Below are 144,179 nucleotides of genomic sequence, written 5' to 3'. Positions count from 1 at the left end.
ATTTTATGGCTCTTTGTTAGATAGCAACCTTGATTCATAAGGGTTTTTTGTTTCCTTTGTCCCATAGCTGTGCAGCATCCTAGGGGGAAAAAACACAACAGAAAATTAAAAGATTAGCAAATATCAAAAATAGTTGCGGCTTCCAAAGTGGACACGTTTATATAGCTGGAAAATCTAACCCTTTCGACTTATAGCATTCTGGTAGTATGTCCACCCTGGACTGAACTGCTCACCTGATATCGCTGAATTACTAAACACAGTGAAATATCCCACCAAAAGTAACACACACGAAACAGTCGCATAGCTGTCAAACTGTCGCAGCGGGTAAGGCTAAATTACACCCAGCTATCCTTTGTCAAAACGAGGAATATACCTAGAGAACAAAAGACCACGCTGTCCAGCAAACGTCTCAGGCATGACTTTGAAAAGAAATAAAAACCCAGATTCAACGCGAGACAATTCTGAAATTAAGCAACAAGCCTCGTCCTCGACTGTAACGGCGACAGATATTACTTGACATAACTTCCAGGAAAGGCTCAAGGTAGAGAAGGCTGTAACACTCACACAGGACAGCGGGAGGTAGCCTGTTGTTCTCCACGGAGCGGCCACTGAGTGAATGAAATCTGTTTGGATGGCTGCTGCTGCTGCTGCTGCTGCTGGTGGTGGGCAAAATTTTAGCTTCAATGACTGTCGGGAAATGGTATAATTCGGAGTTCGGAGCAAAATTAGAGCGGGGAAAAACACTGAATGTGTCTTATTTTGATCACATCAGCTCAAAAGATTATAGGGAAAAAAGACTGAGAGTGGTATCTGAGATGAAAAGACAACATCGTTTTGTAGATAAGTTTATTCAGCAATGATATTACAGATGAAGACTACCAATAGGCTACAGTATTAATGTGATTGTTAAATGTAAAAACCCTCACCAAGAAACATATGTGGGCTATTGTTTCTTCTTTGTCTGTATGTCTCAGCAAATATACGACTGTCTTATTTACAACTTTCAAGCTCATAGATAAAACCTAACGAGGAGAAGGCAACCTGAACGCGTCAAATCGTGGGGGCGAACTGTTTTCCTCGTTAGCCACACTGGGACTTGTAGTTTCTTTCCTAAGTCTAACGTGCATTCAGCTCTGTATCTGCTTGCATGTAAAACTGGGGTGAGTAACATCAGCTGTCTAAGACATAAACCATGCCGAATACTACTGGAAATGCAAATAGATTCACATTTTCATTCAGTTAATTTCAATTACACTAACTGTAGGACGTCATAGACCAGCATGCTTGTCGGCACATATGGTGGCTTGTTTAGTACACCACGTGATCTGGACAGCTGGGACCCTTGCTGACCTAGCAGTGGTTGACTGGTCACAGGCTCATATGTACAATGGGCTCTGTGCCTGGCAGTCTATTAGACGCAATAAATTGTAAACAAATATGTCTACTGACGGCAGTTTATTTCTGCAGAGAATATAACCACTCAGTCATTGATGAAAAGTACTTCAACCCATACAATGAAGACAGCACTGAAATAACTTCCATTTGACTTGTTTTTTTCTTTCTGAAAGGTAGATTTTCACTGAATGGAGATTAAATGAAAACATCTGGGCTGACAGAGAATAAGATGTACTTTTTTGTAGAGAGAGCTGACTCCCTCCTGCTGTCAAAGGGACGGATGACTTTCCCCCAAGGTCATTAATTCATTTCCTGGACTAGGTAGGCTGGGTGATCAATCCCCTGCCTCCTCCTCCGCGCCTCATTCTGATGCTCTCTGATTCCCCTTTGGAGGAGCAGCATTTGAGCGAAGCCTGAATGTCAAATCTCTGCTTCACTACCCAAAATTGGTAGGTGTGGTGGAAGCAAATGTCTAATGTTTAGTCTAATATTTTTGTCTCCTGACATTAAAAACACTTTTTTTAGCACTCTGTCTCTGACTATCAGCACGCAGCAAGCTAATCAATACCACAAACCAGCATGAATTCACAACAGCAGAAAGGGTGAGAGGGATTATTTAGAAGATAGTGGCACTGCATTATTGTGGCAGCTCTATTGTAGCACCTTTGCAAGTATAGCTACAGTAAATCTATTATAACCTTTACCTACAGTATACTGCTAATGCAACATATATGTTGTAATTGCTATTTAAACCCCCTATTAAAGATTTCACAGTATTTAAAGTATTTTTATTCATAGAACAGCTCTGCAAATCACAATGATCCAAATGATTTGTTCTTATTGGTAAGAGCATGTTATTACAACCAAAGTCATTTATGAGTTATCACTTAGCGTAAAAGGCAAAAAGCAACACATATATAGTACAGTTTTTCTTGGGTCTGTCTCATTTTTTGGGCGGGCTATTTACTGGCTGACAACAGACACTTCAGTGAGTGAAGTATAGCTTATTTTGTACAGATCTCCTTTTCATAACTTAATTTGTGCGCTTCATCCATATTATATTTAAGGAATTCTTGATGCAAAGGTGTGGGTTTGCACCACGTCACCAAATGGAAAGCGGAGTGGATAGTGATTCAGAGGCCTGTCTTTCAAGTCCAACACAATACTGTAATACTCTAATTATTTGTGATCCAAAAGGAGAAGTAGAAGAAATAATACACAATATATTCATTTTGCCAGCCAAATGCCATTGATTTAGAGAAGATAGAGACGTTACACTGTTAGTCCAGGGGCATTTACTTAACCATGACCTTTCTTAAAACAGATAGAGTGTGACTAGAGATTTTGATGACAGCAGCAGCCTTTTCCATAGAATAATATGTCTGTGCCTGTCTGTGAAGAATTTGGCTTTAATGCCCCGCAGCAGCAGAGGAACAGAGAGTGTCTGTTTTTTGGTGCAGAAAAATAAACAGAAAACTTCCCATGTGAACGAATGAACCAGTACAATAGAGACTGAACAAGCATGCCTGCATTGAAAAAAGGGGTGGGTGGGTGGGTGAGTGGGGTGTCGCTACAAACCTTTCCTTTATATATAAATGTTTCCCACAATCATTGCCAGCAGTTATTGCTGTATTGCATTTCTCATATACTCAGCAATAAAATACACAGCCTCTTATTAGGACAATGGTAAAAACTGTTTATCGCTCACAGGGGGTCAGAAATCAAAACCTACTTAAAATATCAATATTTGTGGGCAATGTTCAGACCAGTGTCGAGCAGAAATGGATTATTCCCAGTTAAACTTGCTCTGTAGATGGTGATTAGAGTCAAGAGAGAATGATTACTCAAATAGATATAAGTGTGATAAAGTATTGAGAAAATCAATGAAACCTTAAACTCTGCAAGTTATGTATTTATAGTTGTTGGAGCAACTTACTGATTTCAAAACTGAGTGCCGCTTCAACAAAGGAGAGAAGAACAACACCACCCTCTGGTGCATCATCTGGTTCAATGAGGCCTGGCGCTACAGACTGCTTGTGTTTCTGAACATGTCCAGTAGATGGTGCTATGTACTCAAGATTGTTAGCGTGAGCAGCAGAGACCTGGGCTGCTTGTTACCGTACAGCATGCAGGTTGGTTAGTAAGACTGCATCTAAGGATGTACATAATTAATTTATTCCAAGGAAATGCAAAATGCATTTATTGATGTAAATTATTTTATTTTACCGTTTATATTTATTTGTTAAAGCAGCATCAACTGACTTCACATATAAAGATCCCTTTATTAACCGTCATGACTCAGCCCACACTAACTGTTGTATATTGTCTTTTGTGGGTCTGGAGAGAGCCGTCTTAGAAACTAACCCTAATGATCTCATCAGGTAACCTCAGACTGGACTTCAACTTTTTAACAGAAACCTGTGTTACAAACTGGGGGAAAGGAGTTCGAAGGATGTGAGTTTACCAGGGAGGCACAATCTAAGGAGATCGAGTTGCATTATGGAAATTGAAGGATCCAGGGTTTTGTTTAGTTTTTAGAGCTTGTATCATACTAGGAACTAAAAGTTAAGGTACAGCTGCCTCTGCTGTCTCACTTTTGACCATTCTTTAATGTTAAATGTTAAATAATAAAATAATAAATCACTGGAGTACCCCTTTTAAAAAGCTTGCCAGATGCTACCAAAGTAGAAAAGGCATACAAGTTAATCTAGCTGTAAACAAAACCTGTCTAAAGACATTTCTTTTCATTTTAGTACTATATATTATTTAACATTATCTATTCCTTTGATGGGCATTCTGTTGTTGTTTTGTCTTCCTTTCCCAGCTACACACATTAGATTAGTCTTTACGATGTCTGGTCAAAGTGCTTGTTACAAAGATATTGTGCCAGTGAGATCTCCTCCTGTCAGTTTATGAGTGATGACATCATCATCATCATCATGATCTCCCGCCTGGTCCAACACTTCTCTCGGCCTTGAGGCCGGTCTCCCCCTTGCTCCATCCCACACGTTTCCTGTTAACCATCCCAACTTTATTGACGTTACAGGAATCACTAATGAAACACCGTCTGTGTCTGCCTGCAAAGCTATTAAAGGGAATCACACACATACATGCATAGACCTGCATGTTCATAAATATACCCCCCCACCCCCCACCCCACACACACACACAATTCACTTTTCACAGCAGCATTTTCCTGTTTGTAGCCTTGGCTATCGGATCCACCAAGCAACGTACGGGAAAATGAAGCGATGACAGACATTGAGGTGTGTGCATCTGTAACTGGAAGTCAGGGGTGTTGCTAGGAATTCCAGGACTCCAGGACACCTGCCTAATAAACAAGCATGTTTTATCCCAAATATTCAGTGAGCTTTTCATTTCAGGGCTTCTTGACTCTTTGCTGTGAAGAGCTGAAGTAAACAATCCAATCGTCTCAGACTGTTGCACGGTTTCATCAGCTAATGGCTTTACAGCAGCACTCAAAGATATAGGAGGATTCTATGCCTGAACTATAACCCTCTGTGGTACTGTCTTACCACATTCTGCTTACCGGAAAGGCATCCTTTTAAATTGGCTGTTCTCTCTGTGCTGCTTTCAAAGGTCAACATTCTTGTGCTGTGGACAAACTCCCTGGTCTGTAGCCAGGACTACTCCCCAAATGAGTTTATCCATACAGAAGGGTCTTGCAACTTGAAATTTTGCAACCCGGAGAGTGACTGATCCATATGAATAAGGCAAGCCGATCAGGACAGAAGGGTGGTGTAGTAATTGTGTTAAAAAGTGCAAGGGCCCCAAAATAAAGACCCCCAGTATATGCCTGTGGAGGCCCCCTTACTGTGCAGAGCAATCCCAGCAGATTGGGCCCCATGCTTATGCAAAAGTCCTCACCCCCCTTTACTCCACATCACCCTCAACCCTGCCATCACCTCCAAAAGCACTGGTAGGCCAGGTCACCCAGTGAGTGGGCCTTCTGTGACAAAGGCTGGCTGAATGTCCCTTTCCTAATAAATCATGAGGACATTAACAAATATGTTCCTTGCTAAGAAAAGCATAACAGCTCCCTTCCCTGTAGGGATCGTTAAGAATGATAACACGTGGCTTTGATTAACAAATACAAACCGGGAACTCTCCCCCTGCTGAAGGGAGCATTGGAAAACATTAAACTCATTATGAGTTACTGCAATGCTGATTTTTATATCAAGAAAACTTGAAATAGTCATTAAAAGTCATGCTTGAGCATTGAAATACAGCTAACTGAAAATAATTCAATAGAATATCAGCAGCCCGTTTCACACATCTGTCATCTCACTTTAATTCAGCTTATAACACATAGAATTAAACTAAATGTAAATGAATGACTAAAGCAAAATGTGAATTTAAGGATTTGAATCAAAACAGGACCATGCATGAAAGTAAATTAGCTCAACACGTGCTGTTTACAGTTTTTTTCAATTGCTAAGATGCAATGGTCACAACTGAAGCCACTTTTTCAAAACTCTTCACACAGTCTGCATTACCAACATGCATCTTGGCCAAACAGTTAATCTGACCTCCAAAAGTCACTCAAACCACCAAAACACTTTGTACAAGTCTCAAAATAGACTCGTTCAATTAAACACTGGCAACAATTCTCATTTAGAAAGCATACAGTCTCACTCATAACGCACTGACCTACAAAACACTAAAAACAGGGAGCATTACATAAATGAAGAACTTTTATCTTTGAAGCACGAGCGAATAAATTAGGTTTTCATTATACAATAACAATAACTCATGATGTACAGTACTTGAGGGTGCTAGTCCTCCCTCTCTGCTGCATTTGGCCACAAGTTCTCATCAACATCACATCTTATGTCTTCCCTGGCGATGCATCTTGGAAAGTATCTTCTGGAATGTCTAATCCAACCCTGGCAGTCTACAGGAAAATTGTCTCCAGATACTGCATTCATGGCATCCAGTAATTCATCTGGTCATGTGGATGGTGGTCATACACCTTCCACCTCCATGCAGAGAAAAACTCCTCTATGGGGTTTCGGAAGGGGGAGTATGGAGGCAGGAGTAGTACTGACATCCTGGGATGTGCAGTGAATCAGTCTGTAACTGCAGCAGAGTGGTGGAATGCCACATTATCCCACACAACAACAAAGATAGAGGAGTTTCTTGCTCCTCTCTCCTCCGCTGGCACAAGGTGATCATGCAGGTCATCCAGGAAAGACATGAGCCTCTCCGTATTGTAGGGTCCAATGAGTGGTTTGTGTAACAGCAAACCATCATTGGACAGTGCTGCACACATCGTGATGTTAGCTCCTCTCTGCCCTGGGACATCCACGTTTGCTCTCTGTCCATTCACATTTCTTCCCTTGCGGCGTGTTTTTGCCAGGTTGAATCCAGCTTCATCCACAAAGATGAATGTATGTGCAGTTTCCCTGGCTTCCAGCTCCATTACTAAAATACAGTAAATACACAGTTTTACAGAACTTCACATTATGCATCACTGTGTATGTTCCCTGACTGATTATTGAACAGACATCTTACCTGGACATATTGATAACAGAGTTCTTTCACACGTTCACAGTTTCTCTTGAATGGTACAGTGGAAAACTGCTTTGTCCTTATTTTATGTTACTCCAGGACTCTGGCAATTGTCGTTGTGCTGACCGAATTCACATTTCCAAAAGTGATATTGTCTGCCTTCTCAGATTTTCTACTTATTTCAATCTGGTCACTGCAGAAATGCAGTACATTTACCATCAATCTGTTTTGAATTTGTTTTTAACAGTTTTGGACATTTGAAAAATGTGCTGCAGATATACAGTGTTTTGCAGGTGGTGAAGTAGAAATGCAAAAAGAGTTCATGAATTTTGGAGAAAGGGGACATTGAATGCATTTTGTGTGAAAGCAATGAAAAAGGATTCACAGTTTGGTCCACATACACTTCTGTTGTGCTGACTGTGTGAAGAGTTTTGACAATGTGACTTAAGTTTTGACCAGCGCAGGTTAGCAATTGAAAAAAACTGTAATAGACACCAACTGATGGGTGAATGTGGGGGACTGGGCCTCTGGTATTAATTGGAAGAAGCAGTTTAACTTCAGCACGTTTGTCCTTCCAGAAGGGTCCCTGAGTTTACTGTAAACAGGGGGGCTGTTTCAAGCCCTCCTCAATTCTCCTAACACATATGGAAATGGGCCATACCTTTAGGTCTTTGTCCTTCTCCAAGAGCATCCACACAGCCCTCACAATGTTAAAGGAGGGACTGGCAAACATTTCATATTCATGTGAAACAATTACCTCCATGTGAATGGAATAATTGCTCTTTAGAGGCTTAAGCTACCAACTGAAGTATGTGTGTGTTTCCCGGGCCCTTAGGCTAAGGTGATCAGCCACCTAAGCAGATGGTGTGCTCTATCAGCTGTTGGAGTGAAGGGTAGTTTGACTGTTGTGTCAGCCTCTGTGCGTAAGAACATTACATAGGTCTAAATGTAATGAACGGTGCATGCGTGTGTGTATGTGTGTGTGTATGTGTGTGTGTGTGTGTGTGTGTGTGTGTGTGTGTATGTGTGCGCGTGTGTGTGTGTGTGTGTGTGTGCACAGCAAGTCAAACTGTTTATCTGATCGCTTGAAATCGGGTGAAAAGAAGAGCTAAACATTAAACTGATCATTTGTTTTGTTTGTTTTTGTTTGGAAAAGGAAGTACGATTGCCAAAGATAGCAGTAAAATAACCTCCCTCATTAACTTATAGTTAAGCAGCAACAAATACGTTTAGGATGCATGGCTTCGAAAGGAAAATGACCCATCTGTCAGCTGGAACAAATGCAGCTTTGTCATTTCTATTTTTAAAGATTGCTGAATCAAGTATTTCAAACAAAACGGCTTCAGATCATGACAACTGTATCCATTCATGTGAACCTAAATTAAGTTTTTGGGGACAGCTGTTGATAATGAAAACATGGATGTCACCATCTGAAAACCATCAAGCTGTGGTGCACCTCTTTTCCTCTGAACGGGGTGGGTCCTGCTTGGATGAAACTAAAGGGAAATCCCTGTCCTATTGTTGTCATACCACCCTGACACACATCAGCTCATCAGAAGCTAGAAGTACTTGAGCGTGTGCCTTCTCAACCCCTGAAGAGATCCTTCTGCCCAGCTCATCCCACTAATTACCTTCTAGCCATGCTGTAAATGGGCCACTCCTGATAATCAGCCTAAAGCTGGAAGGAAGGTCAGATAAAAGCGGGGACAGAGGGAGACATGGAGGGATAGTGGATTAAAGGAAAGAGGGTGTTTCAATGAAACTGATTAGCCGGGGCCAAAGTTTGAAAACTTAGAACGTTTTGATGTCATCATCCCGGATGCATACGGTGGCTTAAGATCAACCCCCAACTGAGCAGCGGATTAATTTCCTTTTCTTAAGTGTGTTTCTGCTTACAGAGTTGGGAAACAAAATGCCGTGGTAGCAGTGTAACATCTCTTTTACTCGTTTTTTGTCAGTCCTCTTCACCGAGACATAGTTTAAACTTCAGAGAATGTTTCACTAATCATTTAAAACAGAAACAGGTTGGGGAGTTTCAATAGTGGTTGAGAGTGTGTGGCCCTGGAGGTTTGCTGAAGCATAATATGGTACGCTTTTATGGCTTCATGTGTGTGCCGAGACATTTTAAACATTCAAATATGGAGCAAATACAAACAGGCATTTCAGTGTTTGGGAAACTTTGATGTTTGAGCATTTAATTAGGACACATATAGGCCATATATTCTAAGTAGTACAACTGCAATGTGTTTTTGGGATACTCAAATCAAACAATGTTTAAAAGATACGTATGGTGATATTCTGTATTTTTTTTATTGTCAGCAAATCCCACAAAAAGACAAAACCCCATGAATTGATCCTACTAACAAGTATTATCAGTGTAGCTAAAGCCTGATATATATTATTCCTTTTTGCCATAGACTTCCATTGAAACTCTGTTGTAGCAGGTGACATGATCCTTCATGCTGAACATGGGCCCTGCAGTTTGTTCTGATTTAAACCCACATACGTCTGTGTGCTGTAAACACTTACTTGTGCATTTACTTTGAGGAACATTTTGATATATACTACAGTGTGCAGCTGAAAATTCAACAATATATTTTTGATCAATTTGAAAAGATGTACTTCTTCAGGAACAAATGGGCTTAGGGTCCAGCATCACAGGATAGGAAAGTCTTGGAATATTAAGAGATGGACTAACACACTGTTGGTTTTATTCTTTTCATGCATTCTTTTCACAATAACAAAAGTATAGAATATCACCTGCCTTGTCCTTTAATTTGTTAGGTATTTTTTTGGAGGTACTTTTGTTTTAGTAAGCACTGCAGGTCTCCCTTTCTTTGTTCATTATCCCTCTTCTGGATCATCCTAATGGCCCCACACACACATCCTCTCCTTACAGTAGTCAGGATCTTGAGACACAGCTGCTAATAGAGCAATGACTTCTCCCCCCCTCACCCCGACCACACGTCAGCACACACATACACACACAATGCAGCGGTGTTTGCGCTGTAATTACTGCAACACTGTCTTTGTCTGGAACATAATCCGGGGGATCCATTGTTGGTCATACGTGCCTGCTCCTTCATTATTACCCATACTCACCCTCCTCCTTGTCCCTCAAACCACCCCCAAACTCCTCCAAAAGGCTGTCTCTGTTTCACCCCCTCCACCCCACACACAAGAGAAGTGTGCTGTGCCACAAAGGCACTAAAAAGAGGCACAATTAGGCCTGTGACAGTAAGCCCAGGCGTGGGCCAGGAAGCATACCGCACAATGGGGCAAACTTTTATACGACACTTTAAAGCAAACACTGGAGTGTGCTGCCTCGTGCCTCGGTGCTTACAGCCTGGCCACTCCCATCCCACGCCTTTGTGGCAGAGAAAACAAGCGGCCATTCATTTCATTTATTAGTTAACCATTAATTGGGGAGGCCCAGTGTTGCCATTGAGGCAATGAGGGAGATGGTGTTACACGGCTGGATGAAAAAAAAAGAAATCATCAGTAGGCTGAGCCTTTAATTGAATCCCATGCTAGTCATCCAGAGATTGCTCTGTCAATCATTATATGGGGATCAATACAGTAAGGGGAATTGCTAGATGGGGGAGAGCACCCAGTGTTTGTGACTGTAGAGCACACACAGCTCTGCCAGTGCATTAGTGGAGTAAGACATTTGGTTTGCAAATTACACACCCCTTACACAATCTTAATACACAGAATCTTAAACACACACACACACACACACACACACATCTTGCTCTTGTTTGTGATGCTAAGCCGTTCAACAGGTTCCCACTACTACTCCGTATCTGCCGTGCAGGACCCACACTAATGATCGGCAGACTTAAATAAACCCTCTGTGGTTGTTCTCTATCGATCAGGCGATCTGGCTATCAGATAAGCTAACAGATCTATGAGGGACTCATGCTGTAATTGAGTTGCTCTGTGTGAGTCTGTGTGTGTGTGTGTGTATGTGCCTGTTCAAGCACATGTGTTTACAGGCACATCATGTATGCCCAAGGTATGCTCCTGGAGGATCAGCACACTTTCAGCACATAGTGTTGCTTTTTTTTTTTGCGTGTTTCACACTGTTGACCCAACTGGGAGATGTGCTCCCCGTGCTAATTATGAGTTGTAAAGCAGGTTGTGATTGCAGTTGTTGGTTTGAGTCCCAGAGGGGGATCAGTATTCAGTCTGTCCACTGCGCTGTGTGATTAGAAAGACAGGGGAGAGGAGGAGGGTAAAGTTTAGGTTGAGATGTTTGACCACTTAATGCAAAGACCAAGATATCGGGAACAAATTTTGTTATGTCATTTTTGTTTTATTTAACAAGTATTTTCATCTTAGAAATCATCAGCTGTGACTTTTGTTGCTCAGATGTCATGATATTAGTACAAAATGTGACCTTTTCTACAATGACTGAGAATTTTTTTTTTAAAAGGTGGAAAGTATTTTCCTGAGTTGCACAAAACTGATAATAGTAGCTGTAACAAGACACTGGTGTAATGTTGATGAGCTTAAGAAAGAGTAATGGCTACATTTTCAAAGTAAAAAGTGACCAAACCTTTGATAGTTAAAGATAATGTTTTTGACAAAGATTTGGCAAACGTTGTTACTTTTTATATGAAATAAGATATGGAATAATAACATATGGATTAAGTGGAAATGAGAATGTATATATTATACACATCTGAGTACCCCATGACAGCTATTTGTTCCATTTTATTTTGTTTTTACCGTCACGTGTTACTTGTATTAAATCTGAGCAAGTGTCAAAAAGAATAGAATAGAATACCACTTTATTGTCCGGCCAAGGCTGGAAAAATGTCTTTGAAAGGAAAGATACATAAAAACTAATCATGATGTAGTTCTGGGTCTGGCTGATATGAACACCACTAATGTGTATAGACTTCAGAGGGGATACTAATTAAGTTACACAAGAAGTGATAGTGCCATAAACAGTTTTTGTGTGTGTGTGTGTGTGTTCCATGCTTCTGTGACCACCTGTGACGCTAATGCTACCTGTCAGCACCCTCACCACAGCAGCCTTACCGGCGACACACATACACACACACACACACACACACACAGGCCACAATCATCCGGCAGGAGATAGATTGCAGGACAACAACAGTCACAATTAATGGACACTCAGTCTGGGAGCTGCCGTGATTAGATGTGGAGTTTTTTTTCCACAGGAGTTGAAGGGGCAGTCTAATGGTCAGGTTTAAGGCTAATAGGGCACAGGGGGATAGCAGCACCTGAGTGAGTGCATATTACAGACACACTCTAACATATTAATGCATGGAAAGCAGCGAGGATGATACACAAAAGACAATAAAGAGACTGTTACACAGAACATTTTCTACATATTTTCTACATATTCACTTTAAAGGTATCAAGCCATGTGGCCTTTTAATTGTTTTCCCGAGAAAGTATTGTGAATCAAAACTGTTAATAGAGAGATCTGTAAATACTCCTGAGTATCTGGGACATTGTTTTTGGAAAGGGGTGCTGCTGTTGAGTTTTTAAAAGGCTCTGAGCACCACAAGGAATACTGACTCATTGGGATGGTGGAAACATTCTAAGTGACAGATACCTGAAAATTTTAGCAGATGCAACCAAAATGGGAAAATACTGCATGTCTTTTTGTAATTTTGGGTGAACTATCCCTTTCAAGTCTGTCTTAAAACAATACTTACATGCCAATATATGCATTAAAATAGCCTTTGGTCGCTGTAATTATTCCTCCTGTCCATTCTGGCTGTGAAGAAATCCAAGGTAAGAAATGGGGCACAAAATCCAGAGACCTTGTTCTAAGCAACAGTCCAACTTAGAAAAATCAAATTGGCATGTTCCAAGGTGCTTTCTTGTAGGGCTACGATGGAAGGATAGTAACTCAAAAAGAGACATTAGAGCTAAAAACACAATAACATTGGAACATACCCACTTGATTTGGCTAATTCAGACTGTTTAAACCTCATATTAGCTTCAGCCGAACCTCTGTCCCCTCTTCTGTCCCTCATCACCTACACTGGAATCACATTAATCACATCTCTTCTTGGCCAGTATGGACAGGAGGAACAGCATAATACAACTGTGATGTACATATAAGTGTGTGAGTGTTGTTTTAAGACAGAAAAAATGTGAAACCTGTCCTTTAAAACACCTCCCAAAGCAGGATGCCTATCACAATTGTCTGACCATGACCTTACAGAGCAGCTCCACCTTGCATAACTCACACACAGTTACCTCTGTGGCAACAGTGAAGATCCACATCTCAGCCTAGAGAGGAGCATCGTCGCTCACAGCTGCTGCTGCTGTTGCTGTAGATGGCTGGCTAAGAAAGCCCAAATGAGCTCATCCCTCTGGCCTCACGTGGCACCTCTGTTGCAGCAGTAAAATATCGAGGAAGATGATGATGGCGATTATTGGTGATTTCCTTAGCTGTGTGTGTCAGTGAGGGGAGGAGGGGATTGTTGTTCTTTGTCTTATTTATGTGTGAAGGTCTACTCAAGGCGAGATGAATTGTCTGTCCTCAGGTCACTGTTTGGATCACCTGGCTGATTGTATTTCAGCTCTTGATTAACTAAGGCTAGATTAATGTGCATGCTATATATGGCAAAAAAAGAAAGAGTGATTCATCTGACTGTGTCGTTCTTCAGCCACTGTCTTTATAAATCGGTGCTTTATAAATGGAGGACTGAAGTTCTCTATCTCTTTCCAAAGCGAACCCTGTGGACCCCTGCTCCTCTCTTCTCTCCTCGTCTCCATGTTCCCTCTTCCTTTAATTACTGTCTTCATGCTTGACGGGCACTGATGACTTGATTAAGCCTGCCGTGTGCAGTTCCAGTCTCTACCCTGCTGATGAATGAGCCTAAAGCTTATTAACTTACTCATTCCAATCAATAAGGTGCTGGGCTTGAACACTGCAAGGACAGAGAAACTGTTGTGCTGCTGCACTCAAATGCTGGCTGCAGGGAGGAAATCAAAACACATGATTAGCCTGTAACCAATCCGGCTGCTCTGTGGAGAGAGGAATACAGGTTACTTTCAGTTGCAGAGACTTAAGAGCTTTCTTCCCGCGTCTGTCATGATAGAGATTGCTGTTTTTGCAAACTTATTCCATTCTTTAGGTTGAAATTGATCATAAAATATTAAATTTAAGATGTACAAATCAGGACATAGACTTTTAAAAAGAGCTTGACATGGAGGGAATTAGACTGGAAGGTCAAATTGTCCTACACTTCACAATTGGCAAGATAACGTTTTGGGTGCCAATGATTTCAGCACTTATTATCCTTGGCATCCTGACAACATATCAGAAAATACGTTATCTAATAAGAATTTCGCTTCTAATTGCAGAAAATAACACACAATGGTCTCCGGATGAAAGCCAGATCCCCAATTAATGAGCAATGGAGAGAAAGGGTTATAACAGTTTATGTCATCATGGCAACTTTAGTTAAAAACTACAAAAAAGACCAATTTAATTTCGACCAAGCGGCTTCACATGCTAATTTGTTTTGGAGCTCAAAGCCAATCATTCAGTATAATGCTCAAACCATTACTGTTAACATCACCCGCAGAGAATACCCCTCATTTTCATTTATACTCCGGAGGCCTTCTGACAGCATCCAGGAGGCAGCGAATGAGGAAGGGTTGCATCTAAACCCTATTCCCCCGAGGAAGCCCTTCAGCACCACCAGGGCCTTTAGACATGAGAGGCTCATCATTGAGGCTAATTTGACCTCCAATGGAAGCAGCAAGCGTGCACGTAGCACATACGGCAGTGGGCAGATATTCTTTGAAGGTGACATCTCAACTGGTAATCCTTGAGGAAGGAGCCATGTGTCTGTCTGCACCCTGGAGCCACAGGGAAAAAAAAGCATGCTTCCCATTCTTCTCATTTCGATATTGATCATTTTTTATGTGCAGCAGATTCAATCTTTTGTGGTAAGAGGTGCCAGTATTGATGTATTGTGGTCAGTGATACAGACAGCAAGCCCACACACGCACACACACACACACAAAGTGAGCCAAAAGGTGTTTGATTCATTTTTCATGTCAAGAAAACAGATGCTTCCTGTTGTAGAGAAGATGCAGATCATATGATACCCAACCCCCCCACACACACCCACACCCACCCATACGCCCTCATGTCTGAGAACTATCTCTGGTTTTGTCAGGGTCCTTAATGAACAGGACTTTGTAATGTAAGCCTTTAACTGTTAGCAGGCCTGGCTAGGCCAAACAAGACTTGGTGCAGGATGGCCTGTGTTGACCTCTGTTTCCCCTTTGCATGGCTGCTGTGTTTGGAGCATGTGTGAGAGTGTAAGCATGAAGGTCTTTTAGGAAGAGCCCCGATGCACGCCATTACTGTGACTGTAGGCCGGCTCCATTTCAGAGGCATTGATCTGCTGCTGGAGCTCACAGAGCACTGTGGAAGCACAGCCGAAGCCTGAAAGGTTGGAGAGAAGGACCAGAGTTGGATCTAAAAATGACAAAATTAGGCGTGCTAATGCTGGAATACTGTGGGAACTAAATGTTTCACTATATTCAGTGATTTTAACCTGTGGTCTGCTTGTTTCCCAGGAATCGTTTTTGTGAGGGTGGGGGATACTGCACTACTAGCTCTACCATTTCCAGATGTTATATTGATCCATATTAACTGGTTATATTTTACAAGAGAGTGGAGAGTGTGAGAATGCACTAGTGCAGTGATTTTCAGTGAATCTGCCTGATATTGTAGTATGACAAGTGGACTAAACAAAATAAAAAAAACGAAAATGTTAAAGTTTGCTTTGATTTGGATTAATTCAAAAAGCAATAGCAGTGTTTTTTTTATAGCTTATTTAACAGAGACAATACAGACAAACATTATTTCAAGTGTAGTAGTCATGTATTACATGAATGAATGTTAATAGGGTGTCTAGCTAAAGCTAATTAGGATCCCCCATCCTTAAATTCAGCTTAAAACAAATGGAGCCTTGTGGTAGTTCAAGCATTTTATAGTTACATGTTCCTTACACCCTCTAATCATGTATGTCCACAATTTGTCGTCAGTCCTTATAAAATATTTGGTGCTCATACAATGCCAAGCTCTGCATCCTCGCTGCAAGACAGCTGCCCGCTTTCAGAAATAAATCTCCCAACTCCTCCTGTATTAGATTTAGTCGGGACGGGAATTTGGAATATGTTAATGTTCATTAAATATTGTGTATCTCAGGCTCTTCTAGGGAGATTGATGAGTTCAGGCACAGCTACGATGTGTTCCAGTGCGTCAGATGAGCAGAGGCCCACCGCAAAACTAAAATGTATATTGTTGCAATAACTGGTTAAAACTTTGACATAGTGTCCTGACTGCACTAAACATATGAATGTCCAAAACAACATCTTGACAAATGCTTTGATATGTTGTAGCAGTTTTGAAAAGCTCTTGGTTTTGATGTATATGGAAAAACCGCGCATGTTATCGAAATAATTAAAGAGAAGAAGGTTTGACAAAATCAATGAAAAAAAGCCAAGGATGTGTTTTAGACCCAGACTCTAGACACTCAGCAGGCACCAATAAATCCTGAAGTGAAGAAAATACTTGCAGAGCTCTGCAGTTTTCCTCTGATGAATGTACATTATCAGAAATATAGACTGACTCTTACCGTCTGAGCCGTCTTCTGTGACTTCTATTACCTCAGTCAATAAGTAGCCTGGGATGTGTAGTTTGTGTTAAGTGAAGGGTTTGTGTCTTTTTTTGTATTGAATTTTTAGTTAAAATTAAACAAACTGGTGTATCAAAGAGTCTTTATGGAGTTTTGCATTACGGAAATGGCAAATGGTCACAAGGTAACTGATAATGCTTCGATAATGATTGAGTACAAAAAGCAGCAATGATTGCCACCCCTAATTAATTGCTCGGGTGTTACCAGATGAATCAATGACCATCAGAAGATTGTCTGTGGCCAAGATGAATCTCATGTGTTGGAGATTGTTAAAAAAGCATAAACAGATCAATGGAGCTCCACTTTATAGGCTTGGATATGGCTTAGATATCCGTTCTGCTTGATGTCGGAGTGTGTGTGGGGCCGACGGTCCGCCTGGTAACCAGAGCCGTAACATAAGCCCATTTAGCATATGGCATTTTTTTTTACCACGGAGAGGTAAACACAGTGGGGAGGCCAAGAGAATAGTAAAACACACTGCTCAGGCCAGAGCTCCCTGTGGACCCACACAGCGTGGACACACACAGAGGACACAGTGTCCAGCCCCAATGACAAGCTGAGGTCACTCTGCTCAATACAGGAATCTATACTTCCATTTTCTTTGAGTATGTCCTTTAATTCTGTCTCTTTTTTTCACTTAAGTCTTATGTCAGGCTCACTAAAAAGTTAATAATGAACCCGGTCTTACTTTCTCCACACTCGATCTTAAAGTTTCTCATCTGCAGTCCCTTCCTCCTACCTTCCGTGTCACAACACCAAAGGATGTTGATATCAACTGTCAAACCTTAAACCCTAATGGGGTTTTTAAAAGTGACAATCTTAACAGATCAATGCACCCGTTAGGAGTCAGATTACAAAGACTGTCAATGACCACACGTGAAGGAGGGGAGAAAAGAGAAGGGGAACAACATGGCACTGTCGGTCCGATCTGCCCCTGAAGGCACGGAGCAGAGACACGTGCATAGCAACGCAGCCACCTATCTGCTGCTTGACTTAATGGATGTCTCTGTGCTGCAGCCATCCTTTATGTGCTCAGGAAACCCACCAGGGCGAGGCCTCTCCAGCAAACTGCTGAAAGGACGTAAAAGACCAGTGGTGGCGGGGTGTTAAGAAGTTAGATGCCGGGAAGCAGCACTAAGGTGGCGCTAGGCTAGAGAGAAGCCATAAAGGCCTGTTAGGGTACATTAGGTGGAGGAGAGGGTCATAAGGCTTCATGAATGTTTCAGCAGGACAGGGGGCACTTGTCTTCCAGCTCCTCTGTAAAAAAACCATCATGACTCAGTGTTGGGGGTTGGGGCGGCTCCAGGGCCAAGACACTCTCAGCCACAGCATGACAAACCAACAGAAGCACATATACTCTTAGCTGTGGTAGTGCACTCAGTGCCCGCTTCATCCTTCCCAGTTTTTATCTCCATCACTGTCAGCTTTGCTGTTGAATCATTGCCTCTTGTCTCCTGGATGAGCGGGTTTAAGACCTCTCAGCTTTACATGTTTGGCACCATCGCAAAGCATCAGGTGCTTAAATGCTCATTCCAGCCCCGAGGTAGCTGCTAAACATTCACACCTCAGGGCCTTCCAGCTTCTTCTCTCCTTTGACCCTGCGGACCTTTGGGAGCTGCCTGGGGTCACGGTCAATTGTCCCGTGAACAATAGAAGTGTAGCCGCAACAGCAAGAGAGACTAAATAACCTGGTTAGTAAACAGCGTGTTTCAAAGGTAGTGGAAGGAAGGAGTAGACCCTGGAAGAGGATGAAATTGACCCTGGCATCAACGTTTCATCATCAAAAGTGTCAGTACTAGCTTCTGCATGAGTCGCAGGGCTGTTCTTTGCAGCGGCATGCATGACAAGAGGATTTGTGCATGTGTGTAGAGTATAAAGTGCTCATTTTCACATATAGAGCCCCGCTTGATCAGGCACCTGGGTACATTTCCGACCTACTTCACATGTATATCATCACTTGGCCCCTTATGTCTTCAAACCAGGGCTTACTAGTTGTTGAAAACAAAAGGTGATTGTGCATTTTAAGTGTGGAATTCTCATCCCTTACACTTATGTTCTGCGGTCACTGTTGATGCCTTTGAAAGAAGTTGAAGATTCTTTTATTTCAGCTGGCCAAGTATACAAACGGATGTGTTTTAAGGTATGTTACTGCCCATGTTTTATTGACCATTTTACAAATGTTATAGTGTTGTTGCTTATGTTTAATTGCTTGATTATTTTACTGTTTTATGTTGGTGTTGCTTATGTTTTATTTATTGATTATTATTTTTTACTATTTTACATTGTTGTTCCTTTTGTTTTATTGTTGTCGCCTATTGTGCGTATGTGGTTTTATTATTTTACTCTTGTAAAGCACTTTGTGACTTGTTCTGTGAAAGGTTAGGAAATTTAAATTAACTTTACTTATTTAATTAGTTATTCACACTTCTGTTTGACAGTATATTGTGATCCTGGCTCAAACCAGCTGGAGGTGTACTGTAGAAGACAGGCTGCAAAACACCATAGGAAGCAGCATTTGACATATCACATGAAGTAAGGAGGTTGTTGGTGGAATCTGAAAAGTTACACCCCGTGATTTCAGCCCTAAAAGCTCCCCTTGAGCTTAATCCTTTGCAGCCTCACACCCTAACTTCTTTTAGCTACACCACTGGCTCCCCAATTCTGACTGTATGCTGATAGAGCGGCAGAATTACAGTCATTAGAGAGGGTGAGGTGGGGCAGAAGAGGTGATGAGAGGAGGGGGGGAACTAACTAGCTGATAAAGAAGTGGTCCTCGCTTGTCTCTGTGGTGTTAGCTTTGTTAAATGTGACTGACAGCTATTGATGATTATGTAGTTGACCTGCCCCTCCTCTGTCCATTACATCATCTGCATGTGTGTGTGTGTGTGTCTCTACATGGCATGGGCAAGGACACATCTATGGGAATGCATGTGTAGATTTTTGCTCAGCTGCATGCATGTGCATATACCTGCGCGTTCGAGGGCTTGTTTTGCAGGGTTATAGTGCACTGTGTGGCTCAGTCCTGCACTCTCATGATGGTCCTTGGGGAAATCAATCAGCTGCCCTGTGTGGCTGGTGACGTTGCATTCTCCAGGAGGAAGAGATGAAGGGAACAAGTGAGGGGAGGAAAAGATGTGCTTATTAGCTAATCTAAGAGGGGTTAAAATCTCCCACATTTCTTCCTCTGTCCTAACTATATAAAACACACTTCTTCCCCTTCCTCCCCCTCACCGACTGTAACAGAGAGAAGGCAAGCGGATCTCTATTTGACAGGATACCGCGGAGTCGATGTCTGCCATACGTGAGTGTTGCCCTAGAGTGTCGTCTAAATGGACAGCTTAGTTTGGATTAGTTGGACTAACAGCAAACATCTTGAGAGGCAGGGAGGTCACCACGACTGGGTATGGACGCACATGTGGCAAGAGTACAGTGTCCATATGTTGTAAATCCTTCCCTGGGGGACAACACATGCAGGCCTTCTTTTGGAAAGTAGAAAGTACACATTATTAAAAGATTTAACATTGCAATCCACCTCTGATCTCTGAAAACCCAAACTATGTTTGATGAAATTTCAATTGCAACCTCAAACCTCTTATAGATAAGTGTTTAACAAACGGATTTGAAAGGTCTAAATTTAAATGTTCCTTGGAATACTCGCTGAACATGCACCATCACCATCATTCCAATCCATCAGTGGATTTATGCAGGTATTCACCAGACTGTGTCTTTCCTCTGGCCAGTATGTGTTGTAGCAGCATGCGGTCCAGCAGTCCTAAAGTATCAGTTAAAGACATCCAAGGGCCTTTCAACACCATGACCCCACCGAGAGAAACATTCGCCTGAGAATAGACCCTGGCACAGCAGGGGCAGCCAATACCATGGGGTAACCGTCGCAGGGGAATTACATGGTCACAGTCTATCAGAGCAAAACATATACAGAATTTGCATGTGATTTTGTTGGAAAGGCAGCATCAGGCTGCAATTTCTGGCAATTTGTTCAGCTATTTGCACAGGTATGAGGAAACGTACATACACAAACAAAGAGATGTGGTGATACAGAAGTGTGTGTGAGAGAAGGAGGGCTTTAGGGAGTACTGTAACAGTAGGTCCTCTCCTCGCCACCAAACTGCTAGCTTCATCACCCACAGGAATAACAGTTGGGTACACACAATAGCCTTGCGCATAAAGACACACAAATAGCACACTGAGAACTATTGTAAAGCGCAACGCATGGGGAGAAGAACCCTATAACACTTTCTAACATCCCGAATGACAATGCCAGATGTCAACCTACAAGCAGATTTACTCCTTTCAGCACTGTTGCATATGAATCGGCCTAAAAGAAGAGCCTGGCAGTCCATCAGAGGTTAAATAGTTCAAACAGGGAAGGAAATCGTGTTTTTTTAAGTTCATTTACAGGATATATAGATAGATAGATCGACCCTATGTGACTTTAAGCTTAGGTATACAGTAGATTTTATAATGGTAACTTTGGGGGTTGCTGGGGGTTATATGGGGTATGAGTGTGTGTGTGTGTGTGTGTGTGTGTGTGTGTCGGGGGGCGGCAGGCCCAAATATGTTGCCCCATGGGACCACAGTGGAACCTCACACCAGCCCCCACAGAGAAGGATAAGGCCATCTGCCCCCCTCACGCATCAATCCCACCTAGAAGAAACACACACACACATACACTGAGTGCTGGGTAGAAATAAGGAGAGGCTTTGCAGACAGTGTTTGATCTGCCTTTCATCCAGTCAGCAGCATGCAGGCCACTGAGCCTCTCTGTGTGTCTCCTGCTTTACTGTCCACTGTCCCAGTGGAAATCACCAGCCGATAACAACAGCTCCAACCTAACGCATGAATGGCAGGACACAAGCCGATCAGCCTCATCTCTTGACAGGAGGGGGGCACAGCTCAGTGGACCCATTCACTTAACTCAAATGTTTCTTTAAAGGCAGAAGTCAGACAGATAACATGCCACTGTGATGTGACGGAGTTCTGACGAAATTCTCACGACGAAATAAGGCAGGTATTAAAACTGCAGCAAAGCTAAACCAAATATGCACATAAAACAATCTAAAAAAAAACAAGGCAAGGCATGTTCATTTGTTTATCCCATTTCAAACTAAAGCAATTCAAAGGACTTTATATAAGGCGAAGAAATGCATTTGAAAATACGACAAAAAGGGGAAAATCAATTCAAATAATATAAAATAAGATCAAATAAAATTAAATACAACATAAAACAGAAGGCCAGAAATGCAGTTATACTGGAGTAACAGTTACTGCTCCAAATGCAATAAAGGAACTACAACACCTTGGTACAACAACAAACATGGTAGGAAATGTCCAACTCTAATATATATATAACATTAAGCATATCGCATTAAAAAGTGCCTTTATCTTTGAAAAATAGATAAAGTGCGTTTCACTGTTTCAGGTTTCTCCTTTATCTTCATCATTGCTGAGTTTTCATGTGGTTTGAGGCCAACTGAGTCACAGATGGACGGAGAGCTGGTGGTGGTTAGACTTTATGAGTCCACTCAGCTGACAGGCTGAGGCCTGTCTGGAACGAGGGGATAGCCTCAATATCATCCAGACTACCACATACACACACACATACACATACACACACACACACACACACACACACACACACAAGCTACACTGACAGCTATTAGGCAATCAATGGAAACTAATACATCAGAGCATTTGACCACTCAGCTCCACTAGCTTAGCAGACAGAGAGGAAGAGAAGAAATCTATCAATCACACCATATGAAGAAGAAGTAAGAATTTAATCGAGCAAAAGCAATCTCCTCTATGTATCAATAGACATTACAAATTAATAACAACATCAAATTCAGTTGTGGCCGCATTTCTGGGCTGACTTGAGTGACATTGTTTTGGAGAGAGTTATGGCTGTTTGCCTCAACCTCAGAGGGAATTAACCTCAGCAAACCTATGCCATAAAACTCCAGTACTCCTATCATTAATATCACATTAATATAGAGATTAATCTGATGGATGCCCCTCCAGAGGCCCTGTTAACTTGCCAGGAGGTTAAGTGTGAAATCAATCTGTATAAACGACCTGGATAAAAATTCTTCCATGCTGGAGCGTTGAGTCCTAAATCAGCCAATCAAAGAGGCGCTAGTAAAACCAGTCTTTTAGCACAGTTCGCTAACAATCTCAGTATTTCAGTTCTGGCAGCTCATTCTCCCTTTTGCTCCTTCTGTCTCTCTTTTTGTCTTTGTTTCTTGTCCCATCCTTCTCCTCCACCCCTCCGCTCCAGGAAGGCCACAAAGGGGAGTATCCGCTCTTTTCACGGCAGGCCTCTCGTGGAGGCTTGGGGGTTGTATACATGGGAGGCACAGGTCCAATGAAGGGTGATCTACACTTGTTCAAGCATCCATATTCCGGCTATTTGAAGGGAGATGGAGGCTGTTAAACATTCAGCGAGGAGGTGACCCCTGACCCTGAAGGCTGCTGCCCATGCGTTACAGAAAATAAACAGAGAGGCTGGGCAGAGCGGTGCTGACTTTACTGCCCTTCTCCCTGCAGACAGGCCAAAAAGAAGTACAGAGTAGAAGAGCAAGAAGCCTAATCTTCAGGCCATTATCACTCTGATGTGATAGCTAAATGTGCATATTTCAAATCCACATCATGCAGGATGAAACACCTGTTTCGTCCTTTATTTCATGGAAAGTGACAATGCCATTTTCTCAATAACTTTCCTTCTTACTTGCCTTTTTCACTTTATTCTGTTGTCCTACTGCTTGAATCTCTTTTTTTTTTGCAACATTTGTCACATCTGACTACATGCCGTCAGATTGAAGTATGGTGACCCAGAGGTTAGCGGTGACATAACAGAGCACTGGGGCAAAGGCTGGACACTGTGTCATCTGTCAGACCCCATGCTGCTGCCACCACCACTACCAATTGGGGCTTTCCTCAAATTAACCCCAACACACACACACACACACACACACACACACACAATATGCAAATGACCATCAATCTATCTATCTACCTATCTACCTATCTATCTATCTATCTATCTATCTATCTATCTATCTATCTATCTATCTATCTATCTATCTATCCCAGGCCAACACATGTGGGACAGTTGGTGACAGTGTGAGGGCAGATGTCAGTCATGGCAAGCTCCTTTGTGCATGGGGCAATAGACCACCTCACTGCTGCACTCTATTGTAATTCATTTGGTCCAGTAGGGTTTGTTCATTTTTACTGTGAGCACACAGCCTCCAATTCATCACTTGGCTACATATAAGCACAGTAGAAAGTGGAGGCATAAAAAGGGACACATGCAACGAACCTGCAGGCAAAATGCAGGATCCAAACACACACACACACACACACACAGGTATGCATGCAACTGTCCGGAAAATGTGAACCAAGACACCATCATGAAGTATTAGCTGAATTATTTAACAACTGTAAGCTCTCTTTCTTAACTGCACTGATGGACATAATTGACACTTTTGAGAGAAGAAGAAGACACACAACAAAATAAAAAAACAAAATATCATAGCTGATCAAAGTGTAATTGTTTTCATTGAACTGTTGGAGTAAATAAAATCTCTGTCCCATTTTTGTTTCCTATTGCATTTAAAATGATCTTACTGCTTGTTACAACAAAGTCTGTCAAAAATCATTAGTCTTGTCCTCAAAATTACAATTTACAAAGATTTTGTAAATATTATAGATTCTAAAAATTAATGCAGCCCAGAATGAAAGTGTTATCTTAATTTGTTTTTTATAATCATTTTATGGAAGTGGGAAAGAAACCAAAACCAACAACCTTGTTTCCATGCGCTGATTTTTTTTATTATTTATTAATAAAAAGCACACACTGATAGAGAACAAACGAGGACACTTTCGATTGCCTTTGCAGCAGTACATTACAGTAAAAAATATTATCATACATTATAAATTAAGAGAGAGTTTAACGTTGATTTTGTACACAAATAGGCTCAAATCTACAATGATACAAATACCTTTGCTTTTCAAGCATTAGTCGATGCAAGAAAACCCAACGTAACAACAACAACAATAATAATAATAATAATAATAATAATAATAATAATAATAAACTGTGGTTATTACTATAATTGAATCGCATTGGGTTCATTAAATCATTGAAGTGAAAGCTTTAAGCCACAAAACGACAACATATTTTAACATATTATAAATAGATTTAGACACATTTTGCCAACAATTTAAATTAGGATGAGCCTATTTAAATAGGCCTGCTACAGAACAACATATATTTTTTCTTAAGCAGCAATTACATAAAGAAAAACCACGAGATCCTACCTTATAGGCCTTATTTATTTATCTCTCATGGTATTACCACAGTGTTCATGTATATATTCAGTCTTCCTGGGATATCTGCGTCTTCTAAAATATCACACACGGTTAGAACCAGTCCTACAGTTTAGCTCGTGTAGACTAGTTCCAGGGCCGATATTCTGGATTTAAAACTGTTAACCCGGTGTAAGGGAGGTTCTGTCCGGCGTTTTTCTGTATTTTAGGATAGTCCTTCGCTGGAAACACGGAGTCCTCCTGTAATCCAGACGGAGGAATTTTGCTGTCCAAGACTTCTGCAGAGCAAGAAAAATAGCTCAGTAAATCACCAGCTTTCAAGGCGGAGACATTTTCATTTTTGCAGACCTATCATATTTATCCCTCTGAATTGATAAACTAAAGACTAAAATCTGCTTGTTACTTATAAACCAACACAATAATAACCAACTACATTTCTAAAAAGCATTCATTTATACACAATGTCCCACATCTTTGGCAATAACACTTTCGGGTTTTCGATTTCCTTACGGGACAATAATCTAAACGCTATTTCATTTCTATTCTATTCTATTCTAATACTCATTTTTTTTTAAAATAGCCTACTTCTTATATATATAGATGACGACTTCGAACTTTATCCTCAAAATAAAAAGGTAAAAAGAGACTTCATGCGAGTCTGCCTTTAATCCTAAATTCAATTAAGGCCGGAAACAACAGCAAATTTCTTACTTTTATGACTTTTCGTGTGGTATTGAAGCTCCTGTTCCTCTTGAAATGAAACCCCGCACAGGCTGCAGGAATAGGGCTTGTCCTTTGCGTGGGTCCGCCGGACGTGGCTGTCGTGGGCGGCGTGGGAGGCGAAGGCCTTCCCGCAGTGCTTGCACTTGAACGGCCGCTCTCCGGAGTGCTGGCGGATATGTGTGCGCAGAATACTAGAGGCGGTGAAGGCCTGGAGGAGAAGGAAGAGGGGACAAAACAACCGGTGAGGATGAGATTTTCATTTGTCTTTATGTTCAATTCCCAATTTCGGCAACAAAAGGATGGCACTAAATGGTTTAAAACCACAGTTTGTAAACAGCAATAACAAAAAAAAAAGACCATGGCCAATTTTATTTTACCGTTTAAAAACTTTATGTAACGGCTATTGAGTAAAAAAATGATGTGTTTTTATGTGTTTTTATGAAAGCCGAGCGCCTCTTAGCCCTTCCAAAATGCCTGTAAACGTCACGTGTCCAGATAAAGGAGGAAAGGTTAAACAAAACCTTCTCCGGGGTGCATAAAAAAGGGAGGATGTGGAGAGAGAGAGAGAGAGAGAGAGAGAAAGAACAAAAACACGTCTGCTCATTCAAGAGCCGTAAATAAAAGTATAATCTCGGCAGACAAAAGGATGGGTGTGCATCTGGCGATAATTAGCGTGTAAGTGTCTCCGCGGAGCGTGCCCACCGAGAGGGACAATAATGAGGGGCTCGCGCCAAATGCACCGTGACACGAGGAGGCAGTAAGTGGATCCAAAATGCTGCGGGTTTAGAAGAAGAGAAGTAGGGAAGAGTAGGAGAAGCCCTGCAGGTCCTGTAGGCTACTACTTATACAACCAGAGGGAGGGAGGACAAAAAAAAATAAAAGCCTTTTACAGGCTACTTGTTGGGTTTCTGTAAATAACATCACAGAATACGGTCTAGACCTGCTCCTTTATGAAAAGCGCTCTGAGATAACTGTTGCTGTGATTTGGCGCTATATAAATAAAATTGAATTGAATTGAATACTTCCTTTAGTGTAATGTCTCAACCTGAAGCATTGCTGGAAATTTCTCTTTATAGTGTTTGTTACACTGTAGCCTATGGCCCGTGGTTCTTCTGTGCAGGCTTCTTACCTTATTGCAGTAGACACACTTGTACGGCCGCTCTCCAGAGTGCACACGCATGTGTTTGTTGAGACTGGACGACTGCGAGAAACTCTTCCCGCATACAGAGCACTGGGGATCAGACAGATAAGACATCAGCATGAGTGAACGTTATTTAGTCATTTAAATATGTCATAATGTTTTAAGAAAATGAGCTAACCTAAACTCATTTACATTTTGTCCAGAGCTTATCCAGGTCTGATTTTGGTCTATTATTTGTGAATAATTGGATGTTTCTATGGGGGGGACCACGAATCGGTATTCTTTTAAGAAAAACCTTGTTTAGTTGCGATGCTTTATCTCCTACAACAGGTCTTTCAGTGATTTGCTATTTTAATGAGGGCTAATAAAAGGCTGAAACATCCGATTCTAAGGTAAACTGTGGGGAGCTGTTCTTTCAGCACCACGCAAACTTTTGCTTTGCACCTATCCATACTGCCTCATGCAGTGGCGTAATGGTCTGCAGGCTGTAATAGGCTACAGCTATGGTACGTTCCAGTAGAATCAACATAGGCCTACTATGCGCACGCGCACTGTATCCGTACCTTGTGAGGCCTGTGTTTTTCGTGAACGTGCAAAATGTGGATCCTTAATCTGTCTCTCTTCTCGAAAGATCTGTTGCAGAGGTGACAGGGGAACTTCCTGTCGCCCTGGTCCACGCAGCGCGTGTACTTCAGATGCTTGTCTCGGTAGTACTTGTATGCAAACACCTTCCCGCATCTGTCACACTTGAAACCCTCACCAGAATCTAGAGAAGACAAAAAAAAACATGTTTAGTGTGATGGTAAAACTAATCAAAGAGGCGTTGATTAAAACGAGAGTCAAATCAACATTCTGACCTTCAGCTGCGGGAACCACGTTGCTGTCCTCTCTGGAGTCCTTCAGGGTGAGGGGGATGCCGAGGAACTGCATGTAGCAGTCTCCGTACCACACCAGCAGCTCCTGTCCAGGCAGGATCTCTTTGCAGGCCTCATAGAAGATCTGACCCTGGACCTGTACAGCAATTAGGTTCTGCTCATCTGGGAAGCGAGCACACTTCACTAAAGACATCCAGTTTCCCGAGCCTCCCCTGCCGTCCACGAAATGACTCAACCGGCCGTTTTCAAACACCTGCAGGAGGAAAAGAGTGGCCTCACATTAGATTTGAGTTAAAACGACTATACTCATTTCTTAGGCTAGACCGGACTTGGAACATGACTCTGGGAGCAATTTCAACACATTACCTCCCACATCAGGGTGTTGTCGTCGTAGGTTTTAATCTCGCTTGTATTGACCAGCTTTCCTTGGAAAGGTCCGAAGCGCGTCCCTTTAGGGATGCTGTTTTTGTCTGTGAAGACCCCATGGTGCGAGATGTTTCCCCAAGCTGCCTGGAGGATGGTTAACCCTGCGACACAGTGACAAAAACAATGTCAAGTCTCATCATGAATTCAATGTCTCGCGACGGAATATAGGTGATTTATGAAAAGAAAGCTGTCAGGTCTTACCCTCTGGAAGTTCAAGCGTTTCTTTGTCCAGTGGGAGAATGTGAGATTCCAAAACTGGAAAAGGAAACAAACACACATGAGCTCATTTGTTTGTTAATCCCATTTCTGGGGGAAATTCAGCAGTTTATGATAACTAATGATAAGATTGATAAGAAGCTAGATTATTAGACATATAGTCAACAGACAGATGTCCATGTGTTTTTTTGACATTTCTGGAAATTTTGGCTTGCATGATGGACTATACCGTTTTAATTAAAACTAAATGAACATCCAATAACTTTTGCAGAAGTCTCACCTGACTTTTCCGGCAGGGCCAGTCCTGATATAGCATGACCCACGTTTCGCTCCTGGCCGCTGGAGTAACCGTAAAGAACCATGAACAAGTCGTCCTCGCTAAAATTATAAGACGTGCGCGTTTTTTCTGGCGACAGGTCTGCGCCCCGGAGGCGAAACAAACTCTCCTTGGGCGGTGAGGTGGCGGAAGAAGAGGACCTTTCACTGGACGGGCTGCTGAAGTCCGAGGAAAGCGGGCCAGCGGCGTGCTCGGTCACCACAGCGGCCAGCTCCTCCGGTTTGGAGTACAGCGGGTGTCCGGGCAACATCTGGCTCAGGTAGGGGATGCCGGAGGCGTTCAACATGTGTTCGTGCAGGACCGAGGCGTGGTGGCTGCCCTGGCCGAGAAACGGAGGGGCTCCGCCTTGCAGGCTGAGCTGCAGGGGCGCCTGAGTGTCGGACACCAGGCGACCGAGAGACTTGAGCGGGTGGAGGAGGCTATGAGTCCGCGGGAAGAAGTCCAAGTAGTGGTGGGGGCCGGGGAGAGGGGCAGGGTAGAAGCCGCGAGCGGGACTGCCCTTCAGCATGCCGCCATGGTAGCTCTTGTCCTTCAGCACTACAGGGATGCTGGACAGGGACACCGACATGTCAGCACGGAGGTGAAGCAAAGGTTCAAATGGAGATGGTAGTGTATCCTTCAGTGGGTGAGAGAGGGGGAGAGAAGAGGGGGGTGGGACAGGGAGTGGGGGGTGAGTTATAAAAGTTTAATGCAAGAAATCTAAAAAAGGAAACATGACATCAAGACAGGTTGACCACACCTGAATTTGTGATTTAAATTGGACTAAGCCTTTACTCGTCATTCAATAGTTTCATTTCCCCTAACAAAACAGAGCCAAAACAATTGTAAGCAAACTTAGTGTTGTCATTTTAGATAACCCTCGATTGAAATATTATGTAAATTAACGCGTTATTTCCTCTAAATGAATAATATAACAATATTTTTGAATAAATTACTTATAAAACAACACCATCTGAATTTAAAATGATGCGGCGTACATGCCTACCCGCAGATGAAACTATTGGGCAAATAGTGAACAAAGCTATTGCATAATAAGCAAAAGCAATCCACGGTGAAATTGGACAGCCGATTTTGCAATATTTCCAGCTGAGAGGACACACACCAGACACACTTCAGATGTTCATCAGGGGCTTTAAATGACTGCCTGGGATATGGCGTGTTCTTTTTGGGAACCGTTTACCAATCAGCCAGTAAATAGAGAGACAAATCAGGGTCATGACACTAATTAAAGAACAGTCGGTCAGAGCAGAGGTCAACATTAATGGAGCTTGTTATAGACTTTACAATTAACGTACAGTCATTGCAAAAAAGAAAAAAGTAAAAAAGACATCAGCTGTAGATTTGTTGGGGCAATATGTGGGCTCAAGGAAATTATAATTAAGAGAAACAAAACAATGATTTGAAATAGAGAAAATTAATGAAAGGGAATTGAGACAGGAGTATGTCATGCTTCGTGCGTAATTTCAAACCAATGATTAAACAAAGTTGACTATCTTAATCCTATAATATTATTTTAAAGAATATACGAATATAGCCTACAAACAGGCCTATCACTAACTTAGTGGGCACTACAGACTGTAATGTCCTGTATAAATACACAGCAATGGGCTGTTTCAGTGATTTTTCATAAACTGGAACACAAACTTACCTTGTTAAATAAATGAGAGATGTTTCACACTGAAGTTGTCTCTGTCATGTCCGCAGTTTGAACAACCCCCTCGTGTATAAAATCAAACACAGCAGACAAATGTCCAAATTGTGCAGGTATAAGCCCAGCAGGTCGAAACTTCAGTGCGTATGGGTCGCAGGGACCTCTCTCTCTCTGTCTTTATGTTGGTCTGTGGTCATCTGAGGGCACCTATACTGTACACAGTCAGGGCTGCCGGAGATGCTCCCCATGCCTTCTCCCTATTGGCCAAGATCAGCTCAACCTCATACATCTCAATGCCCCCATAGGAATACATTTTCTCAGGGACAACCCACCCCTTTAAAACCTCTCCACATCAGGCTGCTTTCCCCCGTTACAATGAGGGTGATTGAGTGAGGTTCCCAAACATTTCCATACCAGGACCCCCACCCCACCCCGATACGATTTTATCTAAGAGACCCCCAGTGGAGTATAGATATGTGTTGTTATGACTTGAGTGTGGTGAATTAGGAAGAGAGAAAAGAATGGTCGGAATAGATTATCGGCTACAGGCCTAGGCCTACATCTCTATCATTACACCAAACTTCACTGAGAAAATAAATAAAACTGAAACGAATCTGTATTAATACATGGTATAATTTAGACCGCACACTACAGTGTGTTTTCTTGTTGACTATATTTTGAATGCATTTTCTTATTGGGTTTTGTGTAAGACATTTGTATAGGGTGAAGTCAGCTAAAATGGGCCACTTTTTGGTAAATGCCTAATAAGACCATCTAATAAGCTACGCATGAGATCTAATGATATTTTATAGGCTAAATAGGCATGGGTATTTATTTGCAAAAAAGTGAAAAAGTATAATTGTTTTGTAATTATGAGGATTTGAATATCAGCATGTTATCGGATCTCAGGTAAAATGGGCCAGCTGCCTAGGTTAAATGTAAAGAGAGAACAATGCAGTCATTTTAGCTGAAATCATGAAATCGCTAGTTTAGTGAGCTTAAAAAGTACCCAAAATGACTATTTTCACAAAAATCTAAGTTTCTTTACGAATTTGAGCTAAGCCTATTTGAAAGAGTCTGGCAAAACATTTTTCATAAACATTTCGCTTTGTTGGTAAGGTTATTTATAATTGCCTTATCACCCTTATTAGTGATGAGCGAAATTTACGCTCATTTTCCATAGGATTTCTCTGTAGGCTACTTCATGCAGGCTGTGCCCCACCGACTATATAAATCTCAGACCAATTAAAAATATTACTACTACTACATGTTAACTAGTGTTGTAACAACAATTCAAAATCAGTATTTGTGATTGGCTGTAAAATTTTGGAGTGCTATAAAGCTCCAACCTTATTTGGCCCATTTTAGCGGACCTCACCCTGTAGGCCTAAAGGCTCACAGGGCGGTGCAAGTAAGCGCGGGTATACAAAATGCTGTAGCCTATGTGTCCCTAAAACACAAGATAAATAGGTAGGTATCCTGTCACAATTAAGTTTACATACCAATTAGTGTAGCCTGGGTAGGCCATTCGCATTAGCCTGCTGACCTGTAACCAAATCGAAAACTCGCTAAAGTAGCCTATATTTCTGAAGGAATTTGCAGCGAGTCTGTAGGCCTAGTGATTTTTGAGTAGGCCTAAGGTAAACTTTATAGGCCATTTCTAATGCATTATCTTAAAATGCAGTGTTCTGTTAAAACTCATTTAGTTGGTTATTTGCATATTGTGTTCTTTATTGACTTTCGATAAGGCTGTTGGTTCGTTTAAGAAGACGACGACAGTGACAACATCAGGCCTATCACTTCCTTGTTGTTTCTGACAGTTACAAAGCTAAACACAATTCTTCTTCGTGCATTTTTATAGGCTATGTAGAAAAGAAAATGAAAGGTAGCCTACATGAGGGCCTTAAATGTTTTTTTTAGCTCAAACCTTGGCTCTTCACTTTCAATCAAATAAAAGATGAGTCACTCGATTAAATACTGCAATAACATAATTCTTTATTTACAAGGCAAATAGCATCAGCGAAGCCATATTAGTTCACAACTTGCATAACTGTGGTTTTTAAGTTCTCTTGAATATCTAATTTTGCATAAAACGCTCACACACACGCGCGCGCGCACACACACACACGCACACACACACACTAGGGGTACAAAGATGGATGCGGGTATACAGTGTGATTCCTGTGAACAATGCAGAAAAAAAAAATCTCGGGAAAACACAATAGGCTTTCTTCAGAAAGTCCATATAGTATATTACATATTGCTTCAATATCCCTATGTATAATCTTTTCCATACAAACACTGAGGGGGGGAAATGAAATAACAGAGTCTTCAACCCAACACAGAACAGAGAGCAATGATGAGGGACAGGTTTAACTTTGACCTAGTCTCCACCAACTGGTGCACCCATTCAATATTGTACATAAGTCATTATACAAATTTATACAGACAGCGGTGTATTGTACAAGAACGAGAACGGACGAAATCTAAGGCATTATGCTAGGGTTTTTAGCATTTCAAGGTTGCATCTTAGCTCTAAGAAATTGGCAGACAATACAAAAGGGCATTTAAAGTTCTTCAAAACCATAAGTTAAAGACAAAAAATATTTGTTTAGTGGGTCCGAAGCCTGGATATTTGTAAAGGGGCAAAATCATTTATTTGCACCTGTCCTCATTATAAATGCTATAAAATGCATTGCTACCACATGGCTTTGTATCTTTTCAAAATCTTGACAATCTTTGGAAATTTGCAAAGGGCTGTGAATCATTCTTTAAAATGGCTCAAAAAGGCTTCTTCTGCACGACTGTATGATACAATCAAAACAGCATTTATCAAAACAAAAAAGTGTGATCTCCTGTAGGCCTACAGCAAAACAACTGCAGGACATCTGCAATGATGACAACCAAAACAATAATGCAGACTTTCCTTTGTCCCAAAGTTGACTTGCTACAGCTTCAAATTTCATTTACAACGTCATAAGTTTAAAAAAAAGAAAAAGAAAAAAAAGAAGCAACAATGGGAAAATTCCTACCTACATGCTGAGAAGAGCATAGTGTAACTGTACAACACCACGTTGACAATAACACCATCAGTCACATCCTTAGCATGACAATACATTCAGAATGATTCTTTCCTGTTTGATGCAACATCTACATTAGACCCTGTTTAGTGACATCATCATAAATTTCTTGTTTTCTGTGGGCCTCAAAGCATGCTAACCAACAGGTCGTCTCTCACTAGGAAAATAAAAGCTGGTAGAATTTCAAATCCAATTGAAAGGTGAGGATTATTTGGCTTGCTCCAAGTCTGTCCTGGGTTAAAATAGTTATAAAAAGTTTTGCTTTTTGAGGAAAGTGTACTTTTGAGGTTAGAGAAGATGACATGCTTTAGTTCTTGTGAAGGTCAAACCAAACCCCTACTGGGGCACAAGAATAGCACGTCATTACTAAACACTTTGTAGTTGAACTAACTGCCTGAGGTCATAAAATATGGCTAAGTGTCTGTCAGAGCAGGTCTCATGAACCGTGCAGTCTTAACTCTGACCTCTGCTATAGACGACTGGCTGGAGGCAGAGAGGGCGTGTGTCAACAAGGGGACCACAAACTACTTCCCTCTCCAGGCCTCAGCCAATGCTGCATAATCTAATAGGAACGCTGTGTGTGGATGTAGACTTTCTTGGTACAAACTGCAATAAAAAACTGTGTTTAATACTGCATCCAAACGTGGAGCAAAAAGGTATCCTTTTTATTCAGGAAACTGTACAAAAATTACAAAAAGAAAAACACAAATAAAACCCCAAGAGCGTCTCAAGTAATCATTATTGCTTGTTTACATCACACCAGAACAGTTTGCACCTAGCAGCTTGAATGAAGCATTTTTCACTCCAGACAACATAGAAAGCACACTTCTGTTAATTTTTTTTTGAGTTATTGTATGGCTGTATTGAAGTTGTCAATTTTTTTCTTCTTCTTTGTTGTGGTGTTCTATGCTAAAGGCAGAGAAGCAAGCGATAATCTGTACACTGTATACACAGCACACCCCCCTTACAACCCTTATATCCCACCCCCACCCGTCTGCATCGTACCAGAACATCAGAACGTGAAGGCTCCCACTCCACTTCCCAAAAACAAACAAAAAAACAAACAAAGAAAAACCTGCTCTGCCTCAAGAGGCAGTTGTTACCAGACGGGGGAACCAAACCCTAAGGAATAAAATAAATAGGAAAGAAAATGTTTTACTTATTGTTATGTACAATCTCTGTAATTCATTTTAAAACCATATATGATTTTGACATCTTCTTCTGAAACTACAGGACCAAAGTATAATCCATTTTTCAGGTTAATAGAGGAATCTTCTCAGAAAGAATACAACCATTACTGTTAAAATTATAAAAAAGTGCCTCTTTTACACTTTTAGAAATATTTTTTTCTTGTTGCTACTAGGATAAAGAATCAACAACAATAATTAAAATGAATCTATACAGAAAAATAAAACTTAATTTAATACACTATATAAACCTCTTGACTAAATTAGTCTAATTATACAAATCACCATTCCACTCAAACCATTCTTCTGCAGTGTTGTTCAAGATCAGTTTTTTTCAACCATATCTTCTTTCTACATCTTAGCAAGAAAACAAAAACAAGAAAACAACAACAACTAAAATAATAATAAAATAAAGAACAGCAAAAAGGCAAATCCGGCTAAGTGTTTGAGCTCCATCCATAAATTTGAACATAACTTGGAGTCTTTGTGGAAATGTCACAAATGTATGAGAAAGGTAGGACACAAAAGAAAAATCAGTGTACGTCTTTTTTTGAGATGAGATTGTAAATGGCCGCTGTCCACTGAGAGGAATACATTCATCAGAACAAGAGATCCCACCCACTGCTGCCCCCTTAGGTCAATGTCCCCCTCCGGGAGGCCTACAGTAAGTCACACAACGGTGAATGCAGCTGGACAGGCAGACAGACTGGCTCATCTCAAGGCTCTCCTCCAGGAGGGTTAGGCATGTTGGACAGAGATCCACAATCCTTCCCCAGCCCTCTTCACACACTCCTTGTGTCCGTTCGGGGCCGGGCTCCTCCGGGGCTGCTGAAGAGGCCCAGCCGGGACGGACGGCAAACCTGGGCTGGGGAGACTGGGTCAGGGCACGGCCTCGGCTGGTTCAAAGGGCAGTCGGATGGTTACATGTTTATACAATTTTTAAAGGGCCGACGTGCTCCTTGCACCAGCTGATCACTGAGGTTCAGGTTCAGACCTCCATGAGGGTCAACAGTATTTCTGCAGAGAAACAACGCATTTAATAAACAAGCAATCCAACAGCACGAGTGAATGGTTAACTTGAACTTGCAGAACCTGAACCTGTCTGGAGCAAATCAGCCATATGTGCAAAAGACTATAAACAATTAGAAACCATCTTGGAACACACCAACAGACAGTAAATCACAAAAGCCTGCACTAATGGCCAAAGGGTAAATAATTGAAATTATCTAAGTGCCAATATATTTCTATAATCCTGAAAGGAGGATAAATCAAGTGACAGATACACTGGTATGCTGCAACAGTCTGAAGTGCAGACAATCAAACAGCAGCACCTTGGTTAAATATTCATGGCGCTTTATTGGGCTTAAAAGCATCATGGACAACAACAGTGCATTCCACATACCAAGCTAACAATACCAGGGAGACAAAGGAAGAGGGATTAACTTGGATGACATTAAATAATCACCAGAAATGGGGCGCTGATAAAGTGTAAATATTTGTCCGTTTACCTGAATTTTCAGTGAGTGAGGTCAGTTGTCTACGTGCGAGAGAAAGACTGAGCTGTCATCTTTCCAAATCAAATTTTATCCTGCTCGTGTATGTGTGTAGAGGGTGTGCAGCTTTGACAGATCTGAGGTTTCCATGTTAAAGGGCTGATTAGTCTTAAGTCCAGACAGGCCAGCCTTTGAACATCATACAGTAACATCTATATAGTCTAAATGGTCTGGCTCTAAAGTGCCCACTGCTTATTACATCATTGTCCTCTAAGTTCAAGTGAAGCATCAGAACTCAAGCTAGAGGAGTTACGTAAACTACTGAGTAAATTATTCACCAGCATGGCTGTTCAATAAGTGTACCCAAACACTTAGGGTCTTACGATAAGACAAACACGTAGATAAGCAGCCTGGAGTGCAGAGAAAGAAAGATGAAGCTTTTAGTTTTTCTTGGTCCCCCGATTACTGTGTAAAACGGTAAGGGGTCCAATTTGTTAACCTCTAAGGCTTAAACTCTCGTGTGTCTGCCTTATATTCCTGCAAGGGGCTAATGTAAAAGGACACCCTGAGGAGATTACTGGGCCACTCAAAAACCTCTAATTTGGTCTGGCCATTTTTAACGATGGTTAACTGAACACTTGAAAACAGAAAGCTATTTCTCCAGTGCTACATTTTGGATAATTCTCGACCCACCAGTTCCAAAAGAATCTTCATTTTTATCCCATTTAGAGAATGAATGTCTCAGGATTGGCCTGGTATTTTTACCTGTTCTTGCCCCATGGAGGGCAAGCCGGGGGAGGGCCCTGAGGCCATGGACGTGACACTCATCTGTCCGGCCATCTGGCCCATGCTGCTGGTTGCCATGTTGGTGGCCATGGAGACGTTGTTGAGGTTCATGCCATTGCCGTTGTACATGTTGCTGTTATTCTGCTGGGTGAACTGCGGCGATGCCTGCTGCTGTGAGAACATACTGGGGGGAGAGGGGAGGAAAAGCAAACAAGCTGATCAAGATGGGCCAGCTCATTCTCCATTGGGAGCAGAAATGTTTCTTTAGAAGCTCTTAGAAAAGTACATGTTTGGATGAACAGATTGAACAGTTCTTTAGCATTATTTAAAGTTTGATGTTTTCCAAACAGCATGTATAACAATTTCTTGAACCACCCGTGCTGTCACTGCTTGAACCTGCTGAGGGATGTAAACAGGAATTATAAGGATGCAATGAGTAATCTGCAGTCATCAGTCCTTTATTTCTCTCTTTTGCCTATCTTGGTTTATATTTTGGCAAATTTGTACGGTTAAAGATATGTCAAATTAGCAGTTCCTGTTTTCACTGTATCCATGGACAGACTGAATGAACGAACATCATGATGATTCTTAGGCAACTTCTGAAGTTATAGGGAACATCATTCTTTCTGTGATTTCTAAAAAGATACATTATATGGACATTTATCTGCAATGGACATAAGATATATTGATATCCTTGAAAAGTGAATCTAAGGGTGTAAATCAGACACTTAGGGTTTATTTGGGAGTAAGTTCTATCCATCTTTACCTGTTGCCTCCCATGTTGCCCTGTGGCCAGCCGTTCATGTCAGGGGAGCCCTGGAAAGCAGTGTTTCCTTGGCCCTGCTGCATCATTGGGGACTGAGTGTGGGCCATGCGGGGAGAAAGCAGGGGGCTCTGTGGTGTGCCGGGACCTCCAAAGCCTCCGTCTCCCTGTTGGCTCATACCTGTGGTGGACGCATCAAGACAGGTCAACCAGACTGGACCTGCAGAGACGCAACTGCAAACCAATGTACTGACTGGAGCAAATGTAAGCAATCCACGTTATTTAAGCTATCATGCCATGTGAAGACGAACGTTCTGGCAGGGAATGAGCGACTGAGCAAGCATGATTATTAGTATGACTGAAGAATGCCCGTTCCAGTCTGCATTCAGGATAACTGACATATTTTGACAATATTTCCTACATGCATGTAAGCGGTGAACAGGCAATTAACTAGGAATAATGGGAATGGGATTAAGGAGATGGTTTAGGAAAAAGGGGAAAAAGAGAAGTAATGTCTAGTGTAAGTTATCGCTCTGTACAAACCCACAGGCCAGAATCAGATTAAGGAGTGAAGGATAGTTCAAACATGTCATTATACAAATCAGTATTACACTAGATTATCAGATTATGCCCAGATTACACGCCATGCTGTCAGACGGACAGGTACAGCCTTGATTACTGCTCTGCCTGCTCACAATCTTAGGAGTCAGGTGTCAGTGTGTGTCATGAGTTAAGCTTCGATTATGTTCCTGGTGCCCTCTGGTGGTGCAAGAGTGTACAGCCAGGACACCATTTTGGACAGTGCACAGAAATGAGTGTATATGATCCACAGACAGTATATTACTGGACGAAGCCACCCCGCTGATTTGAATGAGAGCAGTGAAGGCAGTTTTGGACCAATAAAATACTACTACAGGGCTACTTCCTGTTGGCATCAGCGTCTACTGCGCATGATCGTGCATCATAACTGTAGTTTAATGATGTAGAACAATGGCAGAAACACCGTAATTCTGGTAGCTGCGGGAACAAAAGTCTCATGGCTCAGTGTGTTTGTCTGACTCGGATCATCACTGATTAATCAGCCCACCTACGAGGTTCACCTGTCAAACACCAATGCAGCGTCACTGATCGCTGTATAGTTTTTTTTTTTAGATTGCAGAGAGTTTAGAATCTAAGCAATACGGTTACATCTCTCATGTGCAACGGGATGTCACAGGGTTTTGACGTCTTTTTTGGGCCTACATGGAACCCTCCATGCAGGCTTTGGTCGGCTTCACGGTCCGATCTCTGGCTTACCCCCTTGATATGATCACACTTCCTGAAAACAACTCATTTGTTGTAAAATTGAAGAGTAACATATGCAGTATGATTTGGATCATTCACTGGCTGCTGATGATAGAGTCATCAGTGTGTTACATTACAAATCAGATGATAGCCACAACTAAAGAGCAAGTGACGCTGTGCAACTGGAGTCACGTTGACGCAGAGACACAATGGCGCACGCGCACACACAGACACACAGACACACACAGGTTTTAGGGTTAAGTGTGTGGTAGGGCTGGGTTGTGGGAGCAGTACCTGAGTTGGGAAACTGAAAGGCACTGTGCTGCATTTGGGGGCTGAGTACGGCCCCGTATTGTCCGCCCATCATGTTTGTGTTTCCCATCATCATCTGTGAGGAGGTGGTGGAGGAAGAGGAGGAGGTACCATGCAGGTGGAGCTGGGGGTTGGGAGGGAGAGAGGGCAGGCTGGGGGAGAGAGGGGAGGAGAAGGGGCTGGTAGAGGGAGGTGGCGAGGCCAGGCCTGTACTGGTACCGTAGCTGGGTGGGTATGGGAACTGCTGGGGGTTGGCCTGGGGGATCCGGGGGTTACTCATGCCTCCGCCGGCCATGCTGGGAGGCAGGTTGAGGCCCTGGGCCCTCATGGCCAGGCTCCTTTGCTGCTGGACCTGCTGGGCCTGCTGCTGCCTCTGTCTCAGGTGATTACTCAGCAGCTCCCGCTGACGCTGTGCCAACATCTGAGCATTGATGGTCCCCTGGAAGTGGAAGGGGAATCATGTGTAAGAATAGAGGAGTGCAAAAAAGAAAGTGCGACATAGATCTACGTTAAGAAAGTCTAATTGTGCCTCTGCAACATATACAACAAAAAGTCAATAAAAAACTAAACATTGCCTACAGTTATGCCAGCATGTCTGTGTTGTGTGATGGCAGTGGTGACCTACCTGGTTTGGAGCATTGGATCTAAGAGGTAGGTTCACATTTGACACACTGCTCATCTGAGTCAGCATTGGCTGACGGTTCTGGTGGGATTAAAGACAGAAGAAGAGGTTTAGATAAACACCATCCTCTGATGAACTGAAATATCGTTCAAATCCTTAATTCCTACAAAAATACCCAAACATACCAATTACTTCCAGCTAGTCAACAGGTAAAGTTTACACACTATACCAACAATAAGTATCCTACAGGAGACAATTTGTATGGAGATCATATTACAAAGATTTAATAAAAATAATGATACCATTAATGGATCTAATTCACTTTTTCCCCATGGCACATAAGTGCAACATAATGTTTATTCCAGTAAATGCCGTGAAAGACCAGCAGGTGGCAGGTATACCTAAATGTCCCAATTATTCCTTGTGTGCACAGAAGACCTGCCAAAATGTCAACCTCAAGGATAATTACACAACTCCCATCTGCATGTTCAATCACACCGCTGCTGATCAAACAGCATGGTTACATCACAAAGACTAAATCAATGGACAGTGTCAGAACAGCTTAGATGTACGTGTACCTGCTGTGACTGCAGCCGGTGCTGGAGCTGCAGCCGTAGTGTGTTGGGCTGGTTGGGGACGACACCAGCCGGCCTGAGACCAGGCCGGGCCTGCATCCTCATCATGGGGTAACCTGGCCGTGGACCCATCTGGCCAGGCATTGGGTGGAAGCCTTGCTCCTGCATAGGGGCACCAGGGTAGCCCCTTTGGGCCATGTGGGATGTTGGGGGACCAAATTGCTGGGTGTATATGGGGGGCTTTTGGTCTAACATCATGGAGGGGTCCTGGGGGAACTGTTCTGGGTCCAGTGATTGGCTCTGAAACAGACCACAGAAACAGATGAAAAATTTAGAGCCTAAAAAATTTTAAATAAAAAGTCTCTAAAAACCTATAAAAATAAATGTGACGATGTAGGTTAGGAAGGACGGATCAAACCTGTTCTACCAGAGCAGGGATCCCCAGAGCACGATCAATCTCCTCCAGGCCATCAAAATCTTTTAGTGCAGTGTACAGCTGGGACATTAGGGCGCCCTCGTCTACTCCACTGCCATCACCAGAGCTGAGCCCTGTACTACACAGCAGATCATCCTGGGGCGCTGAGTGCACCGGCCTGGGAAAAGAAGAGACAGAGAAGGTGCTTAATATATTTTCTCAATGAGAACATTTTGTCCACTATATAACAAACTCTTAAACTCTAACAACAAAAATACTGATATAAGGAAGTCTTATGAGAAGAGAAATCTTAATCTTAAAAGGGACAATGTGGCACTTTTTATGTGGATGTTCAATAAGTATTGAAGGTAAATGCAGTTAACTGATGCCATGAATTCCTCAGTACATGCTGTAGTTGGTGATACAGAAGAACAACAGGCTACTTCAGCTTGGATTTCCAACTTCCACCTCTGTGTAGCCAGGGAGCATGCTCTAGATGCTGCTCTCTTCGCTTGTATTGCAAAACTAGCTACATTTCCAACAGCAAAAATATCATCCCAAAACATGAGTGCAGGGAATATTATGGACAAGGATACATGCTACATTACATTTGGCTGACGTATTTATTCAAGGCTAATGTTGTACTACTGAGGGGCAGTCGAGAGAAACTGTGTTAACGTTTCGCAAAAAAGTTCAGCAAAAGTTGAAGCAAACTAAATAACGAGAGTAGTAGGTTGGATACCGGTAACGGTTTTGTCATGTTGATTTTTGTGGAACGTCATACAGCAGTGCTATTATCGCTGTTGTTATACGGTAGCCCGTTCAGCCAGTGTGTGCGTGTGTGTTGCTGCTGTATGTAAATGGACTTGATAGACATGCCCTGATGGCACTGTTGTGTAACTTTGATTAGCACCCAGCGGCTAGATGGCTCAGAGCTGCTGTGGCCTGCTGGATGGGCGTGGGCGTCAGAAGCTTGCGTGCAATGCATCTTAAATGTAGGCACTGATGGCATGGCCCTGCAAGTAGAAGAACTCTGCTTTCTCTGTTAAAATAGTACGCACTAAGTAATTCATTGCTAGTGCTAGACACATTTAAATGAACCCTTCAATTAATATCGTTAGTGACATGCAATGGTCAAAATTAGTTAGTTTTGCACTATTAATAACATGTAATCGTAATTTTCAAGTAAGAAGCTTACCTGGTCTGGTTTACAAAAGCTGTCTGCTCAATTGGCATCATGCTGTCTGGCCAGGGGGCTGTCTGGTTGGGTGGAGCCTGTTGTTGGGAGAAATGGTGGCCGGCCATACCAATATCCATATCAGGTTGGGCTAAATATAGAAAGAAACAAAAACATATTAAGCCATGGTTGTACACTGCTGTCTACAGTCAATTCTGAATTTCGGTTATCATGAGGAAAACAATATAACACCCTAAATAATGATCAATATTCTCTTAAACCCAGAACAACCAGCATACAGCACTGCCTTTCATATCACATAAATTTCTTGTTGCTGTACTATGGTTGGCCACTGGGTGGCAACCTTTAACTCTCAGCAGCAATAACATTATACTGTAGGTGAGTTCTTTTCCTCTGCCCCTCACCAGTCCCCCTACACCATATTACACTACTACAATATACAATGCAGGTGCTTTCATCATCTAATTCTACTCCTCTTTTTAGGGTGTATTGAGCTCTCACCATTAGCCATCATTGGGGATTGGAGCATCTGTCGGGGCCCTTGTTGGCTGTTGGGCCTCATGGGAGTAATGTTTGGCACCATCCTGCCCTGCATGGCACCTTGCTGACCAGGACCGGGCGCTCCCAGAGGAGGGGCAGAAGCGGAACCCACCCAGCCCTCCTGCTGCTGCATGCCCGGCCGTGGACCACCTGGAGCCATTAGTCCTAAAGGAGCAAACACACATAAGGAGATGAGAAAGAGTGAGCAGTATCTCAGACTGGACTTCAGTGGATATCCTCTGTCCCCATGATGCAATGGTATAATATAAGGGGAAACACCACCTATGTAATACTGGGGGATGTTTGAGGACTGCTAATATGTGGGAGTGACATTGAGAGAAACTTTGTGCCAGCGTGGGTGACTGAACATTTCCTGTCACAGGAAGTGAGTCACTGCGCCGTAACATGATATGTCAGTGGCTGAAAGCGACACAGATAGGGGGAAAAAGGTCTTTCCTCAGAATTTGGAAAGCAGCAACAACTTAACAAAATAATGCAATTTCGCTTCATCCACTGGTTTTATTGTGACATTGCCAGGTTGAAATCACACAAAAACCTGACATAATGAGTTGTAATAGCCCAAACTGAAAAAAGGCCATTAAACTACTATGATACTAGTTCAAATTAATTAAATTTCTAATCATTAGTGCTTTTAGTTCAATGCCTACTCTACTCTAGCTCTTTTCTTGAATGTGAGACAACACACATCAACTAAAAGAGATTTCTGTATTTTAGTAACCTTGATGTTTATGTAAACTTATAGACATTTTGTGACTATGTCCAGGACACTGTATCAGACCACACCTATAAAGAAGTCTGTCACTCTGTGGGCTGGTCATTCCCATTTAATGTACAGAACTAAATCAAAGATGGAATCATTATTGGAAACAGACACATATATGCATAACTGTCACACCCACCTGTGTTGACCATACTGGCCTGGTTAGTCATCATGCCGTGACTTCCCACCATGCCTTGCTGCTGTTGCTGCTGTATGAGAGTGTACGGGCTGGTGGCCCTTATGGGGTATTGTAATGAGGGATTCTGGGGTGACACATTCATGTCTAGAGACACGCTCCTCACAGGCAGACCCCTGCCTGGCTGGCCTGGTCGGACACCTCCAAAGTCTGAAGACAGGAATAAGAGTTTTAGCCAAATATGTGACGAGGGAAAACTAAATAAATAAAAAAGTTCAAATGATTTGATTGTTATGTATTTAGAACTTTATATTATTACACTCATGATGGGAGTATTTTCTGAACACTGTAAAGTTTTAATATCATGTGGTCTACTGTGAGGGGGTAACCCTTGTGTGAACTTCTTTGCAAGCATGGGACTCACTCGTTGGGCCCATGCCAGTCCCGATGCCCCTGTGTTGCTGCTGCGCTGCCATGCCAGGATTGGTCTCGGACATCTGCAGGATGTCATTGATGATGTTTTGTTTGTCCATGGGACTGGGCAGCGAAACAGGCCGCGGCTCACAGAAGAGCTGCGGCTGAGCATTCTGCAGGTCGTTCAGGATGTCATCCAGCTCTGACGACTGGCGAGGCCAGAGAGAGGCAGAAAAAGGGAAAGCGTGAAAACCAGAAACAGATGAACCACTTAGAAACCAATTGCTGCATCACCTGCAGACGCACAAATATACATGTGACAGGCATACACATTTACTGAGAGCACACTTGGTCTGTAAACACTTGGAGTCTTTATCTGGGAGATGGAAACAGCAGGCCTGGCCTTGTTTATATTACAGCAGTTACCCCGGGATAAAATGGACCACTTTGCATCAAATCTAGGCCACACTTTTCTTTGACTTAGCTTATCAGACACATACTACTCTTCACTTACTTTCTGGTGTTCTCAAACTGAAGTCTTTTTAAAAGTCTACAATTTATCAGCACATATGCTATATCAATTTATTTACTTTTGTCCGCATTGAGAAAGAAAAGACAGAAAAGATGTGGCTACTGATGCTGCTTTCTGCTGAGTAACACGGGAGAGCAGCATGAGGCGACAGGAGTTTGATTGGTGCCAAAGCTTTAACTGCTCTCTGCCCCCCTACTGCAAACAGCTGGACTGAGCCTGCCCAGTACAGCCCAAGGCTACATTCATTCGCAGCTGGGCTTTGGACTATCTGGACAGTTTTTGTTTAGTTTTCACACAACTATCTTAAACAAAGACAAGGCCATGCTGTGATCTGGATTCACTTGCTGAACTGAAGAATGAAAAGATTACTGTCTTGGAAACAGTTGTTTTTGTTTTAGGACACAAGCACCGTCTCCTCTGTATTTCTCTTTCTCTCTCTGACACACAAGAGGTGGACAAAATAGTGGGAACACCTAGATAATGCAGTCGAATACAACACCAAACTGATACAATTTCAAACATTATTATCTTTATAAAAGGCAACATTAATAGCAGCATTATTGTATTGAATTTAGACAAAAAAATGTGGGTTAGGATCAAAATTGAACAGAAACGTCAGTAGTGCTTCCTAGAGGGACCTGAGGGACTTTAGATAAATAAGTTGCACTGGCTGTAGCTGCCCACAAGAGTGCAGCACACATGGAATCACTGATAGCTCCTGATCGTGACATACTGTATGGCAGGAAAACAGCACACCAGCCACTGTTCCCATGTACTTCAATGTCCTGCACAACGACATATATCGGTTAGGCATGTTAATGCTATTGAAGATTACAAAGCCGCCAAAAATGCCTAAGAGAACGGCCGTCTTTAGTGGCCAAGGACTAAAACCTACATATTTTTTAATGTCATTTAAGACCTTTTGCTACTCCATCTCCCAAGATTCTGTTATAAAATCATCTCCATATACACAGCAGCAGACACACTGCTGATCACTCTAAGCAGCAGACAAGCATACAGGATATGTGGGAGAGCTAGAGAGAGTAGCAGAGTGAAGGGGTGGGGGGTGGCGGTGGTGGGAGAGAGAAAAGCCCTAATGAGGTCAGGAATGATGTAATGCTCCTGTACTCTCAGTTTGCTCTTTTCCTCCTCCTCCTCCTCCTCTACAATTCTCTCTCCTCCCACTTTCTATTCTGTCGTCTTCTCTACTTGCTTTTACCCTTAATGGGTCCCATTTCTATCAATCCCGGTTACTCTCTTCTGTCAATGCATGTCAGCACATGTAGTGCAATCCATGCCCTTCTTTTCCGCATCGCAGGCTGGTATACTGTATTTGGTTAAAAAAGCGAGAGATGTGTAAGGCCAAATAACCATTAAATATTTTGTCTCAAGCCATGTCCTATATACAGATCACTATTAAAGTACTTCACGTCAGAAGGCATACTGTACAGTACAAGATGCAGTTTGTTTAAGGGTAGATGTATGTTCAATTCAGGCACTCTCTCTTTGTTTATCCCCACACACCCAACAGACATACAAGAATCTCTTACCTAGTTGAAAAAAAAATAGTGAAAATGTTACTTAATCCTCTTCAATTGTAGTTACTTAAATACAGATACAATTATCAGCAGCACTTCTAATGGGCCCACTTTCATGTACTTTGACAACGCGTTGACTCACTGATACACTGTACACTGGTACACATCACAGTGTGCTTAGAAAAAGCGAAGGCCAACTTTGTCACAGCAGGGCGGCAGCGGGGCTCTGCCTAATGTGTACTCTTTAACATTTGATTTGAATCATCTGGGACTTAAACGATCACATCTGTAAATGAGCGAGTTGTAATCATTATTATGTGATCCACTTCCTGATCCCAATTTCAAGTACAGTATGTGCCCTAATGTCAATGTGCACTTAAGGTCAGTCGGACCATATGCCTCTCTGACCGATCCTATGCCTTTTCATAAGAAAGGGAACTGAGAAACAGGGTGGGTAAAGCAGAACTGCCACTGTCAAGTAAGGCAAAAGGAAAAGTAATTTCACCCAAGAATCGTGTTGGCCTTTTGTCAGCTAAAAATACAAAAGGAATTTAACAAAAACAACTTGGCAAAAATCTACCACACTTTCTGAAAGAGCTGAAATGGCAATTCTGAAAGTCACAAGGATGGCTGCAACATTAATTGCAATCCTTACGTACCGCAAAATTTGAAGGTTAGCTGCAGTGTTTGGGAGTGTCACTAGAGAGTACTTCTTGTTCCATCGTTGTTGCTGGTATTTATTATGAGATGAATCTCAATACATCATTTAACATTATTTGTACTAACTGGTTTGTTCTCGATATTTTGGGGCTTTGAAAGAGAAAAAGTGCCATCAAAAAGGGGAAGTCGGTGTTAGGTTGCAACATACTGAATGGTTATGTTTTAATCCAGGACTGGTGATAAAGTAGTATTCCAAGAAATCAGATTTTTACATTTTCACCTGTATAAAATTCTCTTTTCTGATGGCAGCGCCTACTCTTCAAGTAATGGAGGAGCAATTATTAAAAAAAATATTAAATCTCCCTTTCTTATGTTTCAGAGGATTACTGGCTCCACAGTTTTTGACAAACAACTTACCAAAAGGACCAGAGTGTACTCTATAATTACAGATAAATATTCACTTAATGTGACAGATTTAACTGATGTGATAATGAAGAATGCGTTTACTGTCATGCCATAATACGTTGTAGTATAAAGAGAAACTGAAACATGAACTAAATTAATTACATGCATGTAGTAGAAACAGGTTTATTCAGCCTCAGTAGACAGTGAGTTTACACAACGCTGTTTGGGAACACGAACAAATCAAACACACAGATAATCCTGCCTCCCGTAGGGCCACGGGACTAGATGACCATACCTATACTTCCTTCAGCTAACAGCTAAGCCACTACCACTGAGCTCTGCTCTGATTTCTCACTTAGCTCTGCTCAAGCCATGAATTATTCAGCCCTCAAACAATCATAAGGAGGAGGCAGAGGGAGGACGAGACAGCGGAGAAAACAGAGGGCGAGGTGAGTTAAGAGAAGAATGAGTGGACTTTTAACTAGTACAGTCAGCTTTCACTAGTAAAGAACCGAAACACACTCACAGACATGTAATGGCTCTAATGAAGTCGTGGCTTCGATCATGTCTAATGCCCCTTTTTCTGGGTTGGAAAGCTCAGACAGTGAAATCTGTTAAGCCAGAATGAGCTGTCACCATCAAGCTACGAGGGCTTTAATCACCATCATATCATTTGTACTGTCAACACAAGGCATATATTAACCAATTTAATTTTGTTATGTGTAGTACATTGTCCACTTATAGAAAACAAAACCTTCAGTAGCAAGACGTAAATATTAAGACCCTATTTATCCCAATTTCCATTTCCCTCTATTGTTTCTGGTACGTAGCTTGTTCTACAAACACACCACTCCCTCTCCCCTCTATCTCCATGGTAGCAGAGAGGACATGCAGGAGCATATGGCTCATCATTTTCACTCTGCCTGCCGAGGCTGGGCTCTCCTGGGGGTATCTACACCTCTCTCATCTCTCCTTCTTTGTTCAGTTCAACAGCAGCTTTTATTATCCATCCAAATCACCGTTTCCTATTCTTCTTATGTACCCGAGCACATACTGCACACATACAGAGCTAGCGTGCTTAGCTAGCTGACATTCTGTACCACTGCCTCTTTTGTCTGCATGGGAAAACCACAGTTTCTTCAGATATGTGCGACCCTTTAAAACAAACACACTGACTCTGGTTAAACCTGCCAACCTCTCTGCAAGTTTCTCCAGACCAGGATCAAGAGTTGTTAGGATAATGGATGAACAAGGATGACCATATTGTTGTTGACATTTAAATGGTATGGATGTCACCTAGACTAATGACTGGTTTAAGAAGAGGGAGGTAATGAAAGAAGCAAAGCGTGCAAGATGATTCATGTCATTTTGTGTAATTCTATGCAATTCTGTGGTTTAGCAGTGATGTGTGTGATATAACTACATTTGCTAGACTCATGTCTTAACGTGTGTTTAGTAGAGCGAGTCGTGCACAGGTTTCCTTTGTATAAAGGTTATGGGTCTCAACAAACACTTGTTTCTTTCCTGCATTAGAGAATCAGCAGGCTGAAGCCTCTGCTACACAGAAATGTTGAGTTTTATCAGCAACAGTACTTCCTTACTCCCCTTTACTCTTTCCTACACTTCTCTCTCTCGCTCAACGCCAGGCCTGACCTAAGCAGAGGATTCTGGCCAAACGCAACCAGGATCAAATGGCTGGAGAACCACAGGGGCTCCTTCCAAATGTCACAGTTGTTTGAAGCTGGCGGAGAGCTCCCTTCAGTTTGTACTGCCAACACATAGGCAGTGAAAGGACCAGATGTGTTTAGATGTGTGAATAAAAAATAAAAAAAAACTTCCGACACTATAGGACAAAAACTTAAATCTGAACGTGACTATAATTATATATATATAAATATATATGCCACAAATGTCTGTCTAACCTCTACACTACCAGACTGTCTGTGTGTGTAGCTGTAGCATCCTGTGTGGACATGGGACTTGGAGGAGCCAACATCTGCTACCTAACCCAGATTAACGATCAGACAGAGAGGGGAGGCAAGTGGAGCAGTGCAGGGCAAAAAAAGTTTTGGTCTTTGCAAACAGGCTGAAGAGAAGGAGGTTACAAAATCAGTTTAAGGGCAGCTCTAAATCTTTTATCATTTCAAAGATGGAAATGTAACAAGCCATTTTCCAAACAGGGAGACAAAATGTTTCTAACACCAATACACAAAAACAACAATAAGTTCCTTTTAATGTGCACACGAGGTGGCATAAAAATTTTGTAAATACTGACCTGTTCAGCCCGGTCGTATCCTGCGTCCTGTTTCTCAGCCTTGACAAGGGGGTGTTTGCCCCCTTCGACCTTCACTTCCCCAGGCTCCAGCTTAGGGACCTTGTCCTTCAGTACAGTATCATCCTTATCCAGTAGGTAGCGTAGTAGGGCATTGTCTTTCTTCTTAGGGCTCAAGGGCTCCTGCTTGGGTGCAATTTCTCCCCCAGAAGCTGTACTACCAGCACCCTGGGTTTGGTCTTGGCCCAGCTCTTTGCCTGTGGCCTCTGCAGTGAGTTTAGCCAGGTCCACAGGGGATGTACTGTTCTGAAGCAGTTGGTGGAGGATCTTGTGTTTTTCTTTAAGGGATGTGGCATGAGTGTTCCCTCCATTGTGGCCACCCCGGATCCCTGTACCAGCCTGGTCCTTGCCCTCACCTCCTGCGCCAGGAGACAGGGGTGTTTCCAGAGGTTCTGGCTTGGTGGTGAGCAGTTGCAGTAGCTTGGTGTGGCCCTTGTTGTCATGAAGGCGGTTGTGAGCATCGTGGCCCTCGGAGGGCCCTTCCCTCTCCTCCTTAGGCTCAGCTAGGTTGCTCTCTGTCTGGCCCTGGGGGGGGCCCTGACCCACCTCTGTGTGAGGTCCAAATGAGTCTCCTGTGCCACCAGAAGCACCATTGCCTCCTCCAAGTTTTGACATTAGGTGAGTGTTTACCCCTGACCCTGGTGTGACACTAGCTGGGGAGCCTATCTTTCTGTCCGGAGACCCCAGTGTGTGTGCATGAGGGGGCCCATGCCCGTGTCCTACACCGTGGCACTCGCTAAGGGCCTGCAGAGCTGACAAAGAACTGCTAGTGTAGCTGTTAGCATGGGTGCTAGTTGTGCTACTACTACCTGCACCTACAGGCCCTCCACCACACATCCCCACTGGGGAGGGTGAGTGCAGGCCTGTTACACGAGGGCTGCCTGCCCCCCCAGGACTACCTCTGTGCCTGGGTGACAGCATAGAGTTCTGTTGAGGTGGATGGGGCCCACCAGCTGGGCTGGGGCTAGCGCGAGAGGGGCTGTTCATCCTCCAGTTGGGGCCCTGCTGTGGCGGTTGCATGCCCCCAGTGTGGTTGTGTGGTGGGGGACAGCCAAAACGGTAGCCCTGCATATGGCCCCCCATGGCTGCTGGCTCTCTGGGGCCAGCAGGGCCTGGAGGGGAAAAAGGCGTACTGTTGCTGCTGATGGTAGTGTCTTGGCCTTGAGGCCCCGAACCCGGCAAACTGCCTGGGGTTGGAGGAGTCATGGAGGGAGTGGAGGAGTTCATGGGTTTGGGAGCCATCCCTGTGGCCTGACTGCCAGGACCCATGTCCTGGCCCATTCCACATACTGTCTGCTCCCTTGAGTTAAAAACACAGATAGTACATTTGATTAGTTTAACAGTTTTCAATACCAAGATGTTTCCATAGAAAGTAGAAAATATAGAAAATTGGACACTGTAAGGTGTTTGGGATTATCCTGAGTAAGTGCAACATTGTTTTTGTAAAAGGGTCATTGTTGATGATTATTTTGCTGTTGTAAATCTACATTGTACTGGTGGTAGAAGTCTCAGAAGCAACTGAGTAAATACAGTCAAAACCAGTGATGCACCGATCTGACTTCTTCAGTCCCGATACCAATACCTGGGCTTTGGGCATCGTTCGATGCCAAGTACTGATCCAATGCCAGAATAAAATGAATAAGCTGTATTCCACACTGTGAGGAAGAGACTGGGAATCACTTTTATCACTCCACCTTACTTAACAACCATGTACCTTGTTACAATTCGTGTCTGTGTTCCTTGGTTGAGATAAGTGAGCTTGGAGAGGGTGGAAAAATACGACATAAACTGACGGCCACGCTGGTAATGGGACTTCCACAACGCTTCAACTTTATCAACCCCAGTTGTATGGCTACGGTCTTATCATATTTCAGTCAAAACAGAGGCTACACATCTTTCAAACGTTACTCATTGAGTTGAGAAGCGTAACAAAAACAGGAGCTCAGCAACAGACATCCATTCACGTACTGCTTAACCTACTCGAGACAGACTGCACGCTGTCTGTTGATGGGTTTTTTTGTATCAAGGAAACACAGTATCTCTTAAAGGCACATTTCACAATTTTGGCTGTAATAACCTACAGACGACAAGAAACACATAGTTCACCACAGTGTATACAGCCAGAAATACAAAACTAGGCTTGGGCAGTAAAACAATAATTACAATTATTGCAGTTTATTTTTTCTCAATAACAAATTTTCAATGTTTCAATTTAATTAATTGAATCACAAACAAATTAGCACTTAATTGTTGTTAAAGGAAAGGGACTGAACTTTATTTAAACTTTTACTCCTGCATGTGTGTTGAAAAATGATTTTATCATAATTGTCTTGAATGTTCTACCTCAGATTTGTGAAGTGATCCACTGTTTGGCATCAAGTGTTTGTGCTGACCATAAAGACAAGTTTAAAACCACAATTATGTGCTTATACCAAATGGGAAGGTAGAAAAGTATGTTTTTAATTTCCTTTTTAATTAACTAACCTTTATATGTCAGATTTTATTGTGACCCTATTCCCTAAGACCCAGACCACTAGCTAGCATGAATTTACATATTAACCCATCCACACAACAGGTCGTGCTGCAGGGCAATAACAGGCTAAAACATGTAACCCAGTTCATGCTGTAGTTTTGTCTCTCTTTTTCTGACACAGGTGTAGGTAGCGAGACATACCTCTGAAGAATGTGCAGGGACATGTAGAGCTGGGGTTCACTGGTGGCGGGCGAGCGCACCAGTTTACTCTTGGTGTGGGCTGACACGATGGTTCCATCAGAGAGGGAGAAACGGTAGATGGGGCTGAATGCCTGGCCGTGGCGGAGCACTGAGGACACACATGTTTTTATATGAGTAGATGTGCACACAACATTTCTTGCGTAGATGATTCACTTGTATACAATAATGAGCAACCCACTCTGGGTTTCCCACTTTGTATTGTTAAGGTTTTCAGCTTTGTTGAAATAGTGATTTGATTGAGAGCCTCAAAGCAGCAGCATAAAAGAGACTTTAGCTTAGGTTAGAAGTTGGTTTGACCCATGATCAAATCACTATTTTATACACATGCAGTCGTCTGACACCAAGACCAAAGGAAGGAATTATCAAGAGCCAAGAGTTAAACAGGATACTCTTTGTAGTAAGTGGCATTACCTTCCTGCTGATGTCTCTTAGCAAAAGACATCTCTCCGTCATTCTGCAGGTGGAACCTCTGGATGCAGCGCCTCACCAGATCCTCCCAGCCCGGCTTCATGGACGCCCTCAGGAGACTGGTATCCAGGGATGTTATCTTACCTAAACACAGAGGACCGGATTAGGGAGGCCTTATTCAGAAATGGAAGTAAGGATTTCTATAAAACATGCACAAACCAACACCAGCTGAGCTGATGGGGATTGAATGTCTCTCTCCAACATAAATATGTACAGCGGCTATAGAAGATGTTCTTCACTTGGCCACTCTGCTGCACAAAAGCTCTGTAGTTTGATCTTGAAAAACTATTGAGGATTTACTCTATTTACATTTCGAGTGCAACTTGTCAAGAGCTTTAGCTAGAAGTTTCTTCTGTAAGTAAGGCACTGAAATTATCTAAGGTGGCTACACAGAATTAGACAAAGCAAACAGAAGAACAAATAGGGTCAGTGCAAATTGTTGCCATTTAGAAACTCAATACAACAGGTAGAAGGATTCATTTTAAACATCACTAGGTCAGCTTAGTCTCAACTATCTGTCCAAACAAATACACCCATGCTACGTGTGTAAACACACGCACTGTCACTCGTAGCAGTGTAACAGTTTTCCCACAACAGGCTGCAATTTAAATGGAGGCAGTGATGCATTTAAAAAGGGCCGACAAGCAGACTGCTGCTTGAATGACAGCCATAGGGACAGACTACAGCCTTGTCACACAAACATTCATAAGTTCTGATGGGCAAAAGAAGACTGCAGGAGAAATACTTTTTAATCAAAGACATAAAAACCATACTGATGATTAAGAGTCAGATGTTTATTTTATTCATAAATGTGCAATCCTAGCAAACAGGTAAACAAATGTAGGCAAGCATACATGCACACCTACAGAAGTCTGGATGAGGAACTACAGTAAATTACTAGATAGATAGATAGATAAAAAAGTGAGGAACTTTGAGTGTGTCTTGTGTCTGCATGTGTATGCCACACAAAAAAATGGTAGCAACACATCAAAGAGCAGGTAAAACTCAGACAACTGTCTGCATTGATGCGCCAGTGTTCAGACAGATACTTTACCTCCCAGAGTGCAGACAGAGGTGGGCAGTGTGTTCAAGTAACATGTTCAATCCTAAGGGCCTTTACCAAGGATATAATAATCTTTAAATACCTAAACTGTAGTGTGAAGTGATTTATAGGCTGGCGACAAGGGATGAGGTGGTGCTGAGCATGTGCCTGAGTAGAGACACTTTTTGCAAAGCAGCTTTATTCAAACAGCTGTATATGTGAAAATGCAGTATGCAAAGGGGAGCAGGGGATCTAAAATGGCTACTATGATCGCCATGCCCTATTAGCCTCTACTGGACACTGTTTTTCTGTGCGATAAAAAAAAAATACATTTTGTCTGCTGGAGTAAGAAATCAAGTTTACTGTGAATGTTCTTTTTCACTGTATTAGATTGTAGTTTCTGGCTGTGTGACTGGTTCGTGTACCTTGCAGGTCCTGGCGTGTGGTAAAGCTCTCATGCGTGGGAAGCATGGGTCTTTCCTTCATGGGCACCCTGCGAGCCACACAGATCAAGCATGACTGAAAGTCTAAAAGAGAGAGAGAGAGGAGGAGAGAGAGAACAGAGGGGACGTATGGAAGAAAGAAAAGAGTAGGTAGAGGATGTAACAAAGAGGACAGGGCAGAAACAGAAGGGATAAAGGGGGATGGGGAGGAGAGAGGAGAGGGGGAGGATGGGGGCGTGAATGATAGAGACAGAGGGAGGGAAAGAAAATTAAATGTATGTTATTCCCAGGCAGCATAATTAATACAGTTATTAATGAGCATGGGGATCAGGGCTCTGCTCCTTTCATGAGGAGGAGCAGCTATCACTGGCAAGGGAAATGACGAAGTGTGACCTTTGAAGGCGCTTGTGTGTGTGTGTGTGTGTGTGTGTGTGTGTGTGTGTGTGTGTGTGTGTGTGTGTGTACGTACATGTGAGTGCATATATGCGTGTGTACGTACATGTGAGTGCATATATGCGTGTGTACGTACATGTGAGTGCATATATGCGTGTGTGTGTGTGTGTGTGTGTACGTACATGTGAGTGCATATATGCGTGTGTGTGTGTGTGTGTGTGTGTGTGTGTGTGTGTGTGTGTGTGTGTGTGTGTGTGTGTGTGTGTGTGTGTGTGTGTGTGTGTACGTACATGTGAGTGCATATATGCGTGTGTGTGTGTGTGCTCTGGCTGGTCTCACATACAGTGCCATCTCACACAGACAACACCTCCGTTGGCCCAACATTAAAGATTGCCATCGCTCAATCATGACAGTTGCCTCTAACACACACAGATACATGATACCGCCAAGTCCAGGACTGAGGTGACCCCAAAAGGTCTGCCATCCAACTTTCCTGTGCCAGTAATACCCAGGAGCCCACACATATGTCTGGCAACATAATGCATGCCAGGGCTGACACACACACACCTCACTTTGACTTGTAAACAGAGCATCTTGGGTGGTCCGGCCCTAAGATCTGTGAATCTTTCTAAATTCTCTTGGGTTTCTTTCCCTCTCTCTCGTTCGTTCGTTCCTTCCTTCCTGTCTCTGGCTGGACAAATTCCTGCAACTGTAACCACTGATCCTGCCTTGCTACTCTCACACATACACACAAACGCTGACACACCTCTGGCCCGGAGCCAAGTCAGTGTATTTGCCAAAGTATGGCTGGCAAGCAGCTGGTGCACAAAGGAAGCCTGAGAGTGAAACATTTGCATTTTCCCTTATTGTTTTAATTAACCACTGAGTTATAGTTTGGCAGTGGGAAATTATAGTGGCTCATTAAAATCCACTGAGCAAATAGGATTTAACTTTAAAATATTGCATTTTTAGAGCATTGCGTATCACTGCTTTTCAAAGTGCTGGAAGTTTTTGGATAAAAAGGACAGTCACTTGTGATGGAAATTTACTCAAAACTACAGGATCTCAAGTTCCCGTCTAAAGCCATTAAAACCACTGGAAAAGCCCAGTGACCTCTCAGTGACTGAACACTGTAAGGAGAGCAGAGACAACATACAATTTAAAATCATTTCCCAGGAAAGGGGAGCAGATGTTTATACTAGTGGCTACTTGTGTAGCGTAGTGTTGATGTGCTGCTGTGTTTGAGAATGATTTGAAGGTTATCAAAAGGCAGCTACATCCTTTCCTTGTCCAGGTTTGTGAGGGATGTGCATGAATTATAGATAGGCTTTAATGACAGCTGCCCAGCCGCTCTTCTCCCTCGTGTCACTTAACTTTTCATGGATAGAAGTTGAGTGGCACCAGTGCTGCTCTTCATCAGTTGCTTATACCCCTTTTCACATGCAATGCCAGTTATACGGCTAAATATGGATAAATCTTAATGATCTATTCATAATAAATCTAAATGTAAATGGTTGCAACTGGTTATTGATTATTATTATATACGACAATTTCCATTCTGCAGTAATCATTTTCTGACATTTCTTAGACCGAAGCAAGCCTCTTAACTACTTTGTCTTAATCAAGGTCTCTGAGGTACACCCCCCCCTCCCCCACAAACACACACAATCTCCCTCTCTCCTTCCATACCGTCTCCTTCCTCCTTGATGGACTTGGGCTCTGAAACGGCAAAACACTGCATGGTCTCGTATTTCTGCTGCTCATGCTCGTGCGGCTCATCCTGGCTCTCGCTGTGGGGGTTGACCAGCATTCGGCAGTTGAATGTGTGACTGTTCCGCCTCGGACCCTCGCTGGACCACGGGACGCCATTCACTACAGGGGAGCAAGAAGGAGGCAAGGGAGATTTACAATGTGGCTTTCCGGGGATTTTTATTTGATGAATTTTACTGCGGCCAAAGCGAGGAGATCGGGAGCGAGTGAGCCAAGTGAGGCTACCGCACTGCAAGTGAAAGACATAATGAGAGCAAGACAGAGAAAATGAAGGCAGCAAAAGTGTAAAAAGGAGAGAGCAGTTGCTGGGTAGAGATCAGTCATAATGAGCAGTTGGAACCCAGTGCCATCCTTCCACAGCCATGCGTCACAGCCAGGCCTCCATATGCATGTCCTCTAAAACATCAGTGCCAATCTTTCTTCTTCTCTTCACTTACAGGGGCGTGAGCAAACACGCATGCGCACACACACACACACACACACACACAAAAAAGAAAAAGAGACATGTACAGTGAGACACACACACATACACACACACAACTCATTTAACTCTTAGCAAACTCGCATCACACTCCATCTGGTTTGTGATCTCATTCAGTGCATTGATAATCTCCCAGTATCTGGGACACAGCCCACTGATCGTTTCCAGGGTACTCCGCTCCCTGCTGCTCCCCCCACCCAGATGGCGGGGGCACTAAGACCTCAATCCAAGGCACCAGGAGAGAGGAAGAGAGGATGGGGAGAAGCGACTTAGAAAGAGCTCCTGTTGGGGCACGCTGACATACATTACAATCACCTCTTGCACAGAGGATATGGAAAGGTAGGATGTGGAGGAGGAACGGAGGTAGGTATGAAAGAAGAGAAAGGAGATGGGGGAAAAGAAGAGGGTCACACTGGAGGAGAGAAAGAAAAAGGCAAATGTCTGTCTTACAGAAATAAATGGCCTGTTTCCATGAGATGAGCAATGCAAGGATAAAGACAATGTTTTTCAGGGGGAGGCTAGGACATGAGAAAGAAAGAACATAGGAAAATGGGAACTTAGTGAGAATAACACAAATTGAAGAGAGGGGAAGGAAGGGCATGAGATGAGAATATAGGAAGGGAGCAATGCTGCTGACAGGGGAGAGATGCCAAAAAGGAAGTTAATTAGCTGAAAAGGGAGGGAGGAAGGAGAGATGAGCAAGAATGTCTGGGCTGAGCATCAGCAAAAGAGAAAATGAAGAAGCTATAGGTTTTATCCACGGTTCCAACCTTGTATATAAAGCTTACATAACATTTTCTATCAGCCAGTTTTCCCACATCCTCTCAAAAGCAGTTTAACTATAAACATTTTAGCGTTTTAATTGAACTGACCGCTATGAAACAGCCACCTACGAGATACCTGTCTGAACAGGGAGAAAAAGCCAGGGTGTAACCAAGAGCCTGCTAAGGTATAAGCAGAGGTGGGAGTGATGCAACATAGGGGACATACACATGGAGTTAGAAAAACGGAGAGAGAGACGTGGAAAACACAAGCAAGACACAAACTGACAGATAGAAAAAGCCAGAGAGCAAAGCAAATGTTTGAAAAAAAATATATATATATGCTTGAGGCTAACCAAGGGACTTGGGCAGCAGGTTCTTGATGAACTCTGCGTGATCCCCGACATGCAGCACGCTGTAGACACTGGTGTTCATCAGCTCCTCCTGGTTGTAACGCAGATACTGGGTCACGTTCTCAGACACAAACACGATGTTCCCCTCCATGTTCACCACAAAGAAAAAGCCATCCAGGGCCTGGAGGGGCAAATGAGAGGAAAAATAAGAGAGAAGTTTGTTTATTGATAGTTTTCTTTTTACACATATCAAATCTCTGACAGTGAAGGAGTGAGAAAAAACAGAGAGTAAAATATGTTTGACCACCTGTATTTTCCAATAGTACTGGCTGATCACTAGCTGCAGCTGAGTAGGTTATTAAAAGCCTAGTCCAACCCGGATATGCCCCCCCCCCACATAACTCATAAGCTAAATATGGTTCATGAACAGGATTTCCACAGCTTATTATCTTTAGTGATGTGCCACTTGTGCCTACGTTGGGGTGTTGTGTATCAGCTAGCATGCACATACAGTACTGAAATGTCTTATCAAGTTGTGTAATATGCACAACATCTACTTTGTACAAGGTGATTGGTACAATGTGTGCTGGGCACATCCATCACTCCTGCAGATGTACAACATCAGTGTGCCTGAAAAAGCAGGATAAAAGCATGTGCCTGCGGAGACCAGAGGAAGTGAAGGAGGAGGAGCACTTAATTGAAAGTATACAGCCCCAGGTCAGCCATTACACACAAGATGGTGTCAATTAGACCATCAAATCACCCAGAGCCCTTAAAGGGAATTCTGGTGGTTGTAAAGCTGTAAAATCGAGTGTCAAGATAAGAGACAAGAGACTCCTGCCAAGCTCCTAACCTCAGCTTAAATAATCATTACCTACACACCACACACAGTTTACATGCACTTTTAACAAGTCATGCATAAGCTATGACCCAAATAGCCTAACATATTTTCATGATATTATGCATATTATTGACTGTTGCATATTTGGTTGTCTTATCGTTCCACAGATACAGGACCCTGTGTACCTATAATCCACTGCCTGTCTCTGTAACTACACTGCATAACATCCCTGCGATCAACCAGCGGGCTAAACTTCGGGGTGTAGCGAGCTCATACACCCCAGGTTACATATGATCACATTGGGATATAAGCTTTCCCTTGCCTGCATTAACACAGCACGGGCTGAAAATAGACTAAAGGAGATCTCATCTATCACTGCATGAAGTGGAGCGCTTCCAAAATGCAACATGGTTGTGTAAGTCCACCATGTGTGAAGAAAGGCCATGTACTGGACAAGTAGGGCAAACACAAACAGAGCAAACACTTTTTAGTGCCAACTATTGCGTTCTTCCAGACAGTCTTGCATACTGCCATTAGCCAATACCTTAATTTACAATGCCCTGATTAAATATACACTGTAGAAGTGACTAAAGCTGATACAAATGAATACACTCTTAATAAACATAATCTACGCCAATGTACTCTCCACGTTGCACCTTTATTATTGTTTTATTATTGATATATGACTATATTGTTTAATCTCCCACAGCAATGTACAGCAGGCAGTGAATTGTTGTAGTGCAGGGAATAGGTTCTGGTCAACTTCCCTCTCCCCTCTGAGTGTTACTAATATTTATGATACGATACTGGTGCTTTGCAAACAGGGTCTCTCTTCACATAAATTCTTGCTAAACATGCTGCATTATAGCATGACAAAGCATTACTGTCTTTCTAAACACAACAGGTCTCTTGTGTGGCTCAGTATTGAATGTAAATACTTTTAAAGCACTGAGAATCAACAATTGTTGAGTTGTGTTTACTTATTTTTTAATGATATATTTACAGATTTAAATATAGTAAATATTGAAACTGTAGTATAATATTTGTATCATAGTGGCACTAGTAAATTTCAGAATATACTCAGTCCTAGTCTTTAAAGTCTGAATGGGTCTCTGACGAGGTCGTCATCCTACACATCAGCAACCGTACGGAGCACCCGGAATGCAAACTATATGCCACAACAGTCATGTGACAGGACAAGGCTTGCTCCCACAAGATTAAAACAGTAGCAAACTAATGTTTTCTTTCACTGCCTTCTCTGTGCTCGTGCTCTTGCATGAGAGTGGGCAGCAGAGAGGCCTTTGAGGAGGGTCATGGGGCGCGTGGGTGCATTTCCTGCCGACAGCCATTCTCCTCAGAGCATCCTGTAATGAGCCCGGGCTGGCGGACGGGGACATGGCTAGAGCAGGGAGGGTGTGAATGGCCGATCGCTGTGTTTTGGTGCTGCTGACAGATGGGAAAGCATGCAGGCTGCGCCGGGCTATATTTAGCCGGGAGTTAGTATGTCGATTCAGTGACGCTGGACCAGGAGAGCTATAAATATTCCATGACAGGACAGATCTGGAGGCGAATGAAGAGAAGATGGAGGGAGAGAGAAAAGAGAACTGAACAAGTAAGAGAGAGAAAGGGAGGGAGGAAGTGAGTGAGAGGACAGGCTCAATGGACTGATTCATTCGCCAGGCTGTTGCTTTCTTTCTCATTATACGTAAGCACTTCAGTGGCCCTCCACAGGACAACGAGGCCATTGCTCCGCTCTGTGATTTACACCCAATCCAGGGCAGATACAAGATGCTGGCAGCTTTTACTGCACACAGCTACACTCATGCACAACCACTACTGGCCTATTTGGGATTGGTCTCTGTGGATAACACTCTTTATTATATTCCAATAGTGATTTAAAGGAGGAGAATATATCCTGCACGAGTGAGATGAGTGTTCAGTGTGGGGTGTTTAGATATGACACTATGAATAAGCACGACAAGGCCCTCTACCCACCTCCAGCATCATTGGTCCCAAGGCATCTTTATCAATCACACTTTGGCCTGTTGATGAGACATCAGCCTTCTGTACCTCCTCCTCATTTGCTGCCGCAGCCTTTTCTGTAAACAGGAAAGTTAATGACAAAAGTTTAAAAGGCAAAATGTGTGATTATGGGGGAACAAAACCGCATCGCGAAACACAACACCAAAACATGTAGGTCAAAGAAAAAAAAAAAGAAAAAAACTAAACTAAAAGAAATAACAAGGAGGAAAACAATTTTTGCTTTGCCCCTAAAATTGACCTGCATACTTTTAAAAGAGGTCAGTTGTTGACAAGACTTAACAAGTATCTTTCTGGCTAACACAGCAAACACATTTTGTCCCTTTGTCAGAACATGTTGACACGGCTCAAACCCAAGCACTGAGCAGCAGGCAGAGTGAAAGGTTGTTGTAAATGAGTGTGTCAGAGCACGCAGCTGCCACGCTGGTGGTAGCCACTGGATGGCTTGCATTGTCATGTACCAAAAAAAAAAAAAAAAGAAAAGGAGGAGGGGGGGAATGGGGGGGGGGCTATTACGGAAACACTGACTGTGTGTAAACAACTCATGTCCCCAATAGAGCAGCAAGTTCTTACTATGTAGTCAAGAAGCAAAGGCAGGACATAGAAATGTTTACCCAAAAGGTTGACCATAAACCTCTCTCATTTTAAATCTTATAAATCCTGTGGTCACAGTTTTGAAGACTTTAAGTGTATTTTATATTCATCAGATTACTAATAGTAATTAAAACGATAAACTAGAGAATTAAAAATAGGGATTTCGTTCTAGGTAAATAAACCCAACAACTTCCTGTGATTAATTAAGAGATGTGACAGTATGAAATCTTGACAAAAAAAATCAAATATACCTAGACAAGAAATGGCTCAACAAAACACTCAACCTCTCTAAGCTGGTCTGAGGTGTTGTCACAGCAGATATACAGTATGCTTGTGATTCAGGTCATAAACTATGAGCAAAATATGAGTCTTCATTTTGTCCTGTTCCTATAGAACCACATCTCATTTTGGAAACTCTTCAGCATTTGATGCTCTTTAGCCAGGTGTTGCCTCCCTTGTCATATGCCTTTTTAAATAACTGGCAGTATCTCCTTGTAACCTGTACGGATAGAGAGTAGGGCTTGTTGCCTATACAGGTACGTATAGTCTATAATATTACCAAACTGGATTTTAGCAAAACACAATTACAATAATTTGACTAGCTACACGCTGATGTTTCAAAATAATAATAAGAATAGCGCCTTTGTATCCACTGCCCAATATACTGCCACAAAACTGAACGCAATGATTTTGTGATTGGTTTACTTAGGAGTGAAACAGAGTACCCTGTAAGCTCCTGTACCTGCACTGTGATGCTGTGCATTTGTCCATGTGAGTGATTGGGTTAATAACCATGCAGAGAAGCCTTATGTTCAGAGCGTAGGCTGCCCTACTTTTGGAGAAGATGATGAGAGGCGGAATATGAGTGGGCTGTTGGGGGGGGACACATTTAACTGTCACACCATGCCAAGAAGAGGGCTGACCATATGGTGAGAGAATGTTGTGGTGAAAAGCAAACAAAGTCCATGTAGTTTTTTTTTTGGTGTCGATGTATGAAAGCGGACGCAAACGCAGGTTCCCCCCCCCCCCCCCGCTCTGTGGGCTCGTGCAACACTGCGCACACCCACATTCATCTCTTTCAGCATTAATGATGTGTGCATCAGCAGGACCTCTCCAGGCCCAGCGGGACCCAGTATACCAGCACAGCTGCCCTGGGTACAGACCTATCACTCAATGTCAGTGCAGCACTCACTGGCTCTCTGTCCGTCTGCAGAACTGTGCCGCGGATAGATTTATAAGGGTAATAACTACATAATCTGTAACTGGCAAGACATTTGCTTTATAACTCTATTCTTCTCCCTCGTTTAACATTTTACATGTAGTGTATTTTGACATTTTTCACTTATGTATAATGAAAAAAAAATGTACTAAACCATCTGCTAGCAGCAGCTCAGCAGGTACTCTGCATCTCAGCCTCCAGCCAATGAGAGCTGGTCTTTGTGTTGGCAAGAGTAGTTAAGAGTGTAAAGGAAGCTGTAAAACTCTTGGCTATGCACTTATTTTATAGACTCTATAAACATATCATTACTCAACACATTGTCTATTAAGATGCAACAAGCTGGAAACAGAAAAAGCGCCAAACCTATGCTAAGCACACAACTCCACCCTGATTCTAAATCAGCGGAATGTATGCAGCCAGCAGGAGAGGAACAAACCAGGATGAATGAACAGCTTTCGGTAGGAGGCCACCAATCAGTGAGAGTTATTAAGTCACATTACAGGCCTATAGAAAGAGAGATTGTGTACTATAAACAATCCTTAGAACACAACACTAAACAGATGGCAGATGAGGTGTAATGAAAAGAACAAATGGTGGTGGTAAACTGCTGTAACATCCAATTTGAGCATAAAGACATCTTAAATGAGCTTTCAGTGCATCCCTGGTCCAACAACAGGTGCAACAAGAAAAATGACTGGCTGCTGAAAATGCTTCCCCTCTGAACTGTGCAATATGAGATGCAGAAGCTCCCCGTTAGCTATAAAAAGGTGTCTCTTGTTGGCCATTGAGGTCGGAAGAACAAAGCAGAAAAGCAAAGACTGTTTAGCCCTTCCCTCTGTGGTTCCTGTAAAAACACAGTGAAGCCTTCACAGGCAGGGGATGTCACTTTAGCCTAGTCTTAAGAAAAAGGACAGCGAGGAAAGAAAGGGTTAGAGAGAGGGAGGGTGGAATAAGACAGTAGAGTGGGAGACGGACGGACAGAAGGTAGCTAGAGTTTGTGATTTTTGCATCACATTGCTCACCATTACATAACGCTTGGCTCTGTGAGTCACATAAAACAAGACAACGTCATCAGCCGGACTGATTCATGTACACCACGAGTGGGCTTCTCTTTGTCTACCAGTCACTCAGCCGCTTCTCTTGTATGCAAGGTCCGAGTTTATTCACAATTTAGTATTTGTCTTAACATTTTCACTAGAGAAAGTTACAACCCTTTTAGCTATGTTTGAACCTGTAAGAAATAAAAAAAAAAAAAAAAAAACTTGGATTCCAATTATCATCTTGGTCTAGCAAATCAAACATTTAAAAAAAAGTAAAGTACTTAAAAACACATTGCTTAAGAGTGCTAAAAAGGAGAAGCTGGCAAGTACACCTGAGCAGGCTGATCCATTTGCCTGATGTTCTGGCTCAGGGTGGAAGTGGGAATGATCAGCAGCCAACAAAAAACTGCTCTGGTTCATCCGCATGATATGATGAAGTGATGGAGGGAACATTAAATCAATTGTGCTGCTCTTTAATAACAACATCAATTATTGTGTGTGGAGCAGTTCCCAAACCATAATATTTATGCAATCAAATATGATGCTTCGTAGTGCCACCTGTGGCCCTTTTAAGGCTCCAATAATAACCACAACAACATCCTAAGGGTATTTATGATAGGATCGCAAGTTATTCACAAGAGTAAACAGCGACAAATCAAACCAATGTTAAATTCATCCGAAGGTATTCATTTAGGTTTGGTATATTACTGTGCTGTATGTCATAAAACCTAAAGGGAAATACCGTAGATGAACAGATATTGCAAATGAAATGCTTCAGAAAAAGCAGCCAGCTGAAAGGTATCTCAGTATTCTTTGGCTATTACTTCAAAAGATGTACATAAAGTGTAAAAAAAACAAACAAAAAAAAAAACATTATAGTTTGTACCTTGCTCCTTTATTTGTCTGATCTGTTTCACAGTTTCCTTCAGGATTGCACATTTGTCAGGCTTGACATTGAAGTTGTCGATGTCGTTAAAGTTGGCGAAGATCAGCTCGGCGAGCTCTTCGATGTATTTGTTCTCGTGCTCGCGGTTGCGTTTCTCGTTGCTCCGCTTTGGACTACAGAAGCAAAGAGAACACTTGGGTGAGAAAAGCAATGGAGAAGACGGTGACAGAGAAATATGTCTCTAGGCCTCTTCAATGCACCAACATGGAGCACTGCATCAATAAAGAATCCCCTTATTCTTGAATGCTTAACTACAGATGAATTATGCAGATTTATTGTACAGATTTCAACAGTGCTCCAGAGTTAGCTACCTTAGTAGCATACAGATATTCTACTGGGACTACTGGAAAGCTATTGTATACAGTATTTCCAGATAGCAGCTAGAACATGATTTTACTTTAACCATGTTCAAAACTCAGTCATCATCTTAGTTACAAAGTCTTACAATGGGTAATAGATGGTGCAGGAGGGTTGGGAAAGTTCAGTGGGCAAAATGACGGAGCAGTTGAGTCTGGACCTGACCTTTTGTTGCATAAAAATGTCCCCCACACTGTTGTCATAGCTTTCAACAGTATACAATCAAATCAAGCACAAATGTCTCCAAATGGGGGACTTTTTAAAAGAGAAATCTGACTTTTGGCCAGAGGTACAAGTCTTACCTGGGTCCTAGAAGCTCGGCAGAACATTCTTTGCGTTTCCGTGACTCTGCCCTGGCAGGGTCAGATGAGTTTTCACCGACTCCACTCATCCTCAATGCATATCAGCGTCTGGAAAATAAACACACAGAGAAAAAAAAACATAAATGTAACTGCATGACATTGACACACGTAAAACACACATACAACATGTGATGCAGCAACATCAAAACGCCAATAGCAGATTTATGTCGATACACTGCAGGTGTGTGAGCACGCCAGCATGGGTATCTGCATACAACACACACATTCACACACACACACACACACACCCCAGCGCTGGGGGCACAGGTTGATCCACTCCAGGAGAAATGAGTGAAAATGGAGCGGAGAAAGAGATTCAATCATTTCTCTCTGATGGCGCAGCTCTCCCCAGAGAGACTGAAATGAGAACACGGCGCTTTGCCCACAGCACCAGACTGCGTGCTCAACCATGTACCAAGAAAAACCCATTCGTTACTCGATACCAAGCAAAGTCAGCTGACAGCAAGAGCCGAGTGGGTTTATAATCACAACATGTGTCCGTATTTACTGAGTACCTCTGATAATACTTTACCTGCAGTGCCTTGTAAGTCACTCAGAAATCAAATGTGACAATATCTTGACAGCTCTTTCTGAAATCAAGCCCAGGCTCTGTGGCTTGATTTGAAGTGACAAGCTGGCTGTGGGCTGTTTCTCTTACAGATACCTCACACACTGCAATTAAGACAAAATGCCAATTCGGTTATAGCATGTGTTCTCTCTGACAACGAGAGCATTTGGAGACTTTGGCCAAGTTTGTCCCTTTGCAGATGTTGAGCATCCATATCAACATATCTTTTATTCTGCTCCTCCTCTTGCCCTCCAAGTCAGCACAGGCCGAACTTCCTGCTATTAAATGAAAGAAAATCAATTATTGATCAAAGAAATGGTTTATTAATTACCACCATCATCTGCACCATTATTTGACGGCGGCTAATGGGCTTGGGTTTCAATATAGGACGATATCTGCCACATAGCTGATGTGAATGTCTTCCAAAGGAAATAGTGACATTTAAAAATATGTGTAAGACAATCATTTCTTCTCGGTTCATGCAAGATTGGTGATAGCAGCCCTTTGCTTTAGAGGGTCATTGGAGGAGGGGACGAGAAAGACAGAAAGAGACCTAGAGACAGAAAAAGACGATTTTTTCCCCCAGCACAGTGCACAAGGTTGGGGCATGCTGTGTTGTGATACACTCACAGCCACTCTAACCATGGAAACGGCTGCGACACACACCGCTTACTGCTCAGCCATTACATAAGGCACAACAGAGTACAGCGCAGCACAATGCAGAGCAGAGAGGAATAGCATAGCTTAGCAGAAGCAGGCTAAACTAAAAAAAAAAGAGAGCTAGTGACCATGCAAACTTGAGTCTGGATCCCTCCTGGCCTGGAATGACCTACTTTAAGCTAATGGTAGGGCCTGTGCTCAAAAGGATGAAGCCAAAGCAGTGGTGATTGGGCAGAGAGGCAGAGGAGACTCTGAAGGGTAAAACACATTTCCACTGTTCTGTTGACAAGTGACTTGAATACTATTGGGCTGTACAGTGTATGGACAGGTAATGAACACAAACGTCACGGTGCATGTGTCCTTGCATTATGCCCTTTTGAATGCCATCAGGGTGTCTTTATGCTGTCCACTGAAATTGCAACAGTGTCCATAGCAGAGGTTATGTGCTTTTATTAATGACAACAGAAACAGGCCATTAAACTCTCATAGCTAAGTGGCACTCTCCGCTCCTATTGGTCGTGCCTGGGCTTTCCAGCACAAGTTACCATGGGGATTCTAGACCTGATTGGTTGCGCCTGTCCCGCTGGGCCGGATATGATTGGTTGCCTACGTCTCCTTGACATGGCAGTAATGATGGGTCAGTGTATGTTCAGACAAATAAGAGAGACTGAAAAGTACCAGGCACGTCTCAATGACACCAACACAGACAGCCAGACAGCTAGGGCAGCAGGCTGGCAGGCTGTTTTTGTTGCTGGGAGTCCGATCTTCATATGGGCAGACTAGCGAGGGATTTCTAATCCTAGAGAATGCCCTGGTTCTCTGGGCAGCTATAAACAGCTGGCCACTGGTGTTGGCACTTACTGTACAGAGCTGCATCACTGAGTTAATTATCAACATCGGCCACTAGGGGAGTTGCCTTTTCTTGCCAAGGCTCTCGCAGGTCACATGGAGGTCTGAAAGTCTAAAAAAATAATATCTGGTTTAAAGGATGACTTTAATCGTCAAACACAACCATTTTTTTAGCAATGAAAAAGAAATTGTACAGCACATTATTCTATGCAGCAGTCTGTTACACACTCGACCGCAAACAACACACACCGAGTCAGAGACGTCAAGGCAGTGATGTTTAGGGTGATCATAATGGGAGATGATGATGACGCAGACAATCACGTTTATGGCTCTCAACGCAGGTAAGGCTCCGAGCTCAGTCTGCGAAGATACTTACCAATCTCCCTTCAGTATGAAACACTCATGCAGATGATTCACTCACTCCTGCCACTTTGTGACTGAAAAAAGAACAATCAATTTCACCTCGTTAAACTGAGCAATTTCAAAAGGGAACCCAAGAAGCCATGTCCCACATAAGTAAGAGGCTGCGAGGACAGAACGGCTCAATCATGAGTTCCCAGCTGTGTACACAACAGCTCTTTAACCTGCCCGTAAGACTTATGAGGGAGGAACTTGTTTTCAAACAAACTGATCTTTAATACTCACAATTGTTAAACTGTGGTCGAAGTTTGGTCTAGCTAAATCGGCAGAACATTTATAGCCTTGATTTTATTCACTGCAAATGACATTGTAACGGTACATGTATTCGTACCGGACCATTTCGATACAGGACTTTCGGAACGGTGCACATGTCCACCGAATGCAGTCTTTAACGTCAAATATTAGGCTTGTTGTGTGTGTGGAACATATGTAAATTCCGAGTTTCCACACGGACGTATTAAGTGGCGGACCAAATCTCCACCTTGCGGCACTACAGAAGCAGCCGCTTTAGCCCAGCCTCTCGCTAACTAGTGACTTAAGCATCATGGCCAGTGCAGACAAGCCAGAGCTTGAAACCCCTCCCTTATTGTTAAGGTCTTCCGTTTGGGAACACTTTGGTTTCTTAGTGAAATACAACAACGGACAAGTCGATAAGACGAAAGCAGTGGGCCGCCATTTCTCTGTAGCGATCGGGTATGTTTCTGGCAACACATCAAACTTGCTAACTCACTAACGGTATCACACGAAGGAAAACGTCACTGCAACAAGGGAAAAAAACAAAAACAAAAACGAGCACAGTGCAAACGCCTTTCGACATTTAAACAGACTTTAGACTTCGGAAAAGTTTTCTTTTTTTTTTTATGAGCAGGCCTTCAAACTGGGATTGATAATGCTCATATACAGAAAAAAAGACTAAGAAGAATGCTGCACTGTAATCCATATTATTATATAATTTTATTAGCTATATGTGGTAGTGTTTTGCGAATGTTTGTTAGTGGAGAACTTGTTAGTGGTTTGCAGCAGTATTTTATTTATTATTCTTTTTTATTTTATATAATTTATTTATTATGTATAATTTGGAGGTTTGTTTAAAAAATTAATCAACTAATTTGTACATTTACAAAAGTTCATAATAAAATCAGCAGCAATTTAATGTTTCCCTTACTGTACTGAAAATAAACCGAATCGTTACTTCTAAACCGAGGTACATACCGAACCGAGATTTTTGTGTACCGTTACACCCCTAGTTTATAGCATTTAAAAGAGACTAAATTACATTACGTGAGTACAGATCCATGCATGCATAAGAGACTGTCGGCCATTGGGACACCTGTGCTGTGTGCCGATAACATTGACTCAAAGCAATGTAGGGTATGTGGGGGTTGGGTAAGTAACCTCATTACGTATAGGACTGATTGGCATATTCTGGAAGGCATCTACCACATTTGCAGTTCTTCAAGCTGTCACTTCCTTTTGTTCATTAGTACTGTATGTTGAGACATATGGCTACTTATGTTAGGCGGTGTGAAATCATTGTTAGGATAAATGGGAATTCACACAGGCATGATGAATGAAACATCTTTTCAAATCAAGGGCAGTACTTCAGCTGGCCACACCATACTTTTATTAAGAGTAAGAAAGAGTAAAAAGAAATAGGTAAAGGGAAAAGGCACAGACAGTTTGTCAGCTTTTAAAAGTTGCATTCAAAGGAAATATCAAAAGAGATAATACTATACTAGTAACAAACACGAGTCAAGAAAAAGTCTGTATGACATCCATTTGTCTTGAAGTATGAACTGCTCTCTACAGTTTGTCCAACTGCTTGCTGTTGCTGGCAACGCACTGGGCAGACTGATGATCATTGGGAAAGTACAACCCAAATCTGACTGGAAATAATGCCTGGGGTTTCTGGAGCAGATAGCCTTCTATGCGGTTGTTTTGCTACTTTGAAGTTGTGATGAGCTTAGGTTTCCACTTACACAAGTGTAGTACAACACCTACCTACACAGACTCTGCCTCCCTCTTCCCGTCTCTTATACAAACACGCGCTTATAAAAGACAGCGAAACATAATTGTGTATTTGTGCGCTGACAGGTCAGCCCTGCCAGTGTGAACTCTTCACTTCATTATAGGTTTTCATCGCGGCCCATCTGTGTGACTGACTCACACAGCTAAATTAATGAGAAGGTTATCAAACCACTGTAACAGCCACAACACTGCCTCAGCAACACAACATTGATGATTTTCCAAAATCTGTACCTGTTTATTAGACTGATGCACCACAAATGAGATTTTATTGCCCCGATTCCATCATATATAGCATTGATTTGTTAAGAGATATGCAAAATATGAAATATTAACTTTTAACTGTAGATTACACAGTAATAAACAGCTCATTTGACTAAACAAAAAAAGAATACAGATAAAATTCAAGTTTGAAAAATCAACTGACTTTGAAAGCACTAGGTGCACTTGAGGGAGGTGATCATAGGTGTGTCATTGCTTATGTCTTAGGTGTCACAAGTGCAGACTCTCCAGAACTGAGCTGGAGCCAACCAGTCTGGCGAGGGAGGAATGCAGAGACAACAAGGGGCTGCTGCTGCTGTTCCTGCCCCGAGAGGGGGACAACGTTTCGTCCAGGCAAACTCAGCTGGTACAGCCTGTAGATGAAATGCTGCATCAGACTGCAATGAACACTTCAAAGCGCAACAAATGAAACCTTTAACTACACCTGTTAGGCTGTAAGGCTGTACGAACGACATGCCACAAAATGTTTCACCAAACAGAGGACTACTTTCCAACTGTTACGTTAAACAGTGATGCCAAACGACATGGTGCTGTCGGCTGCAGGGGGACTTAAAACCAGTTGGATAGCAGTATGTTGCTATTGTCCAAATTTCATACGTCCACCATCATCATCTGATAGCAAAAGGGAAAGTGACTTTGAAAGGTGTAACAGACTAAAACAAGATGTATAATCACTGATAATACATTTGCCAATTACTTTTAAAAATAAGTAAACAGTACAGAAAAGGAATATAGGGATATTTTGATTTAAGCAGACATTAACTACATCATTTATTGACTTCCAGCTAAATTTGTACCATGAAGATATGACCCTGTCTTGGTCCAAGTGAATGATTTCAGGCAGGTTCTAATTAAAAACTAACAAAATAAAAGTATAAAATAAATCCAGTTATGTTGTACGGTATGTGATTTTGTATACATTTTCCATCTAGTAACATACACTGTCAGTGTAAATCAAAATGAACATCCTTTGGCAAGGAATGTATGGCTGAGCTGGCTGGATTTTATAGGTGTACCCAATAAAGTGACTACTGAGTGTATTATTGTATTATTGATTCAAAAACACTGAATCACCCATTCCAGTCATAGCATAATGGAGGGAAAACAGATGCACAGGGGGGGGAAGAAAAAAAAAAAAAAAAAAATCAGTGTCTGATTGCCATGGGGAGAGGGCCATGTGCCAGTGTGCCATTCCTGTAATCATGTGGGTTAGCAGGGCTTTGATTATAAAGACACACCCAGTGCTTCTGGAGCTCAGAGAGTGCTGGGCATGACTGTGCATTAAACTGCATCAAAAGTTTTTGGGGGAAGTGTTTGAAGTCTCCTGCACTATAATAATAATAATAATAATAATAAGGGCCCTTCCAGAAAGAGCAAACCCATGGTGGGGCACTGAACAATGTCTGGCTGGTGTGTAATCTGTCCTCACATTGCTTCTTGGCACAACAGACCCCGAGAGAGAATTGGAGAACAAGAGCGCACCAATAAAGACCGCTTCTGGAGGGCTGCAACATGGGCCATTTATTTCCCCCCAAACTGAAGACAAAATCATGACTGGGGAGGGGCCCAGAGGACTCATGTCTTCTCATTTTACGTCTCAATATTTGCAAGGGTGAGAAGAAGTGCAGAGAGAGCCAAAACACACAGAAACATGCTAGAACCATGTCAGATGGTATTAAAGACAAACACGTATTTTAAAACAATATCCATTTCAACAGAATGCAACTTGGGTGGGGGTCTCTGGCCTCGCTGACAGCAGCTGTTACCTTGAACCAGATGTTCTGATATTAGGTTTTGGTCAAGGGAGAAGCACAGTGAGATGCAGGACGGAATGTGATGATGGACTGAGAGAGATTAAGAGCAATGTGATTTTGAAACCTTAAATCTTGGCTGAATTTAACAAGACCTGAGTGACGGGCCTGTTACTCATAACATATAGGGGGATCGGGCTGATGACAAAGAGGAAGCTAGGGGAGAATGAGCGATCAGAGTGTAGAGACGGTGAAGGAAGATCGGAAACAACAAGAACAAAAAATAGGTCATGGGCCTTTTTCACAGTGAAGGTTCACTGAGTGTATGACGACGTGTTCAGTAGACCCTGGGTGTCACTGTATTTCCATATACAGCACTACTAAAGCACAAATTGCATTGCATTATATAAGTGCATATAATTCACTTTCAGTCATCTCCTCAAGCCCACTCTTTTTTACTTCAAGTCAGCTAAATGACATTTAAACCCCTCAAATTATTAGGTTACTCAGTACTAGGGCTGCAATGATTAGTCGACATAATCGACGATGTCTGACGTGAAATTTCATTGTCGACGCATCGTTACATAGATGCCGTTTAAGGGAGAGATAGCAATCTTCATATTAGAAACAAACAACCAGAAATGTTCTTAACTGCAATGCACTACAGGAAGTGCTCGGGGCAGTAACACTTCCACTGTCTGCCATGAATGCTTGACTGTAATGGTGCTTTCAAACCAAAAGCGAAACGAGCGTTCGGGGCAGTGAGTTTACATACAAAGTCAATGCAAAGACGCGTAGCGCCACGATTTCCTGTCAGGCTGTGCGAAGCAATGCGAAAGGGGCGGTGCCGGCGACGCGAAGGCAAGCGAGTTAATATTTTTAACTCAAGCAAGAAATTCGCACGACGCTGAGTCGCAATAGCCTATCAGCGTTGAGATTGTCCGTACGTCACCGACGGCTTCAGAGTGCTGTGTGGAGAGGGCCAGGCAGAGCAGGCGACTGAAAATCTGCTGGCCGGCTGAGAGTTGCTAAACTTGGGGGAGAGGAGCAGGGAGAAGTGCTCCAGGTTTTGGACAAAAACACCCGTAGTCGGACTGGATTCTGCTCCGACAACTACGCCGTTTGCTCGAGGGAGGAGCTCAGAGTAAACTGCTTTTATTAAATTAGCTTTTTTGTTAGTGTCGTTTGGCACTACTTCATTTTTATATAAAAACCTGGACAAAACTAGACATTGCTTCGAGAAAAGAAAGCGAGGAAGTTGAACTACCTGGTGAGTTCAGAAAACATGTGTATGTAACTTTATTCCAGCTATTGTTGTACTTTACTGTGACCAACTTAGCATAGAATAGCCCTGATCGATCCGAACTCCATTCAGACAACCCTGCTGTCTTGCTGACAGACATGACAAAGCATGAATTCATAAATCTGCATCATATTGTAGTTATTTCGGCACCAGTTTGACAGTTTATTGCTATTTAATCACAGCAAAATGTTTACTTTGGGTTCATACAGCTATAGTAATGGCCAGTTGTGTTTATTCGCGTTATCGCGTTGTGTGTGAACACTCAGCAGTTGTCCAGCGATAAAACCCCCGCGAGGAGAGCGTTGTGTGGATTAAATTCGCATTTGGTCTGCATTCATGCGAGAAGCGGAAAGTAACGGACAGCTGAATGGCTTTCGTTTTTATGTTTTGTACGCCATTTAATTACTAAATACACTTTTGAGCAGTTTTGAGGCGAGAAATCAAATGTGTAGAATTTGAATATTGACAGTTTAACCAAAGTTGATGGCGAATCGAAAATCCGCTCAAACGTTTTTGGGGTTGAGAAGCTCCACAAGCGCCCGCAAGGTTAGCGGTGCCAACCGGCCGGCCAGTCACGCCCACAGAGCCTGATCCCAGTTACTCAGACCACTGCAGCAGCAGCAGCAGAGCTGCAGAGACAGAGGAAGGCCAGTGTTTCCTTTACGGTCATTTATTTGCGGCGGCCCGCCACAGTATCAACGCTGACTGCCATATACTGATTTTCGTTTTTTTATTTTATTTTACTAGGCCTATTTAAAATCTTATTTCATTGTAGATCAGTGCAGTAGTGCAGTCGCGCAGCACATCCTCTCGCTCGTCTCTCTCTCTCGTAAACACCGCAGCATAAATGCCCAACACAACGCTGGCAATGTCGGCGAACCAGCTTTAAAAAAAGTTATTAGTAATGAGTAATGGTTTAAAGTACATCAACGAACATCTCGCTCGTGATGTAGGTTGCAGAACATTCTCCACTAAGTTATAGCCTAAAACCTATAAACACTTCTGAAAAAAAAAACTAGTATGAAAGGGGGCTGTTGCTTTATTGTTCTAAACAGACTATGCATTGTTAGTGTACAGTTCAATCTTTGTTAAACAGTTAAACGTTTTAAAGTTTGTATAAATCAGTGAATTGTAGGAGTAGCCAATGCTGTCTTGTCTTCTTCCCTGGTTTCCCCCTGGCGTTGATACTGGTGTTCATTCTGAATAGTAAGCCTCATTCGCTTAATGGGAACGTTAGCTAGTTAGGCTGTGTGGTGGAGATCAGTAATTCACTTGAAAGATAGTTAAATGGTTTAATTAGGGTTAGGGGGTGACAAAAATAATTGTGACTAGTCGACTAATTGAATAAATAATTAACAGATTAGACTACAAAGAAAATAGTCTGTTGCAGCCCTACTCAGTACACAAAGCAAATCTACTCGATTCAAATGGTATGAGTCCAGAAAATGACAGCACACAAACAGGCTGCTGTTGAGGTTGTACACAGAAAGGTATGCACCTTGCCTGTTTCCGACTCAAGAGCTTGTCCACTCTAGAATCACTGCAAGGTAATGGCTCTAAAGTGCCGGAGTGCAACCAAGAGCCAGGCCCCCCATTTACTGAAAGACGATCACACTCATGAATCTTTAACGCTGGCAGTCACTTCAGGATGTCACACGATGGGAAGGGGAGGGCTTTCTGTATAATAAGCACAGAATGCTGGGCTCTGGGTTTGTCGGAGAGAACCACAGAGATGGGGGGGAAGAGAGACAAAGAGTCAACGGATGGCAAAATTGATTAACTGGTATAAATAAGCACCTCTCCACAGCAATATAGTCAACAATTCATCTGTGGCTGAGAGCAATTCCCCAGGGGAGGTTCAGTTGTCACTGTGGAAATCAGATTATTGTATAAAGGTTAAATATAGGGACAGTCTGAGCTCATCTCCATGTATGATCTCTATCAGAGATCCTCCATCAGGGTTAATCGTGGTATTGTTAATTGATCAATAATGCCACATATCTACTTGTAAACCTCTGTTTATTGTCTGTTGTTTCAATAAATGATGCTGGCATTGACAGTGCAAAACTGCTTTATGGAAATAAATACATTTTAAAGATACTGCATTTTTCAAATGTGCTGTGCCTCTGAGGAGTTGCTGTTGATATAATAAAAGTATTCAACTCTCAATAGATATTATACAAAACAATGCAGTACACTGTAGGAAATGTAATTAGCTTCACTACAGGTCACCTTTAAGCTATGGGTGCACTTCCTTAGCTATATTATATAATATAGGACAACATAAATATTGGATTGAGACTCTGAAAACACACATTACATGACTCAGACGAAAAAAAAGGATTTTGCACACCAGAAAAAAGGTGCGCATATTCTGATACAGCAAGACAAAAGTCCATTAACTGCAACCAAACTCATGTCAGCTAATGCAAACTATTATTTTGAGAGAAGTCCACTCAGAAAATGGTGTTGTAAGAACTGCTGGCAATACAGTAATCCTAAAAGACACATTCTAGCCAACACCATCTGAACTGTAACCTGTAAAGGAACCTCACAGAAGGAATGGTGATTTCAACAGTTTTTTTCCCTCTCCACACAAGATGGATGAACACTGCAGACCAACGGGACTATTGGATGCAGCCCTCACTTTTACAAAATGGCTAGATCTGGACACTACCAAAACTAAAAGTCAAGTAAGAACTTTGTGGAGAGAATTCAGCACTTCCATTTTACAGTAACATCTGCACAAGTCAGGGAGAACCTTAACCTAAAACACTGTTTTAATTAATGGAAAACTGCATTATGTAAACATGTAACAAAGTTCTCACTATGCGGCTCATCTGATGGCTGTGAAAAAATGCCTAGAGGTTTTTCATATCAAAACTATGATCTATGCACTTCCCTTATAATGAGATAAATCATCTAAGATATAGTATAAATGGCGACACAAGCCAATAAACCAAATGCTGCATGAGGTCTAATCTTGTTTAGATGTTTGTACTTGGATTGGAACGTCTCTTTGACACATTGCACAGTAGAGTTGCGTAAAAGAGGGCTGGCTGTGGCTCTGCTTCTTACCTTGGTTTCAGTCCAGAGAGTCCCTCAGGCCATTGCTGCAAGACGGTAATCCTAGGAAACCTTTAAGCATCATCCACTTCTCCCTGCTGAAAGAAATAAGAGCAATATGTAGAGTGAATCAGCACGACGCTCAGCTAAAAAGGTATAACCCTATGTAATAAAGGAATGCTTTCAGATTCTCGCTGCAATGTACTGTGCCGTTTTGTACTACAGTAGTTACATGATGAAACGTGATGTAATAATACATTTATGGCTGCGACTATCTAATTCTCATTATCAATTAATCTACTGATCAAATTTCTTGTTTTGTCTGAAATCCAGTTTCAGTTTACTATCACGTAAGACAAAGAAAAGTAGAAAATACTAACAAATGAGAAGCTGGAACCTCGTGGAAATGATTGATAATCAAAATATTTGCCAATTAAAAAGATGAATTGTTTTAGCTCAAACTATATTAAAGACAATGTTGATGGGTTTTTTTTTTTTTATTTAATTTGTGTTGCTTTTATTCACTGTTAGGCAAAAAAAAAAAAACTGAGGACAGGGACAGTTCCCATGGAAATCTCATCAGAAAAACCAAGAGAAAACCTTGAAAGAACTACTTAGAGAGAGCTCCTGAGGATGCTGGGGTGTCCTGATGTTTCCTGATTGGGCTGAAAGGATTTAACCTCGTGCTGCTCATGTTTTATCACTAATCTGCAGAAAAAGCAAAAACTACTACAACTCCCTACAGTGAAAACTGTACTGCACAAGATCTACATAGAAAATATATTACAAATCATACTTCCAAGCCCCACTGAGTAATGTTTACTGAGCTTTAAATGAACAGTTGAAAACAGCTAATTAAAAAGAAAGCTGATCTTTTGTATTTTAAGTGCATTATAAGAGTGAGTGTAATCAGTCAGCAGAATGCAAAGCTCAAGTACATGCACAAAAATATCACAACCTTTCTCAACTAGGGCTGCAAAATGATTATTTTCATTGTCGATTTTTTTAATTGATTAGTTGTTTGGTCTAAATGGTGAAAAATGTGATTCATTTAATAGTTTGATAAATCGCTGTAGCTCTATTCTCAACAAGCTAACTTCAGCGATTTAAACATCCACAGCGATTCAGTTAACTGTTAATGTCCTTCAAACTCACAACAAGTTATCTAATCTAATATGTAGCGCTAACTGTTTGCATTAAGTTAGCATGGAACTGCAAGTTAAGTGTCTACACAGAGGCTCCTCATTTCCTTGGGGACCTCAAAGCCTATTACATCGTGGAACACAGTGCTTTTTAAATCATGGCACACAATTAATTAGTCAGGAGAAAAGTTTCAATTTTAAATCATATTCCCACTTGGATAATTAGAAAATGCAACTGGTAACTCAGAAAAAAGAATTCTCAGACAAAAGAATCTGCTAGGCTATTTAACTATGCTGGAAAAAAAGCTCCCAATGAAACGCTTCTGTGGAAGAGCTCATCTTGTACTACATATAGAGGCTCTAGCCCCCCCTCTTGGTCTGGGTGATTTCTCCCAAATACCTGCCAATTGAGCCAGCTGACGAGAGCGCTCACGTCATGTGCTGACATAACTAGTGAGGAAGCCGATGCCCCCTTGGAACTCTGCATATGTCAAAAGCTAGAAGCCATGTGGAAAGGTGATATTCAGTATTCTGAACAGCGGCACACACACACACAGAAATCTGTGACGAGTCAGGGGAGGTGACCAGTTTAAACATGCAATCTCGGAAATAAAAAAAGCCCTTCTTCTGCATCTATATAGGACTAAGCACCAAGTATAGTAAAAGCATAAAATTGCTGATATATCTTGAATGCTGCAGTCAATCATCTTTTTAATGAAACTCCATATTTCTCAACTGCACCTTCCTCTTTCCCTTTCTGCATGGCTCTTAGTTCTCATCCTCTGGAGGAATTTCCTCTGAGCTTTAATGCTGTCACATGCTAAGTCTCAGTCCGGCACTTGATCTGTAGACTGAGTGACAGAATAAGGCAGAGTGTGAAAACCCTCTACTGAGCTAGTTTAGCAGTAATAATTTCCAAATTGCCAAACTGGCTCAAAAAAAAAAAAAAACCTTGCAAGAGATAGACTTTTTACAATTAGGAGTCTTTTGTTTATAAATTTAAGTCAGTTGCTTAGAAGATCGATTTAGTTTTATTATTTCCTTTCAGAAAATCAATCAGCAGTACAACAGAAGAGAAATGAATCGCAGAAAGATGTTGTCATTCAACACAGAAAAATACTGTTTGACAAGCAATACTGATGCATCTTTACATCCAGTTACATCCATCACTTTAACGGACTGCTGGCATCCAGGACCCTGCTGTGGTAGCCTCTTCCATCAATTCAAATACTTTTATATGCGAGTTTATGAGTATCAGTATGGACAACATTCAAGATTGTGCCTCTCACACATTATACCAGCTGAGCCGTGCCAACACTTCCTGTGAGATTAGGGGTGGGGACCTGCTGGTGACATTAGTGGTGTGATCCAAGACCAGTGGCAAGTCACACCAGAAGTATGCATGCACATATGCCTTTGTGCAAATCAATCAGATAGACACACTAGAGCAGAAGACCTCGGGAGAAGGGGGTGCTCCTTTTAGGCTTCCTATCCTCGAAGAGCGATTTCTACTTGGCACACACACGTTGAATGACACATGGTGTAACCTAAAGAAAAACACACAACCCTGCCAAGACTGTCACTGAGCTTTTAGCAGCAACATTAACTGAGTTTTATGTTACCCTGAATACTGGATTGACACAATCAGTAAAGCTACACGCAATTTAAAAATTAAGAATGTTTCAACAACAAAAAAAATCCTCAATGCAACTATGAAAAGTCACAAAGATAGATGAAGCAAGGGAAATATACACGCTACAAATATGCACCAACACAGTAAAGCACAGATCATGAGAGTAATCTAATTTGCCCAATACACAGTCCAACCATCTGTTGGTATTTAAAGAGAGGTCAAAGATCATCAGGTTAAAAGTTCAAGCTGCCCTTAAACAGACTGCAGCCCATTAAACCATAACTATTAGGCCGCCTACATTTATACATTACGCAGCGTAAAACCTCACATTATCCTTAATGTTTGTGACGAAACAAAATGATCCCTGTCAAATGAAAGCGAAACAAAACCCGTTGTGAACCGAAACTGAACACCATAAAGAGTGACTGATTGACTACAACCGATTTCTCCTCAAACTTCATACAGCCTTGAATGTGGTTCACTCTCGTCAAGACAAGTGGCATTCAGAAGACACAAGCAGACTGATTATGGGAGGTGAGCAGAAAATGTTGCCTAAAACCAAGCCTTTGGGGAGTAGTTGTAATCCCCTTTTTTTCCTTCCAGAGTAGACAATGGGCTCCATCGGGTGAAAGACTTTGTTACCAAGGCTGGGCTAACAATGCTAATGAGCCAGCTAATCAGGTTGAGATAGGACAAAGGGTAGATAGTTCATGTGCTAGAAATTGACCATTATGGCCAGGTCATAGAAGGGCTAAACACCAATGGAGCCCCTACTGGGTGGCTTTTGAATGGCCCACTAATGGCTTTCAATCCAATAAGAATCAAGGCTGATGTGCACCCAAATGAAACCAACGCCAAGGTTTGACCAAGGTCCTCTTCCTAACCTATAATCAATTGATTTTGGGCTATCTAGGGAGGGGGGCCTGCAAAGGAGCAACTGAGGTGTGGTGAATCACAATATCAGATTATTCTGTAAAACATGTCATATCATCATATGTATAAGGTATGTTGTTTCAGCAGATATGCGGCCTGTGAAAGCTTAAAATTGTATTGTTTTATAGCACATAGCAGCTGTTGTTAAACCCATGAGCTGGCAATGTGACATGGTTTAAAAATCTAAAACTTTACTGCCTCAGTTATGTGTAGGGATGCCCCAGAACAAGGCACTTGATACCCACTTACGTCAGTGGAGAAGCTCAATAGCAAACATTACAGGACTGAGGCTGTACTGGGTTTCTCTGGGAAGGTGAAAAACGGTGCCTATGGGCAGGAAAACCTTGCTAGATGTAGAAGAGATGGTTTGTGAAAAGATCTTTCACAAACCATCTTTAACTCGTAACGCTGTTTTATGCTTTTATCGGAAAATGCCTGAAAAATAAGTATGAGCGTGCTATAATGTTTGAAAACCTCTGTGCACATGACACATTCATTTATCCTGAAAGACACAAAGAATTGCCATTCACAAAAAATATAAAAATGTCAATTTGCATGTATTCTTTCACCATTTATGTAATGAGGTGTATGTAGCTGCTAAACATGTGGCCAATTGTGACTGAAAATCCTGCAGTCTTGGTTATATCAACATACACAGAGATCCTCACATAAAACACTTCTTTATTACACTTTGGCACTACGCCAGCAGATTTCAATGAGCTGCTCAGACGCAGATGCAACCCTGTGCCAGGTGCCCTTACATCTGTTGCTCAAATAGCAACAGCCAGGTCCTTCAGCTGTGACCACAGGGACAGTAAACACAAATGTGTAAGTACCATAATGAGACTGATAAGACGTGTTGTAAAAAGGTGAGTAATAATGACGAGAGAGCAAACGTGTGTGTAGTTGAAACAGCGACGTAAACGCAGAGTTAGGGTGTGAGAAAGGGTGTGGGCAGAAAGAACAATGTGTGTGCATGGCTGACTGTATCATGCTTTGATGATTTGGAGCTCATCTTGTGACTGGTCTGCATGTCAACTGCACATCTATTGTGCCTGTGTGTGTGTGTGTGTGTGTGTGTCCGCCATCTTTTATTGCCTGTCACAGTTTGGAAGGAATTAGTTCCTGTGGAGGCCCGAGGCTGTACAGTGGAAGTAGACTCAGGATAAGGAGGTGCCATGTTAGCATGGAGGGGAGGGGGAAGACTAGATCAGCTGACACAACTATGTCATCTTATCAGCCGAAGACTGAGTCTATGTGACAGGCCAATGCTCGGACTCGCAGCAAACACACAGTGTCTGAAAATTCTGCATAACACATACACAAAAAAGTTAAATTAGGATTTAAATTAGGTGGAGGAGAGTGGAAAGGACAGAGAAAGAGGTTCAAACACTTTGTCTGATCCATTGAACCAACATGTAAGCAGGGTAATAATCTGTGGCGCACTTTTAGGGGGATGCCTTTGAACCCCGGCATTCCCTGATTAACTGACAGAGGAACATGTAATTGGACCAGACAGAGCAAAGAGAAGCAGCCTTCCTCTCCCCTTTCTCTCAGTCATTCTCTCCATTTAAGTAGACTCTACAATAATGGCTATTTAACCTTTATTTAGTAAAACAAGTCACTTACAGACAGTCGGTAATAGGAGCTAAAATGTAGTTTATTCATGTTTTGTTTTCTCAACATGAAAATAACACTGTTGAGATATCTCAAGTATAACATTTTGAAAAGAAAGTAGTGTGTGTCCTCTCCAACCCTTGCTAACTGCTATGTTGAGAATTTGTGGCGACAAAAAGCATATCCGCCATTTCCATCTAAATTGGCCGCAGATACCACTATGAAACCCTGGACTCTAAAACGGGACTCTTGTAGGTTTTCTGGCTGGGTGTCCTCCGTGCCATTTGTATCTATTGATGATGGTATGGCCACTACGCTACACAGAAAATGGGGAAATATCCAACTTAAGCAGCTTTGTTTAACTCTGCATGATACTAATCACACATTCACTGTTGTGTTAAAATGTGACTAGAAGTGTCCCAATAAGTGTTCGGCAACTTCCAAAACACTGGTGATCTAGCCGAGTGTCTAAATATTCTGTTTTTAATGATGACCATATAGTGATAGGGCGATGAACTATTTGGTGACTTAATCTCTTCATCTGTTATAATTTCTATCAAGGGCCAAAGAACTCCACCCCTACACTGAGGGGGTTTTAAATTAAGATGTAGCTTCTGTAGCAGTAGCATTGTGGCTCTGACTCTCCTGTGTAATCAACTCTCCAACGAATGCCTTTGTTTTGCACTCCACTGCCAGATGAGATGGGAGGCGGTTTTGTTTTGACGGCCCACATCTTCAGGTGCCAAAACCTCAACTCTCTTGAGTGAAGGTATGAGTGGGAGCATTTTAACATGCAAACAAACACACACTCGCTCCATGCAAGACAAATATAGATATTTTGGCTATTCTGTTGAGGGGGAAATGTAAATAAATTATTTAGAATTTCACTGCTTACATATGAATTACAAACATAATCCCAAATTGTTTTTTTTAGCATTAGTAGCATAAATACACAAAACCCAAAATGAAAGGAAATATGCACAATCTTTCCAAATACTCTAAAAGTTATTACCCAGTTGATTCAAAAGAGCTGGCCTTTTAGTGTAGTGGCAGTGGCGGTGGCGGCATCTTACTTTCTGAAACATATGCAGTGCATGTTCATTGCCAATTAGCCTATACAAGGGGAAAGTGGAAAATGCTTTCTATCCCTTCAACCCCACTTTAGAAAAAGTTCAAGACCTGCCTTATTTCATCAAACTGCTTTCAGCAGATCCCATAAAAAGCTAAACCCTGACAGTAAAGTTATCATGCTTGCAGGTAGCGTCTGTTTAGCCAAAGCCTGACATCACCACAGGCTCTACAACTCCACTGTTATTCAAAACACATGAATGAAAGTGGGTGACATATTCCTTCATTAAAATCAGCACAGCAGGTGAAGTTTATTTTCTCTCAGCTGGTCATCCCTGCAAAAAATCCTAAACACTGAACCCTCATGTGTGGTTGCACATGCCTGATGTTAAACATCTTATATGATATGTTTAACATAATATATGCATACTTTTATATAATCTATAAAAAAAACAAAAAAAGCTGGACAATAAAATTATAATTCTTGCAATATAACTTTACTCAACAATATAACACATGATCATTCATTTTAATCATGAACAAATTAGCAATTAATTTATTTTGTTGACAGACATTTTACTTAATTTTACACCTGCATATTTGTTGAAAAAAGATTTTATCATAATTGTTCTCAGATTTTTTAAGTGATCACTGTTTGGCATCAAGTATTTGTTCTGACAAAGAAAAATTTAGAAACACCATTAAACGGTTCTGGTTTCTTCAACTTTCACTAAGAAGCAAAAATCTGCCTTTAAACTTGAAATAATGATTTGACATTTATTATCATGGTAACATTTTTGGCCGTATGGCCCAGCTCTAGGTTCTGAACATACGGATCTGGAGCCCTGACAGTCTCACTGTATGTAACACATAAATAAACTCGGGATGTGTATTTTGCCTGTATGACTTTTCAGCGGGGATGTATGTATATGTTCAATAGTTGTATACTGTGAGAACTTTTTGATATATTCTACAGCCACTCAAATTCGCCCTGGTTGTGCCTGAACTATGACTGCCAAACAGTAAGGAATCTGACATCAACCTTTAATCCCCACCTCTCCTTGTTTCAGAAAATGAGTATTTTTATATATATAAAAAACTAATATTTTTCTGATTACATCTTCTTGAATGAGGGGGAAATAATTGGTATGTGCTGTTGTTCTGTCACAGTCACTGAGTGTTTTTTGTTCTATTTTTATTGAAAAAAACCAAACAAACTACCTGTTAGTTACCGTCCATTACACAACGTAAAGATTCACACGCACACAATCTTCAGCGATTCATACTGGTCGTTTCACTCGCCATTCATGGTTCATTGTGGGAGTTAACCGGGCGTGATACGAGGCTCATGAACCTGCACAACAATTTCATGTTCTCAGTGATTAATAAAAGCAAAACAAGTACTTCTGCTGATGGGTCTGTGCTTAATTTAGCCATAATAACCTACAGTGTTCCTAGATAGAAAACCCTGGTCGGCTAATGAGATTCCCTACCATGCTGAAAACGATAAATATAAAGCAAGCAAAACCATATTATAGGTCACTGAAGGAGCACTGCTGAGTCAGCAGAGAGCGAGAGAGAAAGAGAATGGGACAGAGGGAAAGAGAAATCATGCTGGTCAGAGTTTGACCCTCACAATGTGTGTAGAAATGAAAAGCCTGAAACTGAATCCCCACATTCCTCTGGCTTTATGACAAGCAAGTGAGAAATGCTGCTGCTCTGCACGTCATTCCATACTACCTTAGCCTGGCTAAGTGATGGTGGTAAACGAGTGCCGCTTACCTCCGTTCCAGAATAAGACTGTATACTAGATTTTCTCAGGAATGATTCACGCTGCATATTTTTTGGACCACCCACCCAACTCCAGCAGGCGGCTTGCTCAATCCAAGTTTTCTCTCCCTCCCTCTGTGCCAAGGATTCCACCCTGGGCAGTGGGAACGGTGCCAACCACATGCTAGCGCCCAGTGCCACAAACACATTGTGGAGCAGGGGAATGCAATCGACCCACTCACACAAATTAAGACTTCAAAGCACACTCCCTGACCATTGTGTACAACCCCAACATGTCCTCCATTAACAGAGAATTCAATCAAATCTTATACACTTATGATCTACCTTTGAGGGGACATTTTATGCATTTTCATAAAGAACTTTATAAGCTCTATGTTTAAAAATGTATTTTTTAAATGACATTTTATTACCATTATCAGTAGTGACTGTGGCAAGGAAGGTTAGCTCCCCTGAAATGAAAATGAGGTACTTAACAGTTTTTAGATCTACTTTAATGTACAGCTAGCAAAACCAGCCTCACAATATAAGAGAAAACAGCTGCAGCACTGTCACACAATCATGTGACCTCTGTTCACGCCAAACTGGCCGAGGGCACCTTCTTAGCAATGAGCGGTAGACATCACAATATCATTTAGCTTTAGAGATCAATATGCACTTTGCAGCAGCTGACCTACATAAGTGGTAGGAGTGTGGACTGTCGAAATCACTGGACTGTCTGTGAGCCTCAAGATCCTTGGAGCCCCGTGTAGTCTCCATGGGAGTAGAGCATGAGGCAGCCAATGGTGTGATGTTACAAATCTCTGTTTTAAAAACAAAACAGATTATAAAATCCTCTAAATTGACTTCAGTCTACATCAATTTACCACAACCTAACTGCTATAGGGAATTTACCTGTAAAATGATCACAGATGAATCAGGGACATTTCTACAGTGCATCTGTTTGCCACCCTCGAAAGTTTTAAATCCCATCTGAAAATTCCCTTTTATTCTCTGGCTTTTAACCCAGCATGAGCGCTGTGTGGTCTTCTATTGTTGCCTTTCAATTGTTCGTGAACCATTTGTTTGTTTTGTCGTCTATGTTTTTGTTTTATTCCTTGTACAGCACTTTATACAGCCGGTTTTAAAAATGTGAGGAGAAAAAAAATTAAAATAAAATTATATCTATATAATAAATGTTCCTGAACATATCTTTTTGAGAGGCATACTCCTCCATGACCATTTATCACAGATTGGACCTCTTGATAGCCAAACGCTGGGCAGGCGGCCTAAAGTTATCCTAGAGCGAATATGGGCTCAATAGTATCAGAAAACCACTGTAATGTTCTCCTCCTGTTGATCCAGAGCAAACCCCGTAATTTAGCTTACATCCGACAGCACGCCTCTTCATTGTAACAACTCTTTAATGACAAGCCCTGTACTTTCTGGATAACATAAAATCAGTAAAACCAAAAAATCCTGCACACTCAAGATGAGGCCTACTCTCAGCACAGATAGATGGGATGGCTGATTTGAGGTCAGCTCAACGACACAATGACAACATGCCTTGAAGCTGAGAGGGAGTAAACACTCTTGCTGCACTTATTCCATGTCAAAGCCCTCTTAGCTTTTCATCCACGCCTTGCTTTAGACATCTCTACTCTGCTCCCCCCCGCTGTAAAAAAAAAAAAAAATAAAAAAAACATTCACAAAAAAAACCCTGGCCATTTCCCCACAGCTCATCCCTCACGCCCACCCAGGACCTGTCACACTGCTGTTTCCATGACAACACAAACGCAGAGACAGCGGGGTGAGATGCCCAGTGAGACAAGGCAAACAGATACCAGGGGGGAGTGGTGCATCATGTCAGGAATCCACTGTGGACCTTATACAGCATGTGATGGACAGATAACACAATGCAGTCCGATCTGTTACATCTAAACTTAAGTGGAAGCTACATGCTTTCTTGTGTGTTTGTCTGATGGGCCTTATCAAGCAGCCAATCTATCTTCCAGTTTGAATCATTTAAGGTTGTTTATTACAAAAACATTTAATATGAAGAAGGGACAATGCTACTGCTCCAGAGTAGTGTTTACTAAAAGCAAAGCCGCCCTTGTAGTTTCTCCTAACACTAGGTCTTGGAATGAAATGTGCAGATTTGAGCAATAATTTGCAACTTCCTTATGAAAGCCCAGAATCCTGTCAGCCTCTCAGCGCTGGATGTTGTCATCTGACACTGCTTTATTAAAAAAAAAATTTTTTTAAAAAAAGGAGCCAAGGAGTACACATTGAAAGAGCCTGTGAGAGACAGGCGGGGATGGTGTTGTTCAGGAGCTGGCCGTACTAAGCGTCAGAGACATGGATGTCATTTTCCAGCCTGGTTCAAATGAGTCAACTTAATGTTGTTAGCAAAGAGAAGTGTGTGTGGAAACGAGGACAGCGTAGTTAGCGAGGGAAATGTCTAAAAAGGTGACATTTATTTTTCATCTTCTGCTTTAAAAGAATATTAGCAACATGGCACTACTTGATATAGGAATTGTTAATGACTATTTTCCTAAGAATATTCAAATAAAGAGGCCCAGCTATGAGTTTAGGGCAGTCCAACTACCAAAAGATATTCAATTTACTATCATAGAAGACCGAAAACAGGAAAATTAAAGACTTAAAGCTGCAAACACAAAGTTCTTGGCATTTTAGCTTCAAATTTGATATCAAAAACGTAGCAGATTAATTTTCAATTGATAGACTAATCAATCGATTGTGATCACTTCAGCTCTAAATGGAGTTTAAAGACTAGAGGTGAGTTCTGAAGACATATGTTAATTCTTCTAAAACTGATTATGAATTGAATGGGGCTTTGGTTAAAAGCCCAAAACAAATCCAGTTGTAATATAAGTTTAACGGGACCTTGTGTAATTTAGGTATTCGCTCCAACATCTGTGTGTTATGAGGTGCAGTCACTTGGGATACACAATAATCCGCATTTCACTTGAATTTACTGACCAAATTCTACAGATGATCCCTAAGACAAAACTGACACAATGTTTTATAGCTAGATAAAACTCTTTTGAGCTCAAAATTCAATCAAAGTGTATTACATCAAGTATAATTCTATCTACAAATGTTAATAAATGAAATTTAACAAGATACAAATAAATTACTGAGATGCCACAGACAACATCAGCAACTGTTGGAACCACCTCGGCTGTAGTTAACTGTTTCATAGGTTAGTATAGCCTATAATTTATGCTTTAAATTCAAATAAAATCTTTGCTTATTTGAGGAAATTGTCTTATATTAACACATATGAAACATATGCATAAATCACAAAGCATATTTCTGGCATCAATACAAAAATGTAATTTTAAGTTATAGTGGGGCTGCAGTACAAACAAAGTCATTACGGGCCTATCCTATGAGGCCAACAGTGGCAGACAACAACCAAAGAACTGGCAGCATATGCAAAAGACCAAGGGTCAAATGATTACAGTATCACTCAGGTGACGCAACAAAGCCACCTATCACAGGGCAAAAGTCGGTGCTTACAAGATGAAAGGTTTGTCTCCAAGTTTAATCTGTTTTGTGGAATTTAAAAAACACACACAGAACATAGAGTGAGCAACCTCAAAGAGTTAAACAACAAAACAGAAAGACAGGCTAGTATGAAGGAAATGAACAGGCCCAGACTGAGAGAAGACAATTAGCGAGCAAGAGATGGATGTAGAAAATCGTTTCCGGCTCATGTGACAAGCAGGGCATTACTGTCACACACCTGTTGCTATTGCTGTAGTTTACAATGTGTTCAGGCAGAGAATTACTTCCAGATAACAACCATTACAAGGACTGCGCCAAGTCAGTGTGAGAAAACCTCCAGTCAGTTATCCTTGTATAAACATCCACATACTTACATACACACTGACATGAATTCCTGAACTGTCATCATCCCAACACGGTTATTCTTCTGCACTATTAAGTCAAAACTAATGTTTCACTGTACCTGCCAAAGGAGGACACCTGTTATATCATTCTTACAACAGACTAGGGTGCTTTCGACCTTAAAAAAACAAAACAAACAAAAGCTATAGGAATGCATCAGCGCAGGACTGCATACTTTGTAACTAGGGAGAGGGCTGTCACAGGCGTCATAGGCATGCTCCATGTCTAACACAAACCGTTTGATCAGCCATGATCCACAAAAAGAAATAGTAGAGAGCAAGTTTTGTTACACTGCAAATTTAATAACTTCAGGCACTATGCCTTGAAGATATAGTGCTGCTCATGCTAGCAGGGGGGAGCATTTTTAAAATGATTTAATTAACACAAACATGCAGATAAAAGTAATAACCAGATATCTTTTAAACTCATCCATTTATATGGTCCGGCCCTTTTCCAATATGCTGTAAATGACACGCTGTCTTCTTTTTAAACTTCTTGAGAGATTACTTTGCATATGACTACAGGTAGATCGGACAGAAATCCATCACATCACATCTTCACAGAAGCCCTGAAGATGCAGCCAAACCCCAGCTGGACAACATGTCATGTTAAATCTCCTGTCAGCGATGTGACCCTGTGCACTGTGCACCATCAGGTGGGAAGAGTGATGTAACAGAAACTGCTCAACTGGTTTCACAGGATGCCTTCCTCTTGCATTACTGAGAGCAGCGTTGACAGTCATTGAAATGGCACAAGCTGTCTGCCTGTATAGTCCTGAATCAGTCAAGCAGGAGAGCCCTTAAGAGGAGTGCAGTGTACCCTCCACGCAGGCACAACAAAGCAAACCTCTAAGCAGCATTCCCCCATACTGCCCTACGTGTTCAGAGAGCATCTTTCGATGTAAAGACCTGCCTCTATTTACATCTCCTCAATGAAGCCCTAGTAATTGTACCGCCACCCGATTATTTTAAACATGTTCTGACGTCTTTGGAAAGCAATACCACAACAAACTGCAAGTACCGTGCAGACTTTTTCCTCTTTCAATCTTGAGTGTGGAGCTAAAGTCTGGGTTTCTGGTGTGTAGCTGAATCCATGCACAACTTTCAGAATACTTTGATTCTTTTGGGTTTTTTTTTTTTTTTTTTTACAAGCGCCTGAAGAAGCTACTGGTTTACGTGAAATAACGCTCATGTTATAGCTTGGCCGCTAACTAGCCTATTAGTAGAGCACCTCGACTATACAAAGTAACGCAAGCCAAAACACAGGAGAAATATTTCAGTTCAGCAAAAAAATAAAGACAAAATGAGAACGGTCCCTTCACCTTGAACAAATGCAGAAATTTCAACTTACCTAACGTAGCAGGTAGCACGGAGGCATGGTTAATACAACAACAAACACGGTTAACAGTCCGCTAAAACACATGGTGAGAACTGTCCTGACTCACTCGTATATTCTGACAACGTCGCCCAACCAGCCAGACTAGCCTGCAGCTAAACAGTTAGCATGCTAACTACGTTCTTGCTGTAACTGGCGAACTTAGTCCGGTGTTGTATGCACGGCCACCCGCTCACTCAGCACAAAAAACAATGACATATGAAAGTATTGTGCACGCTACATTTTACTTTACATCACACGTATTTGTGACCATACCACCACCAAATAGAAACAGCGGACAACATTGCAATAAGTCTCTTGCAAGCCCGCTGTCTGAGCAGTCTAATTGAGTTTGCTGCAGAAAACACTATGGACACAGGCAGCGGGCTTAGCCAAGAAGCTAACGCTTGCTAATAAGCTAACGCCGAAGCGAGAGCCTGTGCCAGACACACAACCGAGATTGAAGACCTCGCATCGGCTCATGGATTTCACAACGAAAACACCACGTCCCGTCTCAACAAGGAGCACCAACACGTGTGGCTACTTACGATTTAATACTTTCGGCTGTGTCCTCGCTGTTAAAATCCGTTTAAAAGACGCAGCTCTGACCTTCGTGGTAGTGAAACAACATTTCTGCTGGCTAACTGTGCCGCCATGTTACTCCTGCTGTGCAAACCAATGCTGAGTGTTTATCTGGCTGGTAGCTGCTATCCTCCCCCACACCAAACCACATCACGGGGTTCCAGCAGTATCAACTCACTAGTAAAGCGGAGGTTTGTAAGCAATACTACGGCGATTTACCTGTTAGGATGACACAGTACCTGTAATTTCATTGAATAGCATTCAGTTGTCTACATTTAATCTGGCCACCAGTCAAAACAGTTACTCAAAAAAACCACCGTGTCACGAATGTCAGCAGCTAATTTAAATGTATGTTGTGGCCGTGGTTTACAAAGTGGGCAAACTGTGACCCCCATCTCAGCTCAGTTTTGTCAATATGGGAACAAAAATGTAACATGTTACGCGAATACATATAATTTACCCGAGCTGGAATACTGCGTACAGGATGAGTGTGCAATAAAGGTCATAAAGATTTATGTCTGCCTATAAAATGATAGGTTTAAACACTGTGCCGCAAATGAAAAGGCTGGTAAAAGGAATATTTTTCCTTTGCTCAGACATCTAGAAGTTCAATTTTAGTCCAGCCTTGTTAATTTTAAGATACTACATTTGCTATAACACTTACCACTGGTAGTAACTATACAGTCATAAGAAAAATGTACAATAACGCGCGTGCATTTTCAAGAAACACCATGCCATTTTATTTTAAACTATTAACATGTAGTAAAACTAAGACGGCAAAACACATTACAAGCCTTATAAATATTACAAATGAGCGTGTCCTACTTAGCCTATGTGGCTACCTTGATTTACTGCGTGGTCAACTATCCACTGAGCTCGCAAGCAAGCAGGCAGGCGTTTTCTTTTCATTAAAAGTAGTGCAACATCGCCGCCAAGTGGCGGCTGTGTGAAAAACCGACAATGGGGGGTTGGGGGGGGCTGGATAGTTGACCACGCAGTAAATCAAGGTAGGGGGTGGACTTGTGTTTAGTACATTCAGTATTTAATATTTATGTGCGAGGGTGCTCCATCCGAATCAGAACTGTAGCTACCAATAACAACACTGAAGTTTGTCCTCTGCATTTAAAAAAAGTTATTACTGACTTATTATTAGATCATATGCTAAAGGCTTCAGCACATCTCACCATTAATTTATTTCCTGCCAGTGTGGAGACGTCTTTGAAAGAACACTTACACACTCATGTGTCATCAATATATAAAATGTACAGTCACTGAAATGATGACTGAATAAATAAAAAATAAAAATATAAATCCTGACTACAGCCTTGCTTCTAGCTTGTCTCCATTTATTGCATTGGGGTTCCTAGCAATATCTGCGACCTAGTTTGGGAGTAATTACTACACCTCCCCCTTTGTCACTATTACAACACAAGGAAATCATGTTTTTTGGTTCATTGTGCAGCAAAATTATAAGTCTAATAGCTCTTTTTTTCAATAAAATACTTTATTCCTTTATAGAATAGATAAACCCTCAGGACAAATTGAGATAACCACATACACTGCTGATGTACTGCCATAGGCAAACATGACTCACTTCTGTGTGCCTAAAATTAGTTAATGGGTTTTTTCTTTTGAAAAAGTCAGTGTTACCTTGGTGATTGATTCTTACAATACAGTTGAGTGCACGCCGTAGCTTTGTAAATTTATTTTATGGCATGTAAGTAAAAGGCATATATCAACAGTCAATCAGGCTCATTTGGCACAGTCAATAGTGGGCAGGGGGGGGAAACAGGCAAACTAAATATGACTCTCATTCCCAGTCTGTGCTTTTACAACAAATCATTCTTGTGGGCATTTTTAATGCAAGTAATAATATACATGGCCAAACAAATACAGTAAACCCATTCCACTTAAACAGCGAATGAAGAGGGACCATACAAGACAATGATTCACTCAAACTCACTAAATGGATGTTTTGCCTGATTTAATCCTTTCCATCTCTTATAAAGTAAACTAAACCACGAGGTGTGTTCGTTTATTAATCGTGTCACAGGCAGAACTTTCATGGCAAGTAAAATGTTCTATTGTGATTATAAAGCTGCTCTGAACTCCAATAATTAAGTTCTACATCAGGTCACAGCGCAGCGTTGCACAACACTGAACTGTCAACCTATTTACAGTATTACAGGGTGACATCTGCCGTTTTCCTTGCTTACTTTTATGCACTCTATTCTATCCATGAGTGGACGTTGAAAATTTTCCTATTCTACTTGGTGTTCAATCTTTAGGTGAATGTTGGTCACTGTGTGAGCTGAACAGTCTGGGATGTGTGAACCAAGTCGTATCCTTAACATTGTATGTAACCGTCACTCATGGAAAATATAAGATATATATAAAGGAAATTCATAAACTCCATACAATGTTTACAAAAATCCCTGAAAAGAGGGACAGGAGTCATTGGCAAAGAAAAAAAAAAAGGGGGGTGGGTGGATAAAACACTAGCAGGAATACACAGTATTTAGGAAAAAGCTTGAAATGACCTGACTTGAGAGAAACATTAAACACTGAAGTCATCATTCCTGAAATTTTTAAAATTACACACCCTGTACAAAACAATCCGTATCAATAGGCACTTCTTAAATAAGCTCTTTTTTTCATAGTTTATTTCTGAATTGGTTTTTGTTTTCATTCGGAATGGCACAGCAGGGCAATGATTCTCAGATCAAGGCGCGCTGGACGACTGGCGACAAGTAAAGCTAAATGCATTCTGGCCCATGAAGTCCAGCTGGGAGGTCAGTCCTGTGTGGGAGCTGAAAATGCATATCATGGTCGAGGAGCTGGAGGAAATGTTGGTTGGTTGGAGATGGTTCTTTGAAAAGGGGGTGATAGTGGGGGCTGAGGGAAATGTATTTATGAGGACTTCTCTTTTCTTGCTCTTGGTGAATCAGCGCCGTGGGAGTTCACTCCATTTACTCCATTGGCTAAAAACAAAAAGACACACCCAAATTAGTCATTTGACTGATTAACAATGTGAAGCATATGTAAGCACGGCCTTTATGCATTTAATGAGAGGAAATTGATTCTAACAAATGTGAGCTCTTAAGCTTAAAAGACTTGGTGTTGCCTCCTTTTTACTTCCCATTTGATTAGTCAGTTTCATTACAACAGTGTGTGCTTGGATATGCATTTTATTGCTTGGGGAAATGTCCAGTGCTTTGCAGAAGAATACACTCACAATCATGTAATTGCTTTGTGCTCCTTGCTCACCTTTGTCTTTCTTTGATTTGCTCTTGGAAGGAACTTGTTTCTTTTTCAAGGTCTGAGCCTGGGCATGCTCTCTCCACCGGCGCAGCTGAAAGTTGATAAATTTCCACATGATGAAGGCCTGAGTGAGGCAGATAGCGGCCAGGACAGTTATCCTAATGGAGAGTTGAAAACAGTCAGTAACGCAAATGGTTAGAAAAGACGTGGGTCACATAGACACAGCTAAAAATGTGTCCACAATATAAGTCCCATCTCAGATGCTCATTTTCAAAGCAGTTCATGTAGTGATTTAAGTTTTGTAATGTACTTTTTTTGCATAGCTTCTAGATTTCTCAACCCCCCCCCACTTGGCATCACATGACTGAAGTGTGCATCACAATACGCAACTCTTTATACTGCTAATGCTAACTAATACTATTTCCTAAAGGATTTTTGTTATGTATCAATGATTGTTACATTTAAAATATTTACCCATATATTTAAAATATTATTTCGGGATGAAGTGGTCCTGTTTCCCTTCTCAGACACACTTACCGAACGAAAAGAACATTAAAGTTTCCTGCAGCCAAATCAAAGCCTTGACTCTCCGCGTTGGCGAGGCCAAAGCCCACGGTGAGGACAGACAAGGACAGGGTGAGGAGCCGTCCAAGGACAAACAAGACGGCCCATATGGTGAAACTGGAAGACAAAGGGGGCGACCATGATACTGCATTCAAGAGTTCTCAACCATCAGTAATTCCTTAACTGGTAAAAGAAATTCACAAACAATCATACAATATGAAAAATCTGAAATCTCACCCCGTTTGTCTGTTCTCGTTGCTGAAGTAGATCAGGCGGGAAACATGGAACAGGAGCTCGACAAAGTAGTGCAACACTAGCAGGACCAGACCCAGGCGGTTCAGACTGAAAGACACGAGGAGACAGAATTCCCATTTATTACACATGACAAGACCAGCAAGAAGGCCGGTGTACAAACATGCAATGACACATACATAATATTAGGCTTTCTTAGGTAGCAGTTCTTACTTCAGAATGTAAGCGCCTGCAATGTGGACCAGGTACAGGAAGATGTACACAAGCTGGCGGGGAATATCCTCCTAAACAGTGCACACAAAAAGATGGGGGCGGACAAAAATGGTCAAAATATTTACAGCAGTGTGGCTCTGTATGTAGAATTAAGCAAGACGAGTATGATTCTTTGAAACAATGCTACATAATCGAGGAAGTCAAACAGGATATAGCCTCATGGTCTAAACAGACGCTTCACTATGTCCACAAACACACACACACTCTTACCTTCTTTGTCTTTTGGAAATAGAGTTCTGGCAGAGCGTGTAACCAGTAGCCCAGCTGACAAATGAAGTAGAATTTCATCTGGAATCTGAAGGAAAACAATTACAAAATGAAATGCTTTTGGAATTCAGAGCCACACTTGAACATCTCAATGCAATTGACAGTAAGGAAACATATGTGATGGGTTTTCTTGCCTATTCAAACCACAAAAAAACAACAAACAGTATCTCTAAAAAGCACAAGACCTCCACTTACGGCATCAGTGTGTGGGGATAACCCTCCCACAGGGTGACCGGATTAGACAGGAAGTTTTCCTAAGAACAAAGCTAATTGTTAAATTGCAATCACGGGCCGATTTTGGGCTTAAAACATGTCCAAACAAGAACAACGCCAGCTTAGCCACTGTACGTACAGAAAGCAGGATGCTTGCGCCCCACCCGAAGGAGAATAAGTAGAAGGCGCTGAGCTGCCCCGACTCGTTGAACTTGCTGTGCTTAGTTTTGGAGAAGTGCTTCTTCCTGTTGATTTTCTGCAAAGATGACCACTAAGAAACAATGGAGGACTGTTCGAGGAGATCAAAGACTGTGTGCTCGCAGCGTGTGTCTCACTTACATCCAGCACGTACTCCTGGATAATGGCATGCATGATGATGGCCACCAGCATGTAGAAGAAGATAGTGGCCAAGTCCTTGATGCCATGGTGGAAGTGGTTCACGGCCGTCTCCTCTGGGCCTTCGGTAGCGCACACACACACACAGAGGCAAGGCAAGTTTATTTGTACAGCACATTTCAGCAACAAGGCAATTCAAAATGCTTTACATAAAGGCAACAATTTTTAGAGTCAAATAGAAAATAAAAACAGGTTAATTTACCACCCGGTAAACATATTTGTTCACCCATAATGGGTTACGAATAATCAGGCTTTTAACCTTCCATTGATTTCCCATCTCTCACAAAACTCAAACCTCACACGAAATCTGACAGAGCCAAATCTGCTTTTATCTGTGTGTTTCGTTCGTATCCAAAATGTTTGATGCACCCTGTTCATGCATCCTTTCTAAAGTTACATATTATCTATGTAGTCTCCGACTCTGAATCTGTGAAACACAGCGACAGAAGATACATAAACACAGTTCCCAGCAAACAGCCTGAGATGTACTCCCTTTCTCATGGTTTATGCAACCACATAATGAAATCAATCCAATCATTTGTAAAAGTCAGCACAGACATAGGAAAAATACAATGGCTTTATTGAATTTGTTCCACTACAGAGAGATTTAGGCGCTGCAAGTTATTTGTCCAATTACAGACATGCTGTAAATAAGTTACTAGGTAAGTGGTAAGGTCTCCCAGATAAGAAGTGCACCAGCTGGCAGCCTGCAACCCTACAGCCTGTGCAACAGAGTAAAAAAAGCTCTGAGGTCGTACATTCCTTCAGTGGTATCTGAAGTTGGCAAAGAAATTGTTAACCTTGAAATTAGCAGGACTTGGGATTGAGAGGCCTATATTACACCTCAGCCCAAATTCACCCAGCACAACCTTGCCACAAGAGAACTTTATAAATCAGGCGGCCTAATTTTAGCTCCAAAGGGGGAAGAAAAAAGAGCTCTCAAATGGGTTTGTGTAAGGCCACGCAAGTAGCGCTCCAGAATCCAAATGAGAGGCTTCCAGCCAGACAAACTCTAAGAAAATACTGCATTATATGTCAAAGCCAAAATCCGCTGTGTTCATTCTAACACATTCAAGCATCATCTGAAAACATCTGTTCTGCACCATATGTCTTATACTCTCAATTTAATCTTTAACATACCATTTGTTGATATGGTGACATTGTACTGGACTGTTATGAATAACACTGCAAACTTTGAGGTTACCTGTAGATAGAAAAAAAAAAAAATCAACATATTAATATGTGACAGTCATTTAAAAAAGGATTCAACCAAATACATTTTAATTGTAAAAGAGTTAGTGTGTTTATACACATTAAAACGTGGTGCATCTCATATAAGGATTCCCTGTGAGACCTATAATGGAGTGACTGTAACTGAGATGTGAATATTGACTTACCACATTGGTTCTAAAGTTTAAATGTTTTATTTTAGCAATATTTCATAGCAGTGTTAGGCTGAGAATACACAAAGATAACCCAAACCTATAAGGCTACATGGGAATTATATTTTTGAACAGAAAACAAAATGATAAAGCACTATCAACTCCTTTAGAGGAATAAAATAAATAGAATAATTGAATGTAAGTTGATACAGGGATAATTAGCCTAGTAGTGATGTGTGAAAATAAAATGTATTGAAGGAGCAGCATCAAGATGCCAGAATGATACGGCTCAAATGGGAAGTTGCTTATTCGTCCTTCACAACAAACGAACTACGTGGCCAAACAAATGAAATTATATAGAGAAATATGCACTGTTTAGTTACATCGTCATAAACACCCGTAAATGTGAAACAGTTTAGCTGCCATTGCGAGCCAATGTACACGTTGCAACAGCTGTTAGTAGACGAGGATTTTACTTTGGAAAAGAAAAAGAGGAAGTAGGTCAAGCTGTCGCTCACTGACTATAATGGCGCTGCTTTTCACTGAGGACGAAACATGCATTGAAATCAAACATAAATGCGTGTGAAAGTGGCCCAGCGTGCAGCGCAGACACGGGCCACGCTGTGTGAGCGGATCCCGGCTGTCAGCCCGCAGCATCGACAGACATTTGCACTGCTGCTTAGCTCCAAGAACAACTTTCTGACTCGGTTTTCTGTGATGACAGCCCTCTCAGTCGCTGTAAGATTGCCACGTAACACATCTACGCATAAACTAAACCAAGTCGGGAGTGTTGCACAATATTGTAACCACTGAGATCGATAGACTGTTGCAAATCTGCAACACAACTTGATGTTCCCATAAATAACGTTGCACATAAAAAACTTTTTTCTTTAATGATCAAACCACGGGCCTCTGTGGACGAGTGATTTGAAATATCGATTTCATCATGGGGAGCAGCCAGATGGAAAGGGGACAATAGTCCCCACGTCGCTTTAATAAAGTCACAATTGGTTGGCCAGGCTACCCGATAGAGTTGATGATCTCGTGGAATAAAAGCAAAAGCGAAGCCATCGAGCGCAGAAAACTTTCGATCACGGGAGGAAGTAGTGTGAAGAATAGATCAGACAGCCATGTCAGTTTCCACCACAACAGCATTCGGCATCCTGTGCACCAGCAGTCCGTCCTCTGTGCCGGGCCAGCACCCCCGCGTGATCCACAAGTAAAACCCATTCACCGTGTGTACAGGACTTACCTCAAACATCAGCCCGAGAAGGAACACCATAGCAACACAGGAAACAATATCTGCATGGTTCTGGATGACAAACTCATGGCTCAGCATTGGCGGACTCTTGGTGGTCTTTTTTCGGATCCCCATGTCGACACGATTCGACCCAACTTTTGCTTCACGCGGCGTAGATGTAGTCTGTTTCTATCAGATATTATTATTATTATTATCCTTCTGTGCGAGAATCCTCAAAGCTCCCCTGGTTCATACGAGCAAAGGGCCAGGCAAAAATTGAATGGCGTGTCACTCTTCTGCTAGTGGGAGGGGCCTGGGAGGGGCCTAGTGAGAGAGCCGCTGCGCCTGCGCCTCACCAACAAGAATCTTTACATAGCGCCACCTCGAGGGTTGGGGTATAAGAGCATACTAATGACTTAACCTTAAAGCTTAAGTTACTGTATTTTGCTGGTTCAAGCTACAATTTTTCTGTCTAAAAAAGGTCCTGTAGAATGCGGCCCACTTTTGACATACATTAGTGTATGTTAGAGGGCGGTTAGCTCTGTCACCTCGCAGCAAGAAGACTCATAGACTGTATAAAGCCCCATACAACCCTGCAAAGGATAAGTGGGGATGGATGAAGTATATTATATTCATGTTGGGGGAATACACTATTGACTGTATATAAAGGAATACACTCACATATCTGTCTATTTTAGGAGATAACTAGTGTTAAAATGGAGCTACATTGCAACAGCTGGTTAGCTTAGCTTAGCATAAATACTAGAAACGAGGAAACAGATACTCAGCCTGGCTCAGTCCAAAGGTAATAAAATCTGCCTACCACCACCTGTAAAGCTCACCTATCTTTGACCTGTACAAAAACTGAAGTTTAAAACAATGTCATTGTTTGAGGTTTTATTATTTATCATTGGGGTTTATGTATGGAACTATTTCTTGTCGGCTGGTTGCCGGGCAAGGGGACAACACTCCAGAAAGTTAACTTTCTGCTCCATATTTACATGTAGGCCTACAATGGCTAGTGGTATCAATCTTCTCATATTGTTATTCAATTCAGCTTTGGTAATTTAATGCTAAATGCTTGATGTAGCATAACAGTAAACAAGTAGAAAAGTATACTGACTCTGTTAGTTACACAGCAATATCTAGCAAAAGTTTGGTAATGTTAGCTAACTTTAGCCACCATAAGCTATTGATCATACCAGACCAAATAAGGCTGTAGCAGTAAGACTCCTGAGAGTTGAACTGAGCATCTGTGTCTTTCACTGCTTATTGATCAATATTTGTGAGAGGAAGAATGTGTTATCTTCTTTCAAAAGTTATAAAGTTTAAATGTGATTGCCTATGTCATAGTATAACTCCAATAATTATAACAACAACTATTAAAATGATGAAAAAATTTGAAAATAATGGAGTGCATTAGGCTCCAGGGATCCTGATCTCAGATACTGATATTCCCAAGTGCTTGGATGACAGGAAAACCACTGTGTGAGTTGTGACATCAACCTTTCAGTTCACAGCAATCAGAAGACTCACCTGACGTGCATTCCCCAAGCAGTGCACTTTCACTTGTAAAATGAGGCAATATGTCTAGAGATACCTTGGCATTTCATCAATGGCTGGCTTTTGTATAAGCCATCCAAAGAATGTCTTTAACGTCTGAAGGATGGAAGACCTCAACAGGGAAATTATATTGTGTCACACATACAGACACGCACACAAGTACATGCACACAGGCGCAAGATATATTATGTAATCACATTTCCCCGGTGTGGCTATATTTGTTCACAGTGTTGACACTGAGGTGGAGCTTGTCAAAAGTTTCAAGGAAAGAGAAAGAGCTCTGGAGCAGTAGTGTTTGCCTCTGTGACTGTACACAGCTGTCTGCCATGGGCAGAATATAGCCTACTGGTAAGTTCAATGTTCATTTGTGTGTCTTACTGCAGGTGTGGATAATTCAAGGCAGGATGTGATCAAGTGGTATTTGTATACGAGCTCTGAATCATTTTCTGTTATAACTTTATGAAAATACTACTAATAATAATTGTAATTAATTCGCACATCTATGGCATTATTTATTTTTAAGTGAAGAGAATATAAATGTCAGTTTAACAGTGTGATACCTTGATTTTGTTTGCCCTAAAATTTACGGGTTTGTGGGTTTACTTAATCCCCAATGGCATCTTAATAAACTGTTTAAAATGAAATTGAAACTAGAGGATGTAAAGAGACTTTACATGTACTTATTCTGTGATTCAGTAAAAAGGTCTTAAAATACCTTTCTGTGAGAAGTGTAAGAAAAAAACAATATAACTTATATAAGAGTTCAGAATGAGCAAGGTGTGATTTATTATAATTTAGCAATTCCTGCTGATAACGACATTGATTATTGTTATATCACATTTGTAGTATGCCATTTATTAGGGACTGCATATAATCATGTTTTTATGATAGTGATCAAAGGGCAGCAGACTGACACAGCAGATGACTGCAGTTACGCTGCATTTCAAAACTTCAGCTGTCTTAAGCAAAGGTTTGTTTTATATTGTAGTAAATATGCACCTGATTTTCACAATTGTAATGCTTTTATAGATTGACCACAATGGCACCTGAATTGCTGGAGTCCAACACAAAACTGTCCATCTCAGCTTTTCTTTGGAACCTTCAAAAAGCAACCACATATCTACCTTCATCACAAAGTGAAACCTTCGCTTGAGCCTTTCAACTGATGGCAAAATGTCAGACATTCAATACACTAAACTGCGATGGTTATTAACCATTGCTGGACTGTTCTTGTATGTGGTGGACATTCTGACAGACATCGGTCTGGCACTGAAATATTTTCAAGAGAAACATTTTGTGTGGACTGGATTGACTCTAATGTTTGTTCTGGTTGGGCTGCTGGTGACTCAGATCTTCAGCCATGCCTGGTACAGGGACGACATGAATGATGTTCTGATAAACCCTGAGGGGAAAACAACCATACAAGGCATGTCCAAAGGTGGACTTGCTGCCCTGCACCTATTTGGCTTGGGCATCTTCACCAGGTATGAAATAATGACAAATGGTGATGATGTGATGATGATGTGATAAGAGCACTGCAGCTTAAGAAGAAAATAGCATGAGCTGCTCGTTTAGGCTGCAGTAAGGAGTGCCTCTATGTTGTAACTTAAAATGTACAGTATGCTAAGCATGCACAATGACATATTATTCTGGAATGTGCAAACTGGAATAACTACATTTAAGGTGTAGTGTGTGACATTAGGAGAAAGTCTTGCAAATGCATCATTGTCTGTGCAGCAGCAAAAGATGAATTGGTAACAATGTACTGCATGGTGGCAACCACCTGTCTGACTTTTTTCACTGTGTTTGACCGGTTGCTAGGTATTATCACCTGCTGAAACAAGGGTTCAAAGTGGTTTGGACAACAACAAACCCCTATATAGTTGAAGAGAGAAGAGATGTGCACCACAATCTGTTTTGCCTGGCGACTGATCTGAGCATGCTCAAACTGTTTGAGGCTTTCCTGGAGAGTGTTCCCCAACTTCTTCTACAACTATACATACTGCTGGGCCATGATGAGTGCTCATTCATTCAGTGTAAGTAGAGGCAGAAAGTGAGAGAATATTTCTGCATATTCATGAACTTACTGTATGATTATTTGTACCACCTGTCAATTTCTTTTAGATTTATCTATGGCATTCTCCCTCTTCAACATTGCCTGGGCCCTGGTGAACTATCGCCGTTGCCTGCGCAGGTCCCTCCCCGACATCAAGGAGATGCCCTCTGGCCTCCCCACAGCAATCTACCTCTTCTACAAACTCTGTACCATGACCAGCCGCATCCTCAGCTACACCCTCCTCCTCATACTGAGCAGCTACAGCACAGTTGCCCTCACCATCCTCTGGCTGCTGTGGACAACCTGGGCACACTTGCTTCAAACTAACTTCTGCTCATCCAGAAGCCTTGAGCTTCTGTACAGAGCAGTCACCGGAGTTATCCTCATATTCACCTTTTTCAACATCAAAGGACAGGACACCAGAGCAGCCATGATCATCTACTACTTGTTCTATTGCGTTATAAACATTACTGCTCCTTTACTGCTGGCCTTTCTAAAGCCAGAGTTGCAGAAAACCACGTTTTTTCGAACAATCACTGGTTTAATCTTTGGAGGTTCAGTGCTGGGGCTGGTGTGCCTCGTGCTGTACTACCTCCTCCTGCATCCCAGAGAGATGTGGCGTCAGGCAGATGAGGTGGATGGCATGGGAAATGAACCCAGGACCACAAGCAGAATAAGGAAGTTTTTGCAGCCTTGATGAAGGTTTGTTAAAAAAAATAGAAATAATATTTTTCCCAGCCTGGTTATGGGAATGTAGAGAAAAACGATTCTGAATCTGCAGCTACCTAACAATTTTAAGAGGAAAGGGTAAAAAGAGCCTATACAAGGTGATGTCATCTTAATATTGTGCTCATTATTCATTAGGCTACATACGAGTACTGCTATCAATTAATTTACCATATTCTGAGGTGAAGTTCGCTTTTTCATTACTGATACAAATGACTAGCTAAGCAAATAAGTGCAAAATAGTTGAATGTAGCAATCAAAATCTTTATTTATTCTTGTTTTAACAAACTTGTTATGAATGATATATTTATTCTTATCATATCTATAAAAAGTAATTTATTTGCTGATCCTAATGGACAGCTGGCATATTCTCCTTAGATTGCCTGAATATATTTTATATCATTGTGACCAACACTGTCTGTTAATAATGCATTGTAAATAATCCAATCTAGAAATTCTATTATGGTCAAAATAATTTCTCTACTTTTTATGTTAGATATACACATTTATGTGACAGACAAAGACACAATGATAAGCACAACTGTTATATGGTATACTTGCAAGCAGTTTTCTGATTAAGATTTTTTCCACACCTTGTTGTCAGACCCTAGAAGTCGGGTATTTACAGTCCAGTAATATCATCTGGTATGCCTCAGCTGAATACTATCTGGTGTTTGTGGACAGATGTTTTCTTTAAGCCTGTAACACACATGTTAAACACAAGGTGGTGTTATTGTCTAGGTTGATTTTTCTAGGTGAGGTCTTACTGTACACTACTGGACCTACATTAGCAACACTCATCGAGTTATCCTTTTAGTCAATATTTCAAGATCAAGACAAACCTTTTCCAATTACTCTAATGTCTTCTCCCTTAATATTTCCAGCGCCCAGTTGGATGTAATCTCACAATACGTAAGTGCTTGTTAATCTTTAAATTCTGAACTGTATGATTTAAGTAATTCCTTAATTAGATTATCCTTTCCTTTTGTTTGAAGAAGAGATGCGTGTTATTTGCCAGAGCATCTTATCTTCTTGTTCTTTTTCAGCCTCTTTTCACCAATCCCCTCCCCCAGAATGTCTCTTTAGTTTAATTAAACATGAGAACCAAATGCCTAATTGATCACCACTGATAAATTAAAATGCAAGATCAGGTACAGTTTAACAAGACCTAGTAGGAAGAAAGGCTCTACGGCAATCCAGCAGAATGGATGCTCACCAACCCAACCTTGAAAAAAAGTGTCTCCTGTTCAAAGTGGATGTCAACATCATCTCATTGACCTTCAATTAATGTGTAAATATCAGCTACAGCTCTTTCTCATCCTAATCGCCTCAAAGGTGGCAACTAAACATTTCCCTCTCCTTAGAATCCTTAGAAATGATGAACACGGGGGGTCATGGATGAGCTAACTAGAAATAACAAACCAGTGCTAATTTTGTTTTGACTACCAACAAAATATTGTGTGTGTGTGTGCGTGCGTGCGTGCGTGTGTGTGTGTGTGTGGCGGGGTGCGAGGGGTTTGTGTGTGCTCGGCTGGCCCAGGGTGAGCTCACCTGGGAGGAACGCTGACAAACCGCAGAGTCCAGAGTGCAAGATGCTTGCTGGCTCCCAAATAAATGTAGGCTTTTCCCCCTCCCTCTGTTCCTTTAATTCAGCCAAACATAGAACTTTTTGACTTGTTTACTCTACGGGGCCTCTTTAACTTTCATCTGTCAGTTGTGCTCTGTCAGAGGCACTCCATAAAATGACAAATTTAAGTGAGGAACTTGTGTTGGAGAGGAAATGAATCACTGCCAGGTAGTTACCACACAGAATTCATTTTTACTGTGGAGCTGCAGTGGACAGACTCTTAAGTCTTTGACTCGTATCAATTAAATGCTTGTTTTTTCTGTGTATTTACAGTATAGGCAAAGATAATTGTTCTATCTAAATAACTACAGAGCAAAGAGACATACAATGCTCATGTAAAGTAATTCCAAAATGAGGCTGATAGCTTACCTTTGGAACCAAAAAAGGATATTGCCCCATTGTACCTGTAGGCAGGGCACATCATTAGGGAGAAAATAAAATGACTTCATCCAATTCAGATAATGGATGCTCCCCTCTCTCCCTTCCACTGTATATTTCCATGGGTTCAGTGAACTAATGCGATGTAAACCTGCCAAATGGACTTTTATTGGGAGAAGATGCATGTCTCCTGGGCTTGAGTCCTAAGCAGTCTCTCCCTCTCTGTCTTCCTTTGCTTTTGTTCAGCTACACATACTTTTGGCTGTGACTCACCGCTGATAGCAATGCCAGGGACCAGTCACAAGCCATTGGGATGAAACGTGTTGAGCAAAGCATTACCTCCCTCTCTCTAGGAGAATACAAGCAGAGGGAACTCTGGCGTTGACAACCTCTCTGTAATTTCCACTTCTGGCACTGAGAGCTTAATACCCAGTAATCTCTCACTCTGATCTCACTGTAATGCACCTCCAGGAGGGCTGGAGTGCGTGTTGAGAATCTGAGAAACTAATAGCAAATCAAAGATGATGATACGTGACAGTGCAAGATGAATCTCCAGAACACCACGGGCCTTCAGTTTGCTCAACAGAGTCAGAAAATCTTGCATCTTATCACACACACAAGGGGGCGAATGTGCAAACACAAAGACATGTAAACTCACACTGCCTCACAGCTCAGTTTTTTTCTAATCGAATGGCGCTCAGCGTCTGCATAAACAATCTTGACCACTGACCTCTCTATAACCATCACTAGCTTTTCACCAAATCTTATCTTTTTGTTTTCCATCACCACATCCTGTAACAGCCGGTCAGGAGGGGGGGCATTCCTGGCGTACGCCGTCCCCACAATTTGTACAGACACAATAAACCCAGAGAAGCAGGCTGTTTTTCATTAGGGCTTCAAAGTCCATATAAACCATGATTAATGAAGTCCTGAGATGTTGTATGTCTTTAATTATTATGACTTGACTGCTGCACCAGTGCCGTGGATGCATTTGCAATGTTGGCGATCTGTACACATCTGCCTGGCTCATTCTGACATGGCAGCTTCGCCTCATTCTCAGAGAATTCCCCGAATGTGGAGGAGGGTGGGTGGGGACGGGGGTGGGGTGATGGAAGCCCCGTTTTTGCAATGGCACAGAAGTTTCTTTAATCACTGTACATGCACACTTACAAATGAGTTTGGGCAGTGACAGATTGGAGAGCAGGCTGAGGATAATTACATGCAGTGGGCTGGTGTGTGTGATCAGAGCATGGCATTGCGTTACCCAGAGGGTTCTGTAAATAAAGTCCTCATGCAATGAATGAGGATATTGTAAAGCGCATTATGCTGAGTACAATAGCCCAACCATTGTTACCATTTGGATTTCTGCTCCTGAGTAGTTGTTGGTGTAGTATGACAAGAACTGCAACAGGGAAGTCAATCTAGGCTTAAGCAGAACATGTTGTGGATGAGGTCAGTTATAGTCATAAATCTGACATAAGGCACCAATTACCCACAGTAACTAGTCTTATACTATAGAGGATTAGCTTTATCTAGGACACTTTATTCTCTGGGGCTTTAAAGGGGCCCTATCATTGACATGTATTGTTATCCTTTATTTCGCACTGTATTAATGTCAAAAACTAATTGAAATTGGACTTAATTTAGAGCCCCACCCTTGTAGTGAAGCTGGTATTGTTGTACGATCACAGTCCAGTAAAATGTCTGTTTTTCCAATTCAACAAATACAGTTTTGAGAAAACTTCAAGAAGATTATTCTTATCTTGAGTTTTAGCATGTGCAAATACGCCTCCACCACCATCAATTTAATCACAGTTTGTTACAATAGAAGAAGAAGAATCTATGGGCATGCTTGCAGCCTTGTGAGGCTGGACTGCCATGTTCCAGTTGCCTCGGAAGTTCCAAGTGGGAACTGGGAATGACGTCACACCCGAGTAAAGCCAACATGATCGCGTTACAGTTTTGGTCATACGTTGGAAAACAAGATGGACGCCTCCTGGAAAGCCTTTGTGGTGCTTGAGCCTTTCGGAATACAGACAACAACAGAAGAAATGTGAGGTCCAAAACTGGTTTGCTAATCCTTTAACAGCATTTTAGGGCAAATTTAATCTCACTCTGCTTAAAAGAGAATACACAGAGCAGCCATCTTGGATTACGGAGTCAGGGGTAGTGCGGTTTCCCCGAGTTCCTGAGTTGGAATTCCCTCTTGAGGTAGCGTTCCAGTTAAACCTGCCCACTTGGAACTGGAAATTCCCCACCTCCCAGTACAACTGGAACGCACCTTAGACACGGTGGCACTTTGACCTAAATGCTAACGAGATTACAATGACAATGCTAACATGCTAATGTTCACCAGGTATAATAATATAATATAATTATATAATATATAATATATAATATAATAATAAGAACAGCTAACTGGACCAGGGGGTGCAGCAAAGATATATGACATGCACAAGTTTTGTGATGTAAAAAGGTTCTACAATTTTTACTACCCTTACATGTCAACCAAGAGCACTCACACCTGGGAGCTGCCTGAAACAGCCACAGACTTATGTTGTTATCCTCAGAGCAGCTACATTGGGACAGTTAGTGTTTAGTAACGATACCTGTTGAGGAAGGAAGGTGAGGTAGTTAATCAACCTCTACTTCCAGATTTTCCCAGCCAGTCAATGGATTTACCTTGGGACTTAACAGTCCGTTTATAATGCACTGATTGTATGACATACTATAAAAGTTTATTTTATTCGCCAAATTTATTCACAGTTCTTTATGGCTAAACTAATATCAATCTAATCCAACATATATTCTTAACATATCAATTAGCCTTTCTCAACCCCAAATGAAAATCTTGAAAGGAATTTTGGGAGTAGGCTACTCTCTACTCTGTGTCATGTCCAGACAGTGGGACACAGAAACAAAGAGCAAAGAGGAAGCTCATTTGTATAATCTTCATTTAGTGCAGGCGGTTTATGTTTCACAGTCATAGACTGAGCACTAACATAATAGTGCTACCCATCCTAGTCCTCACACACAGTCGCGCTCACACAGACGTACACACAGATAGAAAACAGAAGCCATGTTTGTGTTGGGCATGCTCCCACAGCACACAGGATGATGGATTATAGAGTGTTCCTGTTTATTTATGCTGTGCTGGGTAGCGGAATATGGGCAAAGACCTCATGCATACAGCCAATGTATGGCAAATACAATCAGCCGTAAAATAAGATTGCATATTATGAATGAGAAATGGGTTCACACATGCAGACACATGAAAAGCACTGCAATCAAACACACACACACACATACGTCTTTTACAGGGGAAGCTTGTCTTGATTAACCTGGCCAGGGGAACCCGACATGTTTTTCCTTTTACGTCATGGCCTGTTCCCTGAGTGGCTTAGTGGAAACCATCAATTCTAGTTTGTCTGCAGTTTGTCTGTTTAAATCTTTTGCTAATCTGTATTATTCATTGATGGCCAGTTGGCCTTGCACAGGAAGTGCTGAGTGAAGGCTGATGTGGTATTTTTCTCCCAGACATCATACATCTCAGTCGGACCCCCTTCCTCTGCCCCCTTCCTTTAAGAATAAAAGCTCATTTTTATAAGGAAAATGTTTTTATGTCGCCATTGATTCTCTGCTGAACAGTCTTTCGAAGGCGAGGATTATCAGCATGAGCCATGAAAACAACGAGGAGGTTCACAAAGCATCTGTGACTGTGTGACTATGGGGGACAAACGTTTTTCTCTCATACAGTTACTCTGAGCTGCGTACACTACAACTTATCACCCCCTTGACAATTTTCTGTTTCTCCTAGTGTCAGAAGGCCCATAGATCTTGAGTGAAGGAAAAGATGCTATGCCTGATTATAACAAGAGGTCAGGTCTTTGATGCTGGTACGGTGAAATTTGTTATATGTTAAGCCAGTGCTAATGTGATTATGGACATTGATCCATTAAATCTACTGTAAAAATGCACCCTGCAGTAGTTTTGAACTTGATACTGAGGAGAAATGTGAGAAGTACTGTGAAACATTAAAGACGCTTTGATGTAATATTCAACCCATCTGCAGCAAACGGGGGAAATGTCCATAAAACGCATTTTGGGCCGGAGTAAGAGGGACAGGCCAGTGTGAGAAATGAGATGTGTGATTTTCTCTCCGGTCCCTTGCAGTGCCGTTGCAGTGTGGGCATGAAAAGGGGCAACTGCCTGTCACGATTACCTCGGAGGACGTTTTATCAGGGCAATAAAATCAGGCTCTGTGTGGCTGGAATACACTTTGGAACTCCCCTGCCTACCAGGGTCAGAGTCTCAGACTTTCGCCTTACTCCTCTTCTGCCATGGTAAAATAAGAGTGATGTTTGCCTGATGCAGAGAGCCGTGAAGTTCAGAGGAAAGTGTTTAAAGTTTTTAGGCTTATTACTGACTGTAAAACAGATAGAAAGATTCTTCTAAATAGTTTGTTTAAGAAAATGATTATTTTAATTATTTACAGCTCAAATAGTAATAGCTATATAATAGATTGATACATGTAAATATATGTTAAAGGTAGATCAACTTCATCAAATCAAATAAATTCCACTTGTGTCAAGCGATGTCAGCCACTGATCTGCACAGCTAGTTAGCTTTGGCAGCTGTTTTTTCTCTACTCCATAGGATGTAGCAATTGCCTCATTTTGTTATGGGCAATGACTAACTGATTATCAAGATGTTAGGGAAACATTAATATGTGAATTCAGTTTTAGCTTTAGCTAAGGCTGGCTGTGGCTAGTTGGTTGTCTTTCTGAAACAGAGAGTGAAACAGAGAGTGCACCCAACAATGGCTTCCAGAATCCAGCGATTATCAAATCAGAGTGTACTTAATGCAGACACGGACAGCAATACAAAGCCAGAATGCAGCTGCTGACTACATAGCCACAATGAACAGCAAACTGACCTTTTTTTGGCAGTAGTTTGTCGTAACTGTCAATTTAAATAGCTGTTTTCACATACATTATACACTTCATAACAGTGAAGTACAACAAAAGGCAAATTCTGGTCTTAACCCAATTTTGACCAAACATGTACTGTGTAGCCTAGATATAATAGCACAACACTGTGTGCTAAGGTCATAACTTCTTACCTCTAAAATACTGACAATGCCGAGTGTAACTGAGGACTTTATCAGGACTTCAACCATCTCTTTACTAGACCATGAGGAAATGACTTAATTTAATTGTGGGTTTGCGGCAATTTCTAAGAGGGTCCCACTTTTTTCAAAGTGTGTCTTTCTCATTTTGTAATTGTAATTTGTTCAGTACATTGGATCTGATAACATATGAGACCGCCACCAATGTACTGTATGAGGTAGTCTTTAGTTTTATCTGATTTCATGAACCTGCCATGAACAGTTAATGCTGTATAATGTTGCACTATGAAAAGTTAATGCTGTATAACATTGCACTAGCAATGCCACAATGTGTGTGATCAAACATTTGGTGATTGATTGAGAATGAATCAAGAATCAGATGATTAACTAAGCGCCATCATAGGCAAGTATTTGCCATCATGTGACCTCTTCCTTATGAGGGTCAAACTGTCAAAAATGTTTTTACTTATTGACAGGGCTATAAAATTAATAATCTTCCTCCATCTTAGAAGACAGAAACAGAGAACTCAGATGAATGCTGATGTCTGTCCATGTTCATTTGGGTGTCAAAAAGCTGTCAGCAGGGCGTCTCGTTGGGATGTCCACAGTGCACGGCCTTTCACTCTGGCCCATAATGCAACAAAGGTGCGGTGACTGAGTAATCTCCTTAAACAGACTCCCTGGCAAAGCCAGGTTCACTCCGGGGCCTCAGAGTCTCTGCCAGAGGAAATGACACCCCCCTTAGATCCCAACTCAGATAAAGCACACTGATGACATCACCGTCTCCCCCGTTTTTAAAAAAAACATCCCAGTGGTTCTCCCTTATTAGCATGTGCACTGTAGCGGGCAGTGGGAATAATAACGTGTTCTCCCTCTCACACCGGCTAAACTATTCGGGTTGAAACCACAAAGCTCCAGGCAGCGGCCAAGCTAAATAACAATCAGGGGGAAGACGGTCAAAGCATCACAATTAGAGGCAGTTTATTTTGTATTCTGCCCATGCCAGAGGGATTGCAGACTATAATTTGCACCAAAGATGTTCGAGAGTTTATGTTGTTGGAGAAATCTGTGGAAAGTTTATGAAGATAGAGGAGATGCTGGGTGAAGGTTGACCAGCAAAGTAGAAATGATACAAGTACTGTTTTAGAGAGAACATCTATTTGAGTTGGATGAAATTCAAGTGAGTTTGTGTGAAGTTCAAGGAACATACAAAAGAGCCAATAAGCAGGAATGAATGCCTTTTTCTTATAAGGGCAATGGGGAACTCAAACAAACCCTCCCCTGCTTCCCAATTTTAACAAATGATTGTGTGATAGGAGCTCTAACTTTGACTTATGACTGTTATTGATCATTTTATGAACCGTGTGAAGCGAAAGCATAGTTTATGCCACCCAGGGGTCCTGTCCTGGCAGGGTTCAACCATATATAGCCATAGAGGGCAGAGAGTTCAGGCAGGCACATGTGGGATTTCCCACCGACAAACACACACAGTTTCAACATTTTTATAAAGCTATTTTTTGGATTGTGGACAATGTGTTTCTTAGGCTCTCTGCTGCTTTCTTGACCCACAGGGTGAACTGGAGCTGTTGGTGCACAGATGCAGAATGTGGTCCACCAGACAGCTCTGAATGGTCCCTTCACATTCATTATGACAAGGTGACAGATTATCTACCCCTGTGCCTGCAGTGTTTGGTCCCGTTGGTTCAGAAACAGAATGCACATTTAAGATTAGTCACACTGTCCACACTTTTGTTGTCTGAATAATGCTTTAAGACTTATAACGAAAGTGATGGTGTCTAAAATTCCATTTCCATTATAAATAAATAAATGCAGCAGGCCAATATTTCATTAGTACTTGAGATAAGATACTCATCAGCATACATTTAGTTTCACAACACTTAGATTCTACAAAATTACAGTCATCCTCATCATCATCATCATCATCATCATCATCATCATCATAATCTTAAGTGTTAATAAAATATCCATGATCGTATATTTCTGTCACTACCACAAACACTTCTGGCTTATTGTTTAAAATTCCAGTGTGTTACTTGGAATCAATAACTTCATGCCACTACCCGCTATCTTGCCGGTAGATGGCGATATATGTACACGGAAGCGCTGTCCCCCCAATGAGGTTTAAGGTCCCGGCCCTCCAGGGCTTCCAGTCACTGGCTGCCCATGTCTGATCAGAGGCCAGCGGTCAGAGAGACACCTGATCCGGCCTCATCGCCTCTTCGCACTAATTAGCCGAGCGGCCATGGCTTCACTGTATGTCCCAGGCAAGTTTTGGCCTAATTAAGCTTTTGATGAATTCCTTTACGCGCTGCTTTAAGACAATAGGCCTGCAGCTCATGTCACTTTGATAGTCAAATAATTAGCAGGCACTGTTCTAAAATATTTTTTTTAATTTTGCAATGATAACCAGAAATACAGAAATTGTCTAAACATTACAGCACAAATGGAACAGACATTTTACATACGGTAGCCTAATTCAAAAATTCAGGCAGAGATAATCAAAATAAACACTTTAAAGAGAAAAATTAGAATTCATTATTTTTTCAATGCTGATCGCTTTTAAAAAAACACTTGTAAATATAATAAATTCAGCACAGTTTATTGCTTGTAATAATTACAGAATAACCATTAAGCCTGACGTTATGATATAAGGTATAATTCTTGTAGAAATTAGCACTTTGTCATGTAAAACGTTCCACAGAAAATATGAAAGTGTGTAAATTGCACACACTGCTATTTTATTTGTAGCCTACCTAGAAAATGCATCCGTTTATCGTTCATTTTTATTTCGACTCGCCTTTTGATTAGAGAAATTAAGTAAATTTTTGAATTATTATTATTATTATTATTATTATTCAATTCAAAATCAAGGTAATATTTATAATGTAACATACTCGGGATGCCTGTCTATGTGCGACTTTATTTTCCAGAAAAGTATTATTATTGTCATTAATATTATTCAAACATTACATTGTCGACATGGTGAAAGGGCTGAATAATTTACCACATTATTATCTATCGATTGACTGTACAGAAAAGAAGTGATCCGTGAGCAGCTCTCCGGTGTGCAGCAATAATGGGGTGCAGTGAATGTCTCACTCACGACAGCGAGTGATCAATAATCTCGGCGGTTTGGGACAGTGGGGGCAAGTCACGTGATGGCAGATTCCATGAGGGAGGCAGCAGGACAGGGCCAACCTTGACACCAAAAGGACTATTGAGTTTCAAGACAGCCAGAAGTTCAGGTTTCATACTTAAAATGAAGTGCCCACAATTAATGAAACTGGAAAATTACAGTTGGTTGTTACATGTCTACAAATCAAAGATACAGCAGCTGCATGTAGATTTAGAAATGTGTTATTTATTTTTGCCAGAGCAGAATGAGATGCAAATTTAAAAGTTCAAACTGTCACATGTCTTACTTATTACTTGTAATTATATTTTACTCCTTAAGTAATGGTCCAAAAAAAAGGTCTGTGTCTAAAAATTCTATTTAAATCCCAAACGTTGACAATGAAATTAAAAGCTCCAACAAATCAAAAATGATAAGTCATTTTCACTTTTGATTCAGATCAGACTCTAATCCTGTCCTACGTTCAATAATGTTCCCCACCTGTCCTGGAAAGTGATAAAGCTCTTCATCTCACTCGCATGCTTTGCCAGGAAGTGACGGCCTAGTGCTCCTACTTAATGATTTCCCCAGGATAGGCCGCGCATGACAGACGCCAGAGAATCAGCCCTCATCACAACACACACACGCACACACACACACACACGCACACACCCACAGACACACCAATACTATCTATCAGAGCGATACTACACTTTGGTCCAGCGCGTCTCAGTCTTGCCTGTGTTTGTATAAGCTTGATTTTCACAACTGGAAAGTAATAGCCATCTGCCCAAGCCGGCTGGAGGGGTATCATGTGTGAGCAGGTAACCGACGGCTGTTAAAATCACACACACTTGGTCCTGAGCTCCTCACACTCTCTTCCTCTCTCTCTCTCTCTCTCTCTCTCTCACATTCACAAACACACACATTGCAAGTTGCTGCAAAGAGACTAAAAATGAAACGTACAGAGGAAGAAAGACAGATATGAATTATAGTGCAGGCGCCAGTCTGTCAGAAACGCTAACACTGGCAGGACATACCAAGCAGAGGAACACGGCATTGATGATGGTGATGATTTATAGGTGTAATATTTGATAAACCCACTGTACAAGAGGTTTGTTTCTGCTGAAAGTAAAAATGTAGGTGATACAGAAAGTATTCAGGAAAAGTGAAATGTTTGTTTTTATATCACATTACTGAAGCAGTTTTTTGAGATTGTAACAAGACAGTTACTCATGTAGAAGGACAGAGCCAGGCAGACTGGCCAACATAACTCCAGAACAGACTCGTTACTAGACTGACAGGTGAGTGGAGTCCGTCAGGTCCGAGTTAGCTGCATTCCCAGGCCTCATTTCTCCAGGTAGTGTGGGAAGCCCCCCCCCCCCCCCCCCCCCCAGCGCTCAAAGGGCGTGTGTGACCCCGTGATGACATATGACCTCTTCACTGGCCCTCCCGAGCCACATCTGTCATTTCCCACAATTCTGCTCCCATTTTCATCTCAGGGGTAAGCTCGAAATTACAGGAAAGAACAGTGAAAGCTTCCTCTTGCCACCAGACCAGAGTACAATCTGAGTCTAGTCAATTTCCTATCATGAATCATGGATTTATGATAGGAACCGGTAAACCAGATTGTAAATATGCTCTGCGTTTCTTTTTGTAGCATATAAAGATGACAAAAATGTTCAATTATATTGAGTTTTTTTGTGGGTTTCACAGTTTCTGTTTTTGATTATTGCACACAAATGCGTGTTTCGGATGAGTTTCTTTATTCGGCATGTAAGGTTGTGTATTGTTGTTAAGTAAAGGGAACATTCCCATATGCATTACTTATTGGGAAAAAACTGCTGCACATTTTAACATCTCATTTATTGAAAGGACATGAGGAGCGCTCATTTATTCCCTCGGCTATCTGTAATGGTCTAATTACCCTCTAAAAGCTTCTCCATTGGCGTCTGTGTAATGAGGCCCTTGTAGACTACAGGTTGACATAAGACTGGATTCAGCTCACCCCCGTTGCACCTTATCACCCCCACTCCTCCAGGCTCTTGCCCCATCCGGCTTTAGTGGCCTAAAGCAGACCGAACAGCAGCGGCCCATCTGCACAGGACAGGGCGAGTGCAGACGGAAGCCATTGAGGTGGAACATACAGGAGAGGTCCTGACAAGATAAAGATATCAGGAGCAGACAAGGGCAAAGGAACATATTGATGGAGAGGGCCTCTCTCAGGGCATGCTGACACCAGATACCTGCTATTTAAAACAGTGGTTTCGCTTGCTCATGGATTTGTCCATGCAGCAGTGCCATAACTTAACTTGCAGGGCCACGAACTCTCTCTGCCTCTATCTCTCTCCCCCTCTGCCCCTTCCCCCCATCTCATCCTCTGTGACTTAACCCTCTTTTACACAGTGTCAAGCAGACAAACACAGTCACCCCTATAACTGCTAATGCTGCCGACATAAGGCTCCATCTTTGGCCCCTAATGAAACCGGAATATGTGTTATGGAGTCCCAAACTGGATCATATTAAAATGATCCTCCCCTCTCACTCCCAGACACTTCCTCATGGCTCGATTCAGAGTTAACCATTAGCGTTGCTCTAGTCATTCAGTGCGACAGGGGCCCCAGCTCAGGCTTGTCTGGCTGAAGGCCAACGCCCCTCTTGAGGATGGATGCTGGGATCCAGTCTACCCATTGGCCATGCATTGTGTGGAGCCAAGTGACAGTGAGACTTGGGCAACAGCTGAAAGGCGCTGGCAGTATGAGCCTACATGGGGGGAGGGTTCAATATGGTTTTGGGCTCTTCCTAAATCTCACGAAAGTGGAAACAGTACAGTACAGTGTAGTTGTTGTCTGGACACAAGTTGGGCTTTTAGTTCCAATAGTCGGGCTCCATTTTGGATCTCTGGTTTTGGTAAAATACGTGGGTTCATTAAGCTTTAAGTTTAACGCATCTTTTATCTCCTCTCATTTTTATTTGCAGCAATGAACAAAAATAACAAATAATGAATCTTCCTGACGAAATATCACAAATAGATCCTTTATTTTTATTTTTTTTTGTACACCAAAGTGGCATTAAATGGATTTCAGTCTAGCCAAGATATTACTAATGTTGCAAATGGCTTGATTAATCATGTTTAAATGATCCGATCTGGTCTGCTTAAATGCATCCATGGTGAATGGAAGTATCAATTTCTATCAAGAATATGAACATTTCTGGTTAACTCCAAACAATTTCTATTTATTTTTTTACCTCTTAAATATAAAATTATTGTTACCTAAATGTATTAAAACTAAGTACATTAAGATTTTGGGGAAATTTAAAAGGATTTGGAATTTAATTCTGTATATTAATATTCCTTTAATTACTTTTTGTATAACACACACACGCACACGCACATTCACACACACACCTATTTCATTGTTTTATCCACCAACCAGACGTCCCTCCCTCTCTCCTATCCCATTAACCCACTCCGTCCTTCTACAGTACACTGGCCTTTCCGTTCTTTGCCACCCCCCCCCATCCCCAGTGACTGGCCCCTCCCATGTCCCAGAGCCCATTATAGCCCCTCAGTCCCTTTCCCCCGTCACATACCCCTGCCGCTGCCTTGTCACACCCCTACACTGATGGATGGTCAGGGTCAGTGGTTCAGCTGTGGAGTTCAAGCCTGCGGGCTCCACGGACCCCCCCACCTCCCCATTCTTCTGCCTGCCTCCCCTCCACCTTTTACTACTCCTGCTCTCTCCTCCCTCTCAGATGAAAACAATGTCAGAAACCCAAAGCTGGGCGCTCAGCTGAGAAAACTCATAACTCTCCTCTCAGCGGCCACCTTCGCCAGCATTCACTGTTAACACTTTCATTCCTCGCTGCGCCCTCAAATAGACCCGGCTTACTGGGGCCACATAAATCACACGGAGGGTCAGGCTGGGCGTAGAGTCAGGCCTCAACTAGTGTTGTGTTGGGTACCGGCAGGTCACACACTGTCATTTCACTGTGAGTTATCTTTTTATAATGACGCCTCTTGGCTGTCTGTGAATGTGTGTAAGCCTGTGTGTGTGAAAATGTGAATGTATAATTTTTATAAGCGCACACACATTGCCATTTCAGTCAAAACAATTGTTTCAGCTACTTTTGGCTAAGAGTTGTATTAGCTCACCATTCTTTTTGTGGTGCTGTTTACTGCCTGATTGCTTGGTCCCAGTGGAGCTCGGGCCACGTATCTCCTGATCACCCCTATCCTAACGACTGCATAGTGGGGGTATCTGGAGAGTCTCAGTTCTTAGACCTGAATCCGTACAGACACACACGCTCTTATGCTAATCACAGTGTTTAGGAACACTGAACCGACAAGGGGGTCGGAACAGGGCTGGACGGGGTTTGGGTGGGAGGCCTGACGAATTCCAGTAGTTTTGAAATGTGGCAATTACCAGCATTAGCCTGCACCCCCGACCCAAACCGCCAAAGTGAGCGGAAATGGCAGCAATCAGGCCCGATTTCCCTCAGAGATGCTGGACGGGCTGGACACACACATCCCAGAGACATGGGCCCTCAGTCAGGGAGGGAGAGCAGCACCAGAGCCCTGCAAGCCCCTGACAGATGGGAGCTGAGCGGGGCAAGTCCCGGGGCTGACAGCAATGTTGCCAAAATTGCTCTTGGATTGACTAACAATTAAGATATCAAAAGAGATCACGGCAGCTCACTGACAGCTGCTTCAATTGTTTGCACCTGCTCCGCTGGTGTTCAGCACATGTCTGGCATGGATTAGGCCGACTCGTGCTGGCCACATTTCACCTTTCCACAAGTGATTTACTCCAGAATCATCCTCTTGCCTCACAAGCTTGTTGAACAGACCATGTAGCTGCTTTCCCATTAGAAAGGGGGAGGCGGGGGAGGCGGGGGAGCAACGTAATCGCATCATTATCATCGTCATTGTCATTAGCAGCATTGTTACAAATCTCTCATCTCTTCTTTTACTACTGTTTAACTGCTCCAGTGTGGTAGATGCCTTTATGTGTGTTCATTTTCAACTGGAACTATACATGATACAAACAGGAACTGAAGACTTTTCTGTGTCCGGACGGATGGACGGACTTAAGGGTAGATGGACAAGGGTAAAACAATGTTGAACTGGTCAAGCTCACCAGACCTGTCCTGTTGTCCCTTGCATCAGGGTGGAGCTTGCTCAGGCGCTGTTTTGATTGATCAAGGAGAGATAGAGTTGGAGCGTTGGATAGAGATAATGATACTAATATTCTACTGTCTCTTTCCTTGGGGAGCAGCCCTGTCTTTTGTGCTCAGACATCTGTTTGCAAAGAGAAGCAGCTGAAGGATGAAGAGTGAGGAGCACCTGGGAGGGAGAAACACACTCACACACATATACATGGATGCATGAGCACACAGTTAGGTATTTGTATTTGTGTGTGTGCGCGCATGTCTGATTATAATGCTTGCAGTTAAAACAGGGAAACTCTCTCCTATTATCTCTCCATCAGCTTTAGGCTCCATTAAAACTGCCCTCCCCTCAGTGCACAATAACACCAGTATTCTCTGTGTGCTGTCATTGTCTGGGCCCATAAGGCACAGTTGCCCTTTTTTTTACCTGATAGAAAGCTTCCTCTTTCTGTGTGCATGTGTGTGTGCCAGTGTGTACCAACAGTATTGCTTATGGACTTGTAGACAAGCCAATTACTGAAGTATGTGCCCCCCCAAAAAATACAAGAACAGGAAGGAAGGATGTAGAGGTGGCAACCGGTCTACCTCTCCCACTACCACCTTACACAACCACACACACACCACTCCTCCCCTTGTCTCGCAGGCCAGTTGTACCCAGTGCCAACCTCTCTGGAGCCAGGCCAGTCCCGCTGGACCCTCTGGATCGTATTCTGGTGTGGGCCGTTGTGGCTGGTTGGCCCCACTGTGTAACTCTAGCTCTGTCTCTGACACAGTACAGGTATGTCCCCTGTGGCCCAGATTACCAGGGGACTGTGTAAACAGCCCTGCTAATCTGAGGAAGTATCCTGTTGGCATATTTGTGAAGCCTGCCTCAGCGACAGGCTTGGTATTTCATTTAGAGAGCCACTGTGGGCATCATAAGATGAAAATCATGAGCTATCTTTGTAAGATATCTGTTGTCAGTGACTTAGGATGAGTCTAACATACTGAGGAAAGGCAGAGACAACGCTTCACATGAGCTTACCAAAATGTCTGTGTCTCCTACCTTACATTTTGTCATGGAGAATTCGTCCCTGCATCTTTAAGTCACTTTAATCTGCTAACAGCTTGGGCTTGGGCCACTCGGTCATTTCTTTGGCCCTCTTTCCATTGTCCTATATGTCATCTCCAGGCAGACACTGTTTAGATATTAATGGCTGCATGATGAGATGGCCTCCTTACAAGGCTGCCCTTGCTGGATAATTGATCATGTAGTGAATGACATGATGTGGTTCAGGTTTAGGTCTAGCTGCTCCACCACGCTGAACTTTTTTCTTCACGGCACACCTTTTTCTTTGAGAACTTCCTACTCTCAATTGGAAATTAGCTGAACTTGTAAGATTTGGTACAAAATTAAGGAGTGAGTCTCATTCATTCCCTGTTTATAGAGGAAAAGAACAATCCAGCCACAAATAGAGCAACAAAAACAGAAGTTGCTGGAAAATCCTGAGAGACATAAATCACACATTAAATAATAATTCTTACTGTGGAACACACACAAGTTTAACAAGTGGTTTCTTTGATGACTTTTCTGTTACAGTAACTAATCCCAAGGCCAAATGAGAGAAGTAATGAGCATTCTTTTCTGACATGAGTGTGTTTATAGGAGCGCAACTCTAGCATGTAAAGAGAGACGCATGGAAGCACTTCTCTTCCTTGGAATAAAGTAATTAAGGATCTCTCGTCCATTTTTTTCTGCTCCCGCTCTCAGCCAGAGAATGTAGCTTTCTGTATGTCAGTCGATCATCGCTGCAACTTGACATCCTGACCCGGACATTTAATTTATTGATCTTCATTTTATTCGGATGTGAGGACCCTTTGCTCTTTTAAATTAATCCAGGTTAATTTGGCAGGGCCCCCTATCCCACCCAGCATGAATGGGCCCTCTGTTGGGCAGAGCTGGCCCTGGCCACCCAGTTTTATGGGAATCTGCAGTGAATTAGAAAATCTGTCAATGCGAGAGGAGCTGCGCTGCGCGGATATGCCGTGTCACTCCACCTGTAAAAGAACTGCTCTTTGTCCATTATCTCCCAGGCTTACCTGAGGAGAGTTAACCTTGAGGTCAATAACATCTCCATGGTGTTTCATGACTGGCTGGGCCTGGGCCGGGGGTCTGAGGAGAGCCATTGTTAACACGGGGGCTGCAGACCCACACTTCCTCCCTCTTTGGCTCTCCCCATCAAATACCTCTGGGAAACAGATCTGTAAAGAGCAGTGACGGGAGCCATAAAGATGTGATCACTTTCACAGGAAAGAGCAGCCACTGTGCTACTTTGTCTTCATCGTGGTTAATATAAACGCTTCATTTCTTTAAATGAAGTTAAAGTATCAGGGTATATTCCCCCAGGATGTAATTTCTTTACCTTAAAAACCTTTCAAATTCATTCTTATAACTCATAATATATAACTCTACACTAATACTCCATCCATGTATTGCTCTGTGCCCTTGAAACCAGGGATGTGGAACTCTTGGCTGCATGCTCTCTTCCTCTTATTTCCCCCTCTTGTATGATTCATGCTCTTCTCTAGCATGGCCTTTGTAGTTAAGCACGCTGGTATTCAAATCTAAGCATCCCAGATTGGACTATAATTTGCCTGTGCATATCTATTGCTCTCCCCTTAATCATCCACATGGTAGAAATAATTGTAAGATTGTAGGAAAGTTTTAGGTAGGGTGCCAGGCAAATAACAACTATTTTGTCACAGCGGTGCAGCATTATTTCCCTCAATCCCACTCCTGCTGTGAGTAACAGGAAAGATATTTATGTTTATGGTTTCCAGAAATAGATTTAAGATGACCACGAAGAATAAACTGCTGTGTAGACTAATTAACAAAAACATATTTAAGGGTCTATTATGACAGTATAAACAATTAGATATTATAGCCTGCAGCATTAATCTGATTATTTCCATGTTTGCGTCTCTGGAGAGCTTATACAAATTGATGTCTAATCACAAGTCAGTCGAGGGTGTCTGTTTTGAAATGCTCCTCTGTTTAGATGGAGCCATTTGAATAGGATTTGACCTGTATGTAAATGGAGGGTTGGGAGAAGTTTACACTGAAAGCAGGCAGGCAGGTGCAGAACACAGGAAAGTCCAGGTGTGCTGCCGCTGACAATGACACAGATCCACTGTGTGTTGCTGTTTGTCTTCTGGCTGCAAACCAGAGGTCATTTACCCTTGTAGTATATGACTTGGTTAAATTAAGTATCATTTATCTCGCTTGTTGCAGTGATAATTTCAGCCTTTGAGCCTGTGCAACTCTCTGTCAGAGCACATGGGGAACAAAGGATTTGCCTAATTTGAGTGGCTGTTTTCAAGTCAGTCATGCATTTGTCAACAAAGGCCAACAAAGCGAGACAGACAGCTCTGCGCTACGCAAGCTGTCAGCAAATCAAACAGTGAGGCTTGCCGTCCAACATGGATTTATTTCACCAAACAAAAGCAGAGATAAATGTCTTTTATTGAGGTGTTCATAGGAAACATGTCTTTTCCCCATGTTAAACACAATCTTGTGTTGCCTGTTCTGCAGCACTTCCAACATGCTGATTAGGTATTGATCTGTGTTGTGGCATAGAGGGCCCTCTTTGCCATCGCTTCTTTTCTTGGGAAACTATGTTGTCATTGCATTCACTAACCGCCCCAAGGGGGTGGTGTGGAGGCAAAGAACATGTCAGGCCAAGCATGTCACCTGTTCCTCAAACCAAAATAGGACACAACTTGAGATTCAATTTTAGCAGCCAGTGGGGCTAACCAACAGCAGCGACAGGGGTGTAACGACGGGTGATGAGTGATGATTGCAGGCCCTCACTCATAATCAGCAGTCCCTGGTGGCCTCATTTCACTATACCTGCCACTTACTGTGGCCTGCCATCAACCTAGACTCTATTAATAACCCTGGATAGTCGGATTTGCTTTTCTATTCAGGCCTTATTTAAAATTGTCCACACAGCAGAGGGGAATCTACTGTTATTTGTTTGGAAGAGGAAGTTTCTGTTTTATACAATTTGAGTCTGAGAGGTTCTAAAGACATTTGTAAATGTCTGTGTTTCTTATCTGAGATCATCTCACTAGTAACAATGGTAATTAGACCATAGCTGAGAGGACAGGACAAGGTAAGTCAAGCAAAGCCTTTGAGAAAGTGAAAAAGCTCCTATTTCCTACGAAATATGCATATGTGTAACATAATCAAAAAGATTAAAACTCAAATAATCAAACTGAGCAGCAATCAGAATCACAAATCTTCCTCAAAGGAAGAGACAGATCCCTTTCCTTGATTTCAGCAGCTGCATCTTTTACTTTTTTCTGCATTCAATTTGCGTCTCGTCTCGCTGCCATATTAAAACACAATAAACCGCAAAACAAATATTTGTTTTTGTTTTCTCCCTGGAAGGAGAGGGCTTTGAAATCCAAACCAGCCGCTTTGTAGCTCAAACTGGTGCTGTGAAATCTAAAGTGACAAAGCATTTTTCTTCCTACCTCAGAGACTTTTTTAAAACCTGCTAAGAACGGCAGATGTTTAATTTTTTCATCATTTGGAAAAATGTATACCTGCCCTTTTTCTGCTATTGTATATTTAATCCTTTGTGAAGGCATGTGTATATTTGCGGTTGTAATTAGGCTGTTTCCATTAAGGAATATTACTGCTAAATAGATCCATTACTGTGGACCCTACTTCGTCATAGGAAAATGCCCGACCACCAGAGTGATTGGAAGGAGGCCCAGCCTGGATCTCTGAACAGAAAAGACTCACACCTGAGAGAGACAGAGGCAAAACTGGAGCTCCATATTGTAATCTGAATCCATTTTCTGCTGCTTATATTTGTCCAGATCAAGGTGGCTACAGGCTACGCAAAGTAGCAGTGATGTCCTTCTTCACAGCCAACTCTTGGAATCTGAAACATTACTGGACCGGTTCAGATAAGCAAACCCTTCAGGGTGTTTTGCATCGTGTTCTTTTCCAAGTTTGAGGATATCTTTGCAGGGAGGTATCCTGATCAGATGGTTTAACCACTACAAATATGGTCCTTTCAACACAAAGGAGCAGCGGCGTAGTGGAGAGTGTCCAGTTAGATGGCTTGGGGCATCCTCACTTTTTTGGCAATGATGTAGTTCTACACGCAAAATCTGGCCATAACCCCTATTTCTAGTGTTATTACCATTATACACCACTGTCATGGCAAAGACACCATCCTCACCAATGGTCATAAATTTTTGAAAAAGACCAAAAGAATAAGACCATAGATACAACAAGCTGTCACTTTATAAATGGCTATAACTGAAAGTTGTGTGTATTATCAGAATGCTGCTTTGTGCAGATTGGGTCTAGTTCTGCTGGAGAATCCACATTACCTATTTGACTGTGTACATTCAAAACATATAAATGAGTTATTCCACAGTTCTGAGGAGATGGACAAGTATAATTCACTTGTCCCATCCATATATGTTTTTAAGGAACAATCACTCAGGTAAAACACATCTATCACCAAGTGAGACAGGGCAACATTTAGCATGTACAATAAGGGATGCCTTAAGTAAGACACACATTGTCATCTTAAGGTCTGTATTGAAAACTTTGACGCTCTTCCTCCCTGTCAGGATCACGCCAGCATTGACAGAGCTTACAGCCAGCAGCGGTTTTTGTCACTGATATGGCTGCGCTGTCCCCCTAAATGGGTGACACCGACACTAGGATGTCACCTGGACTTTGTTTCTTAGTGTTCCTCCACCTCTCCACCCTCACCCCTCGGGGTGATTCCCAGCCTCAGCTCCTCTCACTCCTCCCTTTTTTGTATCGAGAGACTAAACAATGCATCCCGAAGCCTCAAGGCTATTTTTTACACCTCTGAGCTTTGTTGTCCTCGCTTCTCACTCTTTTTGTGAAATGTACAAAATGACAGGGCCGATCAATGGCAAAAAAAATATTTTGGGCTCTTTGGAATAAGTGCATGTGGCCCACAGCGCTGTTACACAAAAGATTGAGGGCCTTATTGTTGAGTGTGCCATTATGGTGGCAGCCCATAGCGTGACAGCACTGTGACAACAGCTCCTTTAAGATTTAATGCTGAGTGACGTATTGTTGATAATCATGAACAGATTGAGATCCTCCATGTTGCTTGTATTAGAGAGTGCTGCAGTTGGCAGACGGTTGCATGGAAAAAAACACTGTTATTATGACTATCATTCCTACAGTGTTTGATTTAGTTGATGGGAAGCACCCTCCTCAAAAATGAAGTATTACTGTCCATTTTAACCAGAATGAGTTTGTTTTTATAACTATGGTAGGTGCGGTTTTGGAAGGTCTTTAACAGTCTGTTGAGTTCAAATTAGTTTCCTAAAAAAACAACATACAACAGTTTTATAGTAAACCAAGAATCTTCTGGCTGATGGACTATGTTTGACTACGAACCTCAAGTCATTAGAAAATAATGTACTTCCTTAAATTCTCCAGTGAATATAATAAATGCTACAGAAAAGCATGCCAGTCCACAGTTTACTAGTTATGTGTATGAATTTGGAGTTTGTTCTCTCCAACATTCTGCCCTGTCGGTGAAGCGTGCCTGTGGATCTTTCTCTTCATTGTTATTAAGTACCCTGTATCCTTTCCTTGGTCTTAACCGTGATGACAATGCTTTCCAAATCCCAATCATTTAGAATTCTGTAAACAGATGACCACTTTCATGTGAGCACAAACTACACAGTGAATACCCTCTAATAGCGCATATCAATTGCTATTAGGACCAGGGGAAAAAGACGAGAAAAAGGGAAGAAAAAAAACAGGGGGGTCCGATTATCCCTGAGTCTCTAACAGGCCAAAATAAATAGTACCATGTGAGTGATTTGGCCCAGATGGACACCCAAGTCCAGAGAAGTTAGAGTTGTCCAAAAACCATCAGAGTTTAGGAGGGAAGTCAAGGTACCTGCCTTACCTCAGCATCCCCTCATCATTAAGGGCTTAGTGTCCCAAATGGATTTTACAGTCACTGCTCTGGGACATGGGAGCTGCTCTAGGCTGCACAGCCCAATGAAAACCACTTGTGGAGTCAGAGATGTACTTTTGAATGAAGGACAGTGTTACATCATTATAATTTGAAAAAGTTGGCAATAGTTAATTTTCTAATTAACCCATATCCAGCCACATAGGCCGAGATAGTCATAGTGTATCGTGCCCAGATTTTGAGATATATATTTCTGAGATTTCTACCACCACTCAACCACAATGGAGATTAACTGACTTGCATGCACGTTGTTCACAGCATCAAAAATTCTAAAATAAGAAAGCTCTGAGCATGCTAAAGTCAGGATGCTAACATCCTCACAATTAAAATGCTAACATGATGTTTAGCAGCTAAAGTTTACCATGTTCATCATCATAGTTTTGTGTGTTAGCATGCTAATTATCTCTGAAAAAGAATACATATCATTAGTTTTACAGATATTTAGTCATTAACCTAAGGATTAGACACATAAATGTCTTTACCAGATCAGATCAATTTAATTCATGACCATAAATGTCAACCTCATAGTGGTGCTAGAGGAAAAGTCAGGTGATCACCAAAGTCATTAGGATTCATCTTCTGGGAACAATGCATGTCATCAAAATTAATGTTAATCCATCCAATAATTGTTGAGATATTAGTTCAATTGGTAATTGGCCAATGGTATTATAAGTTAGCAATTGCCCATACCTGGAGCTATACCAATAGCATGGCTAAAATATTCAACAGAAAAATGTCTTTCCAAAAACATGTCCAGGTTTCTCTGGATAATCCACAGACCTTACTAAGCACAGTTTTCTTTGCAACTCTGTTGAGAAAGAAATAGTCCCTCTGAATGTGTTGACAGGGAGGTCTGTGGATTATCCAGAGTAACAGGGATGCTTTTTCTGGAAATCGTTTTTTTCCCCTGTCTGTCTGAACTGTTTCTGGAAAAAGATATTTTTTCAAATATAATTTCTCTTTGCTGTGAACACTACAAGCGAAATTCCATTCACCTCTGTTGCAGTGGGGTTGAGGCAGAATTCGCAAGGGCTGATCATTTAAGAAACACATACCAGGGTGAGAAAGAAAATAGAATTTTAAAAACCGTGTGAAGCAACTCTTTAAATGTATTTGTAATAGCATCTGTATCATAGGTATTTCATATAGGATATATATAGGATATATAACAGCTAAACAACAAATAAAACCCTGATAATCTGCATGTTTAGATGACACTACAGGTAATTAGAAGATATGTATTTAAACATTTGGATGAAAAGACTCTTAAAGTTCAGAATAGACAAGACATCCAACAGAATGACTGTCCTGTCAAATGCAGATCCTGGCAATCTTCCCATCAGGGCAACGTCAGCCTCAGTCAGCCTCATTTGTGTGTGTAAATAAGTCTGAGCTCAGGCATCGGCAATGGAAATGAAAATGAACCACAGTGTGTCAACAGCCTCAAAGCAGTTTAGATCAACTTGCTCATCCTACTTCATTTAGGATTTACTGTGCCATAGTCTCTTTACCTGCCTGTCAGCCGCTCTCTCACAGACTGATTGTTTCGTTTTTGTCTGCCTGCCTTCAGCCAGAAACATCTGCCTACCTGTCAACCCCAGTGACCTGCTGATATGAGTCTTTGTAACTTAATATCACTGATGTGACCTTATGTAGCCACCAGCCTTCTGTCACAGTGTTGCAGGGAGTGTCGTGAGGCCAAGTGGGTCCAGAGAAACTGTGTCCTGCTTGCTAGTCATGGGCCTGTATGTCTAAATGCAGCAGCACATTGAAATGGTTGCAGCGGAGCTTGCCCAGTCAGTCCTGTTTGTGAAAGATGGAGCCTGTCTTTTATCAGTCCCCATTAGAGGGGACAAGGGTCTCTGTGTGTGTGTGTGTGTGTGTCTTGCCTGAGCAGCCACATTAATCTCCATGAGTGAGCGCTAGCAGGTGTTAACCTATATGTCACTCCTAATCGCCATGGCAACAGAGTCGTGGCACCTGGAGGTGTCTGTGAGGCTGTGTCATGTTTTTGGTCATTACCCTACGGCCAATACATGCACACACACACACCTACACAAAAGTTATGGTTTTATATGGTTATGTGTCTGACTATTTCTTAGCCAAGAGCATTGGAGAGAACTTGCAGTTTCAATCTGATTTCAATCTTTAGGCTATAAGCTAAGCATCTCCTAGCTCTGCCTTCATATTTCATAGACAAATCTCTCTCTCTCTCTCTCTCTCTCTCTCTCTCTCTCTCTCTCTCTCTCTCTCTCTCTCTCTCAAGAAATTATTAAATTATTAAGCATATTTACCAGAATGTGGCGCTATTTCTCTAATGGAAATATTTTCAGCATGTGTTTACTGGTTATTTCAAATCTGATTTTATTTCTGATAAAATTAAAGGTAAAGACGTAAAACAGCTTTCTGAAAGATTCAGTTGTCTCCTGAAATAATAAGCAACTAAATGCAAGAACAGCATCATTTGGTCCAAGGGCAGCATCAGTTCATCCCCTGTAGGCCCTTAAGCACAAGATGAGACTATCTTTTGGGATCAATTTCAAAATATCTTCCTTAGAGTGTAATCATTTCAGCTGAGGTCAAGTAGTGATGGTTTTCGGGAGAGCTCTCTTAATGCAGCCTTAAGTCCTCTGGCTCTTTGGCTACATTCATCTGGCAGACAGAAGTAAACGATGGCTTGTGGAGGAAATGCTCTGGGCTGGAATGCGGCGCTGTGTGCTCCCAGAAGGCCGTGCTGCAGAGGCCCCAGTGTGGTTGCCACACGCCATGATTGCCAGGGGTCACTGCCCCAGCCTGGACCCTTCAGCTCCAGACCCACTACGCATGACTTGGCGTACACATGTCAGAATTTTTGTCAGTTTGTTGGCCAACCCCCACATTGTTCCTCCACCCTTCATCCTCAGGGACCGTGAGATGTCGGAGGATGTGTGCGAGAGTGAGTGAGAGGTGATAGGCCAACTGTCAGAAAAGCACGTTCAGACCACAGATACGAAAAGAAAAATTAGGAATGAGATACAGTGTAACACGTGACGGTGATCTCGCAGAGAAGCCCATTGCAGTGGCGCTGTTTACCTTCTGAAGGAGGTGATGGTGAAGCCAAGCGCAGCTACCTAATGCTGGGTGGCAGCTCTCTGAGGCCGGGCCCCCTGGGCTTTCTGTTGGCTGGCCCAGCTGTCATCTTTCTAATGATTTCTTTATTTTGCAGGAAGAGCTTGTCGCCAGGGGAAACGCGCCACTTCCGGCATGGGGAAACCTGACGCTGGGCCAGGCTGACGCTGGGACCCACTACGTCTGCAGCCACATCACAAGGGACCAACACACCCTTTCATCCTGACTGTGTTTCTTTGCTTTCTTTCTCCCTCTATCCTCACAGTCATCAGTATCACCCTTTCTTTTAGAGCTCCCATTTGTCTTCGGGAGGGTTAACTTTACTTCTCAGCAGTAATAGTTTTCTTTTGACTTCTAAATGATTATTTAGAAGTCCATTTTGTAACACATAACGGTGCCGCTGATACTACTTTGATGAAGATCTAATAACTGCAAGAAACAACATTTTCCACAGTGCATGATATCCGTCATCTTCCTAAAGCCCCTAAATTTGATTTCTGAAAGGCAACACCTTAAGACTGATTAATAAACTGTTTTTTTTTATTTTGCACAAAGTTGAAAAGGAATATGTACATCCTTAGACAAACTCCAACCTATTATTAACCATGACTGAATGTATTCCGCTCTCTTTTAAATGGTTGTTGTAACTTCACGGTGTATTAACATACCAATTTATATCATAATCAAAATGTCTTTGACCACATTTGAACCTTGCAATTGATTTTGTAATGTATCTTAAAGCCATTAGTGAGTTTGGCCCTGGCCAGTGAGCGTCGGGGTGAGCAGGGTTACAGGCCAGCAATGAATGATCTCACACTGGTGAAGCTTCTCTCTTGAGAGCGAGTTTGCACAGATCTCCAGAGCCCTCGCTTTCCTCCAGCCCTCAGTCAGAAACCTTGAAAGGGCCTTGAAGGAGAGAAAACGAGCCCCCCTCGCCTCCCTCCCCTCTGCCCGAGTCGAGCATAATCAGGCCCAGCCTCCCAATCATGAAACCCAAGTTGAGCGCGACTTACAGCAGTTCTCTGTGCTTCTCTCCAGGCCCCTGCTGCTGATTGTTCCAGAAACAACAGATGGAAATTGTGAGCGTAAACATGTAAATATTGCAGGAGTCATGGCTGAGAGCAGCGTGGAGCAGAGGTCCTCTCCGCCATCACAGGGAAGCTATTACAACATGAAACGGAGCAAAGCCTTCAGAAAACAACCACTTTGTGTCAGAAGTGATAGCTGTCAGGATCCGACACACAGAAGCACAAACACGCACGCACACACATAAACACATGCAGTCCAACCAAACAGACATAAAAGAAAGATTGAAATCAAGCATAAGTGAACGGATAAGGCTGAGTCAGTTTTTTGGTTGATCCAATCTTATGAGCAGTGCTGCAAACAAACACTGGCACACTTTCTGAAAAGCAAAACGATCAGATGGAATACTTCAAAAGAACAGACAAAATATTTATAAAAAACTTCTAACAATTAAAATATGTGTATGTTTTGTGTATCTTACAACCCTACTCCTTCCAACAGAAAAAACACAATGACCTAGTCTCTCTCTTTCTGTGTGTGTGAGTGTGTCCCATATGTAAAATTTTGATAGATCTTTATTGTGGTCGAGCAATCTATATAGGGGCACCTGAGAGTCAAAGCAATGCAGCACAGCTGAAATGTAAACATTTTCGGAGACTGATTGGTATCCTAACCGCAGGACCGTTACCTGTCAAGTCCGAGCAGTGCTTACTAACTTGATGAGATGTGTGCGTGTGTGTGTGTAAATTTGTGTGTACATACATGATTATATTTGATTGAAACCCAGGCCTGCTCAAGACACTAAAAAAGCTCTGGTTAAAATCAGAGACTCTGCGCCGAAGCAGACTGACAATGCCATCATATAATCTAAATTCTCCGTGATTTGACAACACGGGAGAAAGTGAGCCTTGATGAATGTTGTTATCAAGATTATATGTTGGTCAAACCTGACAGTTGATATCTAAAAGTTAAACTGTAAATACATTTTTAGATCCAGATGAACAACATGAAAATGTCTGATATTAAAATATCCATGTGCATGTTGGTAAATCTCTTCTAAATGGATATCTACATGTATAATATGTTCTTTTTTTCTAACCACATGAGCCACTGTGTCATTTAGCCTACAGGAAATTCAGCAAACTCCCGCGGTCTCAGAGTGCTCTCCTAAGACATCCAACCTCGTTAGCAACCTCGGTTGCGCTCAGCAATCCATATTCCCTGGTCTTCTGACAACTCCAACATACTCGGGCCTTCGGGCCTGAGCTTCCCAAACACTTCCGTGTTTTCAGTGTTGTGTCGGCGACAACGGCAATGATGTCATTGCACGTCCTATGGCTGAAGAAGCTCAGCCTACCACATCAGCCCTTTCAGAGGGCCGGGTCGTTTCAACCCCTGTGAGAGCTCTCATTCCTCCACTGTCTTCCCTCAGGCTTCACAACCAACCCGAACACATGCATTTTCTTCTCTTACTAGGAAGCACTAGAACCTGAGCTGTATTGCTGTGTTTTTGCAGCTCGTTATTCCTTGAATTGCGACTTGTGTGGCGCTCCATCCCATCCGCTCCTCTGCACCGCACCTCAGCTCCAAATAAACAAAGACATGTAAAGTGGCCCACACATTTCTAGTTTCATCAACCATTTTTGCCAAATCTTATCCAGATCTAGATTATTCCCCGAGCTATACTGAGCATTCCTTCCACAACCGAGCCGCCTTCACCACTTCTAGGCAGGGAATCTCCGGACTTAGGTCTTATCCAGCATACCTTACCTACATCAACACCATTCCGAATGATATCAGAACCACACAGATTTTTCAATTTAAAGTTTATTTTTGGGGACTCTATCTGAAGCAGAGCACATGAAGAGACTACTCCCCTACTCAGAGTCTCAACTCCCTTGGTTCCCTCTTGTCTTCCTGCCACCAGCTGACACCGGCCCATCATTCATTCATTCTCCTCCATCCATACGTCCACAAACCTGATTTCTCCTGTCATCCCTTCATCCATCACCCTTCATCCCCTTATCCCTTCATTCCTTGACCCTCACCCTTTCATTCATCACCCGTTCACCCTTTATCTCTTCATCCCTCCCTGTGGACTCTTAATCCATGGTTAGTGAGGTGTGGGCCCAGATGCAGGAACAAATGGTGCAGAATGCAGTTTGCATATTTATTTAAACAAGAGAACAACAATCCAAATGGAACAGGACACATCAAAGACTGCACAGAACTGAGGGCTTAAACACTGGGGCAAACAAGCAGGGAAGGATTCAACAGGTGAGACACATCAGGTAATCAGTAGTGTTGTAGTCAAGACTGCCCAAACAGACCAAGTCAAGACCAAGACCAGAGTTTATCAAGACCGAGACAAGACCAAGACTGTTAGGGGCTGAGACCAGGTCGAGACCAAGGCCGAGGGAGGGAGAGACCGAGTCAAGACTAAGACTAGTTCCCCACATTACATGACACAATAAAATGTGGAACGAGATCATAGGTACTTCTTAAATTGATCTGAAAGATCCACATTCCCATTAAAACACCCATGTACAAACACTAAGAGCTGAAATCAATGTAAGCATCTTGATTCAACACTCCTTTTCCATGCTGACCATCGCGGGGAGGGGGGACGGTCATTACGGTAACAACGCATTTTTATTTAGGGTTATTGGTTGCATTTGAAGCAATACATTTTACATCCAATGAAAATTAGAATGTTATCAAATAGATCAGACAATGCAAAAACAATTTATTAATATTCCCAAAGTTGTGGTCTTGAAATTGGTCTTGAAATAAAATCCCTAGTCCTCAATGTCCAAGACCGAGACAAGACCGAGTACAAATGCGGACCAAGACAATCAAAAAGTGGTCTTAAGACCGGTCTCAAGACCATGACTGGTCTTGAGTACTACAACACTAGTAATCAAGACAACAGGAAGCAACACTAGGCACTGACACCAGACGTAGATGATTTCAAAATAAAACAGGAAGTAAAACAAGCAAAAATACACTAGACTTGAGAACATGGAACAGGAACATTACTAACAAAACAAAACCTAACTGAAAGCACAGAGGCAGGTAGTGATGAACACTAACAAACACTGGAAACAGTCTAAACAAGAATACAACAGGAAACAGGAACACCTAAACCCAAAATCATGACAGAGATTTACAAAACAACTTGTATTTTCGAAGGGTTGCAATTTCAGCTGTGATTATATGGTGGTTCGTACATAGCATTGCCATTGTGTTGTCTGGGAGCTGAGCGCTCCACCATCAAAGTTCAGTGATTGACAGCTTGGCCCAGCCTGGAAACTCTGCTGGGGGCTCAACACTATCGGGAGGCTGCCATTGATATCCGTTGTGTAATTTTCTATTGGCAGGTGGGTGATGGCTGTGATTAAATCTGGGCTTTAGCCCCTGCCATCAGCATTATTGTGTCGGGATTCCCCGAGTCCCTGCTCTCCGGATCCTCTGTCACATTCTGTCATGCCAGCTTTGCCCCCTGCCAGCTGGCCCTGTGGCATGGCATAATGCAGACTATGTTAGCCCCACAAGGGCCCCGACTATGCTATCTGTCTCACACACATGCACGCACACACACACCGCGCACACACACTCACACCGCACACACACACACACACACGCACACAAACACACACACACTCTTTTAATCATGCGTTCTCATTCGTTTTCCTCCCCCTTTCCCAACCCTCTATCACCCACCATTTAAAGCCCCACGCTGCCATCCAGCAGCAGTGTTTTATTTATTTTAGTCTTCTGCTGTTCTCTCAAGCACTGCATCTGTCCATCATGCTTTGCAGATCAGCTGGGCACAGCCACCGATGGCGGAGGAGGGTCACGCCAGGTTTACGATGTAATTTGTGTGGGCGAGCTACGTGGGTGTTAGTGATTACTGCTAAATGTCTGGGATGTGCAGGTCTGGTCTTGGTGGGTACAGACTGGGACAGCGGCTAAAGGTCAGGCGTGCTAAAACAAAGAAGCTTCCTATTGATGTCTGACTGGGGTGTTTGTTTAAGAGCAAGGAGGCGAGGAGAGCCACAGACACTCTCATTGGCTTTGGCTGAGGCCACTTTACCTCACACACATAATTGTGGAGGCTTCAGCATGAGTTTGAATCATCTCTGGGCCATCAACATCATAATTACCCCATTTGCCCTCCTAACACTGACAAATTATTCGGAGGTAATATGACCTTTTCTGAAAGGGCAAATACGGTTGAGTCAATGATTTTAAATACTTACAGAGACATAAAATAATAATTGCAATAGTATAGATAATCATCTTTACTTTAAAGAGTTAAAAACTATTTTTTTTGCTAACAGTCTCTCCAAATGACTGTTAACAGGATTTTATTATCTGTTAAGTGGTGTAAATTTAAAAATCAACATAACCTACAGGACAGAAATAATTTTTTCTAGTCGTTTCTTTGGATGTAATCTTGAGCTAAATGCCTGAACTGCATACGCACAGGAACATCGCCAGAGGCCGGAGAAAAAAACACATGATTAAATTTGGTTTACCTTAAAAAAAGTGGTTTGGATGAAAATCTGTCAGCTACAGATACATGTTTAGCCACTCAATGTGACTTTTATTTTTGCTTTTTTTCACTTCTCCAACAGCAAACATTTCTAATTTCTTAAGGATAATCTCATGTTTCATTAAAGCATACACACGCAAATAAACACACATGCATGCCAGCATGTCCAAAATATATTTAAACAAAAATGTTCTCAAGTATTAACTGATCATATAAATATATCTAAGAATATATATTCACACATGTATATGTTTAACTCATGCTTTAAAAGCTGTATAAAACTAAATATATGTAATATACACCAGTATGCATGTACATACTACAAGTGTGCATGTGTGTGTTATCGCTTAGAGTTACATTAGAATATTATATTTCCCTGCTGCTCAGCTTTGCTCACATTTTGTCTGGTGACTGAAGTAGTTGACTGATTCAAAATTAGCCTGTGACACGTCAGGTGCGTACAGTATATCATCAGTGCAGTGACCTCTTGAATAGCACACTTCATGCTGTGAATGTGTCAATATTATGAAGTGCTGTCATCTGATCTAATGGGGTCCATGTCAGTGGACAAGCTGTGACCCATGCCTGCCTGCACGCGCACGCGCGCGCGCACGCACACACACACACACACAGCGCCTGTGTCACCCTGCCTGTTCCTGGCTATTGTCTTAACAAAATGGTTTACCCATGTGCAATTTGTTCAATGCTGCATTTGTGACTGGAGATATATCTTATTACATTTTTCCTTTGCCATAAAACTGTGGATTACTGGGGCGCTCCAGCTCTGTTGACAGGACCGTTTTCCTTCGTATTTGCAGATTCTGTGGCAGCGTTCTTTATTCTGTCAAGTCAAAATCAAGTCCAGAAAGTGAAACGTATTGCAGCCTTGCCAGTCTATCCTCCGCCTGTCTGTAGTGCAACTTGTAACGCAATGAGCCGTCTTGGAACACACCATCCCTAGACGGAGTAAAATCAAAAATGTGTGTGTGTGTCCACGCCCTGTATGACTGTGTGCGTTTTCATTTATGTGTGCACATGTGTGGACACTGCTGTGATGCCTGTAAAAAGTTACAAATGCCAAAACACACAAGAGACATTAGAGGGCCTGTCTGCCTAATTTCAACACTGCTGACGTGGAAAAATAGATGTTGAAAATCATCATTATTACCCCTTGTTTTTGTTTCATCTGCTGCAGCGCATTATCTGCCATTGATGTTGCCTACATTTTCTTTATTGTTTACCTTTAGTATCTATATCTGTTTACCTTGGGTGTGAGAGATTCCTTTGGGTGCTTAAAATGATTTAGCCGATGACCTCATCAAGTATACACACTTGTCAACTCAAGTAAGCATGGAATTGGTTCATACAGAACATTTTGGTGGAGGTTTCTGTTTTTTTAAGTGGATGTAAATGATATATTTTCTCACATAGTTGAATAGTCTGGGAGTCAGGAGGGTTGTCACAGAGTTAGCCAGCTCAGCTCATCTGGCCCCGCTGGTAGACGTGCATACTGGCAGTGCGTTCATCACAGAAGGTAATACTGTCAAGTGGAAGGGTGTGCGTGTGCCACATGAGCATACCAAAGCTGTGATGTACACTTCACCCATAATCTTCTCTACAATTGACACCAATCCAAACGCATGACAAAATCACATTCGTGATTTGGTTAATGCGTGAAATAATTCTGTATGACTCCCATTCAGGCGTGATCCACCTACAAACACAGTCGGACTTGCACACACCAGCTGTGTCTGGGACTCAGTAAATCCCAACGGTAAAAGCCACATTAAAGGTGAGTGTTGTTATTCTGCTTTCAGTCCTGCTAGACTCATCAGTTATCCTCTATGGCCTCCAGGATGTCTGCCATCCCCTCCCTCCCTCCTGTTTGTTTTAAGAAAAATCCCACTCTCAAAGTGGGAGTACGGAGTCTGACACAAAAGTAAAAACACATCTTTCATGTCTAAATAAATCTGACAAAGAAATGCTTTATGAACTGCCACCTGAAGGTAGCCCTAAAAGCCACGGTGAGCAAAGTGGCCATAACGTTTAATCCAATTGGCTTCCTAGCTCCAAAACCGTCTTAGCAGATGGTAGGCTGTAATATGAAAGTTATTCACCCACTCACTACGGCAGTGTGTCTGTTATATCACCATGTCCTGTTATTCTTTATGGCTTCCATAGGCACTAAAGAGGAGAGAAGTTATTTTCTTTTCATTACTTCTCTCTCTTGGGGGACTGGGAGACTTGGTCCAGCTCTTCCCCTTCAGTGCAGAAATTCTTTTCAATTAAAGCCCTATCCTACCAGATGGTAGAGACATTAGGCCAGTGCTCTGTTGATGTGCCGCCCCTGCAACCGATGGACAGCCATTTCATTTACCAGGCAGTAAATCCTAAGGCACCTAATGCCGCCGGCACAGGCAGGCAGTGCACGACAACACACACCAGCCCGGCCAGAGTGCTACGTGCTGAACTTTTATCGCGCAATCCTCCGCTCTCGCTCTCTATATCACAGATGTATTGTCTTTTCCACGGATCAATTAAAAGGATGAGGTCTAAAAAAAGGGCCATTTGTAGAGTGGACGTCCTCTAAGAACCGAAACAGCAGCAGAGAGCATTGGAAGCGTGAATAATTTATCCCGAAACCCTATCACAGTGTTTGTATCAGTTTCCATCATAAAGCTTGGCGAGGGAGAGGGGGTGGAGGGGAGTACATCAGCCTGTGTGACAGGCTCTGCAGGGAGGGTACAGTAGAGGGTCTTCTGGGCAACCACATACACATAAATCCACTCGCTGTCACCGGAGAAAGAGGATGAGAGGAAATGGCACAGTGACAGCATGGCGTAAGGACTTCGCCAAACCCTATACTTTCAACAAAATCCCATTTGTAAATAAAAAACTGCTTTTTTTTTTTTTTTACAGTGACAATCACACTTATGAAGGTATAAAAGGCCTTAGGTGATAGTTTCTTGTGTTTAAATAAATCATACACCCCCTGAATGTATAACAGAACACCATAAACAAAAGCATGAAAATCATCAATCTTTACACACATTTTTTTACATGACAGCCACAATTTACAGCGTAGTCCATGTAGTTTTATTGAGGCCTGTGAAAAGCAAAAGAATTGCCAGGGGATACAGATGATTTCAGTTTTTTTTATCTCTACTGCAGCTACTGCAAAAATATACAGGGAGGAATGAGAGGCTTCTGGAATCAAAAAGAATTTCTTCCCGTCTTAATCTAGACTTTGTTTAACAATGTGTGGTATGTATCTGTGTCAAAATAGACACCACGTACTGGGATGAGCTTCACTGCTGTAAGATGTTGTGAGAAATAGTGTTAGTCTTAGTCTTTCATTGCTCTCTGTGGTTTCTTTTGTGTTTTTCACAGACATGATGAACAGATAATTTTGCATTTGGGAGCGAATCTGCTCCAGAGCAAGGTTTGATTCCATAATAGGTAAACCAGACACTGATTGCTTATCAAAGGAAATTGCCCAGCATGTTAAATTTTGCAAGTGTTTTTCTCTATTGCTTCAGCTTGTTTGAAATATGAGCATATGATGACATGCAGAGACACACAGTGACACAAGAAGATGGCAAAATGCGGAAATAGGTTGGGTTTGTCACACAAACATAAGACATCTTTTCTTCCCTCACCTGCAGAACAAAAAGAAAAGAGAGGGGGAAAGAGAAAGGGGTGATCTAAAGACGCACATGTATTCTGTTTCCTGTACAGCTGGTTTTATGCTAACGTATGTGAAGTTCAGCTATTGTTTAAATACTGTCTCTACAGTTTCTTTAAGGTAAATGCACATTTGATATTTTATACCTTACAATCACTGGCAGGTTCTCTTACACAGAATTTAAATGTAGTGTGTTTTGATGAAGGACATCATAGCTCATTTGCTAACCATTTCCTGTCACATTTGGAGACTTGTAAAAACAGAGCTCCTGGTGAGTGACTGAAAAGCAGCTAGTCTGAGTTCCCCTCAGCTCTGCCCGGGCCAGTAATCACAGCCCGTAACTCCCACTGTTCCCAGCTGCTGATGGCGGGGAAGAGGAGCTGGGGACTGACTGGCTGCTACTGCCAGCGAGCTCACCACGATCTGCCTCTGAAGCCTGGGCCAAACCTTCCCTGTCCCAGTGGAAAGTGCCATTTTCTGCAAGAGTGAGTAAAAGTCTGGTTTTCAGACGGAGAAGGCAGCTTGTTAGGCTGTTCTCCCTTTACCCACTCTTCGCTCAACGGGAGCGCTGGGATATTGGAGGAAATCCCACAGAGTTGAAAAGAGACTCAGTCAAAACAAAAGTTCCTGTCAGGGCCAGAGACCACAGCCGTTTTCACACATTGTTCTACCTGGTAAAGGTGTTTGTAGTCACTTTAGTTATTATGTTATATGGGTGGAGAGGGGACTCAGTTAGTCTGATGTATTTTACATCTAAGGAAAAAATCCACTTTATTACAATTTGGGTCTTACTCTAGTAGTTTTGGCCAATCTAATGTTTATAAGTATGAGACTGCAGCCAGGAGATGATTGGCTTAGTTTAGCAAGACTGGTAGCAGGGAGAAATACAGTAGTTAGCCTGGCTCTGTCCACAGTTATAAAAATCCACCCACCACCTGTAATAAATAAACATTACCTCTAAAACTCACTAATTAATACGCTATATCTTGTTTGTTTAATTTGTACACAAACAGTTTTTTATGTGGCATTAAGTGCTGGAACTATTTCTTAGCTGGGTGCAGGCACTGTCTCACCCTAAAGATATGGCAAAGACCGGAGACTCCAGGAAGTCGCTGAGCCCAGCGGCTGGTCGCCATGAAATCATTTGGACAGAGCAGGGCTAATAATCTAATAAATCTAATCTAAGCTAATAATCTCTTGGCTGTAACTTCATAATTAACAGACAAATGACAGACATGAGAGTGGTATTGATCTTCTCACCTAACTCTCAGCAAGAAAGCAAATTAGTGGATTTCCCAAACCATCCCTGTAAACGTTTGGATTGCATTGCTAATTGTGCTTCATTGTCTAAATTTGTTATGGTTTGTTTTGTTCTTAATATACAACAGGAAGTGATGTATTTATCAATTCAACAAGCAGCAGCAGGTGTACGTTTGAAGTACTGTACCTAATCAATTAGAGTACATGTTAATATACAGGCATTTATGGAAACTTAAACAAAGGTGACCTTAGAGCAGTACAGGCAATATGTCGACTGCTTAGAACCAAATACACTAAAACAACATGGATATTTCTGATAACAACTTTGTTTTAGAAAAGTAGCTGACAATTCCTCCTTATTGTCCTAAATGAAATTTCTTATTAAGAAAGGATTAACTTTCCAAGTGGATGTTGGAAAAGCAGCGTTGTTACAGGCATGACTTTTGTATGCCTGACTCCTGCTTGTCCATCTCTAATCTGTCCTGCATGTAATATACGAGAATGTTCTGTCTTTTTTCCCCCTTTCAGTCAGAGGGGTTTGAGGGTGAAGTGTCATTTTACTCAGCATCCATAAATAGAACGTGCGGCGCATATCCCCCATGGAGGTGAATGCATATCATGTTAGCGGGGCTGAGTAGGTGCTAACCTGCTGCTGGCAACCTCCACACTAAACAATACTTGTTACAGAGAAACACAGAAATTGGATCACTGTTGTGTGAAAAGTGAACTAATGTTATGTGGAGTAAAATACAAGAAAGTGTAACGCAATCTAATGCTTATTGTTGTCAAGTGCTGGTTCCCTTGACAGAATTACATTACAAGTAATTGAATAACAACAGGGATGTCTTAAGATTGTATAGTGTGATATGTCGGATGTAAAATTAGGTAAAATTCTCAACCTGAATAATGTGTTGCAGCAGTCTCCAGTGATAGTGCTTCAGCAGCCTGCTCCTTACTGCACTGGCTCACCTGCTGGACTCCCAGACGTTGCTCTCCAGCTGTCGGGCTCTGGAATTTAATTCAAATGAATAAAATTTTACATAGCACCAGTTCAAAGGTTAACTCATTGTACGTTTCATACAGAGCAGGTCTAGACTGTACTCTTACAAATATTATTTACAGAGACCCAAAAATTCCCACCATGAGCAAGCTCTTGGCGGCAGTGACAAGGAAAAGGACTCCCTTTTAACAGAAACCAAAATTGAAGTCACCATTATTAACACGATTTCTGTTTGAACGATTATGCATTATCCAAAATCCCAAATAGCCCATGAAATAAGAAATTGAATATTATTAACTTTAAACGAGGATGACAGTAGCACAGTGTTTTCCCAGGTTGACTGCTTCGGGAGCGGATGGGCCGCTGAGGGGTCTCCGTGTGTGTGTGTGTGTGACAAGGAGTAGAGCAGTTCAGGTGACTACTCGAGGTATGTTACATAACGCTGAAATTCAACCACAGTATTCTGTCGGTAGATGTAGTCCCTTTAACTAAAGGTGAGTAAGATAACTGTAAATCTGGAATGATGTTAGAATACGGGGACACGGTGAATATTTTACAAGCACGGACCTGGTAAAGCAACACTGAACACACCTGGTTTAGTATAAGCATAAATAATATGTAACTTGGTAAGCTATGAGTAGAGGAAAAGTCTGCTAGCCGCTAGGCTAATTTCTTCAGTGTAAAATGCCATAGGCTTAAGCTGATAATGCTGACCAACAAGTTGTAGCAGTTATAAACCCGTCATCTTGGCTTGAGCTGAAATAAATATCACTGGCTGAGAGGGAGTTTTGGGATTTAGGGAAGGGCAGGGGCGTAAAGGAAAAGTGCACTGGATTTATAATGATATATAGGATATATGGTTTTATCTTGATTAACTTGTTTCTATAATAGTTGGAGGATCATAGTTAAAATTCAATTAAAATTCAATTAATTGCACAGCCCTTAATTGTAGTGGCTTGCAATCATAAATCCAGACTCTATTACCCTCGGACCCCAGGGTGTTCACATGAGGACTCCTGCTATGCTCCTGTCCAGTCCCCGCCTAAAATCTCCAGCTCCATTCTCTCAGCTCCCAGGATACTTGCCACTGATGCCATTCCTGTTTGTCATTAGTTTGGTTTTTCTATCTCTCCCTTGTCCTTTAGATTATGCCTCAGCATGCTCCCTCTGTTATTGTTGCTCGCCTGTTTTGTTTTACTGGAATCAGCCTTTTCTATTAAAAGCTCGCTTGTATTTCTTAAACCTGCCTGCCTGGAGTTCTTAACAAAATGCTGCTTAAGCATTTACCCAAACATTAGTGTAGCATTTTGCTAAGCATTGAAATACAATGATACTGTAACAGATGCACAAGTGGCGAAAGGGCATAAAATCAGCAAACTGAATCAGTAATGTGATTTATACAGCAAAATGTACCTAAATTTGTCAACTAGCTAACATTAGCCACCATAATCTATTGGTCTTACCAGACAATGTAGCAGCAAAACCTCTCAGAGTATTGAACTGAGCAGTAGAGTGTGTTTTTACTTAGAATTCAACATTTTAATTTTAAGAGGAAGATTTATTGTTTGTTCTGCCACAAATTACAGGGTCTGGCTTTCAAGATTAGGGTTTGACCGGAGGTTTGTTAAAATAAATTCAATTGCAAATGTCTCTCTGATACAAGTTAGATCTTACAGTTTTACTAAAGTGTTGCCAAGGTTAAATCTGTAACAAATTATCTGATCCGGTCTGTCCTTTACAGGCTTAATCATGCCAGACCCTTAAATACAGACTGGGCCTGTATTTAGGTGAGTAACAATGTGTAAAAATTACACGCATTAAGACAGTGTCAATTACAGAAACACTGCTATTAACATTGAACAGACACGCAGCCATTTTGAACATCGACACCATACACCGTACCTGAGCTGGTTTTAGAAAGTCAATCGCAAACCAAAAAGGTATCCCGGGGCATCGAACAAGCTGCCTGAGAAACCACTAACAAGCCTGCTTTCTTCCGAAAAGCACCCTCCTTCCCCCAGTAAAAGTCTGCGAGCCATGCCAGCGAACATAAAGACATAAAGACGTGATAGCTAATATAGCTGGCTACCTCGGCGTGCCCTGCAGTCACAAGCCTATTGTTTTCATGCTCTTTTGAAGCCTGGGAAAAATATCAAAGTGTTGGAGGCTGACAGAGCTTTGAACAATTAGATTTTGGCTCGGTGACAGAAAAACCTTAGACAACAGGAGAGAGAGATTGAATGAGAAGAAACTGACAGATAGATATAGAGACATTGGTGTGTGTGTGTGTGTGGTGACTTTGGCTTTCCCAATTTCTGACTGATGGGGCGAGGAGCAGAGAGGGGGGACCTCAGATATTACTGTCATGAAGCATGACAGCTTGACAAGGCAGCCTCCATTTGAAGCTTTACAGGAAGGAGCAGGCCACTCACAAGCCCCGGCACATTAGAGAGCTGCTACACAGATAGACATGCAAACATGCAATATAGACACACACACACACACACACACACCCCACCACCACCACCACAAGCATACAGACATACCTCAGGAATGCGCATCAGTCTCAAAAACAGTCTTTAAAGGTGGACTCGGACAGCAGAGCAGACAGTTCAAGAAGGATGCCAAAGTCCTCCAATCATCCCGTTTCCAGTACTGTCAAATTGGTATCCTCTATCTGACAGATGGCGCGAGAGAGGATGAGAAAGAGTGGGAGAGGAAGAAAGCAAGAAAAGGAGAACGTCTGGTCTAGCTACAGCCTGTGCTGCTCCCCTGTTCCCAGCCAATGCAGGAAATGAAGAAATAGGATCACATCAAAATATGCAAGCCCTATCATCCCTAGGACACCTTTCCAAAGGCCATATACAAACCAACATAGGATTTATGAGATTAATCTTTTGCCAGATGAACCAGTTCTATGGACTTTATTAAGAAATGTGTTTTAATGATGAGCAAAAAAAATGTACTGATGACTTCAGTAAAATAAACCAGTTAATAAACCAGTTGACCACCAAGTTGTTATTGGTTGTGAAGTCCGCGAGAATTCGATACATCAAATGTATATTAATCTGATGTTGAAAATAGTCCCAAATACAAATGTACTTCTGTTTGTGTAATTTTTGCTAAAACTACAGTGCCCTACAAAGGCAAAGCGCAGTAACTACAAAATCCAAGCTAATACCAAGGCAAACCGCAGTAAGTGATGTTACTGCGCTCTGGCTGGCTTTGTTTTCCCAGCTTTGACACTTCAGATACTGCGGTCTGCCTTGCTAGCCTAATCCTGAAGGGGACTGTAATACTGTTTGCCCCAATCGTTCACAGAACCAACAAGCCAAACCAGCTAATGTTAGCTTATCACAGAGAAACACCATAACACAATCCTGCAGTAAAATCATTGTTGAACTTGCGTCAAAACGCAAATATCCAAAGGGTAGTAAGGAGGATAGCAATATGTAAACATATAACATTAGCAAGGCAAATGACAGCTTTATAATCAGTTAACATTAGCTAACTAAGTTGGCTAGCCAGCCACTTGCAAATCAGACAAACATTTTAGCCTACCTGCTCCCTTGAAGACATTTACTCTGACAGCGTAATCATAATCTGATTTATAATCGCGTTGATGTTTTTTATTTCGGACACATTTTTACATTTCAAGCAGTTAGTCCAATTGTTATGACAGAGGTTACTCCTTCAAAAGTTAGCTGGCTCTGGTAAAGTTACGTTGGGCCAGTTAAAGTCAGCTAAATTTAGCTGTAGCCTCCTCAGGAAACTACTACCCACACTACTTACTTGTTGTTCTTCCATTTCATATTGTTTGAATTGCGTGAATTTTTAACTACTGATTTTAAAATAACCTTGGTTTGTTATAAATTAATTTTTAATTAAAATGAAAATTCTAATGCAAACTAAAAACATTTACTTATTGTGTAAAATGCTAATGATGTTTAGGGAAATGAAGACAATTAATGAAGATGACATTTTCTTCAAAGTCAATTTCTTAAGAGCAAAACACTCTTTATGGTAAAGGGGCATTGTGGTAAAAGACAACTTAATTTTGAGGCTTACTACTTAGCAATTTCAACATTAACAACTTGCAAACATGAATAAAACTATTAAAGCTATTAAAAACAATATGTAGTAGGAAACACAACAAGAAAGTTGAATGAACACATTTAGTCTGTAGATACTGCACTTTGCCTTTGCAATACCGTTTTAGTTGGTTAAGGTCATGCAAAGGCAGAGTGCAGTAGGCCTATGCTTTTTGAGGGTCAAAGGGCACATCAGTGGTCCTGGTTTTTATCTATGAAAAACGTCTTCCTAAGAAGGTATTACATGAATGCATTACCACTGATCTGACCACAACATGTTTGACTGGCTAGTCTCAAAGGCATTTTTCTCAGTTTCAGTGTTTGCATAGTTACTAGCATTTGTAGGGCAGTACAGTGCTCAGCTGTTTTGGGAAATGACTGTGCCTCATTCAAATAATATATATGTGTCCTGTTTTTAAAGATTTGCATCTTCATCCTCAAGTCAGAAAGTATCGAGAGAAAGAGTATGACAGATTTTGGGATAAATATATAACAGGAGCAAAAACCATGAGAAGCTTGCATGCAATACTTTTGGAGCAGGTGGGGCTG

The 144,179-nt window shown here is 41.9% G+C and overlaps 5 protein-coding genes across 11 annotated transcripts in view; 1 reads left to right on the top strand and 4 right to left on the bottom strand.

The window, feature by feature from the left end:
• Positions 1-699, bottom strand: part of LOC123981642 (solute carrier organic anion transporter family member 5A1) — a 44,227-nt gene extending 43,528 nt beyond the window's left edge. Inside the window, exons 1-2 of one of the 3 annotated variants that reach the window (XM_046066648.1) lie at positions 565-699; positions 1-79 (exon numbers count right to left, since the gene is read on the bottom strand). The exon at positions 1-79 is cut by the window's left edge and continues 1,378 nt beyond it. The gene's annotated coding sequence lies outside the window, so the exon portion shown is untranslated. The other 2 variants (XM_046066664.1, XM_046066656.1) reach the window with 2 other exon arrangements.
• Positions 700-25,057: 24,358 nt separating this feature from the next.
• prdm14 (PR domain containing 14) lies at positions 25,058-30,491 on the bottom strand. The gene is made up of 9 exons (XM_046061826.1): positions 30,359-30,491; positions 28,654-29,326; positions 28,359-28,412; positions 28,098-28,258; positions 27,714-27,984; positions 27,420-27,622; positions 26,845-26,946; positions 25,704-25,923; positions 25,058-25,270 (listed from the first exon to the last, which is right to left on the bottom strand). Exons 2-9 carry the CDS (start codon positions 29,276-29,278, stop codon positions 25,119-25,121), a joined length of 1,788 nt encoding a protein of 595 aa, XP_045917782.1. The 5' UTR covers positions 29,279-29,326; positions 30,359-30,491; the 3' UTR covers positions 25,058-25,118.
• A 1,845-nt stretch (positions 30,492-32,336) lies between these two features.
• ncoa2 (nuclear receptor coactivator 2) lies at positions 32,337-90,356 on the bottom strand. Of its 3 annotated transcripts, none has more exons than XM_046066619.1 (22): positions 90,201-90,356; positions 76,195-76,280; positions 65,199-65,306; positions 64,480-64,652; positions 60,696-60,799; positions 57,863-58,040; positions 56,184-56,366; positions 54,084-54,185; positions 52,560-52,700; positions 52,089-52,236; positions 49,358-50,714; positions 43,958-44,156; positions 43,537-43,743; positions 42,578-42,781; positions 42,077-42,206; positions 40,882-41,056; positions 40,467-40,763; positions 39,892-39,969; positions 39,249-39,705; positions 37,674-37,851; positions 36,887-37,091; positions 32,337-35,645 (listed from the first exon to the last, which is right to left on the bottom strand). In XM_046066619.1, exons 3-22 carry the CDS (start codon positions 65,285-65,287, stop codon positions 35,634-35,636), a joined length of 4,617 nt encoding a protein of 1,538 aa, XP_045922575.1. In that variant the 5' UTR covers positions 65,288-65,306; positions 76,195-76,280; positions 90,201-90,356; the 3' UTR covers positions 32,337-35,633. The 3 variants fall into 3 exon arrangements, with proteins under 3 accessions (XP_045922575.1, XP_045922592.1, XP_045922584.1); XM_046066636.1 differs by having other exon boundaries at positions 40,891-41,056; XM_046066628.1 differs by having other exon boundaries at positions 76,195-76,277; positions 90,201-90,346.
• A 1,568-nt stretch (positions 90,357-91,924) lies between these two features.
• On the bottom strand, positions 91,925-98,376 carry tram1 (translocation associated membrane protein 1). Its single transcript, XM_046066608.1, has 11 exons — positions 98,095-98,376; positions 96,601-96,664; positions 95,404-95,522; positions 95,204-95,320; positions 95,047-95,105; positions 94,795-94,879; positions 94,525-94,595; positions 94,297-94,401; positions 94,033-94,176; positions 93,502-93,653; positions 91,925-93,215 (listed from the first exon to the last, which is right to left on the bottom strand). The coding sequence occupies exons 1-11, from the start codon at positions 98,215-98,217 to the stop codon at positions 93,145-93,147; spliced, it is 1,110 nt and encodes a 369-aa protein (XP_045922564.1). The 5' UTR covers positions 98,218-98,376; the 3' UTR covers positions 91,925-93,144.
• On the top strand, positions 97,387-111,148 carry xkr9 (XK, Kell blood group complex subunit-related family, member 9). Of its 3 annotated transcripts, none has more exons than XM_046066589.1 (6): positions 97,387-98,887; positions 99,874-99,993; positions 100,675-101,129; positions 101,467-101,681; positions 101,770-102,403; positions 111,132-111,148. In XM_046066589.1, exons 3-5 carry the CDS (start codon positions 100,819-100,821, stop codon positions 102,396-102,398), a joined length of 1,155 nt encoding a protein of 384 aa, XP_045922545.1. In that variant the 5' UTR covers positions 97,387-98,887; positions 99,874-99,993; positions 100,675-100,818; the 3' UTR covers positions 102,399-102,403; positions 111,132-111,148. The 3 variants fall into 3 exon arrangements, with proteins under 3 accessions (XP_045922545.1, XP_045922552.1, XP_045922536.1); XM_046066596.1 differs by lacking the exon at positions 111,132-111,148 and adding an exon at positions 100,537-100,615 and having other exon boundaries at positions 100,996-101,129; positions 101,770-105,371; XM_046066580.1 differs by lacking the exon at positions 111,132-111,148 and having other exon boundaries at positions 101,770-105,371.
• The last annotated feature ends 33,031 nt before the right edge of the window (positions 111,149-144,179 follow it).

This window comes from Micropterus dolomieu, linkage group LG01, assembly GCF_021292245.1.
Source record: "Micropterus dolomieu isolate WLL.071019.BEF.003 ecotype Adirondacks linkage group LG01, ASM2129224v1, whole genome shotgun sequence".
In the NCBI taxonomy this organism is placed as follows: Eukaryota; Metazoa; Chordata; class Actinopteri; order Centrarchiformes; family Centrarchidae; genus Micropterus; species Micropterus dolomieu.
This window is presented reverse-complemented; position numbering and strand designations above follow the sequence as displayed.

What these genes read in the sequence shown, in the direction of transcription:
- prdm14 (XM_046061826.1), bottom strand. Translation starts at nt 29,278, where the DNA reads ATGTCGGTGTCCCTGTCCAGCATCCCTGTAGTGCTGAAGGACAAGAGC. An exon ending in CGTGGTTCCCGCAGCTGAAG is followed by an intron (nt 27,623 to 27,713) that starts GTCAGAATGTTG and finishes TGTCTTCTCTAG; the next exon opens with ATTCTGGTGAGGGTTTCAAG. An exon ending in AGTGTGTCTACTGCAATAAG is followed by an intron (nt 25,924 to 26,844) that starts GTAAGAAGCCTG and finishes CTTCTCCTCCAG; the next exon opens with GCCTTCACCGCCTCTAGTAT.
- ncoa2 (XM_046066619.1), bottom strand. Translation starts at nt 65,287, where the DNA reads ATGAGTGGAGTCGGTGAAAACTCATCTGACCCTGCCAGGGCAGAGTCA. An exon ending in CCTGCTGCCCAAGTCCCTTG is followed by an intron (nt 56,367 to 57,862) that starts GTTAGCCTCAAG and finishes GCTCCCCTGTAG; the next exon opens with TGAATGGCGTCCCGTGGTCC. An exon ending in TAAGAGACATCAGCAGGAAG is followed by an intron (nt 52,237 to 52,559) that starts GTAATGCCACTT and finishes GTGTGTCCTCAG; the next exon opens with TGCTCCGCCACGGCCAGGCA.
- tram1 (XM_046066608.1), bottom strand. Translation starts at nt 98,217, where the DNA reads ATGGGGATCCGAAAAAAGACCACCAAGAGTCCGCCAATGCTGAGCCAT. An exon ending in TTCTCGGGCTGATGTTTGAG is followed by an intron (nt 96,665 to 98,094) that starts GTAAGTCCTGTA and finishes TTCTATCTACAG; the next exon opens with GTAACCTCAAAGTTTGCAGT. An exon ending in GCAGGCGCTTACATTCTGAA is followed by an intron (nt 94,402 to 94,524) that starts GTAAGAACTGCT and finishes CGTGTCTTTCAG; the next exon opens with TCTGAACCGCCTGGGTCTGG.
- xkr9 (XM_046066589.1), top strand. Translation starts at nt 100,819, where the DNA reads ATGTCAGACATTCAATACACTAAACTGCGATGGTTATTAACCATTGCT. An exon ending in GGCTTGGGCATCTTCACCAG is followed by an intron (nt 101,130 to 101,466) that starts GTATGAAATAAT and finishes ACCGGTTGCTAG; the next exon opens with GTATTATCACCTGCTGAAAC. An exon ending in TGAGTGCTCATTCATTCAGT is followed by an intron (nt 101,682 to 101,769) that starts GTAAGTAGAGGC and finishes AATTTCTTTTAG; the next exon opens with ATTTATCTATGGCATTCTCC.